The sequence below is a fragment of the Agelaius phoeniceus genome, chromosome 2 (genome assembly GCF_051311805.1).
Source record: "Agelaius phoeniceus isolate bAgePho1 chromosome 2, bAgePho1.hap1, whole genome shotgun sequence".
Lineage (NCBI taxonomy): Eukaryota > Metazoa > Chordata > Aves > Passeriformes > Icteridae > Agelaius > Agelaius phoeniceus.
Window position 1 is genome coordinate 72,680,231 of NC_135266.1, and position 144,179 is coordinate 72,824,409.

Here is a 144,179-nt window from a genome sequence, read left to right on the forward strand (position 1 = left end):
TTCCAGTACAAGGACACAGGATTTAGGACCCAAGCTCATTCCATGTGCTGCAGCTGTTGTTGGCCAGGGCCCAGGACTCATGCTCCAGCAAGTGCCAAGTTGCAGAATCAGGATCTCGCTCACACCTTTTCTGGATCAGGGCTCTTGCTGTCTTTGCAGTACAGGAAGGTCGAGAGGCTCCTGCCAGCAGCTTCCCCTGTGGATCACTTCTGGGAAAGTGAAAAGTGGCCCAGTATCTCATGCACTTGCCTCCCTCTCAGACCTGATCTGTGATGATAGGAAAGAAGCTGAGAACACACTATTGTCAAAAGCATTAAATTCACTTTAAAAGGTGATTCATCCTTTCTGTGTGCTTCATACATTCTCTGATTTTCTGCTCTGCCAGGCCAAGTAAAGGACTTACACAGTGCATAACGCACTACATTAATATGCTGTGTATTTATGCTTCATGTGCTGCAGAACACATGAATCTCTGAGGTACTGCTGGGATGGGCACTAGTACAGTTGGACCTGTGTGGTCAAGGACACAAGGTAATGCTGCTGAACTGGTGTGTCTGTGCTGCACAGCCACACACCAATGCAGTGCTCCAGCATCCACTCAGCTTCCACGGGGATATCTGTTACAATATCCCACTATCCCACAGAAAACTGGGGGGAACACCTACTTGGGGATTCATCTGAATGTTACATGAAGATATCTACATTGGAAACAGCCTTCCAGGACACCCTGTACCATAACTGGCATAACTGCAACACCTCACACCCTAATGCAGACAGCTAAAATAGATGAGAGAGGCATCTTTCTAAAAGTGCCTGCTTCTCCCCATCAGCTGCAGAGGTAGCCTGGTTTAACTGCTCAGCCCTTCTTCTGCATGGTAGAGTCAGCCTAAGATTACAGGAGAGCAATGTCACTGCATCTTTGTAAAGAAATCGTTCTGTAGCTGTGAGCTGGAAGGCAAAGTCACACCTGTCAGAAATAGGTCAGCTCCTGTAGTGCCCAGAACAACAGCTCTAAGCAATTAAAGAGCTGTGAGGGAAAATCCTTTGGTGCCTTCGGAGTCTAGTGAATACCAGGATGGGTAATAGAGTACAACAGGTTGGACTGCAGATTTGAATCTAGTTTGCCAAATCTCTTTAGGCACTTAAATCCTTTATTTAATGAGATCCCAGTCCTTTAGAAACTGATGGTGAAATGCCTAATGAAGCTGAACATAATTGCGGTGTACTTGCAACAGAGTTTGGTCTCTGTGCAGTATATTTCAAGTTTTAATGTGTCAAATAAACTTTTTTGCATAGTGACATGGAAAAATGTTACACAACACAGTGATAAAATGAAGATACGCTCTCTCACTCTGAAATGATAAATTGTAAACTGGGAAAAGGAATGACATTTATTTCAAGCACGTTTAATCCAGAAGAAATAGGCTGGTGTAATATGATTTCCAGTAACCTCATTTCTCTCCTGTGAAAAGCAGACTAATACCAGTGGATATGCTGAGTGTATTTGGAAGGCTTTGAAACCAATTAATCACCTTCAGAATTTTTCATAAAACCTGATTTCATTTGGGACAAAGTAGGAGCTGAAGTAATTTAAGGATGTCAGATTAAAAAAGTTTTCACAGGTAAACATGCAATTCCATGAGCATCAGAATTAATGACTCCTGCCTTCCATTGGATTTATTTCTTGTGCATATGAAGTGGCACACTGATTTAAGCTTTCCCTGCTTTTGGGGCTAGGGCTCCTCACCACAGGGATTTAGGAAGGAATCTGGGCAGGCTGGGTGAGAGGTACAGTACACTGCAATATTTTAACTGCTGTGAACGACTGAAGCTGGGCGGTGAACAATGGAAATGGTATCTGCCTTGCAGCTTAAAAGTGCAAGGGAACTCTGCAAGATTATGGCAATTTTTAATTCTTCGCAAATGTGTGGTGTGTTTTAAATGAAATACTTTAATTCACACCAATGTAAATTTTCCTAGGCTACTACTTCAAAGGGAAAAAAGCCAGAGAAGGTATAAAAATTAGCAAAGGGCCTTCTGCAATCTTCTGTCTTAAGTGGTCTTAGTATCAGATAGGAAAAAAATTAGTATCCTTGAAGTTTCAGGTTCAGAGCTGGTTTAATCTTTCAACAACAAGAAAGATAAACTGAGATCTGTTCAATTTATTGTCTGGATTTTTTCAGATAAGGCCATGATAACTTACATTCTTTCCATTTTGTAGGGATTTAATTTAGCACATGATGTGTTTTCTAAGACTCAACTCCTGAGATCTACAGGGAACAAAGTAGATGTGCTCTTACTGGACATATTTTCTCCTTCCACTTCTGTCCTGTATCCCATGAGAGAGCTGTGGTCAGCAGCTCACTGCTCCTAAACCCACTGCAGCTCTCTGTGCTCCTTCACACACTGTTTGTAAACAAACAGGGATGAAAAGCACCACCATGAAGGCAGAAAATAGCATTGAATGTCCTGCATCAGCTGTTCTGGAAAAACAGAACTGCTCATTTATTTACAAGTTTTCCTCAGAGAGGAGTTTAGGATTATATGTAATAAATACTGTCATTTTAGTGTGATAATGCTTAGTATACTGAGCAGTGACAGAGAGAGTGAATAAAAATATCTAAAGAATTTCCCTAATTGCTTTGCAGATTTTTTTCAGATTTTACTCTCCTATACATGGGTTCATATATTTTAAGCTCTTGAAAAAATAGTTCAACCTTTGAACTTTTGATTTGATGTTTGATTGATGTTTACCTACTGCTTCTTTTTTATTCCCTAGCTGATCTTTTTTGTAAGGGTTTTATTTTTCAATGATGCACAAACTTGAGGGAGAGGGAAACGGACATGCTAGGTTAAATTGACTCAGAAAGACAGTGGCCAGCCTCTTAAACATGCCATTTCCCTCTTTGATTAAAATATACAAGGGAAAATAGAAAGACAAAAGAAGCAATTAAGAACTTAGTTTGCAACTTCACAGATTTCTTCGATGTGGTAGCAGTTGTATAAGTGGATCACATGTGCAGGGAAAATATTTTTTTTCGAAGTGTCAGATGCAAGGATTAGATTACAACTGCAGACCAGTTGTTACTTTATGAAATGCAGCTGTTTTCTGTTATTTGATAGCTAAAGCCAATCATGGAATTAAATACTGAGGAATATTTTTTGCTACTTTTTGCTTTTAATCTCACACTGGCATTGCTGCTGCATTTATCTGAGACCCTTCCACATACTGATTTTTTCTGTTGGTCATTTGATTCTCTCCTTCCATCACCATCTTCTCCCTACCTCCCTTTTCTCATGCCCTCTCTTCCCCCACCTTCCCTCTCTGTTCCCACAGCCTCTTTGATCACCTGTGTTTCCTGCCTATCATCTCTTCTATCTCCTCCTTTTCCCTGAGTCATATTTTCTTCTCACCCCATTTCTGCCTTTCCCTTATTTTCCTTCTACTAATCAATCACCCACCCCATACCAAACTTGCAAACTCACCTTCCCTGTCCTGCCCTTGCTTTCCTTTTGGTCACCAAGCCAAATTCATGCTGACCCTAGAAATGCTCTTTGTTTCCCACATTCACTTTCTCTCTTCTGCTTTCTTCACAGCCAGTTTGATATCTTTGGTGCAGGATCTCTGAGCAGGACACACGAGGGAGGATCAATCCCAGCACCAGAAGGGAAGCAGGCAGATGAGGATACTGGGAATATGCAGCAGTCCCTGTGGGGATTTCACTGGTACTCCCACTGGTGCTCAGTCAGCTGTGGGGCAGCCTGGACTGACCCACAGGAAATGGTACATGGGAGAAAGTTGTAAGGATCTTTACAATGACAATATTTTTTATTAATACAATAATGACAATTTTTTTTCTATTTTCCAACATAAAAATATCTAACATTCCTGTTAGCACTATCTTGATAATGAATAACTGATACCAATCCTATTTTGCACAACACCATGCTCCACATTTTTATATGCACATGCACACATACATCTAATACAAAATCTTCTGGTAAGATCCTCACCAGCTAAAAACCTTTAGAGCTGCCGCTACTTGTGTGAAAGCTTATTACAGTTTCTGTCACCTGTGTTCTAACTGGCATTCACATTACAAAACCTGCTGATCTTATTTGAAAGGACTTTTAAAGATCTGAACACAAAAATAAACACATGGATACCTCAGAAAATGGTAATGGATTCACTTCTGTCCTTGATCACTTGAGTCACATTTCCCACTGAGTTGCCTTCGTGGGACCAAGGGCAAAACTAATCTCGGTGAGTTTATATTAGAATAGCACTTAGATAAATAAACCAAGCTTGGGAGCAGTAGGTAATCAAAACTGAACACAGCACTACAGGAAAATGGAGGCTCAGATGTAGTTTAATGCTGAAGACAGGCATGGCCTGCTCTCCTGGTATGTAATCTAATATCCTCTTCTAAAGCTGGACAATAACTATATGTTTATTTAACCGTTTCACCAAGGCCTCCGCTTCCACATGGGGAGCGATGTCCTGACACTGGCATACTGAAAGAATTTCAAGGAAACGGAGTGATCATCCTTAAAGTCACCATAAAAAATGGTATGCACTTTCATCATTGCTCACATAAGGCACTGAACTTGCATTTGGCCACATGCCTCTCAAACTTCTCTTCTTTGGAAGGCCATCTGTCACTTTTACACAATGCTTTATCAGCATTTGAGACATGTTCAGTGTCTCAGCCCCTTCACTTCTACCAAAGCAAATGCACTGGTCCAAAGCAAAGAATGAAAAATAATGAATTTTCATTTTACTGAGAATAGATAATTTGTGGGGACCATCACACCTGTGAAATTTCCCCTGTCTCAGGCACTCTGTAATCAATGCACTCAGAAATAGGCACAGTGCTCTCTCTGTTGAACTGGCTTAAACCTGAAATGTCTACTTCTGGGGGGAAAATACAGATGGGATATTTGCTCAAGTTGTACAGTGGACAAATCCTTTTGTAATTAAGGTACACACTTGTATTTCCCGCAATGAACAAGGGAATGAAAAAATAATTACAGTAATTTAGAAAATAGGTTTACTAGTCTTTTGGAAATGGGTTCTAAGAAAATAAGGCTTGTGTTTGAAGATAAATTCCTTAGCTTTCACTCTGTCAACATATAATAACAAGCTGAAATCATACAAAAGAACAAAGAAGGTAAGCAAATCACATCGCACTCCAGAATTTTTTAGTTACAAAATAACATATTGTTCCTTTGTATTGTAAGTCAGAGGGCTGATTTCAAACAGTACTTCTAATAGGCTAGTCTGAGACTAGTATCAAGTAATCAAGTAGGATTTCTGAGAAGCTTTCTGTAAAAACAAAACTGTTCAGAGTATGTTTGAGGGCAAGCTCAGAAAGCAAAATGCTTTTAATCTAATAGCTCCTTGCAATACATAAGAAAACTGTTGGTTTGTTTTTTTCCAGAGCACAGTGTCCTAACTCAAAAACCTCCTGGCTGTGCACTAATGCAGTGCAATCACAGCCCAGCCTATTTTTTGATGTCTGTACTGGTGCTGTACAGGGGCTGTCACTGGGAATTTCATCTCAGTACTTTACTCAAAGATGGACCCTTCAGACACCACCCAGAAAACAATCTGGAACAGAAGTCCATTTTCATATCTTTCCTTTTCTTCCTTTTGACTTATCAATGTGTAAAAACTTGGAAGTATTGGTACTGGAAAAGATTTATCATAAATTTGTCCTTGACATGGTGTGGCCCACAGACAGATTACTAACCCTTTGGCCAAGTGAAATTATCAAGCTTGAAAGTAATCCACAAACTTATAACTATATTTTGAAAGGATACACAAACTCATGGTATAATATTGCCCCTGGAAGTTATTGTCCCAGCATAAGAAGATGAGGAACCAACCCCTCCCAAACGGTGCTAGGCTAAGGGCCACACACAGGAACCAATGTGCACCATTCCTGGTGGAAATGTCAGACCTGATATGCAGGGTGAGGGAGGGAGTGAGACAAATCTCCCATGTTTCAATTCACAGGCATCTGGGGTGAAGCCTGGACATTAGTCATCCAATGCCCACCAGTGCAGGGAGAAAGTGGCTCACCAACACTGCACAGAAAGCCCACCTGAGCATGGTCTGACAGGCCAGGATCTAAAGCCTCTGCACTTTCCTATTTCACAGTTTTGTGTTGGCAAGTCTGGATATCTACCCTCAGTCAACGTAATTAGCAGTCCAGGGTCTGCAGAGTACCCCAAGGAGTAACTTGTTCTTCTGTCTCGTTGTCTAAGAAGCTCTAATTGGGATATGCATGTAATTTTATGAATAAGACACTTCTGAAGACAACAGCCACTGTTTTAAACACCATCCAGGTAGTGGTGGGAAAACCACACATTCAAATGCAAAGAACCAGCACCTCTGTTGCACCCATGCAGAACAGATGTTGGTGGCTTAATTAGGGAAATGTCATCACTAGTGTCAACTCTGATTGCTAATGTTATTTCTTTTGATCTGGTTGATCTGGCCTGCCATGGCTTTGGTGCCACTTGGTTTTGGTGTCACTTACCTAACAAGTAAGGTGTTGGTGGGTATACATTTATATTATACTGCTTAAGTACAATTTTCCATTTGAGGGATTCCAGAGTATAGGCCAGATATGGGACCAAATCTGCAATTCCTCCTTGTATGATAAAGCACTTCTTTGCCTCAGTGCAGTCTTGGTCCTGGGAGTTTTACATTGAATGTAAAAACTGTCCAGTGACATTAGTAAAATCCATATTTTTCATATCTCCTACCATGTTAAAAGAAAATGAAGCATCAAAAGCAAACCTTTCAAGACCATTGGTAATTGCTGCCAGAATTTTACACAAGGATAAAGAATGCATTTAGGTTACTTCTGCGTCAGCAGATGAGTATTCAGTGAACTTCTCATTTTGATAAGAGACAAGTTGCTTACTGGCTTCTCAGGATGTAAAACATATGAAATGCCTCACTGAGCATCAAAGTTATCTGACAGAGAGTCAACCCTGTGGATAACAGTGTCACAGCAGGACATGACTCACTGCAGAGTGCCAAAGGAACCACTGAGTCACTCAAGTTGCCAGAGTAAGTATCTGGGAAAAAAAAAAGAAGAAAACCTTGTTAAATCTCATGCTATCTGAAATGCTGGTTCTTTTATGGGTTAAATTTCTCTTCTGTCTCATCTACAATACCAAACACTTATGCCTTTACTGTTACATTTTCCTCCTACTACTTGCCTCCTTCCCTTCTTATGGCATCTCATTTTTTTAATTTAGGGACTCAGAAACTGTCAAGAAACGTGCATGATCTGTATAATAGCAGGGTTGGTAGCCCTGAGTCCAGTTTAAATAAATTACACCAGAAAGCTTCGGTACCCAGAGATGTCCTGTTTGTCAATTCATTTTAAAAAGATGCTAGAGAGGAGGTGCTCCTGTCCCATCAGTTTTACCCTGCACTGTCCCTTCCCAGTTTCACCTTCGTGTACTAAGGCCATTGCACAGGGGAGTGGAGGTGGCTCAGCAGAGTGCAGAAGAAGGCAGAGCAATCAGACAGGCAATGGAAAGATTTATGGTTTCTCAATGTGCACCTGAGACACATCAAATATTTGCACATTTTAGGAACACAGCTGTGAAGCTAAGATTCAATCTGGCTCTGAAATATTTTATGTGAACCAAAACCACTGCCTAATAGGCTGAATAGCAGAGGGGTGATTGATCTAACTGGAATGAATTATGACAGTCTTTCCAAATTCTCCACTGAAGTAAAACAGAAGCCTAGTTTTCTTCATTTTACTCATTGTCATGATTAATAACAACAACAATAATAACAATGTTATTCCTCAAAGTTCCTTCACATCTGGTGAATAATTTGACATGTCACAAGTTAAAATGAACTTGAAAATATTACAAAAATAAATGACAAGTATGCAAAATTGTAAAGGTACCAACAGTTGCTGACAAAAGCCATTTTCAATAGAAAGTTTTCATTGTTTTGTCACACAAATCAGTAGCATAATCACTAGAAAATAAGATTCTGTGTATTTGGCACTGAAAAGGCTAAATACAGAAGTGGAATTTCTGGAATCCATAGCCCACCCTTCTCAGGCAGAGAAGAAACAATGCTATGTCATGGAACCTTAAGAAGCAAAAAAGCCTATGGAGTCTGATATAAATGCAGTCAGCTTGAGTGCTTAGGATATGGGTAGAAGGCCCAGGGTCCTTCCTTGTTCACAGCTCTTGTGTCAGATATGTGTGACATACAGTGTTTCACTGACAAAACCAATTATCCAACTGATAAGGCTGTTTTTGAGTATTAAAGACAAATATTTCAGAGCTGGGCAGTGCTAACAGTGGTCTATACTAACTTGTCTCTTTGTGCCCATGCATTTTGACCCAGCCTGTTATTAAATAATCCATTTCAGTGTTACCCTGTGGAGCCACTGTTTTGTACAGTGCATGGAACACAACTTCTCTGTTGCTGTCAGGGACTTGGTGAGATGAGATTTGGGGGGCTCCTCACTCTGGGGCCCTTCCCACACAATTCAAGCCTAAGTGACAGAGTGCCATCACTACCTGGACTTCAAGGCCAGCAGTGAACCACTTCCTAAATGAAAAGGAGCCTGGCATAACAGTTTCATTGGGAACCACTCTCATTGCCTTCTTGGCTGTGTTGCTTCTCATCTTTTAAATACAGGAGGAAAACTCCCCAAAACTCCCAAAAATGTTTTTCAGCATGATTTTGTGTGGTTTTTTCTGATGCCATCTGCTTGAACATTTTTCTTGTATCCTGATTTTTGCTTCTGGACCTTTCATCTGCCCCATGGATCTGGGGGAAATCGCAGATATCTTGGCTCCTTTGCCTTGGCCATGCTCCTTAGAAGGCTGAATCTCTCATTTTAACTGGTACCTAGCCTTACTTTGCCCAGTCATTTCCTCTAAAAAATGGTGAAGATGCCCTAGAATTGCCCCATGTCAGCTTCCACCTCCCTAGTTTAACCAGATGTTGCAGTCCCAGGAAAAGAAACCATCTCCAAGTGTCCCTGGCTGTGAGAGAAGACTGTGGACTTTCTGCTTGGGAACTGGGAACACATTTCCTGGGCATTCATAGCAACCACAATAAATTTAAGTTCAGACCCCTACAGATTGTGCAGGGAGCCTTATTATTGAGATCTGTGTCTGCTGGGCAGATGCAAAGTGACTTTATGGCTCAGGAAAGTGAGGGTGGGCTGCACTACAGCCCTACAGCTCACACATCACCTTGCCAAAAGTTAAGTATTTTCTTCTAAGCACAGGCTTGGAAGAAAATCCCAAGTAACCAAATGAAAAAACAAGAAGAAAATACCCCAGGATCATTTTCTGCTGAAAATATATGTCTTTCTTCAGCCTTATTCTCAGAAAAGGCTTGGTAGAATTCAAACCCTGTCCTAATTTTCAGCTTGATGTAGATACCCAGCACAAACAGATATCAATAGCATAGTTTTGAGTAAATTAAACTTGTATTGCACAATGACATAGTAGAGTCAGAAAAGCCTGTTGTGTTGCATCTGTTATTTGGTTCAATGTGTCTGACATCTGGAATGTTAAACTGCCATTCTGATTTTTTGTTAAATTTTTGTAAAATTTGATTTCTTGTGTGTTTTTTGTTTAAGATCTCTGAGGGAACATTCACAGTCTTGGCAGCTTGTGCTATCTCAGCTCTAATAATGCCCGTGTTTTGAGAGACAAAATGTACATTGATCATGCTGTGGATTCCTGTTTCACCAGATGCATTGTTTCAGGCCTTTGTGATTTCATACTGGATTTCATCTCTTCTGAAAAGAAAAGAGAGACATGTAAGCAAGGTTCAGGAACATTTTTCCCATGAATATATTTGTCTAAAATATGATTAAAAGGGCCTGCTAGGGAGAAAATACAGTATTTTTTCTTTTAAAAATTAACATGTGGTTACAGCTAGGTCAAAATTGATTTTTGCATGCTCAGTTTATTCCATATTTCTGAGGATTTTATTTTTGTGCTCATGCAGTAGCACAGCAAAGGGACTCTGGCTTAATTGCTCTCAGGAAGAGATTTGGAATAAGAGCCTTGAAAAATTTCTTAATGATCCTGAACTGCTGGTTTGTTTTTTTTTTTTTTTCTCTCCAGACTAAAAGCTGTGGAGATCAAAGATGAATGGAGATGTTGGGGTGAGCAGAAAGCAACTGTAATGTTTCCTTTTTGCATTCAGAAATGTCAGATATTTAGACTGCTGTTGCAGAAATGAGGGAGGAAAATTATAATGTCTCTCTATTCACCCAGAACCAGTGGAAATCTGACTTGTGACTCTTCTCATATAGAAAATAACCAATCTGTCAACAAAGCCCTACTTAATGAAATCCTCGTTTTGTGCTCCACATTGGCTTTTATATAAAAGTGTTGACTGACAAGCTTATTTGGTGTTAGTTTAGGGGTTTCTCGGAAGGAAATAACTTGCCTGAATCACTTCTAAAAATCAACAAAATTAACAAAATACAAACCAACAACATCCAGTGGCAACACTGGGTTAGCAGGGCTGCTCTGGATTGCATGGTTATAGCCATCAAACTCTCAGCACCAGACCACAGAGCAAAGGAAAGAAGACAGAGCAGAAAACTATAAATACTACAGGTTAAAAAAATGCTCTTTCTCCCCCTTCTTTTCTCTTCTTTTCTTTTCCTCGCATTTACTTTCCTCACACATACTTTGGCATTTATCTACCATGACAAGCCTCGTTTCTCCTTTTAAAAGAATGCATAAATGAGCTATGAATATTTGATCCTTTTTTAAACAAATATTTTGGCTTGACAAGTCGCAGCAGATAAGGCTACCCAAGATGGTAGCCAGCTGCTCAGGGGAGGGAGTGTAGGTAGAGCAGGGGCCAGTGCTGGAGGCAGCACCTTTCCCAGGCTGCTGTGTGGGGCAGGACACCGCCCCACAGCCCCCCTTCAGCTCTTCCTCAGGCTGCCCCAAGGCTGTGGGTGATCCTGCAGATTGGGGAGGACAGCCCTGCCGTGCCTGTGCCCCACTTCAGCAGCCCTGCTGACTTCGGGGGGAATAGTCACGGCTTAGACCCAAGCGCCTCTGCGAGTCCTTTCAGGACCATGGTTTAGGCAGCACATAATTCCCTCTGGTAGGGCTTTCAGGACGTTTTTCTCTGTGTTACTGGGTAATTTAGCTGACTGCAGTCAATTCAGATTAGCTGCTTTGTAGAGAACCTACCAGTCTCACGCCATAGTGAAATTTAGCAAATGAAAATAAGAAAGGGCTTTTTTGGGTACACCTGAGTGGGTTTGTTCACATTGTGTTTCAGGCTTCATTTGCAAGTATACTGTAATCTGCAGAAATCATTTCCAGGTATTCTACTGTGCTGATACTTAGAGCCAGTGACAAATACACTGATTTTCAAGAAATACCCACTTACATCTGTTTTTCACTAAAACTGTGAGCATCTGAATGTTGCATTTGAATGATGGTACATGGACTTAGCTAACATCCCCCTTTTCTCTTGTTAAAAAAAAAGCTATTTTAGGTATATTTTTAATGGCATAATATAGGTGACTTTCAGGGATTTTATCTTGTCATTGAATTTCAATTTAAAGTTGTATTTTGGGGAAAAATCACTGGGTGAAATAATTAAGAAAATAAGGCTCTTATTTCTTGTTATTTTATTTTTTCTACACTTGTCATGATGGACAATCTAAAAAGAACAGTACCTATTTTCTTGGTAAGGGGGAAAAACCCCAAAGTTAAAGTAACTTACTAGATTTAATTTCCTTTTCAAAAGCTCAGGGGAGAATTTTTGGCTTTGCTGTAAGTTTGTATCATGGAGAGATAATAACGCATGATTCATTGGAATTGGTACAGGGTGCCCTTGACTTCAGAACACTTTCCATTTGTCTCAGGAGGAAAATAGTTATTGACTAGGGAAATCTTTTTACTGAGGTACCTCTTTCCTGTGTGCTTTTTTTTTTTTTTTTTTTTTTGGTAATATATATAATTATACCAGCTTTTTGAACATTAGGCAGGGCTGAAAATTACTGATAAGCACAGGTACAGGGAACAATTTAATCACTGCATTAAAAATCTTGTCTGGGACATTTCTTGATTTCCACAGAAGACTCCAGCAAAAGATTCATATCAGTCCAGTTTCCAAATATTGCAACCCCCTGCATCAGCTGAGGGGCAGTGCTAATTCATCATAGCACTGCTATGGGAATCTTCCAGAATGTTTTTCCTTTAGTTACATATCCTCAGCCATTAGACCCTGGGCAACACATTCTGAAGGGGCAAAGTCCCCTGAAATATTGAAGAATTCATTGCAGTTCATGTATAGAGAATATCAGGACTAGCATTCTCCAAATATTCTCCAGTGCAAAAAAAAAAAAAAAAAAAAAAATTGCAGCCCATAAACAGTAAAAATGTCACAGGAAATACGCTTTCCCTTGCTACATTGTTTGGGGAGCTTTTGTGGAAAGATGGTGGGATTGGTGAGAGAATGTGCTTTTTTGAATATATAGTATACATTCCTTTGTATAAGGCTTCCACAGATGAAAGTGCTCATGGTAATGTACCCCTGTGACATTCTGTTTGAAAATATTACTCTTTCTTCAAAGAAGAGAAAGGGAGAAGCTGTAGCTTTAAATTGTATGAGCATGGGAAAATCAGACATGGTAATAAAAGTGGATGTTTGAGTGTGTCAGATAAAATTTATTAGATAGGGGTCTCCAGCTCAGTACATTCCTATGCAAAATTCTTGGTCAGCTGCCAGAAAGTGAATTCTGAGCATTAGCACAGTAGAAAATATTTATATTGGTGTAAGGCTGCTGGCTGTGATATGCTTCTGCTCTTTTAAAATAGCTTGCCACAAATTCAGAGACGTCAATAGAGGTCAAACTGTAGGGAACTACACAATTTAATGAATCAATTATATGCTTCCACACAATCAGTAATACCATTGTGGAAAAAAATGAATTATTAACATGTGAAAATAATTCTGCAGCAACACATACAGTAGCAATCAGGGTTATGTTTCTAAAAATGTTCAGTCAATCTAATTGCTTTCCCAGTAAAGTCAGCACAACAGAATCTCTTTTGTTATGCACTTTTTATTTTTGAGCATTATCTCCAGCATATTTGACAGTGTGAAGACATTCCTTAGCACACCTCAGCTCTGGCTTCACTTTGATACTACTGTCAGATCACATCTGGTTAAAACTGAGCCAATGAAGAAGAATGTTAAATAATTTCCAAATATATTTGATTGCTTTTACTTGATGAAGGCCCACACTTTATATCAGTTCTATTTGCAATGAGTAGGGCTACCTCAAGATTATTTTCTTCTTGCATCTGAATTTTGGCCCAAATTCTGATAGTACCTTTTCAAGATATTTTTAAAACTGTCCTATTTGAAGGAGTCATGCTATCCTCCACAAAGCTTAGGCACAAAGAGCTGCTTGAGGCAATATTTCCCTGAGGCAGGTCTCTCTTCCCTATGATTTGCTTGTGCATGTAGCACTCGTGGATACTTCCCTTTAAATTTAAGGGAAAAAAAACCCTGCCCTAACTCCACCTCCTGCCCAGAGCTGTTTTCTGTGCCACAGGAACCAGATGTCTCTGGTTTTGGTGTGGTCTCACGGGGTGAGTATGAACAGGCAGAGGTAGAGCAGTGCTAATCGTCAGCAACTGAATTTCTATTTCTCTGAGGAATACTGACACAAAATAAAAGGCTGACCCTAAATCTATTTAATCTTAGCCAATTTTGCTCTCAAAAAATGAAATCAAAACCACGTATAAATCATCTAATAAACACTGAAGCTTCAACTATTCTTTCCAAATATGAATTTTTTTTTAACTATGATCCTGCAGGCAAAATGGCAAAATAATTACTTGTTCTTTTGGGCTTTTGACAGCACTTGATCCTTGAGAATTTATCTTTTAACAACAGGAAAAATAGAAGATAAATATAAGGTCTTGATTACTCTGCCATTTTCAGAGCAGAATGCTTTTTTCATTTTCAGTTCTGGCTTTCTGAGAAGTCATACTTCTTTCGGTTTAAAAAGATGCTCACCTCCTTTTAATTTATATCGAGCAGAAAAGAAAAAATTTCCCAGCATCAACCCCAGCTTCCACAGAGTATTTGTATCAGTCAGACTAACAGCTGTTTGGTGAATTTAAACTAATCACAATTTCCTATTCATTCAGATTCTGTTATTTAAGAAAACATCCAGCTAACTCTCAATTAAAACTAACATATTCACTTCACAGAAATTTTAGAAATAGACAAGCCAAACACAAACTAAGGGCCATGTTCCACATCTGGTTCTCAAATTTTAGAAGAACAATGTAAGTTTTCAGAGAGGTTGAAAGGACCATCCAAAAATAGAACCTGGAGTCATATATAAATAGAGAAACTGGGCTGAATGATAAATCATCTACTCTCCTTAAGCACATTACTAAGTCAATATTAATACTTCAAATGACAAATGAATCTATAATAGAATCATAGAATAGTTTGGGCTGGAAGGGATCTCCAAAGACCATCTTGAAAAATAATGCCACTGATGGGAATGGAACTCACATCGAACACCAACAGATTTTGCTGGGCTATGTCACAAAGATATTTTCTTAATGCATTTTAGCAGTAGCACATCTTAGTTAATTAAATATGCATGATTGCTTAAGCTGATTCAGGAGTCTGTTGGGAACAAACATATATGGAGGCTGCTGTGTGCATTTAGACTGCTGTGCTGTAGCTGCTGCGCAGAATTCCTGATAAACAGAGAGTAAAGTGTGCTAAACCTCTGTCGGTGAATTTTAAGCTAACATGTCTTATCTTCTAGTTCTATCAAGAAAACTGTATTCATTTGTATCATTAACACTAATTCTTTCCCCTCTGTGGTAATTCATTAAATGTAAGATGTAACTTAAACACAGCAAGCAAAAAAACAAGAAGAAACCACACTCCTGTCCTGAGAACTGCCATACATCTCTGTCTTCATTTTCCTCTTGATTTGCAAAGCCACAGGTAGCATGTTATCTCCTCCTTAGAGGAAACATTGCTCTCATCAGACAAGTACTTTTGAGGTTGAAGACTCAAAATAATGAGCTCAGAAGAGTCACTGAACCACACAGTTATTTGGGAAGCTTAGCTTCCACTCTTTAGAAGGAATAAATCCATGAAGTAAAATTCACTGTTCTTATAGAGAAATTCTTTCTCCCAAATTGTAAGCAAAAAATATTTCATAAGTGGTTCGGTAGGATTCTTTGGTCTCATGAGAATGGATTTTATTTGTAAAGACACAGTGAATATATATGTGAGGAAGGATATTTTTATTTTTGCTTGCAAGAAACAGGATTTCGTATATTGCTTCGAAAAGCACTTCTTTTACATCTGTGGCAAAATTTCTAAATGGGACCATCAGGTTTCAGTTTAGTTTTTGGTGTCTTAATACAATTTTTGCCATATTTCATGAGGCACAGTGATGCCTGGAAACCTAACAGAAGTTGCAACCACACAGGACTTCATGTCACGAAAGGAAGAGTTGGAATTAGAGTAAATATCTGCTCTAAAGCCTGAGGTACATTTCTGCTAGACTGAATTAGAGAACTTACTGGCACATCTCCATAAACATGACTCTGTACTAGGAAATAGTTAATCTTTTATTACATTGGATAGCCTTGTGGGATTGCTTTAGTGATTCATTATAGAAATCAAAGTAAATTCTACAGTATTGTGCAGTTTGGCTCATCCAGTTGGAAAAACCCTAATGATCAAAAAAGCATGTGTTTTTACTCAGATATGTTTTATGACATGACTGTAAAATGTACCTACCACAGTTTTTCATTGTTTCACAGACAATAAGCACAGTCATTTTCAGGTTTCTATTGTTCTGCAGCTAAAGCCAGGAATGTCCCCTTGCTCATTGACATGAGTGACATCTACATTTACATCCAGCAAAGAGGCATGATTAATTACTATGTTTGACAAATAAAGTTTATTCTTTAAACCTATAGAAATTATAGCATTGCATTTGAGATATAGGTCTGAAGAGTCTGTCAGCTTTTCAAACATAAACAAAAAATGTCTGAGAATTTATAACTTGGCAGAAAGGCCTTTTTGAACTAAATCTGAACATTTATGCTTGTATCCAGAAATCATTTATTTTCTGATATCTGCCAGCCTTACTCAGACAAGGTAGTGCTTCAAATATATGACTTCCATTCATTTCAACGGGAACAAACAGGTAGGAAAGATATTCTAAATTATTTAAAAACTTTATTTCAACAATTTAATTTCAGAAGAGGAGCAGCTGAGGACACAGCTTGTTCATCCTGGAGAAGATGAAATTGAGGGAAGACCTCATTGCAGTCAGCAACTTCCTCATGAGGGGAAGAGGAAGGGCAGGCACTGATCTCTTCTCTGTGGTGACCCAAGGGAATGGCCTGAAGTTGTATCAGGGGAGGTTTAGATTGGATATTGGGAAAAGGTTCTTCAGCCAGAGGGTGGCTGGGCACTGGAACAGGCTCCCCAGGGAAGTGGTCACAGCACCAGCCTGGCAGAGCTCAAGAGGTGTTTGGACAATGCTTTCAGGCATGTGATGTTCTTGGGGCATCCTTTAGAGAGCCAGGAGTTGAACTTGATGATACTAATGAGTCTCTTCCAACTCAGGATATTCTATGATTCTGTGATTCTATGATTTTCAGGAAAAAAAAGCCCTAGAACAAAAAAGGCATGCTTTTATTTTAGCAAACATTTTTAAAGGAAACTTATTGAAGAAGTAATGGAAGGTGAAATTTTAAAATTACTGACATCCCAAAGAAGTTTTCAAATTGAATGCCTTCTATTCAGATCAGTATTTAAATGTATGTATGTAGTTACCTTTTGGTAGGCACTTCACATTAATGAGCTGTATTTTTGTTTGAATTTATTATAATCACATTTGAACAGTGCTCTAGTAATAATGAAAAAGGTTCATTCCTATTATGCCTGAGAGAATAGAGGTTTTGTAGAACCCAGTGGAATTGCAGGCATGCTGTTTCTCACAGGAATGACTGCTTGCAGGGAAGGAGATAATCTAAGGGTTGGATAGCTTGTCTTAAATTCCCAGGTCTTTGAGTAATTCTTTGCCAGTAATTCAATTACAAAAATCCTGAGTTTTCATATCCAATGGCTACCATGTGGTCAAAGGAACTGTCCATCTTTCATTACAGTAGAAAAATCCAGACCTCTCTGGACACCATCTGCTTCTTGTTTTTTTGGAATTTCCTTATATTCCTCCTATCTGTGGACATTTCCAAACCATACTTTCCCAGTTAATCCCCAGACTAAGCACTAAATTCATGTTAAATTTTGAGCTGCCATTTGGCGTACTAATTGAACAGCAAGGCTTAACATATGCTTTGAATGTTGCTACAGCCCCTCAGTTGTCAAATAACTGCCATGATGTTCCAGTCTCTTTAGAGGAGATAATTCACTGTATTAAATGTCTCAATGAGAGGAACAGTTCAAAAACACACCCACTGCAGTTATAACACTAAGTGATAAATAACTGAGAAGATTTGAATCTCCGGTTTTTGAGTGCCAGTAATGCTCCATTGCTAGTGTGCCTGATTGAAGAGGGGTTATTATAAATCAGAGATTACAGAAAACAGAAATGTGGCTTATTGGCAGGTAGTTTTCCATTTACAAGCATAGAAGTTTGTACAGAACTAAAAGTGAACCAGAGTATAAAACGCTAGGGAGAGATTAAAAAAGAGAAGTTTTTCAATCTGTTGAGTATAGTAGATATTTTTTGCCCCCAATGAAGGAGAGGAATTATGAGGAGGATTTTATTTTATTAGAAGGTTAATTAATTATTTTATTATACTATATTATTTTATATTATATTACATTATACTTAAATTTAATTTGTTAAGCACTTAGTTGTATTTTATTGTACAGAATTTTGTGATTGTCAGCTGACAGTTTTGATACACACATACATGGATTTAATTGGTTTGTGAATTAAAGTACTTACATTAGAATTTAATTATTAACTTTTTCAGGTAAACAATGTTTTACAATGTATTTTACTTGTGAATAACACAGAAGTAGTAGATGAGATAAGAATTGTTTTGTTTTTTTTCTCTTAGGTTCAGAGAATGTAGAACTCAGAAATATTCTTGGGAAGAATTGTGTTTGGTTTTTTTGGTGAAGAGCAATGTGGTGATGTTTGAGAACAAAGGTCAGCTGAAGCTTTAATCATCCAGTGAGCCCTTGAGCTGTAAGAAACACAGGTCATATACAAGCTCTCATGTCACCCCGCAGTAGGGACCACATCATGGCCCTCTGAGCCGTTTGTGTGGATCTGCTCACATCTACTCTGTGCAGGACCAGTGTCCCCAGAAGCAGCCACCTCAGACAGACTGCCAACCACAGATTTGTGCCCTGCACCTGTGACTGCTTTTTTTCTGCACATGGTCCTATTCTCCAGTTCCCTTCCCCCTACCATTTGTTGTCCAAGCAATAGGCATTTTTTTAGGATTTCTTGCTATTGTAATGTAACACAGAGTTGCCATATTCTTTTATGAACTATTCTGTGACACTGAGAAAAATTGTACTGTCTAGTAGGCTTGGCTAAAACTGAAGTGCCCATTTTTTTTCTTTCATTTCTTTCTTCCCAGTGGTCTGGGATGTAACTGGGTCATCTCAGAGCTTTTTTAAAAAAATTGAGTTTTGTACCCTTGTCTTAGTTTGTACAATTCAAACCTTACTCCTCTCATTAACAACTACTAGCATGAAAGGTAACAGCTACAGTGCAGCCAACATAATTATCTCTCCCATTTCAGGTGTTGATCCTGTAGTTTGATTGATATGAGTGGTAAAACTAGCTTGTGCTGAGCCATTTGCAGAAAGGGAATTTAAGAAGCATGGCATGTCTTTGGTTAACAGCCCACTATAAAATTAGTGCCCTGTGCTGTATTTTGTTTTAGTTTGCTTGATTTTAAGTATACGATTAATACTTAGTAAATGCATAAACTAAAATATACACACTGATGTCTGATTGTGTGGCTTTCCATGCTGGGAGACTGCAAAATCTAGGGCTTTCCATGATGGAAACAATGTAGGAGTCTGCAGCGCCCATGTCTCCCATGCTTAATGATGAATTAACTTCAGAACCTCAAGGTGGTTTGGAACACATTTTCTTTTCCACTATAATGTTTCATGAAGTGTGAGTTGTAGCAATCTTTTTTTTTTTTTCCTGCAGATGTTGCTGGCAGTGCTACACCACATCTTCTTATTGATATGGTAGAGGTGATGGAAAGGGAACATGGAACTGAAGTGGCTCACTGTTCTCCCTTCTTGCAAAAAGTTTACAAGAGAAATATTGTGGACCCACTTTGAACAGTTACAGAACCAGTACCTGAAAATACCTCTTGGGAGCTCTGATCCAATAATTCTTTTAAAGCCTGTGTCTCTGGGCACACATGAATAACAAGTCATCACGTGTAGTGTAAGTGAAGTGGAGTAACATATGACAATTTTTTGTCATATCATAAGTACATATATCTGGCATAGCGTGCTTCCTGTGGTTTGGTAGGGGTGACAGCTCAGTAAGCTCTCTTGTTTGCTCTGTTGCACACCAGATGAGGAGCAGCAAGCATCACCACCCTCTCTCTGACTCTGTGCTTGTGGCTATAGCTCCAGCTGTGGCAAGATAAAAACAAGGCAAGAGAAAAAAGCTGATTGCTAGAAGCAAACTTTGAGTTCTAAGCCAATTTATCTCACCTGCATTTAGAAATGGGATTCAGATCTAGTTTAAAACATAACTTGGTGTCTACACATGAGTTAAATGCCCTACTATGGGTTTCCAGGCCCTAGTGACAGCAGCCTGGAAACCCATAGTAACTGGCAGCAGGATTCATCTGCCTTATTATCAGCATCTCTTGCCAACCCAGGTGCCCTCAGGAGTCTTACCTGGCCTCCACCTGCTGATTTGGAGGGAGTGAGTCTCCCACCAGTGCTGGGTGTATACGTACCAGCTGTGAGGAGCCCTAGCAGGTCTTCACCCCTTCTGCAGAAAATGGCCTCAGGAGCTCGGGGTAGAGTGACCACTGTTGACATTCACATGCCTGAGCCCCATGCTGAGACTCCTGTGATGGAAAAAGAGAAGAAATTGGCATTTCTAGGGGATAATACTCCCAAGCTATTCTAGGTTCTATCTTCAAATTCTGCTATAAAGGAACCTGAAAGGATTTATGTACCTAGTTCCACATTAAATGCCCTGAGGTATCCAGGACATCTATATGGGACTGGTAGGTATGACACTGGGCCCACAGGAGATGTGAAGTCTTTCCTCAGCTGTCAGAGGCCAGGCAGGATGTCTTTGTTACCTATATATGCCTCTGTCTTGTCACTGAGCCTCTCTTTCTCCTCTGACCAGCTGAGACACAGCTCCTCTGCTGTACAAACAGCTGCAGATGGGTGGGATGAATCCTGACCCAATGGCTGTTTCCAACAGCCAGAAACAGGGGCTGTAAGTAGCAAATGAATCACAGCTTTCCTATTCCTGGCACCTCATTTGGTCATAGAGACCCAAGGCCACTCAGCTGGCATGGCATGCAGGGATCATGGAAACAACACTCAGTTTTCCTGAGAGTCATATACATACATATATATGTATGTATTATAGTTGTCTATATTTATATATTCTATATATACATATTATATGTGCATTTTATACATTTATAAAACAATATTATTTTAAATAAATTATATATAAATACTATATTTTATAGTAAAATAATGTATTCATATGATCTATTATATAAACTACATTTATATAATCTATACATTACTTCTATACAGAAATCTTTAGGAAACTAGCTGTTGTAGCACAACTGAAAAATGAAGGAAGCAATGAAGTAAATTAATGGGAATGAGACTGCAAGTCTAGTGCTAATAGAAAAGCAAAGGATGTTTATTTAAAAGAAAAATGGAAATGCAATAATTCAAAGTGCAAGAAAAGAAACTATTGAGAATAAAATACATAGGAAAAGCTAATAGAAAAATACATATGAGTTTTGGGGGGACTGGATAACTATGCTAGCACATAAAAATGGTATTAAGTTTCAGTCCAATGGATAATAAGTTTTAAAACTAAGTAAGTTTAGAAAGTGCTTCTGTCTTAAATGTCGTTGTTCAGTAGCTTTATGCTAATAAGTTGATTTTTAAGGAATTTGTTTGTTAGAAACCAGAGAGATTCTGTAAAGACCCCAGTGTCACTGCACTACCACAGCAATTGTAAATGCAGCACTCAGTTTATGGAGAAACATTTTAAGGGTCAGGATTTTGCTGACCTCTGAAAACAACAAATACAGCACCTGACAATAGTGTTCTCCAGCTACTGCTGAACCTACATTTCAGGGACTGACCCAGACATGAAAGAACTTAGACACTGGCAGACCAAACCTGCAGACCAATATTATTTCTTTGCCTCCTGCTTCTCCTCTGTGGGCTAGTATCTGTTATCTCCTGTTTCATACTTTGTATGAAACACAGCCCAACAAGTCTAATTCTCTAGTTAGGTGCTTCAGCAATGGCTCACCAAAATGTAGGTCCCTGGCACTGGGTGGGTGAAAAAAAAAAAGGGGAACAATTCCATCAGCCTAAAATAACTGAAGTTTCCTGAAACTAGAGAGAGATTTCCAGTACCTTTGAAAACCCACAGAAGTTTCTGCCTGACAGACTTCAGGATTTCCCTTCATGACAGTATGAGAAACTCAGGCCCATTCAGAAGGTGAGCAGTGCATGAAGTCATGTTTTTGTCTCTTTGGCTGAAAGCCTGGGGACCTGGTGGGAATGGGATTTACTGGAGAAAATCCAGTGAAAGACCACAAAGTTGATAAAGGGACTGGGAGGATCTTTCATAGCCAAAGAGGATGCGAGAGCTAGAACTTTCCAACCTGGAGAAGAGATACTCAGGTGGAATTTGTCAGTGTATATAAGTACCTGAAGGCAGAGAATGAAGATGAGGGAGCCAGACCCTTGTCAGTGGAACCCAGTGACAAGACAAGGGGCTACAGGTACAAACTTAAACATGGGAGATTCTGTCTTGACATCAGGAGACAACTTTCCTGCGAGGGTGATCACGCAATGGGGTAGGTTGCCCAAAGAGATTGCGGGCTCTCTGGTCTAGGAGATATTCCCAATTCATCTGGGCATGGTCCTGGCAACTGGCTGTTGCTGACCCTGCTTGAGCAGGGGGCTTGGACTAGTTGACCTTACAAACTCCCTTCCAACATTTCTCATTCTGTAATTCTGTGAGCTCCTGCATCTCACTGGTCTCACTTGCCCCATCAGATATGGAACATATGGATCATAAACACAGCACTCACTGATGACATGACAGCCCTGTAACTAGGGCACTGCCCCAGGCCTGGACCTGCCTCCTCAGCATCCCTGAGCAGGTCCTCCTAGCATGTCTTCACAATGTTGCATTTTGAATCCAGATTAGCTTGCAAGTAAGATGTATGCTCAGGTCATTTAAATGAGCAAGTCAGAACCCAGCTTTTCCCTCTACTCTCCCCTTTTTAAAAACTCTTTTTTAAAAATACATAATGACAGATGTGCATTCAAGACAGCAGTTCCTGGAACACCTTGCTGTGTCATGGAATCACCAGTTGGGTCCTTTAAATTCAGCCAGCTCCAACATCTCTGCTTCTTGTATGGGTGGCCATGTATTGGCTCACACTGAGATCAGGAGCAAGCACCTTCCTCTGCTATGAGGTCTGTGGTCTGGTTGGGTTTGGGGCCTTGGCAGAAGTTCATGTCCCAGCACTTCTGGGAGAAGCAAGTCCTGATGTCACACACCATTCAGATGAGGAAGTCAGAGGTCAGTCTTGCCAGAACAGGGCACAGATATTGGCTAAGCAACTCCTTTCCAGCTAAAAAACTGCACCTTCCCTGGGGCAAAGACAACAGCTTTATTCTGTATTTGAACCATCCCCATCCCCGCCTTGCCTGGCCCAGGGCAAACACTCCCTCGTGCTGCTGTCAGTACAAATACAAATAGCAAGCTGTGTCCAGAAACCAACCAGTGACAGGAAAGCAAAGAGAAAGAATCAACCCTTTGCTACTCTTACTTTGCTACTAGTTTTTTAAGATAGAAACTGACAGTGGTGTCAGTCGGCAATGAGAAAGGTACAAGTATTGCTCTAGGGATCACATAGACACATTTTTAATGATTGAAAGGCTCTGACTCAATGGGGAAGCAACTTTTTTGACATTATATATCACTGTAAATCAAGGAAAGTTTTGGGGACATCCCATAAACAAGCCAGTTCTTTTCTGACTCAATCTTTCCTAAAGTTTTCTAAAAGTTCCAGATTGAGCCAGACAGTCTAAATCCTATTAAAGTCAGTGAATTCATGTAAAAAGGAATGTTCCTTGGACTACAATAAGGTTTCCTACCAATTTTCCTTTGATTATATTACAGATGACAGTTTATAATAGAACTGCAGACTATAGTAACACGGAAAAAACCCATAAAATTTAACATTTATATTTTTCCAACTCCTTGTCAGACATCAGAGGGATTTAAAAAATTTAGCAAGGAATTTACAGCTTGACACAATCACTTGTGCAGTAAAAATAATATAAATATCAAAAGTAATCTCCTTCATTCCATCCTTCCCCCACCCATGAAAAGAAGCAAATTGGAGAAGTATTAAAAAATAACTTGGACTCCCAAGGTGAAGCTGATAATAAACACAAAAAGTCACAGGGAAACAATTTTTCTCTCTCTGTATGAGAAGGCTCAGCCAGTATATTCTCTGTATGTCAATGGAATACTCTTTCTGAAAAATCTGTGCATAATGCATCTACCACCTTCTTTTTTTTCCTATAGGTAATTCTACACATGGGCCAAGGAGCTTTTAGAAGAATTTGGGTTCCTTCAAGGAGCAGCAAAAGGTTTAAACCTCATATTTCACCTGGGAGTTTTTCTATGAATAGCTCATTAAAAACTGCGGGCGTACTCACTCGAGTGTTTCTGCGTGGGAGCAACCTCAGGCAGGTGTGTTATACAAGGAACTGCTCTGAGAACATTCACAGGAATTAAATTATTCTTTTGAAAATCAGTGGACGGGGCCAGTAGCCAAATCACCATATTTTCCATGACATTCTCAGTGGCACAGGTGGTATCACTGCATGGAGAATATGAATATTTCTTTGGTGTTGGTTCCTTCACAGTAGTTCTTTACACATTCAACTCACAGCCCCTTTGTACCTCTACCTTTTGGTAAAGGGTGTAGCACTTTTTTACTGCATATATTTATTTTCTTTTGTTAAAAACTCCAGGAAAGGCATTCAAAATTTTCTCTGAGATGATTTTTCAAAAGTTATTCATGTATATTAAGATTAATTAAATATATACCCATATTATACAGCTGCAGGGAAAGAAAACCAGCTTTCCTTATGGTATAGGCACTTTGAGTAAAAGACATATGGAACAAGAAGATAGTATGCAAGCAATAGTTAAAAGCTTGAGCAAATTCTCAAGATTAGGACTGCAATCTACTAGTAAACATTAAGCTCAGATAAACATAGAATTAAAATATCTTATCAGATTCCCAGTAAAAATAATTTTTGGAACAAATAGAATTAACACAAAAATACAGTATGACTGAGGTTAAAAAAGGCCTTTTCCTCTGATGAACCCCTCTTGATGTTCTCCCTGCAGTGCAAAGGAATTTTAGTTTATAGAGACACATTTTTTCTACCTAATTCTCTACCTAATTTTGAGCATTGGGTCAAACATTTAAACATTAGGTTAGGAAACGTTTGCCCCATCCAAGACTATTCTCCTCATTAAAGTGTTGTAGACGTTTTCTGCCCCTGGAGAATTTTTAGGCATAAGTATGAGACAGGGAAATGAAACATAAAAAATGAAAAGAAATCCAGTCTCATCCAACTTGCAATCCAGACAATGAGGAGCCTGATAATGTAGTGAATGCTGCAGAAAAGGAACTCAGTTTGAAATCTGATTGTTTCATGCAAAAAATCTCCACAGGTATGAGAGCAGCTTATACTCCAAGGCGTGAGATATCTAAAACCAGGTGAAAATATTAAGCAATGGGGTTACATGATTTCAGCTGATGTCCTGTCTCCTATCTGGGAAGAATATTTCCATTTCTTGTATATTTCTCTCTTGATTTGTTTCTTGTACCTAGAGAGGATAATTGACCTCTCCCAAATTCCTCAGGAGTAAAAACAAACCAAGAAAACTCAGGGAGAAAGTTGAGTTCTCTACAAAATCCTTGTGTGTAAATTACTAGAGGGGCTGAGACAATGGAAAGAGTACAGAAAAGCACCCCAGAAGTGACTTTAAAAGATCAGGGGACAAGTGTCTGTGCAAGAATGGGTGCCCTGAGGGGAAATGGAAGTGATGCAGAGAAAGCGGCATGAGACCCTGAATCCTTAAGGCATTTCTCAAAATATGGCTGGATGATGGTTCCTAGATTCACAAATGTAATAAAGCCAAATGCAACGAGTGGATTTAATTGTTTGTCAGTGGTACCAGGATGCTGTGCCTTTCAGTGCCACAGTACTCAACACCTGCTCAACTTGGCTGGTATCACCTTACTGGGATAAGAAGAAGGCCTCTCTGTCCTGCAGGTCCATGGGAATGCCAGAGCTCTTGTGGCACAGCCTGAGGTCAGGACCCCATCAGGCTCCTTTTTCCTTGTGGTTGGGTGAGGGCACCAAAGGAAATATGTCATGTTGGAAAGACCCTTCAAGATGTGTGGACAGCATCTTAGCATGATACCACTGCTCATCAGATCAGGCAGAGGTTCAAGAGGAACAGAAGACAGAGAGCCCGTGTTCTCCGCAGCCAAAGCAGGAGGGCTCAGGCAAGGCTGGTTGTCTTGTCTCTGACACTGGAGGCAAAGAGAACACCATGAATAAATGGTATTCAGACTATTTCTTGGTCAGAAGAGCTCTTTCTGTCCACTGCCAATGCAAATGTTGTCAGAACAATCTGTTTGATCCTAAAAGGATTGTATAACCCAAGTAAGAAAAAATTCTGTTTCTCTAACTATCTTGGGATTTTTGCCAAAGGGCAGTGAGAAGAACAGAAAAAATGGAAAGTGAATTTCTTGCTGTTATGAGAATCAAGCACCTAAGAAGCCACACCATCTCATTCTGCTCTCAAGAGCATGCGTGACAGTGAAAAAGGCATCCAGGTATCCAATTACAAATCTCTGTAGCAAAGTTTAGGAAAAGCTTACCTGAACCATCTTCAAGAAAACGTAAATTGTGTTTGAGCTTTTCTCTTTATTGATGGTTGGTCTGGAATGCTTTGGTGATTTTTCTTGCTTATTTTTAGGAGGAATAATACTGCTGTTTGCAAACATATGGATATAACAAATCCAACTGCCTAGGTTATTTAAAACTAAACACAGAAAAAAACCCTTGTTATTTCCTTAAGCTGGCAAATAAATGTCTGCCAGAATCAGAAATTAATTCAGGTTTTGACACTGTAGTTCTGAAGTCTTGCATAATTATTTGTCTCTTGATTTGTTTCCAGACAGACTGCCAGATCACCATACTGTGCAATTGCTATTTCCAATTCTCTGTAGGAACCAACATTTTGGTGACTATTTAGAAATATTATCATAGAAAAACAAGTACAATGCTGCTGAAAATATCTTGATAACACCTTTTTTCTTACTTAATTTTAAATTATTATGAACATTTAAACTTATTGGCATAGCTAATCGAATATATTATCATGGTCAGTGAACTACATTACACAGTAGAATTACAGTAGCTGCATACGACCCCTATGTCTGCAAAGTATTATAAAGATCATAATTCTTTAATTCTCTAATCATCATTCTTCAATAACAATTACAATACTTATAAAGCCAGAAACCTCTCTAATATTTGTGTTAATGTATCAGTAATAAATTAACCAATAAATGATGCACAGGGAATTACAAGCAAAAAATGCTTGGTTTACTTTACTATTCACTATAATTTATGCACCTAGAGTTTGTCTAATGGCACTGTTATAATGGTATTGGGACATTGTTATTGTGTTTTATTAACTTGACTTTGATATGAAGAAAAAAATTTATTAATTACACTGTGCTGACTTCATATTGAGTCATACATCTCATAGTTGCTATAATTTTTTTTGGTTAGGATATGTCATTTTAATCCATAAGAAGTTAATCTAATGTTGAAATAAAGTAACCAAAGTAATCAGTCTTTGTACTTTTTTCAAACCTTCAAACATTTTTCAGATTAATTTTCCAAGTAAAAGTCTACTGCAAGATAAAGAACTTGAGGAACCACAAGTAAATGTCAAAAAGATCCACAAGGATTGTGAACCAGTCCCCTGCTCAATTATTCTACCATTATGAACTGAGTGTGAACTGATGGTAATTGAAGAGAAAGGCACTAAAACATTTTCCAAAGCACCATCTGCAACGAATCAGAGGAATGAAGATAAAATGACAAGGACATTTAATGACAGGATTGTGCCCCTGCCTGCCTTTCTGCTTAAAAAGGTCTGGCTGAATTCCAGTTAGAAATGATCCCAGCACAATGAGTATACCATTTCTCCGTCATGTGTAACTGGGTTTCACAGAGATATTTGAAGAATGCAGTTAAGCATCTCTTTGAAATCTGGACTGTTCCCAACCTTTCCAGTGCTCGTGATACTCTGAGTTGATCTCTTTTCCTCATATTTTTCTATCCTCAAAAAAGAAAATCTGTATAATTTGGGAGACAGCATCACTGGTAATGAATGCACATTGGTATTACACCTCATGAGTAAATCAAGTGTATGCCGGATCTTCCCAGGCATTCCTCCTTTTCCTCACAGCCTTCCTCACTCAGTCCTCACCTAGTCATATCCTCTCACAACACACCAGAGACCCTCACCTGCATTGTCCAAGTTTGGAAGTGATACATCCCAAAAAAGAGGAAGTCAGTCAGGCAAAAACTTCAGAAGATCTGCAAGCGTGAAAAAGGAACAAGATCCTGGACAAGCCCAGACACCAAAAGAAAACCTACAGAAGGTAAATATAAGGACAGGTAGCCTGGGAGGAATACAGAAAAATTGTATGAGCATTCAAGGATCAGTGAGGAAAGCTGGTGCCCTGATAGAATTCAATCTGGCCAGGGAGATCAAGGACAAAGAAAAGCTTCTACAGGTACACTGCTGATAAAGGGAAGATTAGGGAAAATATATGGCCCCTCCAAAAGGAAATGGAAGACCTGATTACCTGGCATACAAAGAAGGTTGAGGTACTCAAATTTTTTTGCCTTGTTCTTCAATGATAGGTGCTCCAGGCACACCACCCAAGTCTCAGAAGGCAAAGGCAGGTATTGGAAGAATGAAGAGCCACCTGCTGTGGGAAAAGGTCATGTTCAAGGACATCTAAGGAACCTGAAGGTGACCAAGTCCATGGGGGCTGATAAGGTGCATCTGTGAATCCTGAGATAGCTGGCAGAAAAGGTGGCTAAGCCCCTCCCTTATCCATTGAGAGCCCCTCCCTTATCCATTGAGAGCAGCACTGAGGAGAAAGGCTTGGGGCTGTTGGTTGATGAGAAGCTTGATGTGACTTGTCAGTGTGTGCTTGCAGCCAGGAAAGCCAATGGTGTCCTGGGCTGCATCCAAAGCAGCATGGGCAGCAGGGCAAAGGAGGGAATTCTGCCTCTCTCCTCTGCTGAGATGCCACCTGGAGTGCTGCACCAACTCTGGGGTCTCAACAAAGGAAAAGATAGACCTTTTAAAGCTAGTCCAAAGGAGGGCTGCTATGGGGACAGGCTGAGAGAGCTGGGACTGTTCAACCTTGACAAAGAGAAGACTCTGGGGAGACATTAGAGCAGCTTTTCAGTACCTGAAGAGAGTGGGAGAGGGACTTTTCATTTAGGGATGTAATGACAGGACAAGGGGAACAGCTTCAAACTAGAAGATTTAGATTAGATGTTACAAAGTTCTTCCCTGTGAGGGTGGTGAGTCCCTGCCGTTAGTTGCCCAGAGAAGCTGTGGATGCCCCATCCCTGGAAGTGTTCAAGGCCAGGTTGGTTGGGGATTTAAACAACCTGATAAAGTGGAAGGTGTCTCTCTGTCCATGGCAGTGGAATTGGAAAGAAATAATCACTAAGGTACCCTCCAACCCAAACCATTCAAGGATTCTATGAAATAAAGGCTTCCAAAAGACCGAATCTCTTTTGAAAGAAAGTTCTTGCAATGTTCAGTTACTCTTACTGCTAAAAATACACTCCTTGTTTATAATCCATTGATTTATTTTCTTCTGCAAAGTTTCTTTCTCAAGAAATTTCAGTTCATGAACCATTCATCTCTAAATGAACCAATTCTCACATAATTACTTAATTAAATTTTCCAAGTCCCCCAGACTTTGGGGCTTTCTCGTACTTTTTCTCTGGTGAGGGCAAAGAACTGAATATATCATACATTGCTAGAATGATAAAATAATGTGAAAAGCCAAACTAATGCAGTGGCATAATGTTGCTAAAACTGTGATGCAAGAAAAAGGGCAGTTGAAAAAGTATTTTTATCTTGAATAGATTTTAGATTGTGGTTAACAGAAACCTTACATTTAAATAATAAAAACAATAATTCCATGAAATAGAATTTCATAAGCATCATATTGATTCCACTCTGTCTATCTGAGTACTTAATTTTAAGATTGGAAAGCATTTATAATCCTTTGCTGACAGGGAATAAGAGAACAAAATTATTTCAAATCATGGGACAATGCAGTCTAGCTGGTGAGACCAGACTATACAGGATCATAGAATCATAGGATATTCCAAGTTGGAAGGCATCTGTTAAAGAGATGGAGTGTTTGATCTTCAGTTACCACATTGCATGGACGTTCCTGCATAAAAAGGTTTTGGCTTCCTATCAAAGCTGAAAATATTTATGGGTTTGCAACTCAGTTTTTCCAACAACAGTCTAAGATCCTTATGTCCCCATAGGTATAGTTTATGAGAAATTTGTTTTGTTTGAAATACCTTCCCCTCTCCCTGATTGTCTGTTCACAACAATTACAACATAAATTTTTTATCTTCTGTTTTCTGATTTAGTTCTGAATTAACATATCTGAATGTTATTGTAAGAAATGGAGGACATGGAATTAAAGATTTACACTTTCATATTTTCAGTGTTAATTGAAAGATGCAAACTGTGCCTCTCTTAACCTTTCTTGATTTTTTTTTTCTTTTTGAGTAGGATATGGCTCAAAAATCAAGACAATTCACTTCTATAAGAAATACTTATATTAAACATACTGAAAAGATGTAGTACATATGCGACACATAATCTGTATCATATTGGAATCAATTTAATTTTTTCATTTGAAAGACTCACAGCAAAAGGAAAGAAATATGCAAGACTTTAGTTCAGAGTCCTCTGAAGACACTGGGATATTTACCAGGCTAAAGTGAGGAGAGATTAGATTTTTAAACTATTCCACTTCTACCAGTACTTTAGGAGAGTGAAGTGTATTTCCATTTTAAGAAACCACCTGTCATGCCATGCATAATCAGTGCTAAGAGTGAGATTAGCATGGGTTTTTTCCACAGTAAATGCAGCAAATACTGGCTGTTGGAGAAAACCAAAAGTATTTCTAATTTTAAGCAAACTCAACCACCAGTTCTGAATGAAAAGGAAAAAGTTTTGAATTGGTTTAAAATATCTTATTTCAGTATTTTTAAATTATCTGAGGACTTTTTTTCAAAACCGTGAAATTAAATTTCTTTTTCTTTTCTCAGTTACAGAAAAAAAGGATTTGCTAGAAAAGGAGAGGAATGTAATGAAGGTAAAGAGGAATGTGTAATGCAGCCACAAATGACAAGACAGAATAAAAAATGTTTGAACAAGCAAGAAAGCACTCTCCAGTTCAGGAAAAGGGCGCTGAGTCTTAGCCTGTGTAGGTGAGCAGAGCCTGGGAAGCCTCCTACCCACCTCTCCTCACTGCCCTGGCCATGGCATTTGGCAGGACCTCTTTCCAGGTGATGTATGGAAATACCAGGGGTAAGGAATGGTGATGCAGAACAGAGACAGGCACATATTTGGCTCTGCTCCATGCCACTAACAGCAGATCTTTGAGACATTGCAGCTCCCCAGCAATCCTCGCTATAGGACATGCATAAGTGGTCCTTGCTGTAGGATGTGCATAAAGCTACAAGCAAAGAGAGGGTAAGGTAGCAATTATTTGAAATACAGGCTGCCTTAATGGTCTCATGAGCTCCTCTCAGGGGAAAAAACCTTAAAATTAAAGCAGTCAAAAGTTACAAATTAAATAAGCACATTTTTCCATATTTGCATTTTGTATTTCTGCACCTGCATTGATATTCTGTATTGATAAATGAACTTATATAGTTGGTTTCACAAAGACAGTATATCACTACCATCTGTGCACCAAAACTTGAAAAAAATACAGTATCAGAAAAAAGTTGGCATTAAAAATGTTCCAAAACTGTGACTGATTATTCCAGGCTCTTAAAATTTTTTATCATATTAGGTTTTCATTAGAATTTGGTGTAGGGTAAGTAGGATGAATTTCCAAACTATAAAAGATCAGGCAAAAGAAAAAATGATAGCAAGTAAATCCTTATAAAAGCAGTATCACATCCAGAAGAAACATGTCATTTTGGGTCTTCCAAATACTTTGAAAAGAATAAAATGTGGTTTGGAAAGAAGTGTGGTATGCTTTGAAATTCCAGCTGAAAAACCAAGGAAGACCTATTTGTTTTCTTTTGTCTTTTCATGCAGCCCTTCTGGATTTTTTTTTTTTTTTTTAGTATCTGTAAAGCATTGTCAGACCATTTTGTATGACATGTTGAATATACATCATTATTTTTGTTGCTAGGACAAATGAGATAATCATAAATGTTTTGTCTACCATAAGAAAACTGCTATCAATTTATGTGGCAATAAAGCCATGGGCAAGCACGTGGTGCTGTGGGGTGGGGATTAGCTGCTTTTGGTGCCATTGACAGAAGAAACAAAACTGAGATTTTTATGGAGGAAAGTAGTTCTTTACAGATTTCACTTTGTGTCAGAGGCAGACTTGTTGCAACAGATATCTGAGCATGACATGCAGGTGGTAAATCACTAAGTCACACTTAGTTGTCAGTGGGCTTGTGCTTTTAAGTCACCAATGGCTCTGAAATTTCAGAGATAATGCTTACTTAGGGATGATCTGCAGCACTAGAAGTGAGGGGGGAGACTCCCTCTTCCCCCTGACATCTGGACCATGATAAGACTGAAGGAATCCCTGAGGTCAAACTTGGCCCAAAGAATCTCTTCAAACACCTGCATCTTGAAAGGAATTTTCCATCCTTTCAGCTCCCACTTTTCTGCCAAGGAAGCACAATAAATGTAGGAACATAATTCAATGAGATCTTTTCTTAAAGCTATGCATATCTTTCTGTCTCTCTAGTCTTTCCCAGAGTTCAAAAAATGAGAGAGTGAAAGACACACAGCAAGTACATGGTGATCCTTCCCAGCTTCTGGATGTTGATGGCCGGGGGCCTTTCTGCATTACGGTTGCATTCAAGATGTTACAGTTAAAAGTTATCAAGTGATTTATTTCTGAATAATTTAAAGAATTCTTTTTGAATCCATGTGTAAATTTTTCCTTGACACCATCTGACAGCAAAAAATTCTATCTTGTATTCTGAGCTGTGCAAAAAATATATTTTTTACATTTAAAATTTACCTTCAGGTGTTGGAGTCCCAGTCCCTGGAGGTTTTCAAGGAAAGACTGTGGCACTCAGTGCCATGGTCTTGACATGCTGACGTTCAGTCATATGTTGAACTTGATGATCTCAGAAGTGTTTTCCAACCTAATTAATTCTGTGATTCAATTTTTACAGGGTGTCTCTAAGGCTCATGTCAGAAGGAGGTGAATATTTCCATTTTTTCCATGTCCTCCATATTAGTTATGATTTTATATTTCTCTCTAGTAGCCCTCTTCTTCGTTTCGTTTCCAAGTAGAGAAACACTTTCTCTGATATTTTTTCCAGCAGTTTTTCATTGCCTGGAAGCAACTCCAGACATATTAGCATGCTTGTGACATTTTTCCTTATCTTTTTTCTTGCCCTATACCCTTTTGTGCAGTGGTCAGAGTGAAGAGCACATCAGAGATCAACATGATAGCATAATATGTTTTTCTATTTATCAGTTCCTTTCTTAGTAATTTCTAGCACTCTGATGTACATTTCTGCCACCCTAACCCTGTTCCACCTGCTCTCTCACCACTGATCACTGAGTTAATGGGGGTTTTTTGGGAAAAAAACACAGGGACTTCAAGAAATTTCTCCTTGGTAGGCATAATTTGTACCCTATCACTGCATATTTATCATTAAATACATTCTAGCCCATGAGCTTTAGTTTGCATGCACTGACCTTTAGCTCCATCTTCCATTTTATTCTTAAACCAATTAAGATTATGAAATTCTGATGGACCTTTGAAATGAACTTTAGATTTTACTGTATAAAAAAAATTTGTCAGAAGACTTTGCTTCCTCATTATTCACATACTTTTCTACTTTTGTTATGAATATGCTGAAGATATTTTTATGGCTCTGTAACCCTTCCACCGTGAAAATAATTTTCTTATCTCTACGAATAATTTCATACATCTTAAAAAACTATTGCTCAAAAAGGATGTTTTTTGTCCTCTCACAAATTACTTCATACCCATCTCCAACCTGAGAGACCCAGATGCCCAACTTAGGACCATCTCCTTTGCAAATGTCTTTGCTCACAAAAAGTAAAACAAAAACAAATCATCAACAACAAGAAATGCAGATACATGTTCAAAATCTGCCTAGGCTTGTAAAACTTTTTTTTAAAGCTGAAAGACCCATCCATCCATTAGATTTCAATTGATAGCTGTCTAATGAGAGTGTCGACCAAACTAAGCAAAGAAATTGTCTTTTCTAGAGCTTTAAAAGTTATGTTAAAAGGGACAAAGTATGTGACATACTACCTACACACATTATACTTCTTGTTGAATTAAAACTAGGCATTTACCAAAACTAGGTTCTCATCTGTTTGAAAGACTGCTTTAAATAGATCAGGTAAGCAGTGTGTGGAAATGGATGTGGAAAATGAAGACCAAATTATTTCATCGTAAATCTCTTACTCTTTCAAGAGACAAAAATTCTATGTGGCAGTTTCTTGTTATTGTGTCACCTGGTTGTATTTCCCCATTTGTCACTTATTTACTTTTGCAATGAACTCCTTGTAGTGGTTGGATTGGGTAAAGCCTGAGCTCTGCTAAAAGGGATAGAGGATCTGGGTGACAGCAAACTATCTGTGTTAGTCTGTGTCTGCACTGTCCTAAATTGCCAGGATTGGGTTATCTGGTTAACAGGGACTGTACCAGCAGCACAATGGTGGTACCAATGATCAAATTTCTAATGCAGTAACGGATTCAAAAATTACCCTCAGGGTAAGTGTGTATCCATTTTGTTTCATTTGTCTAAATGGTAGTGTTTAGTAAGGCAGTGAAAAGGGATGTAAAATATGCTTTGCCCTACTTTTGTGAACAGTTCTTACTTCTCATCTTATATGAATGATAACTGTAATTAGAAAAGAGACAGCAAGGTATTTTCTGCCCAAAATTACACAAAGTGTATACCTGCCACAGGAAAAATGTGGTTTACAGTAAATCAGAACCAAAGTACCTTATTTCTTTATATACTATGCATCATTTACTGGCAATGACTGAATTACTTCAGGATCAATATCAGTGATACAGCAGACAAATTGCAATACTAAACAATACTAAACCCAGAATACCAGCAAACACCAGCAGATTTCTAATCAGCCTTGTATATCCAACCCAGGACAGTTTTGGTGGCACAAACACACTCTTTTATGTGCACACCTGCTTACTGTTTGGATTACAAGTTCACTCCACAGAACGTGACAAAGCACACACCAGTGTGCCCACACCAGTGAGGGTGGTACCTGGGCTCAAATGCACATCTCCCAGGTGTGGGTACCCTTGCCATCTTACTGTGCTGTCACTCTGCTTGGTTTTCAACAATATGGGCTGCGTGGGCATCCCTACACAAACCTTTATTTTCTTGCTGTAGCCTTTCCCTGAGACATACCATGCCACTGAGATGTGGACAAACACCCACTGGCATGCAGAAATATGGATTATATATATATATATAAAGAAGAGAAGCATTTCAATAATTATACTTTTGTATAAACTGGTCTATTCCTCATATGAGCTTCAAAACAGAATTCTTTGCTGGGGAATTCCTATCAGAAACCTTGGAAAACTTGTAAAAATTCCTTAGATTGCAGCTGTCTGGTTTAGTCATTGTCATAGTCTTTCACTACTAACAGTCCCATTATATAGCAAAGGGAGCAGAAAGATGGTTTCGTGGGCTTGAAAAACAATTTATTCAGTTTTCTTTACATCTGATTTATATAAAAAAGTAGAAACAATGCATTTAAAATCAACTAAAAATAAAGCCTTTGAAAGCAGGGCTGCACAAGATGTGATTTGGAGCTAACTGTGCCACTCCCTGTGTACCAAGGTTCCACCAAAATAGACTGGAGAGCATGCTCTGACGTGTTTGCACGGTACATGGCCAGTCCAACGCTTTCTGCTTTCAACAGGAGCCAGGAGAGTTAGGCAGAGCTTTTGAAATGCCTTAAGGCATGGAAATATGAAACAGTAATGGTAAACTGTAAAATGATTGACTTCTGTGGCTTAGTGGTAGCTGTAATTACAAGCACACAGAATATCCTTCACTTCTGGTGATGCAGGTGACGTGGCACATCCTGACCAGCACCGGGCTCTGCAGGCAGCTGCCCCACAGAGCTGTTTGAATTTGGATGTGTTTGGGGGGTTTTTTAGACTACTTTTAAATTATTTTGGGAGGGTGGATTCACAAAGGCACATACTCGGAAGTATTCATGCTGTTTGCTAGAGCACCTGACAATGGGGCTGACACTGGGAGGCTACAGGACAGAGATTGCAGAGCTTTTCCAGTGGCAAAAGCCTCCACTTGCCCACTGGAGGGGCCTGGTGTAAAACCATGGACATATCTAGGGGTTTACCAGGGAGAGACACAGCTGCTGGTGGCCAAAGAGCCGTGTAACAGTCTAGGTCAGGCAAGAAGTAGTGGAGAGGAGTTTCCCAGTCTCTTTATTCATCATTTGTGTTTGAAAATGTTGAACAACTGTAGCCATTAAACAGTTGAAGAAAAGGGTTTAGTTTTGGTGGCAATTACTCCAATATAAATCAATGTGAAGCAGTGGAGTTACCCCATCGTGGCAGGGCAAGTAACACTGGGCTTAGGTAAAGGAAAGAGGGGAAGACTCAGATTCCCTCAGTATCCTTATTTCAACTGTGCTTCATTTTAGCAACTGCGTTTTCTTCCTCCATGTCATAAATATTTTATATTCTTTCAGCCGCTGAGTTCATCATTTAAACAGGAAGGCATTTAGCAGCGCTGTTCTCATTCAGCCTAAAGACGTACTTCAAGCACAAGATTAAATCCTCAACTGATGTAAAATAGTGCAGCCCCACCGGGTCTGGGGGAGCTGCTTCCCCGAGTGCCAGCGGCATTTCTGCTTCCATTACTTCCAGAAGAAGCCCCAGGTCCTCCTGGGAGCTCCCCTTGCTCCGCTGCCTCCTCCCAGGCGAGCTGGGGGCTGCGCGGGGTCGTCACGCAATGGGCTTGTGCTGATCTCAGCCTGAGCTTTGCTCCTGCAGCCCCGGGCAGTCCCGGCTACTGATATTGCCATGTGCAGGCACCAAGCTGAGTGCAGACAAGGCTGAAAATGGGCACTAGCAAGGCAGTCATTGCAGCAAATTCCTTCTGAGACTGAAAGTGTCCCACACTGCTGCTCACAGGCTACGCGTCTCCTCCACAGGCAATGGGAACAATGTTGGAGTCAGACTTCCCCAAAACATCGCTGTCAAGCTGGTAAGTGAGGCCAGGCTGTAAATCAGCAGGAGCTTCACCTTGTGACTATCACAGTAATGTACAGCAGCAGTCACAAGTCCACAGCACCTGAGATGCAAACGAATCTAAAATGCCTTCAGGTTTAGTTGGTCCAATGTTTTCTCCGTGAAAACTTGTGCAACCACACACATTTTAGCTGAACTGCACTGGCTTATGTAAACTATTTAACTGAAGTTTCCCTTTGGCATTACTTGACTGGATGACCAGCCACATTTGAAACAAAACACAGAACTGTATGTGGCATTCACCTTGAATGCAACAAATGTTTACCATAAAAAGAGAAATTTTACTCTTTAGGGATGCATATAATTTCCTTTTGCTCTTGTTTTCTCTGCCCAACAAAGATAGGCAAATAGGGCTGCTACATCATATCCACATGATAATTCTAGATATTCAAGCACTTTAAAAGTGTAAAATTTTATATGAATAGCAAAATATGTGCCTTATATTCCACCCCTACATTAAGATATTTTCAGTCTTCCAAATATTTTGATCCATCTCAAGCACTCCTGCAATGTCTGGTCATAACCAAGATAATTTTTAAGCAGTCATCTCTAGGCAAGCAGCAGCATAGCCCAGCAGGGTGAGAGAGAGAATTCCCTAACTTTTCATTTAATCCGTGGTGAGCTCCAAGTGTTTGGGCTTAGTCTGCACCTCTCTAGAACAATGGGTTCTAAGCAGTGTCTGGAAAGCAGACCTTGTCCCAGGATTGTCAGCCACACTGACCAGCCAGCAGCCCTGAAACTCAGTCCAGCCCTTTCCAGACTGAGGCAGAAACAAGCAATATCCCTGACCGCATTCCTGCAAAGACAACCCGACTCTCTCAAGCCTGCAGGGAGCTGGATGAGCACCGTAACCATACAACATCCCTTTCTCTAGTACGTCCATATTTCATGTCTAGCAAAACATTTGCTAGAAAGCCAGGGAAATGGCAAGCATAGATTACATTTTGCCATACTATCAAATAATTCACAGTGAACTGGAAGCCATTCAGGGAAGATGAAAATAAGACCAGAAAGATAAATCTCTTGCAATCATGTAAGCATGTCACAGACAATCTTAGGTGAGAGAAGAAGGGAGAAGAACTATTTTCAGAATTGGATTTAAAAAAAAAAGGCAATAAATGAAGAAGAATTATTATAAAGTGGAAATACAAAAAAGGAAAAAGAATACTTTTAACTTAATACATCTGAAAAATGGAAACCAGCCACAGAATATGAAAGGCTTGAAAAATCTCCCTTAACAGCAGACTACAGGCCTTTTGAATTCTGGAGATTTTTTTTTCCCCCACTGTATTTTACTTTCCATTTCCTTTTTTTTCTACTTTGTGTATTGATCCCAGCCTCACAAACTCAAGGCATTTAAAGACTATTTGAGTTCAAAGGAGCATTCACATGAATATGTGTGGGACAAGACCTCAAAGAAGGGGGGAAGAAGGCAGAATAGGTTGCAAGCCTCTAAAGAAATTTATCTTCTCATCTATCATGTACAGACTTCCTTATTATAAGAGATTGCAAAAGTAACTGTGGATAGTTTGAAGAAAAAATTTCAAATGTAAAAATGTGTCATTTGCCTCAGAGTGAGGCTTACACTCAGGGGAACTGGGTAGCAGTCTGTAAATGTGCAAAGTGAATAGACCCCAAGGACAGAATACAATTACTTAGGAGGTAATGAGATGAGATTAAGAAGGGAATATTTAGACAGAATGCCAGGAAAAGCTTGAGCTACTTGGAAGTGTTTAATAGTCTTGTAAGGGAAATGTGAAAGCACAATTACTTGAGGCATTTAAAACTGTGAGTACGATCACATTTACTTCAGGGAATACATCTCCCTTTGCAGGGAGGCAGATTGAACAATGCAACTAGGTTTCTTACTTTTTCTTTTTCTTTTTTTTTTCCAATGATGGAAAAATGATGATGGCTCAGTGTAGCTCAAATGTCCAGACACTGTAATAACCATTAAGACAAAGGACACTGCAGTGGTGAGCAGCAGGAGGCAATGGTGTGTAGGTCACAACAAGCATCAGAACATTTTTGCCTTGTGTATCACCCAGCTGCAGAGCCTGGGGAGTTGTCTCAGCCCAGACACTGTTATCTGTGTACACACACATCCATCACCTTCTGGAACATTTACAGCTATCACCAGTGTCATCAACTGGAACTGGGAGGTGACACCTCTTTGCTTGACAACAGCAGCTGTTGTCAAGAAATACTGTCCTAGGAATAAAAAAAAGAAGTAAAGGTTGGGGCACCTCTTTTTGCACCCAGATGTAGTTCCTATGAGCTGGCAGTAGTACAAAAGAGGGCAGAGTGAGCTGATTATTTAGAATCTTTCCCAGTCTGAGGATTAGATCTCAATCCAATCTGCCACCCTATTCAGTCTGCCAGTCTCAGCAGCCATCAGGCTTTCTGCTGGTCTGCCATGTAGCCAAAGGAATCTTAGAAAGTGAATCTGTGGTGCACCTTGCTAACGGAGGTTCCGGATGCCAAAAGTTAATATGGAATCAGGCAGAGACTGGACAAGTATTAGAATCAAATTTTGTTGAGGACTGCTAAATATAAAAGCACATCCAGCTCGGGATATTTCTGGATATTCCTGTTCTGAAGATAGGCAGAGATTGGAGACCACTTTGGGATGTACCATGAAATTTGCTTTGCCCTTACTCTTACCTGGATAGGTATTAATGGCCTTTGCTGGAGACTGGGTTAAATAGATTCTCATTCTGAAACAGATCATTTGTTAATATACTTTCATGTTCTTAACTGTACATGTGTGGACTCTACCTGACTGTGGTCCCCTTTAGCTTTGTGACATTTTTGTGACTGAAAAAAATGTGGGGGTTTGCTGCTCTTTATTTTTTCTTCTTTTGTTGTTTTAAAAACAGATGGCCAGACACATTTAATTAGCATCATCCCATGGGCTGAGGAATGATGCATGCTTAATATTACTAAGGAGAATATTCTTCTACCTTGACTTACAGTGAGAAGGATCAAATCCCCTTAACAGTGAAAAAGGAGGGAAAGATATCTAAAAAGGGCCATTGAGAATAGAAGTGGGATTGACTAGGTCTTTATTTAGTATTTGTCATTTGCTTGATATAGAATTTTTTGAAAGAGATTGAAATAAAAATTAGCAATGACAAGTGTCAGGTTTTAATATCTTTTTTGAAGCTAATGACTAAGATGTAATCTAATGTAGGTTTCATTATTAGCTAATTGTTTTTTACCATGGATATGTCATTGTCATCAGCATCTAACATCTTAACTGGTTACATGGAATTTGAATAAACCAGCAAAATTTACTTGCTCTTTACCTTAAAAAGGATCTTGGTGTGTCCAGCTTCAAGAGAAGAATGAGTTCTTCTGTCTTAACAGAAGGAAAAGTTGATTGAAATAATCACTAATGTAGAGCACTAAATAACACTGTACCTGTGTAATTTCTGCAAGGAAAATTCACCAAGACTTTAAAATGTTCTGAATAAAAAAACAAACAAACAAATAGAGACAGGTGAATGTGTTGAAAAATTTTAAAACACGTTGTCAGCAAGAGATTTTTTAATGAAAGTGGACACTTCTCAGGTCTCAGAAAATTCATCATTTCTAGACCCTCTGTTATTCTGAGTTTAAAGATAATGAAAGGAGACAATTTGCCAGAATGTCCATTTCTTGAAAATGTTCTTGAAACTATGAGAGAATTTTTTTTTCTAAAGAATCCCAGGCAGGATATTGAACATGCACAAATCTGAGGGAGGAGCCACAAATCTGCGGAGCTGGGCACGCTTCTGAGCCACACAATGGTTGCATGGTCAGCCTGATGGCTCTGCCAAATCAGCAAGTGAGCCCTTCACTTTCCAGTAAGTTCTGCTACTGAAGAGGGTTCAGGTGAAGAAGACTGTATGTTACAATGGACCAAAAACTGTGTGGGAATCAAAAAAGAGTAAGATAAGTAGTGAATTTTCAAACCTTAAACAGAAGGTAGCTCAAAAGTCTCTGTCATCTTGTATATTTATGAATCAGGAAAGTAGATGAGATTGTGATAATTATGTTGATTGAGACTGGAGAGAGCTTTGATAAACCTAGTAAGTAAAAATCTAATGAGCTAAAAAATGGACAATGTGGAAGAGAGAGAAAATATAATTTTACTCATATTTGACGGGGTTTTTGCCTAATAGTGTTCATGTGCAGAAGGGATCATGGCATAAAGGAGAACAAGCAATCATAAGAATCAGATTTTTTTCTAAGAGGTAAATTTTCACAAAATTTTGTTTGAGCTGTGATTGCTCCCACAAAAGGGTGCCATGCTTCACTCCAAAGAGAATATATAGATGGAGACAGAAAGATTTTGTTCAGTCTGAGGTAGATTAGAGAGTCCTCATTTTCTGTGTCCTCTGAACACGTTTCAGTTGAATGTTGAGAAGATTCAGCTGCAATTTCTTGACCTTGGAAGCTCTCTCAGTAAAGTTCCAGGTTTTGTTGAAGGAACAAACCCTTTAAGACCTTGGCTGGCTGGGAAAAATGCAGAGACTACTGTGCTTTTGCGTATTTTTGGAACACACTCATCTCATCTGATTCCCTGTTTTGGCCATCATCTCTGGGTATTAGCAGTAGGAGAGCAGTCCTAAGCAGCTGTAGGAAGGGACAGATGTATTATGCAGCACAGGCCATCACCCTAACCACCCCTTTTCCTGAACAGTCCTTTTAAAGTGCACCTCCATTAGCATTACAATACAACTAAAAAGCATTGTCCCATTTAAGGCACCTAGGAGCCAAAGGATTGGGGAGCACACAAATGGAATCCCCTGCCAGAGTAGAGTAAACTGAATTATGTACTCCAGAAGGGCACCTGAGGCAAATCCAGGAGCTAGGATTGGGTATTCTATCAATGGGACCAGATTAGAGCTAGTGTGAACTAGCTCCATGAAATACAGGGAGTGTAAATACTGGGTTTTCAGCCTGTCTGATTTTCTCCACAGTTTCTTTCCTGCTGAAGCACACCATTTCCTAAAAGTAAAAAGTTCTGGAGTACACTGGCTCTGCCTTCCTGCCTCTCCAACCTTCCAAAGAAAAAAAAGTTATACAGATAGATAGAACCAACAAGGCTAGCATGGTCCTAGGATACAACAAAAGTTCAGACACTTGGCCTAGTGTAGATGTGGCCACAGGAGTCACTCAAGTGAAAATCGCTTTACAAATAAATTGTAACAAAAAGATAGAATTTGACCATCAGTGGTTTCTTCTTACCTATAAAGCAAGAGTTCTTTCAAATTTGCTGAGAATTTTATATAGTTTTATGCACCCTATTCATTGTCCTTAGCCAAAATGTGTCAGAAAATGACTAGAGTGAATTTCAGATCATGGTCTTGTAGCATGTATAATCAGTTCACTCCAAGGCAGGCACATACATACAGCACACACCTGTTAAGGCTTTCCAGGTTTTTCTCAATAGCATCTGAAACAATATCAAGGCCTCAGAGAAATGTGAGAATGATTTTGAAAAACAAAGCAGTTTGACTATAACAATACCAAGCTTATTATATGGCCCACTGAGTAACTTGGGCCTACTAGGAAACATTGATTTTTCTCTTCCTGTCCCCACACCCCTAAGCCATAATGTGCAATTGCAGAACAATTCAGCCCGAGCAGTTCAGCTAATTCAATGCGCTACAGCAACTGTTTCATTTCATACATTTTATGACTCCAGGTTAAGGAGAGCTGTTCCAAAGCAGCATTTAACCTAGAAGCTCTGTTAAAAAGGATGGGATTCCAGTGAATCAGTAGGGGTGTGTTGTGTCTGGGGCAGAGGTAAATTTTCAACATCAAGCTAGACCATTCTTTTCAGCTGTCACTACTAGGTTCTCCTAGCATGGGCTTGATCCTGCAAGGTCTTTTTAAGCTGAGTTACATAGGTGGCATTCAGGGAGCTTTCACTGAGGTCTCTATGGCACCCACTGGGACAGAATATTCCTCATAAAGAGCAGAAATTTCAAAACATTGCCATTAACCACTTAGATTTAATATTTGTATTTATATTTATATTCAGATAAGAAAAGATTGCCATTGCAGAGCACTTGAGAAGCACAAACCAGTTCTTATCAGAGATAGAACACCAAGCTCTCTTTGAACAGCCAAAGGCTCATTACTCTGCTGGAAAGACATACTAATGCTGTTATACTGCTTATCCTGCTGTTTTCTGAACATGTTCCACTATCATCTTACCTAGAGCCTCACCTTGCACTGCAGATAGTCCCAGAGAGATTCCCCCCAAGCTCTTTTCACACCCCCTTGTAGACAGAGGCATTTTGCACAGAGGCAGGCTTAGAGATACAAATTCAGATTCTCCAACCAAAATTACATGAGTGTGTTGCTGGTGACTGTGAGGATGTGAGGGCGCTGCGTGCCAGAAACTGCCTAATACTGCCCTTCTTTCCCACACAGACACCACTAATCTGAGTCTCTCTTCTCAAACTGGATGACAATTTTCATGAAATTCTTAAAAATCTAGCACACAGACACTTCTCTGTGTGTCCAAGTAGAACTGAAATCAGTCTGTGATTTCAAACACACTTGTACAGGCAGGGTCTCAGGTGAGCAACAGACAGACAGACAAATGTCATAACTCCCTGCTAAACCTAGTTTTCTTTTGAAATCAAGCTGAAAAACTCTTTTTTTTTTTTTTTTTTTTGAGAGGACTAGCATGTTTCATTTTGGTTTAAATAAATTGAAGAATTTTGTTTAAAAGAAAGATATTGAACAGCTTCTAGACACAAGCAATTGAGAAGGATATCACTTTCCAACCAGAAAAACAGATGACTTTAAGAAGGATGTGATAAAGACCTATCCATTCACTCAGTTGTTATTCCCTGTTATTGTTGGTTGAGCCTGTCTTCACTCATAGTACAATGTCTTCTAACTTACTGCTCAAACAATTAAAAATCTCCAAGGAATGCTTGAAGGTGCCAATGAGCCAAACACACTTATTCCATGGAAAATTAAAAACAAAAACAAAAGGAGAAAATGAGGAACACTCCCAGCCATAAAGTTAACCATTTAGCAGATATCTACATACCCCCTCCCTGTTTTTCTTCTGCCATCTTAGTGCTGCCAAATGTCATGCTTCAGTTTTCCCAGAACAGTGCCCTGCCAAAGAAAGAGAAAAAAGGAGAATAAGGGAAATGGTAGAATATCTAGGCTATACAAAATATAGATTAAAATACCTTAATTGAACAGGAGAAAGCAGCAGAAATGTTCCTGGTCTCTTTAGAAAAGGTCAGTGCTATGAAGGGTGGAAGAAAACAGGGAACAGTAGAAAAAGCTGTGGAAAACCTGAAATGGAACAAAGGAGAAAAAAGAAAAGCAGAAGAAAAATCACTCAGATGTGTAGGATGAGTATAAGTCTTGCAATAAATTCCTAAATACCTCAGGATAGGTAGCAGCAGCAAACCAGGAAAAATTAACCTGTAAGAAGCCCATGACATATGCTGAGCCTAAAAAAGCCACAAAGTGTTTATTTACCACAAAATTTATTCAACTTGTAAAAACCAGACCAAACAAGCTACCTGCACACTCTCTGCCTGCCATCTGCACATTGCTTCTATCACTGACAGCCCTGGCAGAACGTCAGATGGGTCTCAGAAGAAATTGGTCTTTCTTGGAAACTCTTCCCAGAGCTCCAGGAAGGACCAATTTGTGATTCTTTGAGCAGGAATATATTGATCTTTCCTCTGTGATTACTAAGAACTCCTATAATTTAAAAGTGATTTTTCTAGGAGCAATTTGACTTCTCCAAGGAAGCAGACAGCACCAATCCCCGTAACAGGGGAGTGACCTGTGCTGTCGTGGAGCAAGCAAGACTCCATCCATGTCCAGCATTTCTCCTGTAGATATGTTCATGAGGACCCTGTCTGCCTCTGGGCATGCCTGCATTGGTTAGCCAGGGCACAGTTTGTATTAGGTTCACAGGCTATTTCTGCTTGTGTCATACAAGTGCTGCTACAGACAGCCATGGAGCAATTTTTACCCACTTTGCAACTACAAATACCCAGGCAAATTGTAAGGAGCCTAATTAATTTTCAGCATGATTTACTCAACATTTCATTGAGTGAGACCTTCAGATATACTGCCTCTGACTGGGAGCTGCTGAGATGTTTTTGACATAAGTCAAGACAAATCCAGTAAACAATTAGACATGAGACCTCTTAGGGATGCTCGGATATGACTGGAAGTGGCACTGGTAACTCAAACAGAAAATGTTTTTCCCCAGTGAGAGAGTGATCATGAGCAAAATGACACAGCACAGTGCCTTCCTTTAGGAGACAGAAAACAGTACCCTTACACTTCTCCATTGTGACTGTGAGAAAGGTGTTAACTCTGGTACTCCAGTCCTCTTTGTGTCTCTGTCCTTCTGTGGCTATTCCTGCCTGGCAGGAAATGGAGCAGCCTCGGGGCTGCTCTCCACCAGCACTGTGGAGAGGCACACACTGGGAGATTCTGGCTTGGCCCCTGCAGTCTGCCCCATTCACAGGCCACACTGTCAACCTCAACAAAACCTACTGGAGAAACTGTGTCAAAATTCATTTCTCATGTCCTCTGGAAGCTTGAAGAACTTACTAAACTTCTCTGAAGCTTTAATCACTCGAGCTCAGTCAACTAAAACAACAATATCCCTCAGTAGCACAGCCATCTTTGGTTTGGTTTGAGACTCCACAGACCCATGAGCTACTTTTAAGGCATCAGTGAATGGCAACCAAGGAAAAGCATTTTTTGCTTTTCAAGCTTGTCTATATCCACTGGAAATTTTTGGATTGCAAGTGTAAAAACTTTTGAAAAACAGCTCAAACCCTAAGCCTTCCTAACCATACAACAAAACAGAAATTGCATCTCCATGACTCAATGCTGAGTTGTTATAATACAGATTATACCAGTGAAGGTACTTGCAATTTTTCAAGTATTTGTCGCCACAATGTAAGATTTATCTACAAGTATTTTCATTTCTCTAAGAAATACAAGGCAGCATGCTTAACAAAAGAGCTTATTTTGTATCATGACAAATCCTTTTGTCTAAGTCAAGATTTAAAACAGAACTATATATTTTTGGAGGGAGGATGGCGGGGGGGGCTGGATTGATAACGGACTGTCCAAACTGGGCTTGAAAAGACCACATCACAGGAGCTATTAAAATTAAACTATTTTATTGGTTGCCATATGCAGATCTCAATCTCCTGTGCCCAGAGTGTTTGCATGTGTGTGCATGCATGAACATGTGGGGAGCAGCTAGCACAGACAAACTCTAGCTGTGAGGATTTTAGTCTTCAACCTCTCCGGGTTACAGCAGAAGAAGATAGAAGTAGTAGTGATAAGTCAGTCGAAGTGATAAGTTAAAAATCAGACAATAGACCAAAGGTAAGAGAAACATAGAAACATTTTTTTTCTTTTATTTCATAGTCATGAAATAAGTCTAAGTGCCTGAGCCACTCATCACTTAGCCATTTTAGTTGGATGCTTTACAGGCACCTTGGTTAAATCAGGGCTTGAAATGCTGGAGCAAAGGCAGGGCAGTGGTAAGGGACATCAGTTTTAGGAGCCTGTTCCTCAAGTGGGGAACACCATGGGCATGAGGCAGGGACAACATATGTTTACTATTATTCATAATACTTCCATTTCTTCAGGCTGCAACAGTGTTGAAAACAAACCCACTATTTTCCATATGCAGACAAAAACACAGTTTCTTTTCTTGAAAGCTTAGGGCCTAGGAGAAGATTTACAGCCAGGGGAGCAGCAAATGCTGGCTGACTGAAGTGGAAACTACAGTGAGCGCCCCTCCAGGGCAGACCTTCACTTTCCTCCTGGAGCAAAGCTGCCACTGCACCCCACCAGTCTCCCCTGCTCCCAGACCCTGTGTGCCAAAGCTTGGCCTTGCCAGCCATCTGTGGCTGAAACACGGCCTTCAAATGCCGCGTGGCATCTTTCAAGTGTGCCTCTGGGGAGGACATGGCACCTCCTGTTTGCCTTTGCGGCGCTTCCTTCGCTTCTGCATGAGCTGGCGCTCTAGGTGTGCCTGATGCTGGGACCGATGGCTGCTCTCGTGTCCAGGCAGAGGAATTTTCCAAGGTGTGTCATCTGGAGCTTTACCATGCATTTTTCTTAAATGAGGAAGCTCTGGCTGTACCAAATAATAATTGTGAAATAAATAATTCATGGTAGTTTTTCCTCTAAACTCGCTTGTTGAAATATTGTTTCACTATCTTTTTCATGTGGCCAATTTGAATTAAGAAAACCTTTTCCTAGTTCTTCAGCTGCTCAGCTCCCAGCCTCTTATGGATTTTTCCTTCTGAAGCTGATTCCTTCCCTCCATATTCTACCAATTCCTTGCTGTTATTTTGCCTGTGTCGATTAGACCTGATGTTGTGACAAAAAGAACAGAAGAAACAGATACATTTATTTAAATGTTTTGGAACCAAAGACATAGGAGAGGCAGCTCCTTTTTTTCAGTATCAGGACACCGAGTCTCACCATCTGACTCAGAAACCCCTTGAGCAGAGGAAGTTTGTGGAGCCTTTAGGATAGGAGCCCTCCCACACTGCATGCACAGATAAATATCTGATCTTATCTTTCATCTGAAAAAATCTCCAAGGCAAAAGGAAACAGAAATATGGTTTCATAGCTAAAGCAGTAACACATCTCCTGCTGAAATGCAGTCTCATCCCACTAGAGGGTGGTCTGGTTTCCCTCATGCTACAGCTGAGGTGCACAGGCAAAGCTTTTTCAGAAAGCCTGAGCCCACTTTATTTAAGACTCAGCAACATCAAAGTATTCCTGGTCTGAGTTTTTCCAAGTGCTTCATGTCCCATCATCAACATTGAAACTACCCTGTCATTTAAACAAATAAACACATGGTGCCTCTCACTGAAGAGTTGACATTCTACAAATATCAGCATGCTCTGAAGTCTTCTACAAGTGCTACAACTGTACCTGTGTGAAAGAGCAAAGCGAGGCTAGCTGCTAGTGTTAATGTTCTTGGCTTGATACCACTTTGCAGCCTTCAAAATCTGTTTGTGTTTTATATTTTCTTCACATCATTTTCACTGAAGGCTGCATTATTACAAGTAAAACAAGACAAATTCTTTCTTATGACTTAGCCTGTGATTTGGCTGTACATCACAGTGAACCAGAGAAAGAGCTTTACCTAAAGAGATGAACTAGAGGCTCTTCCATCAGGCTGAGGAGAGCTGGCAGCTAGTCTCACAACCAGTCTCACATCAGCTACATGAGATTCATCAAAAACACCTTCCACTGCCAAGCCATCCCTCTCCCTTGTGAGCCATGTCACCTCTGCTACCCTTCCCAGGACATCCTGCTTGTCTCCCTTTCTCTTCCTTCACGGGTGCTCCAGTGCACAATCCCCACCTCCAAGCTTTGTAGCACAACCTTCAAAAACCCTTGTCTTGTTCCTCCTTCTGAAATGCATGTTGTGATCACCAAGAAAAGGTAATTTCAGCCTTCTTTCTGGTTCCTGTCTCTTCTGATGATCAGAAGTAATTTGGGACCTTTGCAAGGAAAGTAAAAGTACAGCTTTACATCATGGAACTGACACTGCATCAGGCATCAACCCAAACACCATAGCCTTAGTCAGAATTCCAAAGGTATTTCAGAGAATTTCATCCAATGTCTTGGTTCCTACCCCAATGTCTACCTGCATGAGAATTCTCCCCTTTATGACAGTGGGAGTAAAGGCACAATACATGGCATAAACTCTGTTCATACACCTAATCAAAACTTTCTCTGTTAGGAGTTTTTGTCCCAAAGTTAATTAGGTTTCAGATCCCTTTCCCTCTGATCATGTTTTTCCTTACTAATTAATTTTCCTAAGTCTTGTTTTCCAAGTCTGGAAGTGGGTAAATGAAACACTTTATCTCAAGAAACATGCAGTGGAAGGCATTTTCAGCCACAAAAATAGGCCATATCTAAGGATGTTTCAATTTGGATGCAGGCTCACTGGAAAAATGTGAAGACTGTGAGTAAGCCAGAACACAATTCATCATTACATCAATAATATATATACACTCATATTTTGAGTGATATGGAAGCAAATGTAAAGTAATCAAGGAAAAGCATGCTTAATTTGCATGAGTTTGCTTTCTCATCCATTTTCGGAGACACAATTTGCCTATTTGGCTTTGTCTATTTCACACAGATGAGACAACAAAAGTGTTAAAAAATTAAAGAATTCATTATTTGTCTCATGAAATTTGAATAATATCAACAGATATGACACAGCTGCCAATGATAATCAAGACTACCTTCAGCTGTGAGTTTGGATGCAAATCACAACAAAACAGGATTATCTGTTCTGATGCAATATAATGAATTATTACATCATTCATCTGGTCTATATAAACACATCATGGCAAATAAAGTCTTTTCATAAATTCTTTACACTTCAACGTTATATAGGATGTGGCATATTTGGCTCTTGTACTGGGGAAGGAAGTGATATGGATGGGAAGTGTGACACTCAGGTCTCAAAAAGATTCAGGCTGTTTGCCTCTGTGTGCTCCTTTTTGGTGACAGCAAAGTTTTGGTGGGTGGTGCTGTCTCAAATGAGTAAGGAAGTGTTCTGTACTTAACTGCTAGGATACATGAGTAGAGCTGTCTTCCAAATTGGTTCCAACATCTGGACACCACTATTAATGGGTTTGGGAAGAACATTTGGTCCTCATTTAAGACACTGCAAACACTATCATGATGTGGACTGTGAAATTTTAAGTAAGACTACTGCTGTTTTGATTATACTCTGAGATAAAAAAATAAAAGCAAACAGCTCTCTAAATAATGTAAAAATGCAAGAACACCAGCACTCTCTAACAAGCATCTCTGCAGCAGGTAAAACAGCAAGTTTTCTTTTATAACAGAACTTATCCAAGCATGAAACTGATGTCTTTGTTTTTTGCTCCCCATGTGAACTTTTAAGAGGGAAGGGAAGGGAAGGGAAGGGAAGGGAAGGGAAGGGAAGGGAAGGGAAGGGAAGGGAAGGGAAGGGAAGGGAAGGGAAGGGAAGGGAAGGGAAGGGAAGGGAAGGGTCACAAACAAATTCCAAATGTAGCTAAAATTAGCAAGGCTGTCCTTTAAATGCTGTGTTTCAGAATCCAGGACTCTGCACTGCCATTCTTCTGTAACCCCAATTAATTAGGTATTGACTTGTTTTTTCATTCAATTAAAGTATAATTAAATGGCAGTGGTCTGCCTCTGAAAAGCAGATGAAAAGGTTCTGGTAAGAATCTCTAGGTTAATCCAGCTGCTTAAAATGTGTGTTGTATTTGACCATTTGCCAAGATACTCTGTGAATACATGAGCCAGCTGGCACGGGGAGGGCTGGTGGGAACCTGTCAGCTGTTTAGGACAATGGCTGCAGCTTTTTTAACCAAATCAGGTTTTTAAAATATCTAAAAATTAGACACCCCATCTTGGAAGCTCAGGAGTTATGGCAGAAATGAAATCCTAAGAATTTTTTTCTCTTAAAATAGGAGTTTTGACTCAAGTTCTGTGAACCCCTGAACCAAGTAATTTATTTGGATTACTGTTATATGTCTGGCAAAAAGACACAATGCATCAAAGCCTTATTTTTTCAATGATGGAGCCCAAGTTTGCTGTTCTGACAAATAAAAACATTCAGGAGGAAAAAGATGTGTTAATATGCTGAATGAAGTTGCATCACCAGCTGCTCTTTGAAGCAGGCAAGACTCCAGCCTTGGTCCTGCTTTCAGGGCATCCCCCCTTGCTCCACGGGGCCTCAGAAGGATGCACGGGTGCTCATCCAGGCAGAGTGTGAGCCACAAGCACAGCCTGGTGTGCTCCTACACATCCTGCTGCTGGCTCTGGCTGCACTCAGGAAAAATTGCTGAGCAGCCCAAGTCACAGCTTCGTGAGCAAACCTTCAATGCACTCTTTCCCACTGAGTATTTTAGGCAGAAAAATTAGCCAACGACTCTGGCATTTAAAAAACACCTCTTGCACGCCCTGTGTTTTTACTGTAGGGTGAAATGAAATGCTTGCAGACAGGAATGATTTCTGGAGCACAGAGGCAATGGCCAGGGGCCGAGCAGCTCTCTGAAAGCTGGGCCTGGGTGCGTGCGTGTGGAGGCCGGGGTGTCTGCACGCCAGGTGTCAATGTGAAACTTGCCATGCTAACAAGAGCTTGCAACAGGCTGTTACTTTGATTTTTTCCACCTGGTGCTTGGTACAACAATATGTCTGCCTTACCATGTGAGTTATCTGAGAAGCTGTCAAAAGGCAGGGAAGATATGGGAAGTTTTTAAAAACCTGGCCTAGCCTGCCTTCTCCACAGTAACACTTTATGACACTTTTATTTTCATCCCAAATTTCAGATGCTTTATTCTCCAGCCCCCAGAGATGCTCCGGCTGTGTGCTCTGTGAAGCATCCTGGTGCTCTGTCCAGGGGTTCTCCTCAGCTTCCAGGCTCCTGCACACAATACAGAATGACCTTTCTGATCATGCAGAAAAAGAAAAATGTAAAATGTAAATATCTCCATATGCATTCGGAAAACAAGGAAAAGTGTATTTCTGTAATACACTTAAGAAAGGTTCATGTGCATATCTGAATCTCTCCATACCCACCGCTGCTGCTGAGATGTGGCCTTTGGTGCTCCCAGTAAACAGGAAAACATGATGTGCAAATACTGGGGAACTAACATGAAGGGGATAAAACTGAAGCCAAAAGGGAAATGAAGGAAAGCTGGTAATAGCCAGAAATTAAGTTTCAGCACCTTTTGCACTTGCAGAAGAACTCACATGTCTGCAATCCCAACTTGACCAGTAAGTCAAGGAAAAGGTTTTTCTTGACCAGCAAGTGTGTAGGAAAAGGTTTTCCCCAGCTGTACCAGCCTCACTTTCTTCATTCCCATCAATCTGCAGACCTGTACAGCATTACTATTGTGTGTGTCAGAGACTTTTCCTGAGGATTCAGGAGAGTTGCTCTTGTTTTCTTAATGGACAGAATTGGGGTTTTTTTCTATCAGTGGATTATTCCATTTCCTTATTCAGGACATAGACTGGAAGATAATCTGGGAAGGAGGAGGCAGTTTAATATTCCTTTTTCTCCCCATTATCCAAATCCACAGCATTTGCTATATGCTATATTCTGATTGTTGAACTACTTGCTGGTTTCCAAGATCCTTAGCAAAAGCAGCTTGGCAGTCCCAGAAACATTGGTGACATTTAGCTTTTTTTCCTGGAAGCACTATCAGCTGTCAGTGAGAGCACTTGTCACAGACAGAATTCCAAGCAGCCAGACTTGACCAGCATTGTGTGGCCTCTGAAGTTACCAAAACTCAGTTAAGCTCCCCTAATAACCTCATATCTCTCTCTTCCTGCATCCAGCACAGTCATTTTCACCATCCCACACCACTCAGGGTGCAAGACATATGGACATGATGGGAAAAGGAGGGTACCTCTCTTCATTTGGCAAATATCTTCAGGCTGCTACGTGATAACACAATGACAGGGTCAGGGGTCCCTCACCTAGATCCATCCATGAAGGTCTGGTAACCCAGAAATTCTGGACTCTGTTTTGTGCACTTGAAAATCAATCTGTGTCTGGGTCTCCAGCCCTCATCTCCTGCCTTTTCAAAACGAACCAGAGATCCAGGGGCGCCCCAAGGCTTTCACTGGGTCCAGAGAAGTCCGGCTCAGGAAAACTGTGAGAGCACAGAACAGAAGCAGAGAAGGAGAGAAGACAAGAAAAAGGGGGTTAGTTACACTTTAAACAAAACCTTTTTTATTTTTTCAAGTAAATTTCCCAGGAGTCAAAAACTTGCTGTTTTACAACTTTCTGCACGAGTTGGACTTTGGTTCAATTGATGTGATGATACAAACAACTTAAAATATATTAATACTGTGGGAAACATGATACTGTCAGATAAAGATATTCCTCAAATTAGTATTTATTTTCAATGATTTACCATGCATGAAAGACACTATTACATTCCATTATATTATTTTTAAAATATATTTTATGTCAAACCCAAATGAAAAGCAAAGGAAAAAACAGGGAGCAAAAATCTCCCCTGCTCCAATAAGTGGAAAAAATAATGTAAGACAGGGGAAAGAGGAGTAGCTCAAATATCTGATGAAAGAGTTGGAGGATGTAAAAAAGGTTAATGGCAAGAATAGTAGGGGGTAGTATAGATAAGGTGGGAGTAAAGCCATAAGAGATTTGTTTCTGCTCTGTCTCCAGTGCTGTGTTTGTTAGAGTGTCCCAGGGAGATCAACCCCTTCTCTTGGTGTCTTGTGCTCCTGGGGGCTGGGACTTGGCTGCTGAGCTTGGTATCGAGGTGATGCAGGGACTGGTTTAAGGGCATGGCTCTTACTGAGACCTCCTTCCCAAGGGCAGCCATTCACCTCAGACTGGCCACCACCATGAAAGTTATTTACAGTGTGGTTGCAAGAGGACATTCCTTCTAGCTCTGAGGCTCAGAAGTTGAGTGAAACCCACAAAACTTGAATAGTCAGGGGCTGACCTTACAGGGAGCCGACAGAGGAAAATGCTCAGAGTCACTGCAGTAATGAATGGACAACCATTAATCTACAACAAACCACATTGTTTCTTTTACTCAGCATAGGTAATGAAATAATGAAAGGAACCCACAAGCTTTCAAAACAGCAGTATTAGATGGATTTCCACTGTCACAAGATCAAAGCAAGAGGCTTTGTTAGTTATAGTCAGACAGTATCAGACAAGGAAACCCTCCACCAGCCTAGCAGAACTGAGTCAGTCCCTCAGCCCACCCCTGCCTCCTCCAACTCATTCAGGCAAAAACACACTCACACACAGGGACTGTATTTACATCCTCTTCCTCTCTTGATCCATCATCTTATCCCTCAGGCAGAGTAAACTCTGCAACATCCTTTTTTTTCCCAGAAATCAGCACTTTTCCTTCCTTATTTGATCAATGTAGAAAGAAGCAGCAGTGAAGTTTCTGCTCCCCACACTTCATGATTCATTTAGGCACCATCTGAAATCTGTGGTTTTGGAAGCACCTGTAGCTTGCACTGTTTCTATCTTCAGCTCAGATTTATATCTGACGGTCAATATTCTTCTATAGTAAGCCATGTAAAAAGTTATTTGGAAAAATTCAGAGCCTGCTTTCTTATAGTCAAGGTCCTTTGGGAATTTGCATATGAAACACACATAAAATGAGTGATACACAATTAATGAATTATTCTCAATTTTGACAGTCAGGTTCTGCCACACCATCAATTCCCCATGCACAAGTGACTGTAAGCTGCGGCTCTCAAAATGCTTCACACTTTCAAGTTTCAAGCAGAACAACAAAAGTGGTGGTTTGGGACGGTTATGGAAACAGATGATTTACATTGGAATTGGGTCTGCCCCAGGCTCATCTTAGTTTCAGTGTAATATAGCCACTTTGGTTTCCTTCTTCTCATCTTCCACATTCATCTCTTCAGATTATCTTCCTTTCTGATGTTTTCTGCTCTTTTATCTCTGAAGTCTCATCTCATTTATTTGCACACATTCCATAAAAAATCCTATGGCTTTGTGTGTTGAGGTAGAGGAGACAGAGCGTGAATCAGAATCTTTGTAGGTCACAATGTCCCTATAATACAGTCACAGGATGGTGGGATTCACTTGTAATTAGCATTTGAAATATATCATTAAACCTGAGGGCCATAACCTTCACAAGGCCACAAGAGACAATCCTTTACTTCCCTGGAACATGAGGTGCACTATTGGAAAACAGGAAGGGAACACTTGTCAGCAACTATTATGAACATCGTTCATAATACAATAATACGTTCAACAACATTGTTCTCAAAAGAGTAGAAAAAACACAAAGAAACAAATTCTAAGTAAATTTTAAGCCAAGAATATTAATGCATGTTTTTATCATCATTTTATTGAACAATTCATTCTGAAGCCCTTAGATTCCAATTTTTCCCACAGCAGGCAAGCACAAACTGCAAATGCTGAGTCAGTGTGGGTCTGAGACCCGCTGGCCAGAGCCCAGCAGGTGAAACAAAACAACACCTTGACAGGCACTCAGCAGGGATCCTTCCAGGATATCTCCCAGTTAATGCAGTAAAAACTAAACCAGGCAGCTAGAAAACATGCACATTTGCAGTCAAATCTCACTGCTGTGGTGGAACTTACAAAGACAAGAAGAATTTAAAGATGTGCAATCTCTTTCACACAGGTATGGAGGACCATCTAAAAGCACTAGTTTTCAGACTCCAAAGAGCAAGAAAATATTTACCTGAAATGTAAGATACAAAGAGAGGACAGGGAAGTGCAGAAACTGTCCATACTGCTGCAACCTTTTGGTTGATCATGAATATTTGGTATGAAACCCTGACATGACAGTGCAATAGGTTCTGACATTATTGCTATACCACAACACATTGCCAACTAAAGCCAAGAGAAACTATAAGCATTAATTTTTTTGTTGAAAATACCTGTTAGTCTGCCCAGTGTTTTAGTTTCCTGAAAAATTGAATCGGAGAATAATTTATTTATTTACAACTAGCTGATAAACTACTGCTTTTGAACCCAGAAAATGAGGGATACTGAGTAGAAAGCATAGACAGTGGAAAGCAGGTGTGGCATTGCCTGTTGCAGTGAGGAGGAGGTTGCTGGTTTGTTTCTTTGGTTATTTTTGTAGTTGTGTTCCTTTTCTTTAACAGGCATCTCTATGAAAATGGATTGCATGCTCACATGCATTGTCTGGGAAGGTGCTGCCAATTCCCAGAATGAATTCACAGTTACTGTAGAAAACGTAACATCTGCCACACGTGGATCCATTAAGCCAGTCCCTTCAAAAGCAGTGCTGCCAGATGAATGCATTTTATGATTATAAAGCGGAAGAGCAAGCTGTTTTACGTGGCCACTAATTGTCAGTGGTTTCCTTATGTTTCCCAGACATTCTCAAAGATAGTGGGAAATGGTTTCTTCACATATGGATGTCTGAGTTTCTCATTCACAGTTCCTTTCACTGTGGGAAGAACAATCATGATCTTGAAAAACTTAATGAACTGCAACTTTGCAAAGACTACTCAAAGAAACTTTATAAACCATTTCTATTTCTTGTTTTTTCTTCAGTATTTCACAATATTTCAAAATTTTGTAGACCATTTAACAAGCAGTATGCATAGCTATCACTTTAGGTAACATTTTGAAACAAAATGTTTTTCCAAACATGAGAATGGATTTTTTTTTTTGGTTGAAAATGTCAAAATTTAACACTTAGATCATTAAAAAAAATGTAAAACATTTTCTCTGCTCTAGAATACCACAGATGTTTCCCATACATTACTTCTGTATTGATGAATTGTTTTTTCAGATAAAGTATGCTTAGCTTCAGAATTCCAAGTCATCTTTAAACCAAATTTATCATATCACTGCACTATTGCCAGGACAATAGTTCAAGCTGCAAGCTGTCAGCATCATTCTGTCCCAAGGTGCCATATAAGGACAATTCATTTTCTTGTATTCTCCACCTTGCAAGCCTCTTTGAAATCACATTGACATCCCTGCAGCAGAAGAGAGAGATCTCTTGGGACTTGCAAGAGCCATGCAGATGGCCTTAAGTCAAAGGCAGAAAAGCAAACAGCAAGCAGGTTTTCTTGTATCTTGCAAGTAGCTTGTTTTAAAGGATGTTATGCCATGGCATCACAGAGGGAGGGACTGTGGAAAGGTACAAAGAGGTCAAACAAGGTCATTGATATGATCTTCTTCTATGCCTCCAGCATAACTAGAGAAACACCCAAACCCCACCTTGTGAAATCTGTGCCAAAATAGTAGACCTACAAAGTACCCTTTCCAGAGTGCAGCAGTTTCCAGGAGTTTCATGAGCTCTCTTCTTTTCCTCCTTCCCTCTGCCTTTCTCCTAAAACTTCAGCATCCTCAGCTTCTGAGTAAGAGGTGCTGCATGGCTGCTGCAGTGGGGTAAGCCAGAGCCATGAGCTGAGAAGCCAGGAAAGGCTTGATAGGCTGAAGTTTGTATGTTGAACCAAAGTCTCTCACCGATCTCCCTGCCCTGCTTTGGCCATGTGCTTGAGTGTGTTGCTAGCACAAGGCTGCTCTGTCAGTTTGCTGCTCTGTTGCTGTACCAGGGGCACAAGGCTGCTGCAGCTCATCCTCTGCATGTTCTGTCAAGCGTGACTGAGGCCACAGTGTTCACTGACAAGAAAGGCATGAGACTCTGGTGAGCTTTGATTTGAAATTCTGTGAGAACAAGGAGGGCTGAGCTGACATGCTGGTGCCAGACTGGATTGCCCAGAGGAGGTGTGCCTGGGCTTGCCTAAACATCAGTATCCTCCTGGCTGTTGCTGCAGCCCATCAAAGAAGGTTCAAATATCTGAAGTCACAGCATTCAGCAAGTTGGGATGAGGTCTTACCACAAAGCAATGATTTAAACAGTATAAGTGCTGCATTGGAAGAGCTTAACACCTGAGAGGAAACCCAAATTGTTCCAGTATTATGGACAGGAAAGAAAATATGTTTTCAAAATCTGGCTCTATGTTTGCCTTTCCCCTCAAACTTCACTTCTGTGCCACTTCAGTCGGAGGCAATTGTAGCCCATTTGTTACCAGCTGATTTCCCCTGTGCTTGCTGGCAAAGTCTGAATCGTCTTGGTAGTGAGTGGTGGAGGACAGTGACCAGTGGGGCTTCAGCTCACTGCTTCTGGCTGCCCAGCTCATCTCATGACCCCCTGCAGATGTTGAGCAGGTTATGAGGGGTAGAAGTGATGGTGTTCCCTGTCCCTATCTGCTGTATGTGCTCTACTCTTACACACCAAGAGAACTGAACTGAAGCAGCAGGACTTCGTGCTAAGCCTGCTCACCTTCCTCCCTGCCTGTGGCCAGGCAGCCTTCCTGCCCCCTTCCTTCACTGCTTCCCAGCTCATCCTCCCTCCACAGCTTTATAGAGTTCCTGGGTCAGTAGCCTTTCTTCTACCTGCAGAACCATGTCCTTCTATCTCTTAGTCAGCTAAGTCATTGCTGCACCAAAGCCTGGAGTCAGCAAAACTAACTATTTTTTTAAATCTTCTTTTTCTTTTTTCTTTTTTTTTCTTTTTTTCTTTTGATGAATGTTTCTATTAAATACAATCTGCCCAAACACAACTGCTTCTCACTGAGGCTAACAAAACAAAGCACATCCAACACTTGTGGGCCAAACCTTTCTGAAGGTAGGAACCCCCCACAAAGAGTTAAGAAAGTGTTCTAGAATGGAAGGGTAAAATGTTTGGACACACCATGTGTTCTGCTTCAATTAGTCATCCAGGGAAAAACCCCACAAGTGTGTATAGCAAAACAGACAAAACTTCAGAAGCTGTGGCTTGTTGGGGTGACTGTTGGAGGCATAGAGATTAAACTGGGGATCCCACCTGGAAGACAGGTTTGAGTCCAGCTATGCAGCAGCTACTCCTATTTCATAGAACTGCAAATTTTGGCAACAGAAGCTATTGGAGGAGAGGGACTAAATGGATCTCCACGTGGAGTAACTAAGAAAACATGGTTTTATTTTCAAAGAACAGCTGAGATTGGGTCAGCTGGTTGTGATAAAGGAGATTCCACTGTTTCTAAACTGATATATAAGGAAGGATTATGGGGTGTTCCAAAAGTCAGTGGAAAAATAACTTAGCAATTCTGAGTTCCTTTGGTACTTACTGTAATAATATTTGTTACTGAAAATTTATTTGGTCCAAAATATAAATGTTAGCTATCATGGTTCCTTTGGTATTCAGCATTGTAAAATTAATGTGCTGGGGGTTTTTTTTGCACAGTAAACTGCACTGCTTTTGAGCAGCGAGAACACCGTGAAACAGGAGGATTAAGAGCTCACTGGGGGCACATCAAGCTTTATACCATCACAGTTATATCTTCAGGCTATCATGACTATATTAATCTATTATAGCATGGGAGGGCTGTCAGAGTGAGCTCAGAAGGAACGCAGCCCACTCTTGCCAGATTGTTCCAATGCTAATTTACAGCCCAAACCTCAGGAGTTTGTTGTTCTTTGTGATAATGTGTAGGTTATGTTCTAAAGTGATAGCCACTCTGAGGGGAAAAAGTTTTGCTTTCTTGACCTGGGGTAAATCTGTTTTATTACCCCACAGTTACCCCTTTAAATTGTATCCCACTTTCTCTCCTGTTTTCTTCTTAAGTTCTCTCTCTCCTGCTTCTTTTCCCTCCACTATTTTGTCCTCTTTTGCACACCAGATTCCTGAACAATAACCCACTTTTCAGAGCAGCCTAGAAATCAGAGATGTGTACTGGGATATAAAATGAATGCACAGAGGTACCGCCACTTAAAAATTTCAGGAATTTCTGCTCTGGTGCAGCTTTCTAAAAACACTGTCTACTTGTGCTTTCTAGTCCACAGGTGAAACCTCCATTGTCACTGGCACCCCATAAGATTAAAGCTTGAATTCATGCCATATCTTCTAAGAATTACTTGGGAGTTTTTTGTTTGTTTGTTTCGGGTTTTTTGGTTTTGGGGGTGTTTGTTTGTTTGTTTGTTTTTAACAGGGAACACTGCCTTTTCACAGGTAACCTTTTATTTTGCCTCTGCCTCTGCTTCCCAGCATCTCTGAGGTGGAATCTGTCCTTGTTCCATTGGGTAAACCAGCAGACTGAAAGTGTTTTTCTGCAGTACAGGATCTTTTCTTCCTCTTTCGTAGGCATGTAGCTTTTATTGTTTTAATCCATAAAGAGGGCAGTTCTGGGCATTTCTTCAGGACTTATCTGTAGACACTGCCATGGATCCTACCAGCTCTTTGTTTCTCTGGATACCTTTCTTTCTGTGTCCCCTGTGTGCCAGTCATTGTGAGCCTGCAGGTTTCAGTGGGTCTCCACCAAGGTGCAATGGCAGTGAGCGCCCCGAAGGCTCTGACTAGAAAGGCTGGCCTCTGAAAAAGGACAACATGAAATGCCTCATTTGCTTCTTACTCAGCACAATCTATCTTTTCTCAACTAGTGTAGGATCATCAGGAAGATGATACCACAGACTCCCAAAAAACTCACTTCCTTATCAACCTAGGACAATACCAAAGCATAAAAAACAACCTTAAAGCATGTGAAGAGAATAAGCAATGGTGATGGAGTGTTTTTGACAGTGGAATTCTGACCTTGAAAAAACACCCCAATGTCTGAAACTATGGAAGGCTGATCCTGTGTGAGGCATCATTCATCCCCATGATTAGACCCATGAAAGACTGAGCAGTCTAATGCTCTCTGTGCCTCCTATCAAGGGGTGAGAACCAAAAATCTGAGAGCACCAAAGAAAATAGAAGGTGAATTTTTAAACCCAATGCAAACTAAAAACCTCAGAAAATGTAATTGTATGCCATCTTAATAAAGTGCTAAATTGTGAGTTTACAAATGAGGCTCCATTCACCCAGAGGCATTAATTTTCAAACTGAAGAAAAGGAAAAAAAATTCAGAAGTAATAATCTTTGCTGCTTTATCAGTGAAATCCAGGTGAAGAACTCACTGTTTGTAGTAGCTAAATATTTGGATTTTACATGAGCCACAGGAAATGAAACAAGTCCCCTGAAAAGATTAACAATCCATTTTCTAGGGTTGATGAGTTGACAGCTCCACAGTGTTTCCCAGATCAGGTTAGAAGTGGCACAATAGTACCTTATTGAGGAGGAAGTACCATGAGCTAATGAGAGAAAATTGAAAAGTTGCTATAGTGTGTCACAAAGGAGGATTCTGTTAGACATTTCTCTTAATACAAACAAATGCACCTGCAATCTACCCAGGAATTTAAGCAAAATTCCCCTCCTCCTCCACTTTCTTCATAGCATGTATGGGTCTGAAAAGGTGTTTATGAGAATTGAAGAATGAGGATTGTTTGTGATTTAGTCACAGTTGAATTTTTAAAAGAATAAATACAAGTCAATGTATGAGACAAGTAAAATGTGACTTAAAGCATTTCCTTAAAATATTATCCTAAAAAGGTATGTTTCTTTAGAAATAAAAACAGACTTTTAAATAAAGGCCTTGCAATTTCAATAGTATCCAGGCACGTAAATTGATCTACTGCTGTTTGTTTTGAGCCACCCTTTAAGTTATGGTGTAGTGCAGAGTGGGAATCAGTTTACAATACCAAGGCTTTAGTGGGTAGAAAGGTATAACAAAGGTTCCCAGAAATGCCATTCTGAATTTTCACAAAAGTGAGTACCATAAGCCTTAGCCTATGAAACTGTATTTAAAGACTTATTTCTGCTTCTATGCATTTATTTGCCAGGACAAAAGGAAAAACAGGGGTTTCCAAGATTGTGGTGGTTGTATTTGTAATCTGAACATTTGCGTTTTCCTTGCTTACGATGCTGACCCTGTAGGTGACGGTCAGCAGGCAGCCCCAGAGGTCAGGCAGTGATTTAGTGCACAAACATGAGCCCTCACAGAATCAGTTGGAGCCTTTCCTAATGCTTTTTTTTCTTCCTTGTTTGTCAACAGTGCCACAGCAAGAAACAGCAAATCTTTGCTTGTTTGGTTAGGTGTTCATAGCTCCAAACTTGGAAGATTTAAAAAATTCTCAAGTGACTCATCTCAAGAGAACAAATCAGCAAGAGGAAGAAAGTCACTCTCTCCAGAAAAATTCTACCCATGCTTAATCTCAATCCAATATGGTGTTTTGTGAGTTTGGAGGAAATTTGTCTAAACTTGGAATAATTCATGGCACCACTAACTTTCCCAAACTTTCTCATTTTGCAAATAGCTTCTAATTTTGGGTCCCAGCCTAGCTGTGATCAGCAGCTGAGCAGGTCTTCAGTGTTACATGGACTTTCTACAACAAGGAGGACCTCACAACCAAAACCAGACTGTGAATGAGAGCTGTAAGGGAGTTAAAACAGTGGTAACAGCAGCACTTACATGTGGAATATCTTCCTGCAGGCAACCATGTGGCTAAAATTTGGCTACTCAAATAAAAGACAATAATAAAAGAGCACAGTGATGTACCACTGATGGTTTGGGGGCTGGCAGGCCATGCCCTTGATCAGCATTTGCTGTTCATTGTGTAGGGAATTTGCCACATAGCCAGCTTTGAAACAAATGGGACATTCAGAATCAAGTGTGTCAGTGAAGGACCTTCCCAGCCTCTTTCTAGTCAGAGTGAAAACTGCACCACTTTCCATTACCCAGCAATGACTGGCCACAATGTGGGAGAAATCACTCCAATGTTTATGTGGGGAAGAAAAGTATGAACACAAGATCTTCAGCCACAGGGATACAGCTGAATGCAAACCTCCAAAATGCTTCCTCTGTTGGCCATTCGCCTTCTGTCATATCCATCTCCCATAGCAGGTGGGGAATCCAGTGAATGTTGGCACGACATCCTCAGAGCATGGCTGCAGTGCAGTTATAGCTGGCCATTTTAATGATTTATCTCTGAATGTGTTTCTGAGACATGTGCCACATGTCACAGCAAATTACATTGGTGTGAAGGAGGCTTCAAAACATAGCTCCTTAAATGTTATGGCACCAGTCCAATTTTACTTCATTAAGCTACTGCAGTATAAAACAGGAGCAAAGCAGTTCTTCTGAGGACTGTGACTACTCTGCAGTTATGCAGTGACCTGCCCAGCTACAGTGTAGTGACCATCAAAAAGGTCCTTCACAGTTATACAGGCTTGATTTTCATGTGCAGCACATTTCTCTTTTTTCTTAAATTCAGTGCTGCTAAATGTAAAGGTTGGTTCCTTTTTCGAGATGACAATGTGTAAACTTGTTCAAAGAAATGTGAGGATTAAAACAAAATTGTCATTTCAATAGCAAGATCTCCTGCAGTTCATACTAACACTCCTTTTTTAACAGAGCAGAAAAGGATTTAAATGACAGTAAATGACAAAACAGATTAAAAATGAAATTTTTGAATGCAACTGGTAATAGACTCACTGCTAAAGTTAAGGTCTGCTAGATATGTTTACTATAGAAATTGGAATATATTTTTCTTCACCGTCTGGCTATGAAGTCAAAGTCAGCTGCCAAAATCCAGGGCTGTATTTCACAAGGGCCTTGATGTACCCTGCAGATTTGTGCCTCTAACTCTTTGCATGCTCCCCTTCTTGTGCCAAAGTATGTGTACATTCAAAATTCAGAGTAAGAAATTTCATGTTTATGCAGTGTGGCAGTGATTCAGCAAAACATCTACATGCATGTTTAAACCTCAGCAGCCTAATTGGCGTTTAATGCACCAAAGCCAGAGCAGCTTTTCCCAGGGACCCTGGCCACCAGAGCATCTACTGTAGGTCATTACCATCCTTTCCTCCCTTACAGATCATGGTGCTGATATTTTCTCTGAACACTCTTGGATAACTCAGTGTGTGAATGGTGTCCAGTGGCCATAGAGGGAAATATTAATGGGAGAGGGATCTGGTCCATCAGCAGGCACCTAGATTTTCTGTGCTTAATGAAGCAGCCTTCCTGATTTTGAAGCTTTCACCCTTTACAATTGTAATGTACCCAAAGCCTTAAGGGCTAAAAGAGACGAAAACAGTTGGAATCAGCCTCGGAAAATTTGGCTCTAAACCTATATCTTCTTGTGATTTCTCCACCAGGGAAGCAGAAGAACATTTAGGCTCAATACTTTAGAGCAGAACTGCTGCGGTGATAAATCAGATAGTGATCTGAGGGTATGAGGTAAGCCCAATTACAACAGCAATGGAGCTGCCTCCCACTGGTGGCTTTAGGTCAACATTTTGGGCTAATCACCTTAGCTGGGTAAGTGCTCATAAATCAAGAGTTGCCTGGAAATTGTCTGTTTTTCTCTTCACGCAGCTGAGATGCTCAGGGCAGCCTGTCTGCTCTTCAGAGGAGCCTCCCACTGCAGAGTGAAGGGAAGGGCTGTGGGGAGGGCAAGAAACAGGGACTTCTCATGGGCGAAAAGCACAAGGTAGAAGATATAACAGTGTTTTTAAAAGGAGGCCATGGAAAGTGACATTGCTTCTCATCTAACTGTTGCTGGACTCAGAAGCCAGGGCTTTTCCCTCACCCTTCCCTCTCAGGGCAGTAAAGGGCTCTCTGCAGAGATAAGAAGAGGGGAAGAACTGATCTTTCTAGAAGACCCTTCACACCTTCTCCCATGATGGCTCTGTACAAGCAGATTTGTGCAGTCCAATCAACTGTGCTCTTCTCCAGCTTCCACAAGGACCACAGTGTTGGTGGCCCCAAAACTGGTGGGGAGAAGGAACCCCAGCTGCATGTGGTCCCTGCATTCCTGTTGAGACAGTGATGACCGTTCCAGGAGATGTCCTGAAACAAGAACCATTTCACTCCTTCCTCTCTCTCCAATAGCAAATGACAGGACAAAAGGAAAAACCTCAGGTTGCATGATTTAGATTTCAGGAAATATTTCTTCACAGGAGGGATTGCCATTGGAAAACACTGCCCAGGGAAGTGATGGAGTGACTGTCCCTGGTGGTATTTAAAAGACATGTAGATGTGGCACTTAAGGACATGGTTTAGTGGTGGGCTTAACACTGTTAGGTTTATGGACCTTTTCCAACCTAAATGTTCCTATGATTCCATCCACTGCACTGGGAACACACCTTATCAGCTCTTGTAAGAGGAACAAAAACCACAAGAGACATTTGTACTGGTTTTTGCAAAGATTTGTATTCTTTTCAGACATATGTGAACACAGTCCACAAAACAGAGGTTATAAATAGGCTGAATATATGAGAAGTAGTTTAATATGGTGTACTCATATTTTAAGTCCTGTAGGGTGACCCTGACTGAAGCAGTGTTCAAAAGAGAGGGCAACAGGAATACAGAGCAGTTTTTGGAGAATAAGCATTTTCTGCTTCATTAAGGGAAACTGTGGATCTCTGATCTCTAAAATGAGCCAGCCTTAGGAGCCCGAGCAAGGGACAGTCATTCACTATTTTTAACTGTGCAGGAACTGGGACACCCAGCAAAATTACTGAGAACCAGGTTCAAAACAGAAAAAAGAGACTTCTTTCTAACACACAGCATAATTCAGCCCAAGGGTTCGTTGCCATAGGACACTGTAGAGGCCAAAAGTATAAATGGATACAAAAAATGATTAGTCAAATTTATGGAATATAGGTCCACTGGTGACTATTAAAAACAATGGTCCAGATGCAACGTCTGGCATTGGGAAGTCCCTAAACTGTTGACTGCCAGGATCTGGGGATTAGAGGAGGGGAAGGAATGCTCCATACATGCTTTATTTCTTTTCTTTTCCAAAGCATCTGCCACTGGCCACTGCTGAAGACAAACATTGGGTTAAACAGATGTGTCTTCACAGCTCACAGCAGTTCCCATGTTTCTCGAAGAACAGGGAACTGGGATTGCCTCATTTCAAGCTTCTATTTGCTTTCAAGTAAGCTCTTAAGCCATACTCAACTCACAAGTATCTGACTACCTGCCAGTCAAGCATTTAGCAACAACATTAACATCTGTCACTAACACTTGGACTTTCTTTGGTGAAATGTTTTGGAATGCTTTCAGATTTTTTTCTTGTTAACCCCAGAGACTTTTTTTCCTTGCTCTAGATATCAGCTGTCCTCTTGTCTCTGGCAGAAAACTCCTTCTACCATATTTTCATGATCTCCTGCAAGCTGCAGTTTCCTCAGTCACATATTGTCTATGGTTAGAGCTGCACTGATTTTCAGTTATGATTGAAAAAAGCTGCTCCAAACTTCTGGTGATCTGAATTCACTTTAAAATTAAAATTATTTTGAGTTGCTCTTAGCTTGACTTCTTGAAAGCTTAAAATAAACCACACTGTGTCTGAGCTGGTACAACTTGGTACAACCCTGCTTATCTGCTGTGCTCCTTGCATTCCTGTCCATGAAAACCTGGCTTAGGTGTGCCACATCAGTGAAGCTGACTCAGACAGATCTGCTAAGGGCATCAGTACAAGAGTGTGCAGTTTATATTGGGATGAAGGCATCAAGATCCACTCTGCCTCTGTCCAAGCCCCAAAATCTAGCTGTTGTTTCAGACAGAACTGATTTTCAGTGGTTTTTTTCTTAGTTCTCATCCCTCCAGAAATGTATACATGGCAGATAATCTGAGGCTTCCTAAAAAGCATTAAATACATTAAATTCTATGATTCCATGATTGCACACCAATTCTACTTTTGACAGTGGTGGAACACAAAAAGCCCATAACAACAATATCTGATATGTCAGAATTTGTCCTAGTTAGCAGAGAAATCCAATTTAAAAAAAGGATTCTCAGCATAGGCCAGAGGAAGGTGTGTCCTTCCAGAGATACCTGCATTCACCTCAGTGCTTAAGCCATGTGAACATCATTTAGTAAATCCTCCAGCTGAAGAGAAACATGTCATTGAAAGACTCCACCATTCAGGTGCTGTATTTGAGAGTGATTTTTGCAGCTGTTACAGATGGAAAATTAAGTGCAAAACCTCTGTAGGAAGCTTTCAGCCATGGAGGAAAAGCTATGTGGAAACAACCCTCAATCCTGTAAGCAGTACTGATACTAAGGGGAGTGGTGATTAACTGAATATTTCAGGCTAATTAAGACAGGCACAATGTGTGCTAAACCCGGCTCCAGAGGTAAATTATCTACCTGGAGTTCAGGTATTTCTCCCCAGTGCTTCCCTGCATGAGCAAAGCCAGTGTTGCTCAGCTGCAGGCTTTGAAAATGCTGCCCAAGCTGCAGCAGAAACTGTGTTCAAAACACCACTGTGAGATATTCATAGCTCAAGACACTCCAGTAAAAAGAGTTTTACCATTAACAATCTTGAAAGCAGAATGACAGAGTCAGGAAAGGAAGCCAATTTATCATACACTTCCCCAGCACCTTTGGATGGACCAATGGCCCCTCAGGAGGTTACAGCTTTTCCCCACTGATGTGGGGAGCCTGAGGGTGAGGTTAGAAATCTAACATATGGATGACTACAGCTGGTGAAACAGATGTAATGCTAACAGCTTAACCCCATTCCCAGTGATGTTAACTGGAGTTACTCAGCTGCTCTCAGTGAAATCCAGATTGGGCATGTACCTATTATTTAGTTTATCTCCAACTAAATCCACCAATCTTTCTCTTCTCCCCCAAGTTAATATAACAATAATTCCATTGTTCACAGAGTACTAACAATGTGCCCTGCTTGGCTACTGTACAGAATGAGGCTAAGCCTAGAACTTTTCCAAGTGTATGTAAAAAAATAAATAAGTAATTTTAATGCCCCCAATGGTAAGCTGGAAAAACAACAATCTCTGCCAAGCAAAAGAAGGATGAAGTTGATGCAGGAAAATAAGACAGGGACATTTAAGAGAACATAACAAGTAACAGAAAATACATAAATGACAAAGTAACTCAAAGCATATGATAGCAGAAAGACATCTGTAACCATGGGGGTATTTAATTATCTTTTATTTTCTTTTATTATTATCTTCTATTGTGTACATATTACAGGTGTGCATAAATTCTAAGTCTTCATCACTTGGTGTTGTACCAGATTTACAGCATCTATTAATGTTTAAGAAACTAAATTACAGAGATAGGAGTTTTGAAAAATCTGTTTTCACACATCAGATATTTCTTCTGGTTTTCTCTGTTATTACTTTTCTATTTCTGCAGAAGAAGCAATCTCTCACAGCACACAGTAGTACTTCTGAACCCTTGTCAAGTAACTTACGTGATGACCCACAAGTGCCTTCCAAATAAAGTGTATTGCAGTTGCTGTTAGATGAGTATTTGTTCCTCTGAAGAATCTGGTGTACTTTGGTCAGAGGCAGAGGAAGGGAATGTAACAGATCCAGGTTATACCTATGCTAAAATTACAGGACATAGGAATTTTAATTCAGATCAGATAGGTGCTTTCAAAGCAGAATAAGTCATTCTTATTTACTGCATTTTGGCCTGCCTGACACAGTGCAGTTGCTCTTGAGTCTATGCGATCACATTATTCCACAGTAAGTCACCTTAGAAGAGACATATAGTAGTCTCAACACCAGGCTCAACAGGAGCTTGTCCCATAGTACTGGTTACTAACTTAAACACAACCTTTCTATACTGAAAACTGGGGAAAAATGGTTTGTGCTATTTTTCTGTTTAGCTTCAGGGAAATGATACTTAATCTCTGTCCTAAGATATAAACATGTATCTGTTCCAGGAAGAAATCCTGAACAGGTAAGTGTGGCTTGATTTTACCTGAACAAAATTAGGCATGTTGCAAGAGAGTCATTACACAACCATGTAATCTGGAGTGTCTCTGAGCACTAAATCTCAAATTTATTTTCCACTTAACATGGAAAATTTAGTGAACTGCTCCATGTTCCATTTTCATGGAAACCGGAAAATACACATGTGTTTCAGACCTGGACTACTGTAATGTCCCAACACCATGCAGTACAGTGATTATATCAGCATCTCCCCTTACTTATGAGCAGGGTTTCCATTTTCATATCACAGCTGGCAGCTTCTTGCCATGCTTTGATTTTCCTTGGCAGACAGCAAGTGCAGCATGGGTGAGCTTGGTGCAGTAGCCCAGCCTCCCCTACTGCCAGGAGAAGCTCCCTGCTCGGCAGAGCACACCCCTCTCCACCCCATGGCATGGCTGTCATTCCAGCATTTCGGCTTGCACAAAGCCATGTCTGGTGCTTTCCTTCTGAAAAACAAACCGTAAGTTCTGAACATTTTCTGGAAGCAATTAAAAGAGCAGATAAGTGGGAGTGATGGCAATAATTTACCTGGTTTTGTGAATGTCTTGATTATGCTACAAGTCAAGGCATAGCCCAGAGTGGAAGACCTGCACGTGTGTATGGTAAAATTTCTGGGAAATAACTGGAGGAGTTACTGATGTAAAATTAGCAGATTTGGATCTACCCTCACCAGAATAAAGTGTCCCTTTTGGCTTATGCTCACTTTGCACTGTTTAGAGGATGAGCCATTCATTTCCAGCTCTTGAAGCAACACAGCGTTATGGCCACCCTTCCACGCAAGGAGTAGGATGTTATATTTCTGCATCTTGGAAATTCTTGTATTTGTTTTGTCAACAAGTGGAGAAAGAAAATAAAAGGTGTTTGGATTCACAGGTATATTTATTTTCACTAAACAAGAATATCAGTGTCTTATATCAGTATTTTATATCAGTGTATTATCAAACAAGTTCCTGTCATTGCAGGTATGCACTAAAGGAAAAAAATGTGTTCAGACAAATCTGCATCGAAAGGTTAACAAGATATAAATGATCTTAGGAGAGGTACTCTTCCCCACTGCTACAGAGATTGGCATGAAGTAAAGCAGTTGCTCCCTTTGAAGCACTGCCAGCATAAATAACTCAGAGTAAGAATTTTGGTTTTCATAACAAATGCTGAAATGCAAGAGAACTATGCATTGATGAATATACTGTATGGCTCAGTGGGACTAGACAACTCAGGTAGGTTTTAGCTACAGTATAAACAAAATACCTTCCAAATAACTTTTTTATGTAAAAGGTGTCAATTATGTAAAATGATTCCATGATAGTAAGAATAGAATTCAAAGGCAGATTTGTATCTTTCAAACCCATCCAGACTTTAGACTTCTTCAGCTTTAGAAGGGAAAGTTGCCACCTGCAAAAACAATTGTGGAGCACGGGAGCCCAGTTTTTCTCAGCAACCATCTGCACAGATTATTCGTTCTCCTGTCTCCTGTTTGTTCTGATCTATCTCTGATTTCCACCTGAGTACCTTTGAAACAATTTTCCTCATTTTTCATTTTCACTTGGAGAGAATGAAGAGAGATAAATCAAGTAACTGTTTGACTGACTTTGTTAGCCTCCCAGAAGATACCAAACGCCAACTTGAGAGAAATTACACAAATTCCCAGAGAGAAAAACAAGACTATCCAATGCCTGCAGTGTATAAGAGAGCAGCTCCTCCTGCTGCAAGCGTGGCTGGTGTCCACCATCACACTGGTCAGAGCATATCAGCAGAGGCAGCTTTGTGCTGCTGTGATCATATGATTAAGACACATAAATGCTCACTTAGAGGCAGATGCAGAGGCATTCAGGTCTGCATGACATTTAAGGGCCTGGTCCACATCAAAGGGAGTGCAGTGTGTCTGACTCCAGTGGGGCTGGGCTGCAGGGTGCTCAGGGCTGTTTACAGATGTCACTTCTGTGGGTGCTCATGAAACAGGGAAATGTCCAAAGACTTTTCATTCCTTTTCCACACAATGACCAGTCAAAAGGTACACAACTTTATTCATGCTCTTCATAGATGCCTTTCTTTGCAAAAGGAATAGGAGACCATGGTGCTATGTGGAGAATGGTATACACCCCTGACACAGACCAGCACAAGCTCCTGGTACATGTGAGCATGGTTCTGTCCAGCTCCTGGGAACAGGGCAGTTGTATTTGGATTTCCTCCAGTGCACATCTCCTAGACATCAAGATGATTTAGCAAGAACATCCCATACCCAGAGATTAAAGACCAAACTAAATAAAGCCCCTGTGGGGGTGTGCAAAACCCAAAATGCTGCAGAAGCAAGAGGTTTCTGTTGCATTTCTCTGTATGGGTGTATGTGTTGTATGAGTCTGCAAGGCCAAAATCTACAAGAAAGGGCAAATATATTTAGAACCCAACTTCAGAACGCCCACATAAGGAATTGCACTGCATATCACAGCCCCACAAGCTGTGTCTGGGGAAGGAGAAGTACTTTTGCATGCTGTCTCACAAGCAGAGACAATAGTTGAGGCTGAAGAGAAGAGGTTATGGACAACACACTCTCCTGAGCCCTAGCTCCTCACCATCTGCACAACCTCCTCCCTGGTGACACTTGGCAGTCCTGGCTCTGGAGTGCTATGAATGGAGCAATTGGATCCTGCTGGGTGGAGTATGTCCATGTATTCCAACTGCAGCACAATGCCCTCATCAAGAGTAAACTTTAGGTCCCCATAAAACACTTTCTCTTCTCAGTTTTTTGTTAGCTATCTATTGGAGCTAGTATGACTAGCCTGGTGAGGAAAAGACACTGGTAGCTTCACATTCACAGGAGAATAAAACAGGATTTTTTACGCGGTACAGCAGGATTCCTATTGTTTATACATGGAGCAGCACATGAATGAAATGAACTGAATGCATCATGGTGACTCTTTTATTCACTTACTTGACTTTCCTGACCTATGTGCTTGTACAACTGCAGCCAAACAGGTGAGTAAAATGTTTGCAGGTTCAGCCCCATCTAGTAAAGCAGGCTACTAAGCATCTATTAAAAGGTTGCACTGGAACTAAAAAAAAAGAGTTGCTGTCAAACACAAATAGCAAAGGAAAAAAAAATCTTGAAAATAGAAGGAACAAGTTTCTACATGTACTTGTTTTCCTAGGAGTGCACCACTTGTGAATTCATATTTCTTGATGACCACTCTGCTGACAGCTCTTTTGGAAAGGTAAACAGATCATTCTGCTCCAGAACACAGGAAAATAAAGTCTGTCTTTACATTTACTCATTCTTGTTTCTAAAATTTTCAGCTGCTTACTCAGGTCTCAAGTATTTGTAGAGCCAGATGAAAAGCAGATTGATGGAACACATTTGCTCTACACAAATTTTAATTGCTGCTTTGATGGGCATATCAGAGGAGGTCAGGAGAAGTGAAATGAGCTATTACTTGGGTGGTCTCTCTCAACTGAACCTCAAGCATACAATCCCTCTTATCTCCACTGAAGTGGGGCAAGAAAGATTTACAAGGCAGCCAGGATCTGAACGAGCTGAAGCCTGGAGATCCAGACTGCTGGAAAATGCTCCCTATACCTCAGTGTTAAAGTTTAACAGCAGGTCTTGTGGTGTGCTTCACATTCTTCCAGGGAAAACACATGGACAGGTTAGGCACTGCCCAAACACCCTCAGCAACTCTGCCAGATAGAAGTACCTACAGAAAAGGACCATGGAGCCAGCTGCTGTGAATTGGGGAACTCTGTTCTCAGGGGAGCTCTGCAGATTAGCACTACTGAAGATATTGCCTAATGCTATTCTATCTAGAATGCACTTATTTCGAGTTTAATTTCTGAAAGTTAAGTGGACAAGAAAACCCAAATAACTCACATCCAAGCTGTCTTGTTTATCAGAAGAAACAGCAACTAGGAAAATGCAAGCATGACCTTTAACAAGGTATAGCAGGTCTTCTTAGGATTTGGATATCACTAGGAGAACCCATCTCATAGAGCACCTCCCTGAACCTGTTTCTCTGCTCTCATTGTAAATGCACAGAGCTGAATCACTCCCACATTGCTGTGCTGTTATTGTGGTACCGGGGCAAAAATATTTGGCAGGCGTTTCAAAGTGAATACTTCAGATGGAATGACGGCAGCCGAGGAGCAGAATGCCAAGATTGAGGAAAGTGTGTGCTCTGCTATGCAGGGAAGCTTTTTTTGAAAGAAATGCTAAAAAGAAGTTTGGTCAAATTTTAACATAATTGCTATTAAGTTTTACTAGAAATAAGACATCAAAGTGGTCAATACTTGATGTGCAGTATTTAAAGGATTGTTCAGAGTATTAGGCACACAAGAATAAAAATTTCGTATCTGAAGAAAATGGGGGCAGTTAATTCATCAATACTATAAAAAATATGCATTCCACTGGGAAATTATATTCTAGCAATATAAATTCCTCACAGAAAAATTGCAGTGAGGCTCAGTGTATAGAAAAAACAGATATTTTGTGCTAGTATAGTGGCACATTTACCTCACCAAAACTTTCCATTAGAAGTTGCTGTTTTCAAGGACTTTTTATAACTTGGACATCAGAACTGGCTTACAGCTATGACTTGGTAAAGAAAAGCTTCGCCTGAGATGCACTTATAATGCCAAAGTTAAAAGAAAAAAATTAGTTTGGACACCTTTGGTTATAGAAGAGCAAGAAAATAAAACTTCTCTGGTCTTACAGTGTTTAAAAAAGGCTTTGGTCTACAAAGGTAATTTGTTAGGCAATTAGTCCAATTGCTCTAATTCCCTTCAGGATACTAAAAAATGAATGGTTGAGACACTAGACTTGAAAATTACTTTACCATATGCAGTGACTACTTTTCATAAAAGTTATTAAACTGATCTTTTAATCTGCTTTGCACATATGTTTAAAAGTTGGACTCGATGATCCTTGAGGGTCCCTTCCAACTCAGAATATTCTGTGGTTCTGTGATGCAGTGGAACTGCTCACCTGTCTATGCCATCAAGAGTGAATTTGAATTGTGTTGCAGACTGAAATGTGTTTTCTGTGCCTCCAAGAGTCTGCAAAGTGGTTGGAGTCTCTCCAGTGGACTCTCTGCAGTCTCACATGCATTCGTATGTGTTTTCCATGGCTCCCAGTGCATCCCTCAGCAGCACCCTGGGAAACCTGCTGCTTGTACATATGGCACCAGGAATAATAATTCTGTTGCTATTTCCTAAATACAAGCAAAACAAAAGTAGGACCCTCCCAAGACCTCCAGGAAAACCAGTGTGCTGAAATATCCCTCAGTGTAGTATATTGAGCTAAGAATATACAATTTCTCCTGTAACTTTTGCTTTTCCCTCTGTGTTCATTTGAACCTCTGATAGATCTGTTGTTCCTGCAGAATGTCATTGAAGCCTTTACTTTCTTTCTTTCCTTCCCCATGGCACTAAAAGTGCTGAGTACTTCCAAGGAGACCCCACACAGTGCTGAGCACTGCTATTGCTCCAGTTATCTGTCTTATAGCCACCAAACTGCCATTTGTCACAACCTTTTTCTTCTGATTCACATAGCATGATATTCCTCCATTAATTTTCCACTGCTCTGAGCACTTGTTTATTGCCCCCGTAGCTCTGCCCAGGTGTTCCCACACAAAAACATGGACACATGCACCACATTATGTATGCACTGCAAATCCAAGGGGAGCAGCAGCAAATGATTTACCCGTGGTCTGCAAATGCTCAGGAAGTTCAACATCTCTGGACAAGTCCAACTGGCTGTACATGTGAAAATCTATATTGCAGAGTATGTGCTGTAGATCCAGTGGTTTTTGGAAGCACTGCAACTAATGTAGAAGTGCTGTGTCATTGATACATGCATGTGCCATATGTCCACCCAGCTTTTTCTGGAAACTGCACAGCCTCAGAACCATGTGGTAGAATTTCACTGTGCATGCACATCAAATTGATCTGAGGTTTCTGGGTATGCAGAAATACCTACGTCTTGCTTGCACTGCATAGAGAAACCTCTGAAAAACATGGAATTTTCTCAAAATCTGGTAGTACAAAAGAGCTGGGTGAAAAAGAAATATCTGAGATCCAGCATAGAGAGTAGCCCTCAGTCTCCAAAGACCTGTGTAGCTCCAGTTTCCAGATCTGATTTCTTTTCATTTTTCTGGTGTTGCTAGTAGTTCTGCAATATTGACGCCCGCAAACTTCTGCATTTATTTGCAGCAGGGCCTCAAGTTGGCCAGGACTTGGAGGCAGATTGCCCCACTGTTTATGGAGAGTGAGTGCATCAAGCAATACTGAAAAGTTTCCATGTTCCTAAAGCAAGATTTTATTAGAATACAAACACTTAAGCTAAAACACAGCATCTCTTTAAATTGAATTAGCTCAGAGTACTGAATGAGGTAGACTGCATGAAATAGTTCGAATATGAATCTCCTTGTTCCCCATCACACCCTTTTCCACACTCCTGCTCTCTAGTCCTGCAACTCTTAGTGGCTTCCTGGGTCTGAAGAGCCACTTCCATCACCTCTGCCTCTCAGATAAGCCTCCATCCTTTCCAGATCTTACAGGCTGCCTTACAGGTAGAAAATCCCAAGATTTATTTTGATTCCACAGAGAAACCCAGAGTCTGAACTTCCTCTTTTTCTCCAAAATGCATTGCATCACTCAGTCCTCTGCTCCCTAATTTATCCTGAAGGACTCTCCTTTCCTTTCATGTGTGAGCTAGGTAATGCATTTCAGCCAGAGGAAGGCAAGAAGTGGATCTAGAGAATGTCAAAATACAGCAAATAGTGTATGTTTTCCAGTCTGAAAAAGGCTCACTTCATTAACTGAGATGTCCTGATACTTATTTTGCTTTCTGAAAAAAATTATGTTAAATCTGTTGGGCAGCTGATAAAAAGTCAGGTTTATGAGAGTCTGTTAAAATTGTTCATCTGGTAAAGTTGCTAGAGTTTTAAGCATTGGCCCTTGCTTCAATAAAACAACTACTCAATTAAGGTTAATCACATTTGATGGGCTTGAAAATCCTTATAGCTTTTCTGAATGCAGCAGCACTGCCAGTTTTTTCTGGGTCTGCAAAAATAGGTGGAATGAAAGCAGTGGACAAACAGGAATAATCATCAGGCCCCAAAATAAGACAGAAAATTCTGAAAGAGCAAAGGACACATTCAGGTTGTCCCAAAGGCAAATGATTAGTAAATGGGTGGAAAAGCCCAGGTAGAACAGCTGGGTGCATTTCCTAGGGATGGCTCTGTGTATGGATCTGAAGAAATACTCTCACATAAGCAAACCAGTGGGGGAATGAACTGCACAAGTCGTGTGCAGTTACCTGTGATATGCTTCTCTGCATTTACAGGTGTGGCTCAGGGGAAACTCCTTCCACATTTTGATTGTGGGCTATTCTAAGGGTTCCTCATCAGGAAAAAATATTGCACCCTTCCTAATCCCTGCCCAAAGCTGTGTCCTCTTTAGTGTCAGATGTGCCATTTTCTGCTGTGTTTTCTCTGCCTTTTCTGGTGTCTTTTTTTCCTTGCTCTGTAAAATGTGCCAACTCGCAGTTTAGGAGCAATTTAGTGATCCCAAGGGCTATGAGCACAACCAGCAAAGTCCTCTTCCAGGATGAGGCCAGTGCTTAAGACACTTTTAAGGACTCTGAGCCACTCTCATTTGTCCACCTTACTTAAAGCCACTGTCAAAGGTTCCATCTCTTTTAACCAAGTTGTGGCCAGGTCATTGGAAAGGCAAGAGCAGAGGCAGTGCCAGTCAGCGGTAGCCCTTTGCTTCTAAAAGTAACTGCTCAGAGTTATGTGGAATGAGTGCAACATGAGACATTTTCTTCCAGAGTCCCAATGTGTATGGTGATTCTACTTAAATTCATCTGCCTACAAACCCTAGCTGGCTTCCTTAGGGACTCCTAGCACTGGCTTCTAAACATTTTTGCCATATTTGGGCTCCTGTCCCTGTACCACAGCCTTTTAATAGAGGAATCCTCTTTATCTGTAAGCTTCTTGCCTTTTCTGTCATGTCCTTAGCACCATCCCCTTGACACTGGCTTAGTGTAGCCTTGGGTTTAATGTTAGAAATATAAAGTGTAGGATTGGGTTGAGAGGGGGCCAAAAAGTTGATCAGAAGGCTGGAGCATGTCTCCTATGAAAAGAGGCATGTGGAGAGAGGTGCCTGAGAGCCCTGGCATTCATACTAGAGAAGAAAAGGCTCCAAGCAGACCTTTTGCAGCCTACCAGTGCCTCCAGACATTTTAGCAGGGCCTCTTGTGACAGGACAAGATGCAATGGTTTCAAACCAGAAGAACATCCATTTAGATCCGATATAAGGAAGAAGATTTTTTTAATGAGGGTGGTGAAAGACTGGAACAGGTTGCCTGGAGAACTGGCAAATATCCCATCCCTGCAAACATTCAAGGTCAGATTGGAAGTGGCTCTGAGCAGCCTAATGTAGTTGAAGATGTCCCTGCTCACTTCAGGGGCTGGACTATGTGATATTTAAAGATCCCTTCAAAACCAAACTATCTTATGATCTTCTGAAAAGGGAACAGTATAAAAAGCTGTGTCATTTACTAGAGTGAGTAGAAATGAAATTTCTTGAACTGACCTAGAATTTTTCCCTTCCTGCAAATTAACATTTTCATTTAAAAAGTGCTAGAGCTTGAGTAATCCCAGCAATAAATTTTTTACTATCAAATGCCATGGTAGCTTTTGAAACATGAAATCTTCTTTCTGTGAAACTGCAAACGATTAAGAGACCATCAAGTTTAAAAAGTTGTTGGCTCTGCTTAACATTTGCTAAGCACAGTTTAGACTGTTTTATCCATTTATACAGGCTCACTTGTCTCCTTCATGTGTCTTATATAATAATTTCCAAAGTCAGAAACAAAAAAAAAAATTAGAAAAAGGCATCAGCTAAGACGAAATGGCACAAGTTTAAAACTCTTAGCAGCCGTAGAACCTGGTGACAAAGAACAAAGAGGTTTAAAAATCATCACATTTTATAACGTTAAAATGCCACACATTAAATATAGATTTCACTGCTGATTATATTGTTACGCATTCCATTGTTCCCATGCCATTGGCCTTCAGGACTCTATTACTTATGTAATTCCAAGATCTGACACAGCTAAAGTGAAATGCATCTGATCTCAATGAATGGCATCAGATGAAAAAAAGTGGATTTCAGGAGAAAGAAATACCATTTTAATTTTACTGCACGTCTGTTGATTGGTGACAGATGTTGCCATTCTCATTTAATTATTCTTGATTCATTTGCCAAATAAAAATATAGATGGATGACAAAGTATTTGAAGTCATCCAGATAAGGAGTTCAATCAAATAAGTTGTCTTTATTCTTTTTTGTCCTTTTTTTCTTCCAGATTTTCCACATTAAGGAAACCTGGTTCAGAGTGGCATCCACAGTCCTACCTGTATACATGAAAGCCCTCTAACAGGGCAAAATATGATTATTAGTCAAGAGCTAGGAAGGCATGGGATGTGAGAAGAGGAGGGAGCATTTCAGTAGGAACTATTCTATACTGAGTGCTGGCTCTAAACTCCAGCATGGTGCTGTGTCAACAGAAGAACCTCAAAGGATGTTTCATGGCCACTGAGTATTCCGAGTACAGATATGAACATGGTTAATACACATCATTCAAAATCCACATCAAAATCCCAAGGAACTTTCAATTTAAAATAAATAATTAAAACTTGATTCTTTTTTTTTGCTCACCCTGAAACATGAGCACACACCTTACATCTTTTGGGTGATGTCCTGATAAAGAACAAGAATGTCTCTCACTTTCTCAGCCTGTCTGGGCCACTGAAGAGAAACCTCTATCTTACAATTATCCAGCTAATAAGATGTAAGCCTTTTGAAAAGGAAATAAATAAGAAGTTTATCGTCATATTTGTCCTGTTTATTTTAAAACATTAGCTTTTTAAAAAAAAAAAAAAAAAAAACTAGTACTTAGTTTTCTTGATTTTTCTACATATTATTTTTATGGTAAATCTATTTTACCATACTTTTCATTATAAAGGAGTGAAATTGCTATCAAAAAGGAGAGTTTCTTTTACTTACTCTCTAAAAGTGTAGCAACATGTTTACCTGAATATTAGAGATTCAATGTTTTGGAAGCATGATACACAGATAGGGAAAATGTTATTGCAAGGATGTGCAATATATATGTAGATGACTTTTTTCACATGATTCAGAAGATGTTTAATTAATTTTAAAAACTAAACTGCTGATTCCTCCAGACCCTTGGAAACCCCCCAACATTTTCCTGTGGTCCATGGGTGTCTGGCATGTCTCATGCATTTGAAGCACTCTGAAAGAGACTGATCTGAGCTTGGAGGGAGATAAGCAAATACAGGTGCTCAACATGGGTGTGCAGACTGTCAGCCTGAAAATGATCTTCCCTCACCATTAACTTTGTTGATAACTTTCTATTTCCATTAGTACATCTGATTTCCAGTTTATTCTCTCCTTTATTTGTGCTTGGCATGGGAAGGAAACTTTTGCTGATAGGTATGACTTGGATCTAAGAATAAAATGGCTCCTGTGGCAGATGGCAGATTTCTGAAAGTCAGTGGCTATGGCAGGGAGCCCTTATGGCCACTGGCTGTGGGGCCCTCTCTGTGGGGCAGGAAGAGCCTGGCTGACCCCCAGCTCCAAGGCTGCTGATCTGGAGCCCGGCTCCTGCAGAGAATGAGGTGCTGCTGTACAGCCAGGCACACCTCAGCCACTGCAGCAGCAACCCAAAGGGGTTAGAGGAGACTTCAGAGCAAACTGCACAAGTATATGAATGCTATAATAGCTGCTACTAAGTTTCAAGACATTCATTCTTCACACTTTGTTGGTGAGCCCTGTTAGCTCTGAGCTCTTCTGTCCATTTCTCCTTGGAGCAGCCTGAGCAAGCAGTGAGTGGCCAGGCAGTGCTTCAAGGGATACCAGCTCTGGACCCATACAGATTTCAGTGAAACTGTTTGATTCCATGGCTGGTGCTTATCAACTGTAATATTTTACTCTGTATGGTCTTGCTGCCCACCTGAAAACCATCTAGCAGGGTAGACTGAAATTTCCCAAAATGGGGCCTCAAATCCTTGTTAGGCTCCTGTTTCTAAATAACTTCTTCAAGCTGTTCTGTGGATTTTGTATTCCTGAGAATTCTTTGATGTGGTACACTGTAATTTGTACTACACTGCTTGTCTTTTTAAAAATGATGCTTAATCATGTTTCATTCTCAGAGTCTTGATGTAGTTACGGATCAACAAATTAGGTGCAGATTTTTTTTTGTGGGTTGGCTTCTAAAGATAACTTCATATAATGTAGCAGGTAAAATGTGTGTTATTACATGAAATATTTCTATGTACAAATAAAACTGTATGGAAAAGACATTAGTCTTTGGAACCACCTCTACACAAATGCATTTTGTTGTTCTGCTAAAACATCAGCAACTGAGGAGCATAACATGTCACTTGATGTTCTTGGGGCTGACTTTGCCTTGCACAACATTTTTCTGTTGCTGAAAGACACAGTTCTACACCTCCAGACCTCCTATTTCTGTAATTAAGGAAGTCAGCCTTCTCAATAGGTTCTCATGGTGTTGTGCTGAAGGGAACGCAACCAAATTAACTATTGCAGGTTTCAGTCTTAATGCAAACAAAACATGTAAGGGAAAAAGAAGGGCAAAAAGTACCTACACATCTCTGGAGTCCTGGGGCAGCTGGGTGGAAACAGAATGAAAAGAATATGTTTCTGCTATCCAACTATAGCGCACACCAGCTGAAGCCCAGAACTGCTCAGGGAAGGTGCCTCTTGAGTACTAGCTAAGCTTATTCTCAAATTCTCCTCAGGGAATTCCTCCTAAGGCTCTGCAGGAATAAGTGCTCATTTTTACTTGTCATAGCAGAGCCTCTCTCTTGTACAGAGGGTCAGTGTGGAAGGAGAGGGAGACTGGGTTGTGCCTCCCACCATCCATTCCTGGCCCCTCCATGGCAGGAGTACAAGGTAATTAAGTGCCCCCGTGTAAGGGCATTACACCAGACCCTATTCCTAACTTGTAAAATAGCTCTGTTTCTCAGGTTTTGTTGCATTTTTCCTGGTGCATATGCATTATATAAGAAACAGTGTGCTGCTGCACTCTCTTGCAGAGTGAACCAACTATTTCCCTCCTAAACAAATCCCCTGCCCAAGTGGGGACAGTTCAGACCAGCAGCTGCTGCAGAAGCAGTATGGGTGACACTGCCCCAGCTTCAGTCCTCTGCCTTTCACAGTCCTTCAGCACTATGTCAGCAGGCTTGTCATCTTCATGAGCCAGAACATGAAACACTTCTCCTCAAGTTTCTGGCATGAAAGAATCACTGAGCGGCAACACAACCTTTTTGTATTTGCAGGCGTGATGAACTAAATAATTATGTCAGGATTAAGGGGATATCATACTGGCTACACAAAAGGAGATGTAAGGAAATATCCTATGTAGTAGAGATGTAGAATGAGACTGGATTTTAGTTTGAGTTTTCATTAAATAAGTTCTGTATTAATTAAACTGTGCCAGCTGAGCTGAACATCTAAACACCCCTCTCCTTGAAGCCACCTGAAATGTACACAGTGTCCCAAGTGTATGGGTTCTCTGGCCAGCCATACCTGGCAGCCTTGCTCAAAGCATACCTAGGATCACCCCAAAGCAATAAATTCAGTGCAAGACATGTCAGCCACTCACAGTTCATCATAACATTGCATCATAGTTAATGGCTAGAGCAATCATGCAGGGAGAGAGAGATTGAGATCAAAATTTCTCTTGGCCTGCAGGTTCAAAGCCAGTCTTCCAAAAGGAGTGACATAAATTATACAATAGGGCACCTTCCATCTCCCATTCCTTTCACTAAGTAGTAACTGTATGAAAAGGAGAAGTCTGACTCTGAGTACAGACCCTAGGCTTGCCAGTCTGCCTGAATGCCTATTGCATTACAGTATCACACTCCCTCTTAATTTTTCTTCCTCTAGCTTCATGAATATTGAGAGTCCTTAGGCATCAAATCTTAGGACTTCTCATTTGACAAACTATCATGAACTTCAGGACATAAGTGAGGGAGCAAAGTCCAGACTGATATTTTAGACTCAGGTACCCAACTGTCAGCAATTTTGAATTTCAGGTTCTTAAAAGCTTTTTGAAATCTCACCTTGTATAGTTTTAGGGAAGTAAGGAAGGCACAGTTTTTGTATTGCATTCCATAAATGTAAAGATTGCATTTATGCACGGCTCTTGTGTGAAATACAGCAGGCAGGAGGAGAGAGGGGAGACCCTGGCTGCTACTTCAGTATAACCTAGTGCCAAAGCACATATTGGGCCCAAATTAATCCATAGTTTAGTTGTGGGTTTTTTTGGGTTTTTTGTTTTTTGTTTTTTTTTTTTTTTAAGAGAATAATTGCATCCATGCATGTCTTTTTCTGTAGATGCAAAAGACAAAATTCAATTGTAAAGTTTGGTTGCAAATTTTTCCTGGTGTCGTTCTGAGAAAAACAAAGACAGTCTGTGAGATGGACAGTAATTCAGTTAATAAAGATGAGCATGAACTGCTCACTAATGGATATAACACTTGAATTCATGGGCATCCTCAGTTGCTAATGGAACCTGAAAGTTGTCAGGAAGATGTTGCAGTTCCATTTGGCGTGACACACACCCTCCTCGTGCTGACAGCTCTGCAAAGATACATTTTTTAAGACATATTTTCTTAATGCATTTTTTGGCTAGCCAGGTTTTCCCCATTACCTCTGAAACACTTTAGTCTAATTCACATTAACCAGCTTACTGAGATACCAACAACATTCTTTTTATCCAGGATCAATTGACCAGACTTCCAAAACTGCTGGTATTTAAAGAAAGTTCAAGCCCTTTCCTGACTGCTGTAGGGCTCTGAATTTCTCATTCATCTCACTCATTCTGTCATCTATGCACAGAGTAAGCAAATAACTTTAATATTTCCCTAAATGACCTATTCTCTTTTCTCCTGTTAGAGCTGATGGTATCTATAGAGAGTAAGGAGCAGTGGCAGCTAAGCTGGAAACCAAGGGAGCATAGTAATTTGCAAAATTCTTCTCCATGCTGCGAATTTTTCAAATGAGTAGACCATGAAAGTTTAATTTAAACATACTTGGAAATGCAGTGCTGACTGCCTTAGAGCAGATCCCCAGTGGTGCTCTTCCTGTTTAGTTACAGATTGCATTGTTACAGATGCAACCAAAAGGTGATTTCTGGGTCTCACAAAGTTTGTGGCAGATCTGGGGAGTGTATTCCTAGGCAAAGATATCCCAAAAGCCACAGGTTAATGTAAAATTATACGGATATAAAAGAAGATCCGTCCAGGTTGCATGGGGATGGAGTTCTGAAACGAGGTGTGAGAGATGGTTTATGTGTGCATTCCATTTACAATGTGGAAAAAGTTTCTCTCAGCCCTTTCTAGAGAAAATTTGACAGAGCTATCAGAATGTCTCATCACAATATCCAGCACTGGCTGTACCAAAAATCTTTGTGCTTTATTTTCCTGTAATTTGGTTTAATATCTTCTATTTCTCTAGGAATTTCTGAAACGAATTTTTCTAATAATATTGAACCTACATTTTAAATTTAATGTTTTATTTCACTCGTTCTAGTTGCTTTATGCTGCATTCAATACATTTAACTAAGAAAATGCCAGAAGAGGATTGAAGAATTACCATTATTTTTCAAAGAATCAAAATTAAATCAAAATTTGATATTTCTAAATCCTCTGTAAAAAGGTATCCTTGGCCTTTGTGGATTTCTCTGTTCTGTGTGGGTTCTACATTGTCCATCATACAGGGCGGCAAGGTGAGTGTTCTAGCAATGGAAAGACACTGCAAAATCAGTCTACCTGTGATTATATTCAATTAACATAACATAACATAACATAACATGTAACATAACATAACATACATAAACTTATTTTGTGATGGTCACCACTAAATAAATTTAAGTGAGACATGGGTCATGGTAGTGGATTTTGCTGTTGAGTGGAGGGCTGAATTTTTCTCAGGGGCTCCTTTCATGTTTCTCTGAAAGAGCCTAGCACAAGGCTCTCTAAGAGTATCTTTTTCTGGCTTAATGTGATACATATCTGTGGGAATGTAGATCTGTAGACTTCAGAGGAGATGTCCCTCATGTAGATAATTTTGGGATTAAAGCAAATCATGCTTCTTATTCCCAGTAATCTCATATATGTGTCTATAACCAAATTGTTGTACCAGAGTGACAGAGATGACTGCTAAATGCTCTCATACTGATGCCAAATACCAACAAAGTGCATGGTGCCATTCTGGATGGAGGGAAAGCTGTTCTGGTCAGGCTGACTATGCAGCTCAAATAAAATAGCTCAAGAGGAAACACACAGCCCTCTTGTCTCTGCTGTGCTGCCTTGAAATAAAATAGAAAAATGAAATCTCAAGGCCAGGTTGAACAGGGCCCTGGGCAACCTGATCTTGTGGGCGGCACCCCTGCCTATGGCAAGGGAGTTGGAATTTGATGGCCTTTAAGCTCCATTTCTACCCAAACCATTCCATCATTCTATGATTGTATGATCAATGAAGAATAAAGAAGTTTATCATATTTGTGTTTTTCCTCTACAAGGTATAATTTGCATTCTGAGGGTCAAGGTTCAAGATAATTTTCATATTTCCATAATGGTTAGGTGAAGGTTTTGGTGTAAAAACCTAATCGCCTGAAAGAAAATTTTTCTTTGTTTTAAAGTTATACAGTGCCATGGAGATCTTAACAGCTGTGAAAATCCTTCATTCCTCATCACACCGTCTCAACAATGTAAGGGAGCAGGAGCCCCTCTCCACAGCTCTCTTCATTTGCCTCTCTGCTGCCAGTTTTGACTGGATTACAGCCACATGGACTCAAACCAAGGAACAGCATCCCTGACCTCTTACCTCTTAGGCTGCATTTTGCTCTAATATTCAGCTGCAAATCCTAATATTTTCACCCGTTTTTCGTGAAATTTTAACTGTTGTTGCCTACCACTAAACTAGTCCACAGCAGGAAAGAACACCAGTGCAAGGCCCAACACAGCCACACTTGTCCCATGTGGACTTTGTCCTAGCAGGAATAATGAGAGGAGCCTTTTGCTGGCAGCCTAGTAGCACAGAATGTCTGCTCCAGGAGCAGGTCCTGAGAAGATCATCCTTCTCTTCCCCAGATTTAGCAGCACCTACTGATTCACATAGGTTCCAAAAAGCACAGGAGGACATTCAGTGCATGGCCCACAAAGCTGTCTCCCTGCAGCAAAGGGTGGTAACCAAGAATGTTATTTTTAAAAAAGTAATTGAACATAGAAAACATCTGTGGCTCTCGTCTATCCAGGTTTATTTTTCCAATACTTCACATACCACAAATAGTTCAGTATGACTCCTCCATTAGAATAGAAGAAAAGAAAAATAAAAACATGTAATACTTAATTAAAAAGAATATTTTTATTGACATGAAAAATTTTATCAAATAGTCTGTATCCCCAACCTCCTATCCCCCCCATCCACTTTCTCTGCCTCATCTTTCTGTTTCCCTCTCTTTTAAAGGAGCACTTTGCTATCCTTTAAGGTTGCTGAGCCTGTCAGCCTCTTACTGCTGCTGGGATGTTTGGCTGCCCTCAAAGCATCATATGACTTCAGTTAGCTTGGGGGGCTCCAGCTGTGCTCTTAAATGTCATGGACAGGGGTAACAAAAGGGGAGAGGGTTAAGAGAATCAAATATGTTATTAGACATTTCTTTTAAATCCCCTTGCAGAAGATGTAAATCACATGTTTGGCAGGCAGATTTGGGGATGTCACATGGGGGTTTGTTTGGTTTTTGGTTGATTATATCCCCAAACATTTGCTATTTCTTACATTTTTTGCCTTTATTTGTCTTACTCATTCCTCATTTATTTCTATTTAAGTCCAAGGGGTCAGAACCTAGGAAAAAATGTTGACAGTTCCTGCAGCTGATACAAGAGCTTTCTCATCCAAACTATTTGGGAACCTATTTGGGATTGCTCACCATTAAAATATATCCTGGCCCTTTTCTCTGTTGGCCCTTGAAGTACAGCTCCTTGCCCCTGATTGACACAAAACACTACTCAGGGCAAATTGCCAGTCTGCAAAGCACCTCAGCACACAATTATCTTGAACTACATTCAGATATCCAACAGAACTTCAAACCAGAGTGCATAAATTAACCTGAAATTGAGTTCACTAATTAACCTGTGAGTAAGGAGATCAAGGCATCACCTCCTGATCACATTCCTCACTTGTTTACTTGTAATGGTGAAATGAGGATCCACCATTTAGTAAGTTAAAGAGTACTTACAAACTACCCGGTGTATACCTTCCTCAGGGCTATTTGCTCTTCCCTCTGAATAAAGAGAAAATGGGAATTCCCCCAGTTTTCAGAAAAATAACAGTGAGGAGAAGGTCCTGAGAAGGGAGGGAGGGAAAAAGACTGATCAGTAAGTGAATTTTACTGAGATTAAACAACCAAAGGAAAAAATGAAAGGGTTTGTGTCTTTCTCCTCCTCCAAGGGCTTCTCCAAACCTGACATTGCTACCTGGGAAGATATGACAAACTCTTTATTGCACAAGAGATATGAGACCCCTTTATTGCACAAATCCCCCATCCCAATGAAAAGCCAAGGAATCAGAAAAGGAAGAGGCGTTTTCTACCCATCTTTCTCTCAAGCAGGGAGAACTGATGCAGGTACTTTTTAGAGGGGAAGCTCAGAGTATTGTGGAGACATCAGCTGTCCCATTCTCAGCTTTCCTTGACCTGATCAGTGTGCTTCACTGTCCCCAAGCAGTGCCATCATCACAGCAGGGAGAGCAAGATGACATCTGGTCATGTTTTCATCTAGATGACTAGATGACCTCCAGAAGTCCATTCCAGCCTTAGCTATTCTGTGAGCATTGGCCATGGGTCTGAAGCATCTCTCCTTATCTGGGGTGCTATAGCAGGCTGATGGTCACTGTGACTTCGAGGTTTTGCTATCCTGATGCTCAGCAGATGACACAGACCTCCTATGCTCTGTCAAGGAAAACACTGCTTTTCATGCACTAGGCACCCTTGGGGAAAAAAAATCAACCAACGGTGAGCAAAAGTTGAAACATTTTCAACAAAAACACTGTTTCTTTCTTTTAGAAACTGTAAATTTCTTAGAAAATATAAATCTAGGATGAAGCTGAAGAAAAGTTTTCATTAAATTTTCTTTGAGTTGGCCATTAAAAGAAGTAGTGTTTGCCATCTGTCTCCAATTATGCTTCAATCACTGTGCTGAAATGGTAAAGAAAGGTATCTTTTTACAAGTTTATGGATAGATGAGAAAAACATTTGGGCTTTTATCAAGAAATTAATACAGCAGTGCTGATGGAAAATTTCACAGCATCTGTGTGTGGAATCACTGAAGATTTTGTCTGATAATTTTTTTATTTTTTAAATATAAATTAATTTTGATTGTCCAGGCAGTAGCCTGCTAGGGAGTATGCCATAGCACATTCAACTGCAGCCAATAGCAATGCAGGGTTTATCTCAGCTTCTAAGATGAGGTTCCTTGGTGATTGATAGAAAGACTCTACTTCTTTGAGTCTTTCTGGGCATGATTTTGCTATATCAACTGTGCAAACTGGATGTTCATATGAGGTTTGACAATGTAATTTTATTTAATTTAATGTCTGTGGATTAATAACTGTTATTTGGAGAGTGAGAGTGGAAGAATGGGAATTATATATGCACATACATTATCCTGAGATCATCCAACCCGTATTTATTTGAATACAAACAACAAGGTTCTGGTCTCACTGCAGCTGTAGTGAGACTTTAAAAGAGTAGGACAGGAAACTTCACTTACAGAAATTACCAAACTGCTGCAGCCATTCTCCTGCTACAGCAACAGCTCAAGGAGCCTGGCTAAAAACTTTCTAACTTTTGCAAGTAGATTTCAGCAAACTCACAAAAAATTATTCTACATCACAAAAGGGAACATGTTGGCTGTCACTACTGTATTATCTTTATTCATAACTGTTGTTATGTTTTTAATGAAATTAGAAGGACAGCACATGTGTTCACCACCTGAGCAGATGAAAATATCATTGTGAACGGGTAAGATGTTAAAATATGTTCCTCCACAGTTCCAAGGTGCAGTCATGCATCTGTTAAATATTTACTTTTATAAAACTAACTTAGAAGTCATTTGAGTTTCTGAGACCAGGAAAGTGTCTCTACAAAGAGAACATTGGAAAATGGATGAGTTTGTCTAGGAAAATAAGGGAAATCTTGGGAAAAGAAACTACTCTCCTTTTAGCAATTGTTTTTGAAATTGAGCTGATTTCATAAGCTCAAGGGAGCTTTGTTAAAGCACACAAAGAGAAACTTGAAAAACAAGCAAGGATTTAATGTAACATCTGAAATATTCTAGGCTCTCTTGCATAAGTGCTGTTTCTTTCTCACCCTGCATTTCTGTCTCTTTACATATCACTTTCCTGTCATAAAATGAACCAAAGAGGAAAGAGCAACAAAACATAGAAATAAAAGTACATTTTTCCTTCTCATATAAACTCAAAAAGGATTTTTTTCTCCCCTATCACCCCAGCATCAGGAAGAACAAAACAAAACTTGCATCTGCTAATGTTTGATGGCTCAGAGAAGGGAAACTTTATAGAAGACTGGCAGAGGTATATTCCCAGGTTCAATAACATGGTTATACCTGCTAGGGACAATTCTCATTTCTTCTTTGATGCCAGCAGAGTTATGGCACAAGCAGAGCATCTGGCTAAACATATTCAAGTCTGTTAATACAGCAAGTTTAGTGCAAACCCACTAGCATTGCTGTAAACAGGTGATTTATACTGGTGGAAATGTTTCCCTTACCTGCAAAAATCTCATCTCCAGACACACAAATAAGCACAGAGAAGTAAGCAGGTTGCACCAAACATTCCTGTCATGATGGACTTGAGCACCAACCCAACTGCTCCCTGGGCTGTCCTGGGGAACCCTCAGCCTCACTGGCAAGGGAACACTCCAGAGTGGATCTCTGGAGCATGTTTTGGACTAAGGAGGACCACTGCCTGTGTGGTTGTGAGATTTATTATGGGATTCAGGCAAAGGGGTTTGAGGCTATAGATGATTTATTATAAGAAGGTTAAGGAAGAAAACAAAGGCAGGAGGGAGAATCAAGGTAATTTTGGGGATGGCCAAGACATCAAGGTAATTATGGGGGTAAAAAAGGCCTAAGTGTATTAAAAAAGCTTATTGTGGGTATTATATTGCTGGTCAGTACCTGTGCCTGGCCATGCCCTGTACCTCTTGGGCATAGTTTATCCTATTCAATTCCTTTCTACATCCTACCGGGTAGGAAGATGTAGAGAGAACAGTCTCTTCTGTGTGCATGTGTGTGCATGAGGGTCTGAGTGCAGCCCTGGGACCAGGGGGCAAAAACTCCTGTATTCATGGTACAGCACCTAGGGCCACTACAGGTGTGAACAGGAGCATCCTGGGGGTGCCAGTGAAGATGAAGTGCTATGAGCTGTCAAGTAGGTAAGTGCAATAAATCCATGGGTCTCTGGGCTAGTATAAATCCAGATCTGGCTTGCTCAGGACTAAAGCCCACAGGGAATTGCACAGACGGAGGATAAAAGACGAGAAGCGCTCTTTGCCACGCGGAGATGAGTATCCAGTTTATTAGCTTGAGACAGGACACTTCTGACAGCAGCAACCACCCAGATAGCAAACAACAGAACCACACCTGCCGTAGGGTTTTATACCCCAGATGATGGGGGCGGGGAAAGAGGACCACGGCCAATAGGATAACATTGGGGAGGGGCAAGGGGAGGGACCACCCGTGGGACAGACCAACAGGGCATACAGAAACCAGGGGGGATATGTGAGGGAGAAACCGTGTGAGGGGGAATATACCATCCGCGTGACCCATTTAACATTAATAACAATAACAATGTTAACAATAACATTTTTTTCAACACCCAGTGCAAACAACTAAATAACTATTTAGTGCAATACAACAGGTAAGGGGACCCAGGAGCCAGAGAGCTCTGTGTCTGGGAGTGGGAAACCTGGAGGAGGTGGCTGCTGGTGGGTCCAGGAGATCTCAGACGTGCTGAAAACTATGGGATTTGGTAATTTATTCAGATGTAGATGTTTTGGTATGTGCAAGGAGGTCTTTATCAGCAAATGGAGTGGAACTGTATGTCCAGAAACTCTTATGTCCAGTAGTCAGCTTCTGGGAAGCCTGGGATCCAGGGACAGCTACAGGCCAATCCCTGTGTCTGAGCCCAGCTGCTGCAGGGATTTACACTGTGCATACACGTGCATAAATTTTCTCTCTAACAGACTTCCACCCTGCTCAGTCAGAGAGGGGAGGAACATGAGGCCAGTGGCACTGCTTGAGTTTGTGTGAGTCCTCTGTGTGTCTGTCTGTGACCTGCTTGGCCAACCCTGCACGCACATGTGCTTGTGGTTTGTCAGTGTGCTCTGTGTGCAAGTGCCTACTGCAAACACAGGCTCAGGATCAAGACAGGTTGGACTCAAGGGCATGGAGCTGCAGCAGCCTCACCCTTGTCAAGCTACAGTTTTGAACATCTCCCTAGCAGTATTTAGTTTAAAAAGTAGACAAAAATGTATTAATCCTTCATGATTTAAATTGGTGCTACTCATTTGCTTGGGATGCTTTCAACAAGCAACCATCCATCACTGGAAATGTCCACTGTAGTCAAGACCAGACATGGTTTGTGCTCCTGAAGGAGTCTCTTAGATTTTCCATGTCCAGGAAAACCAAACTGAGAAAACCCTCTATCAGACTAATTGCCTAAGACGTAGTTAATATGTTCAGAATGATTTAAAGACTTCAGCTGAAAAGGGATAAATAAATGCAAATATTTAAAGACTTCAGCTGAAAAGGGATAAATAAATGCAAAGTCCATCTGTTTCCAGTGCACTGTGACTGTATGATAGGCAAAAGAAGCGAGGCTTTCTCTGCAAGATACAGAAAATTGCTGAAGCAGGAATCAATTTATTTTATGTGTACTGGACAAAACACTATCTGGTGTGAAAATGTGAGCTATGTTTAGCAAACATCTGTAGAGAATTTCCAAGTGACACCTGGTTGATTTGTAGATGAGAGTTAAGAGAAAAGGAGCTGAAAGCAGAGTCATCTACTTAGGCTATAATATCATAATTTAATTTCATTCCTCCCTTGCCCAAAAGGGACAGGAAACTTTGAGGATTATGCTTTTCCCTTGCCTACAATTAATTTCATTCATAACTGTAAAGAAGTTCACTCAGAATAATTTTCAGAGGTTATCTTTGTGGTTTCTCCAACCATCTCTCTGCCTCAGGAGTTACGGTAGAAAGTAACACTGCAATGACCCTGAGGTAACAAACCCAAGAATCAGCTTCCATTTCTTCCTGTGCTCCTGAGATCCACAGCTCATCTCACACACACATCCAGATTCCCCTGCAGAGTCTTCCTGCCCTCCAGCTGATCAACATTCCCGCTCAACTTCATGTCAACAGCAAACTGACTGAGGGTGCACTCAATGCCCTTGTACAGATCGTTGATTGAGGTATTAATCAGGGCTGGCCCAAACACTGAGCCCTGGGAACACCAGTAGTGCCTAGCCCCCCGCTGGATGTAACTCCATTCCCCATCAGTCTCTGGGCTTGGCCATCTGATAGTGCTTTACTGAGTAAAGACTACACCTGTCCAAGCCATGAGTAGCCAGTTTCTCCAGGAGGACACTGTGGGAGAATGTGTCAAAGGCTTTACAATAGTCCAAGCAGAAAACACAACCTTTCCCTCATCCACTGGTCTTGTCACCTTGTCACAGAAGGAGATCAGATTGGTCAAGCAGGACCTGCCCCCCACTGCTGGCTGAGCTTTATCCGTTGGTGTTCCTGCATGTGCCAGGTGATGGCACTTGAGATGATTTGCTCCATGACCTGTCCTGGCACTAAGGTCAGGATAACAGGCCTGTAGTTCCCTGGATCCTCCTTCTGGCTCTTCATGTACATGGGGAATGCATTTGCTCTTTAGCCACAGCTGCTAGTGACTGTTTGAAAGTGGCTTTGCCAGCTCTTCTGCCAGCTCCTTCAGTACCCTTGGGTGGATCCTATCCAGCCCTGTAGATCCTAGTCACTGAGATAAAGACTACTGCCACTAGTCAGGTGTGTTAAGAGCCGTACATACCCTGTGCCATTCTGAAGCCATCAAGGACAGCTTTGTGAAATGCCACCAGTCCTTCCCTCCCACCCATCCCAGGCCTTGGATATCAGATTTTCTTTGGAATGAAGTGACACTTCTGAAGCATAAGGAGGTAAGGTGAGCATCAGACCTTTCACACAGAAACCATCAGGGCTAGAGAATTAAACCAGGTGAAGGAGCAGACGTAAAAAGTCATGTACCTCAGATCATATGAAACTCAAAGAAGTAAGGACATCAATGACAACTGCAGAAGAGGAAGCCATGGGAATGTATAACCTTCAAAACCCCCTATGTCATCTGCATTGAACTAGATTTCCAAAAATGTGTAGTACTATTGTGCCCGTCAGAAGAAACAGACATGAGTTTTTGAGAATGTCTGTATTGAGTATAGACATCTCCAGTGGCAGTGTGTTTTAGATTTAGCTCTCATTTCATCCATTTTATTGATTTTATGAAGACAAAGGAATAACCTCACTTTTCCTTACTTGTGTTATCAATGGTCATAGCATTTTGCTGAATAAATGTTTTAAAAACCCTAAGCATTGTCACTGATAAATTCAACTGACATTTTGTAAATACATTCCGAATAACTCTACAAAAAACATTCATTTTTTAAAAAACTAGATTATTTATTATTGTTTTTAAATTATTTTAACTTGCTGTGCCAAGTAACAGCTCTTCAAATCGGAAGACAAGTTCTGTCATCCTTGGGGGGCAATCTAATTTCCTATTTAAAACACAGTTTAAGTTTCTGCTGAAGAAAATTGCCAGCAGTCAAAGTTCACTTGGCTTGTCCAGAAACATATTTAATACATATTTTACCGTGACAATAACCATACTTGTTGCTTCTTCAGTGACCCTCTTCCTGTCTTCCTTGTTTTTAGAAGATCTGTTAAGTAGATTATTTTCTAGGAAAAAGTTACATTTTCAGAAGTACATATCTCCACATTCTGTGTCTGACTGTCCCCAGGCTTTGTTTATGATAGTATATTTGTCTGAATGAATAACTGTTGGAAAGTCAGTGTTATGAACCCAGTTAGGAGTTTATGATCTTCACATTAATACTGTCATGCAAATCTCCTCCTCCATGATCCATGCCTAGATTTGAATCCCCCTTTTTATGACTCTTTTTTGGATTGCAGCTATATCTTCTCCAGTATTTCCTACATACCAGAGATCTCAGCTACACTAAACCATCCTAAACCTGTGATCCAACAGCCAGTTCCTCCAGCAGGAAACCCTGGGTCATTCCTTAGCCTTAGGGAAACCGAATTCTTCCTCAAATGCCATGGGATGCAGCAGAAGTACACCCATCACTCTTTCAAATTATAAAATGATACATGTCTGTGGGTAAGAGCTTTCCCTGTGGCAGTTCAAGGACACCTGTAGGATGTATGTATAATGGAAAGATCAGAGGTAATTCCTCCAGATTCCTCAGAATGCATCAGATGAGCTGTCTTTATGCAAAGGTAAGAGCCGCGAATCATCCTGATAAAAATCTTTTCTGGCACACATGGGAATCAGAACTTCTCTGTGATAATGTGCCACCCAGGTCCACAGCAGTGCTCCATTCCTGTTGGGCAAACAGAAATAATTCTTCAGGGACAAAACATCTCCTTCACAATAGCAAATGTTTTGCCAGATGAAGGAAGATGTAATAAGTACTTTGAAAGTCCAATGAATCTCCAAGAAATTAAAGAAAGTAGAGTTTCTGTTTGGTTACAAACTCTGTAATGTTTTTTTGAGTTTTTTTGTTGTTGATGTTTGTTTGTTTGTTTGTTGTTTTTTTGGGTTTTTTTAACTGAGTGTAAAAGATGTGGTTAAATTGAGACAAAGACATTTCTTCACACAGCAAGCACATGTGGGACATAACTGCTTGCCTTCATAAACAAAGTGAGATGCAAAGGGCTCAAAGGAGTACAACAGGTTGTCTTTCAAACAGTAAGAGGAAACAGCCTTCCATTTAGCTGTTTCTCACTCTAAAAGCAGCAGAAGAAATAAGTTCTTCAGCATGTCCACAACTTCCCAGATCCTCAGATTCCCTCTTACTGAGGGTGGCTATGCCTTTATTTATAGCAGAAGCTGCCTATAGCCTTCTGTCATGTGCTTCTGGAAGCTGGTCCCCACTGCCCTATCTGGAGACACACACCCCAGCTGAGATGACAGCCAGGAGTAATTAAATCATACACCATGGTGTTTCAGATGCATTTGCAGAAACTCCAACTGCTACCAAAGTTTTCATCTTAGTTTGCAAATATGGAGAGAGGGAGAATTTGCCTTTTTTCTTGATAATATGACCCTTTACTTACTTCCTCTCCCTTTAAATACTGTGTGTCTCACTTCTGGCTTAAATCAAAATAATTTCAGTATCCCACCTGTTCTTGTTATCCAAACTGCACTGCATGAGAGAGCCTGTAGCATTCTGCATTTTCTCTCCGTGGGAAAACTTCACCATTGGGCTATCACTGTTTTAACATGGGAGAGATGAGAGATCTGTTCTGCTCATGCAATCTGAAAAGGTCAGTCTGCTTGAGAAGTAAGTGCCTCCACAAGTTATCTGTGTGTCCTTCCCCATCAAAATTTAAGCCTTTAAATCACAGATTCTATATTTCTGTGTTTTTTTTTTTCTTTTTAAATTAATCTCTGACACTACCATGCAACTCTTCAGTGGATCTGAAACACAGCAGGTCAGTGTATGTACATTATTTTATATCAGGTGAATAAATAAATGTGGTATTGTGAGCACAGGTACTACAAAATGAACCCCCTGATTCTCCGACTTCTCATGTTGTAGTACCTGTGCTCACAAGATACTGAAGCACCTAAGAGTCCTTTAAGCAATAGTTTATACAACTCATCTGAATAAAAATATTGGTTTTTATACCATTTAAGTCTTAAGCATAACTCCACATTCCTTCTTTGGAAGTGCTCTGGAGAGTGGCAGCAAGAAAACAAATGACACATGTTTTTGCTCTGCTGACCCAAATGGAAATTGATTTATGGCTCAGATGTACAGTCGAGACACCTCAAAACTCCCCTGATGCCTACAATGGACTAAAATCCTGATCTGACTTGACCTGCTCATATTCAGCTGGAGGGTTAGGCTGCAGAGCTTATTCAGATTCTCATGCTGGATTCCCTCCAAACCCAGCTGACCTCTCTTTTTAAGGCTGGGTTGCAGCTGCAAACAGAATGTGCAGAGCCCTCTCTGAAAATAGTTGTCTTTGTTGTGACTCAGATATTTAGATCTTTTTTCAGTAGCACCATTATTTGATTGGCTGATGTGCCTGAAAGTTATTTCTGAATCTGGGTTATTTCTATTTCTGATGTAAGATTCTAGATGCTGTGTAATTGTTAAGTCCATTCTTTTATTTGATAATATTTTTTTAATCTAAAATTGGGACCAAACTGTTTTGTTGTGTAAAATCTGTATTTGTGTCAGAAATATTGATGGTCACCACCAGACTAAGGGCGTCTTCCTCACGTATTAAATTACATTGCTTAGAAGCGTAACAAGTCAACACCATGCTCTTCTGCACTGTTACTTAGAGATTTTTTTTAGGTCCCTTCTTCTTTTCCTGTTAGAAAAACACAAGGCTGTTCGGTAACTCTTTCCATCTTGGCTCACAAAAGAAAGAAAGGATAATCTGAATTTTGCCTGCTCTTACACATTGATGTCTTGATCAGCTTTGGGAAAGCTGGTCAAACTTTTTAATTCTCTTTAGAAATGTGTGACATGATGGATTCAAGAACAAAATATAAAATTGACCACAAAGGCTTGTAAAAATCATTGTGTATCTGTAAATACATGAAATTTCAACAATAATACATGGAGGTTCCTGAAGAAACTTTGATAATTAAAGATTAAGAGTGTGGGAAGATCAGAGATATTTGCTATCCAAGAGCTCCTGAAGTCATGGAGGACTGTGTGTGGACCTGGGTTCATGTGCATGTGTGCACCTATTCATGAAACTTTGAAATAGTTATAAAGGCAGTTTCAATCGGCCTGCTTTAATTGGAAAAGAAAAGCTGGAAAGATCAAACTCAAAAATTACCCTTAACCACATGAGCTGACTAATCAAAATAATGTGCTGCATGAGCCTGAAATTTGGAAGAAAAAAAAATAAATGTCTGGGTTTATATGCACCTTTTTTTGGCACTCAAAACACATCTGAGAGAAGCTACCTTTCCCTCAGACACAGACACAGGTGCCATGTTAATAATTACTGTGCTTTCATAAAGATCGTTTGGAACCAAGAGCAATTCAATTTTTAAAGAGTAGGTGGTGTTCCCCTTGTCAGAGCTTTACAGTACATAATGTTTTTTTATATTATCTCTGTATTCTCACAGGGATTAGCAAACATCCTTCTAAAGTAAAGATAAACACTTTGGTTTGTGTACACAGCGTTTATGTTGGAGTTGTGCTTTTAGCTGTTGCTACAGAAACAGATGCTAAGATGTGGTAAATTTATGCTTTGAGAAATGAGTCTTCCTTCACACACATGCAGAGACAAGGGCTAGAAGAGAGAGAGTTACATTATCTATAGTGATTAGAAAGATCAGTGTAAGTATTTTTTCATATTAGATAGACCATTTACCTTTCTTGATACTTTTTTCCAATAATTTTTAAGAGGGTAATTCTGGAAGATGTGTTAAAGCAAGTTTTGAACTGCAGTAGTTATTTATTTTTATTTTAATTAATAACAGTGCATGAATATTCTTTGTATTAGACTTGCAGCAATGCCCAGCTGTTCCCTCAAGAACCAGTGTATTTGTTAGGTGCACTGTTGAAATTTATCATAATTTCCTGCTCCAAATATTTTGCAGTATAACATGATTTAAAAAGGACCAGAATATGGAAAGCCATTAGAGCAACAATAGGCATATAGTTAGTTCCTCTTCTTACCCTCAAAAATCAAGCAGAAAATAGCACAAGAGAAAAAAAAATACTTGAATATGCAGAATTTTTTTGTGTGTGTTGTAAACAAGGAGAAAGCTCTCAGGAATGTTAGAGGAGATGCTATATTTTTGCTTAATTTATGTCTGTTTCTCAAAACCTAGAGGTATAGCCACTGTACTCAGCAACATCTCAAAATATGAGTTGACTAATTTCTTTGGGGCAAGGCAATGAGGTATGAAGTAAATGACTATACAAGGTTTCATTCATGAAGCAGCAGCTCACTCTTTAAGCCTAAGGTACTTCTCTTCAATTAAGGAAATCTAGACTTCTTAATACGAGCTATGAGCTTCGCCACAGTGCATAATAGATCAACATGGCACACAGTAATTAGAACCTTGACTAAATAATGACAAGAGGTTATAGAATCTATTTCAGTCTCCAGTCCCATAGAGGAAATAATTACAAGATATTCTTTTACTCTTACTTTTCTGAAGGCATTTTTTTTTCCAACAGTATCAGATGTTTATGTTACCTTTTTTTTTTTTTTTTGTGGTCTTATTTCACCAATTTTCATACCATTTGATGATCAAACAGAAAACTCACTTTTATCAACTTATAAATTTAAACATATCCCAAATAAAACGCAGACAAGCAACACCAGCATAGTAATTATCTAAAAAAAAATTCCTTGCACCCTGCTAGGAACAAAAATAGCCTTCATACAAATCTGTGAGTAAAGTAATAAAATCTGATGGGATGGGGGTGGGGAGCTTGTTCTGCAGTGAGACAGACTACTGAATTGGAACATGGTGAAAAACATACTCATCAAGAGCAAAGCAGATTAGAAGCATCTTTCACATTGACCAAGCCTGCCTACATCCAGCCATAATAAATGTTTCAGTAGCAGAGACTGACCATAATAGTATTTTTGGAGGCTTAATGCCAAACCTGAAACAGGGTTCTGTAGGACTTTGTCCAATTTCTTAATTTAAAAAATGCAGCATTCATTTAAAAATATATTTTTAGCTGCAGCAGAACAGCTTTGTTGCACTGAACCATTTTTCTCCTAACTTTCCTAAATGCTTGATAAACTTCCAGGTTTATTAAAATAATTTTACAGAAGCATGAAGTGATTGTAAATCTCTCTTCAGCTCCTTGATAGAGGTTGTTTTAGTGTAGGTCTTCTACTTTGTGAAGTTCTACTTCAAGAAGTTGTTTGTTGGTTAAAAATGTAATTTTTGCCATGCCATTAAGCACAGCTTACTTTCTTCTGCTTCAGGGCTAAACAAGGAGAGACCCCAACAGCACAATGGCCCCATAGTATGGACCAACCATTTCCTTCCCACTCCTTCTCCTTTCCTCCACCCTGAGTTTCTTGAGGAGAGGAGAGGATAAGGGAGCTGAGTTTTTTTCAGCCTAGAGCAGAGATGGCTTCAGCAGAACAGCATCTTCCCAGTGTGTACAGGGAGGTTAGCAGGGTGATGGAGACAGGTTCTTCAAAATAGTGCATGGTGGGAAGACACACCATGGACATGAGTTGGAACATGAGAGTTTCAGCTGGAATTTAAGGAGAAAAGTTTTCATCATGAAAAGGCAGAGTCACAAGTTTCCCAGAGAGGTGGTGGAGTGTCCATCTTTGCTAGCTGCTACATGAGCATTGAAAATTTATCTGCCCTTACATAAGTGCTGCTTAAACTGAGTTCTGTGCAAAAGATTGCAAACCCTTCTGGACAAGGTGATTTTGGGGCAAAATGCAATCAACACTATGACTTCTCCTGAAAGTTATCTCAGGGAGAAAAAAAAACCATGAGAATAAGGAACACTTATGAAAGAATAAATAAATACAACTCTAAAGTGGAATTTCTGGGTTTTCCATTACAGGTGAATGTGCATGTGATACTGAACTAGAGAAGCTGGCTCATTGCCACTTCCATGGTCTGTCTCTGGCTTGCAAAGCACCAGGCACAGGTTCAAAACAGTTTTTCTTCACTCATGCTCTGACAAAAACTGAGGAGTAGGCCCAAGGCAAGAAGAACACTGTGGATTTCCCTGGTTCTCCATCCTGACTAAACAGGAAGAACCTGACTGAGAGGCATTCTGCCACCATCTGTATTGCATTCACTCTCTTGGTCATTATCTCAGACTCTGCTTCATACCACAGTCCTCACAAGCAGGAGGCATTTCATGAGCATTGACTTTAAGAGATTTATGATCTTTTCTAGTACTTGCACCTTATTCAGCTCAGGGAAGCTAAAGAAGCCATATTTTTTTGTATGGTTTTTTTAATGTTGATAATCTGGCTTATACCTAATTAGGCTTATACCTAAATGAGACATTGTCTTTCCAGATAGGCATAAAATTTACTTTTTTTTCTGAATAATTTTTCCTTACAGGTAAAAAGAAATGTTACTCAATAATAAAAAATATAATTTACAATGAGTACACATTTTTCAGTCTTTTAATGTGGTAATATTATATTTTAAAGTGGAAATACACATCTCTGAGGACTCTAAGGACAATTTTTGTCCAACAATAACTAGAGTGGGAATGGGCACTATTGACTCATTATGTAGAAGAGTCTTCAGGAAATATTGAAAAATCTCCATTAGAGAAGGGCTCTGTGAGTTTTACTTGCAGAGCTTTTTCCTGATATAGCTGCCTTAGGCACTGAGCACACTCCTTTGGCTACATGGAGAATTTGGCCTTCTAGTGAGTGCTTCGTCAGGGATCTAAAACTTAAGGAGTAGCAAAGTAGTCAATAAACCTTTGTTCCTGCAGTGGTTACTGTGATGTCATTCTGTACTTTGGAGCATCTGTCTGCTTTGCATCACTCTGCTGATGCATCCTCGAATGAATATGAGGATGAAGTTGAGCACCCTCAGTCAGATCTGGTCAGGAAGTGCTAAATATCATGATGTTGAGAAGCCATGAGCTGGTCCACACTGTCAGAGATGCCATCATGTGAGCAGCCTCCAACACCTGGAGTCCATGACAGCACCATCTAAGAGGAATTTAAGCTGCCATGTAACCATCATTTGCCACCATGGGCCTCAGGAAAAGTAGCTGGGACACACAGGTGAACATGGAGACACTGCCATAAACTGCATTTTCTCTTAAGTCGCATTTTCCATTACCCTCCTCTGTTTCTCTCCATAGAAGTCATTCATGCTAAGGCTAATGGCTAATGTTTGACCCATCAACCCCAAAATCCATATGAAAGCCTGCTGAATCAATGGCTCATACCACCTCAGCTTATGGGACTCCTCTGTCCAGGGAAGAGACCACTGGTGACACCCACCAGCGCCCACCCACAGACCCCTGACTTTTCTGAGGACTCCCTGTTCTGGTGTTTTCTGCTAGTGACACCATCACTTACTATTGTACACTACAAATTGCTTTAAAAAGAGCAATGGTTAAGCAACACTTTACATGTGTGGCTAGGGATGACTGAACAAAATGCTTTTCAAAGGATAAGAAGTATGCCAGTGCTTGCTTTTCCAAGTCACTGCGCCTGTTTATAGGAAACCTGAGGTGGATTTGCAGTAAGAAAACCAAGACAGAACATGATTCTTAGCCAAGTAAAAATGTATGAATAGCTTCCATGGGGGCTTAATGTAAGCCTTTTTATGAGACTGCACAAAGTGGCAGGAGCAGATGAACACTCACGAAACAAAGATCTCACTCACATTCTGATGTTCCTAATCATGAATGACCAATTTAAAACAAAAATACTTCATATAGGACAGTGTCTTAGACCATGAAGGGTTTTTTCATTTCATTTTCTTTAAGGAGTCAGGTTGCGTTCTTCAGTTTTTGCTGTAATAAAAGGTGACCTTTTACATAATACTGCAGTAGCATCTAAAACTAATTTATTCCATTACCTCAACGTTTGCATGTTCTTACATTTTTAAGGAGCTAAAACATTTTTTTTTAACCCAGTGAAAAATAATTAAAATGGTGCAATTCTCATGACAGAAAAACTGATCCTTTCATGTTATCCAGCCACACCAGTGACACGAATCTTACCTTTACATTTAGGTGAGTATTGTGCTCATGATCTCTAAATAAAGGACCCTACTTTTATAACCTTCACAAGTGAAAGGTGACCTGCTTTTGTCCCTAGCTTTCAGTTCCTTGTGAGTGAACTGAAATTCCTCAAGGGAAGAGCATTTTACCTGCAATAAGTTGAAGTGGGCTAGCAACAGTCAGGAAAACATCTGGCTAGAGCCAGGAGTGAACAAACACTAGGCGCCGCAATAGAATGGAATATGAAGAACAAGTACCCCTAATTTATGAGGACTGTTTTATTACCCATCTTTCTAAGCCAAGTCTCAGAGATACTCTCATAAGAATCTTTTGTAGTAGCAGACTCTCCTTTGAGACCAACATTGTCATCTGCTGTCCTGGAGCTTCCACTCTGTATATTACTGTGAGAGCACTAGTTAGGCTGAGTGAAGATTAGCACCAGCCTAAACACTTAAATAACATTTCTGTTATGGGCTCCCAGTCCTACCTATACAGGGAAAGACAAAGGCCCTTGAAAGCCTGCAGAGGACAAAACTATTTGCAGAATCAAGTGCTTAAACACAAGTTCATCAGGTAACTGAAATACATATGCTAATGAAATAATGATATTGGTTGGCCTAAAAACCACCCTGTACCATACCTACTCAGTACTCTGGAAGTGTATTTGGGTTTCACACACTCGATCAGGGTAAAGAGTGGCCTTTTGCACCCTCTTAAATGAGTTTGTGACTTCATTAACTTTACTAAGTGCAATAGGATAACATTTCCAATGCAGATAGTATTTCATGGCTCTAGCAAATTGAAATTGCAACAAAATGGCAAATAAAACTCTATCTTGTGACAAGAAAAATATTAGCTGGTATCATATCTGAACATTAGCATTTAAATGTATTATTGTCTTCATAAATATTTCTCAGGTCCCTTGAGAGTTAAAATTGTTGCTTGATATATCATCATGGAACTCCTTGAATATGTTTATTTTATGTTTCATATTATTATTATTTAATCTTTAAAAATACTGGAAGATGCTGTATGTAAACACCAAAATAAAAGGCTCTGTTATTTTTACTCCAAAATGGATATATTTGCCTTACCTGAAGGTCTGTGAGAAAAAGGAGACAGAATACATGATTTTAGTTACTGATACCAATGATCAGCTATTATTCCTACTGGCATGGTGGAGAAAAGCTGAAATGCAGCTGACCAAGGACACAAACACAGCCCAAGTGCCTTCCATGTTGGTTCTGCACTTTAGTTTCCTCTCCTGCAAATCCCTTTCCATATATAGGGCTACTTGCAGTGCAAGGATCCAGATGTCCCTGCTCCCTTCAGTGACACTCAGTGTGCAGCTCTCCAGGGAATGGCTATTCATAGCTCCCCATGCTGCTCACTGCAGAGTCCTGACGATGATGCATTGATTGCCTTGAGGAAAACTGACAATTTAAAGCAAAACCACAGACAGAGACAGACGCTTAGACACGTGTGGGTGGCAGTGACATGGACAGAAACAGACTTCTCAGGATTCAAAGTTGGTGACAGACTTCAAAGGCTCAGTCTCACTGAATCATCAACACTGCACATACTGAAGCCTTTATTTAGCTGTTTTGGTGAAAGAATTAGCTCTTGCTTGATAATCATCTAAGATGCTAAACTTGTCCTTTGTAGTATTTTTTTATTCTAAAGAAATTTAAGTCTGTTTGTTTGGATGTGTTTCTCTCCAATGTGTCTCCTTGGCTGCTGAAGGCTGTCTACGTGTTATTAACTGTGATCTGGAAAGTGTGGCTAGGCACAGTCCTGAGCTGGCAGCACTGATTAATTGTTTCCACTAAGAGACTATTTTCAAAAGTGGATTCCTCAGGGATGTTCCCAGTGATCATAGGAAGCATATGTGTGTCTCCATCTGCCCAGGGGACCCATTGTAACTCCCCAGATACCTCTGGCAAGAGCATGCAGGGAGCAGCTAGGTCCATTTCATGCCACTCTCTGTGACTTGGACTGCCTCAAAGAACAAGGTGAGGATATGTAGCTATGTCCTGCTGCAGCTTGCAAGGCCTGTTCCTTGGCATGCACACATGCTGCAAACAACAGCAATTCTACCACTGTCTCAAATACAGAATTTAGAAATATTTCAGTTTTGTACTGTCACTTCCCATGCAACTATCCTTTTTTTTTTTGTCTGTGAAACCTTAAATGATTCAGAGAGGTTTCCTTTATTTGCATGTTTCCTTTGAGGGGTTTTTATCTTCTCTCATTGACTAACCAAGTTAAATGCCATGTTTCTATTGTGGAAACTTCTCTCTCTCCAAAACCAACATCCCAGTTTTTACAACATCCAAAAATTGCAACCCCCACCACCAATAACTTTTTATACTCTTGCAATTAAGATTAATTTTATACTGAACTTGGAATTTAAAAAGGCAAAGTATTTTTTTTAGGACTTTCTTAGAACAAACTTACGGTGTTCAGTTGCTGCTTTATGGCCAATGCCAGTGTACAGGGCTAAAGGGTGACCTGTGACACATGGTTGTGGAGAGCAGCAGGTGGTATCTGCATCCATCCCTGGCCTCTCTTAGCTTTAGAGTTTGATAAGCAGGACCTAGATAGTTTGTCCTGGTGTGTAGTATTGTGGTGTCACCAGACCACAGTGAATGGGCATTGCTACTTCTCACTGTATAGACCAAAGTGATAAACCATAGTTGTATCATGACTTAGGAAATTAAAATGTCAAAGAAGAAGTTTGAAAGAGTGTGAATTCCACTATAAATAGGTCCTAGTTTTCCTAGTTAATTTTCAGCTGTGGATATGTAAAATGTTCTGTGTGTGAATTGTCTGCTAGCTTTTCTGATCGCTCAGAGCAATGAGCCCTAATAACAGCTGAATTTAAAGTAGACAACCCTGAGGAAATTAGATAATAGATAAATAATATAGATAATTAGATAAATAATCTCGAGGTGGAACAACTAAAAATAAATGATAGCATAATCCAGGATCTACATTCTACAAGAGGTATCATATCTTCCTCTTCATTAATTAAGAGAAGTCAGAAGTACAATACATCCCCTTTTGCCAAAATTTTTAGCCCAGGGCTTATAGTCTGAAAATATCCTGTGAACTTGCAAAAATTCTTGTTTGGGCAATTTCATTCCATTCTTTCATGTTCTTTCCCTAACACTGCTGCAGAGTTTGGCTACAGTGAAAGAGCAGTCTCGTTTGTGCTTCAGTGGTTTACCCATTACTTCCTTTGCCTTTGTACATCCCCATGCAGAATAGCAATCTCCAAAGCATCGGAATAGGTCCTCTCATCTCATTCATTCTGACTTTTCTCTGACTGCTGTGGTTTAGCACTCCCCTTTGGAGGCAGAGGTCAATTAAATGCAGTTTACAACCTCCATTTATCACTTCTAAAGTTTGGTTTTTTTCTTTTTTTTAACCCTTTGCTCTTTTCGGTATCCTTCCTTCTACTTTTCCATTTAGTGTTCATGTCTAATCTCACCCACCACTCTGATGACTTCGACCATCTTTTCATTACCAAGGGAGTCTCAGTTACTCATCTTTATATGCCATATTTGATACTCTTTCTTTGTTTACCAAGAAAATCTGTGACTTGATCCCTACTCATGGCTGTTCTATGCTCTTGGCTTCCTGCTCATGGCTTCCATGTTCTTCATGCCTAGCCTCTTGGTGTCATCTTTGACTTTTTAGTTTTCTTCAGAAAAACCTATTGCTATCTCCAAATTTACCCCAGTTCTTCGACAATCCTCACCCACAACTACCTTCTAGCCTGTTTGCCATGTGTTCCAGAAATGCTCTTCTGTATCATTGTCTTTTCTTTTGCTATTGCAGTCAGGGCTTCCTCCACTGACTTTCCATTCCTCAGGAGCTGCCTTCTCTACCTGAGTAATGCCGTATTTCAAGCTATCTCTCACTTAATACATATTTATCCTGTATGGGTACTCCCACCTCTAATAAATATGGAGAAACTAATGGCCAGATATTCATGTCATTTTGATCAAAACAACAGGTGTTTCCTGAATCTTGATGCAACAGCAGTCCATGGTTTTAATACAATTTTATGCCATAATTACCTTCTTCCAACAGCTCTTGAGGAGCTGTTCTCCAGTTCCAAGCAGAAAACATGCAAAGTATGGTTTATATATACACCTAGGTATACATAACACACAGGCCTCTGGAAGAGGCAGTTCAAAACGAAATCAGGCCACCTCTACAGTTCTTCCCTAGAACTATTGCACAATTAAATGTTTAGGACTATGTCAGAGTTTTATTAAGTACAGTATCAGACACTATAAACAAGAGATGGAAACTGAAGATAAAAAGCTCAGCTTGGAGAACTTGTGCAATCAACTTGATAGAAAAAAAAGTAAAATAAAATGGAGGTCTTACTTAAGTGCACAAAGTATAAGGAAGAACATTTCCTCAAATTATAAGAAATGTTGAAAGACTTTTCATCAGCAAATCATGAAAAAAATAGTGCTTAGTACCTTGAGAGACCACACAGGTAGCTCTGTATAGTAACCTACCTCCTCAGAAGGAACAACCAGCAACAAAAAAGGAAACCAATGGCTGTATGCTGAAAATGTTGAATACAACTGCTCTATCATTAAAAGAAAATGGAAATTTTGTCTGTGGAGCTATTGGCAAAATATGTAGCCACAAGTAGTCATATACTGAGGAAATTCTAACTTTTTCTGGCTATGTACTGTTCTATCTCTTATTTACTTTCTGATCAGAATTGCTATGCTGATGAAGTGTGACAAAAGATCACATTTCATGCAGGGAAACAAAAGGAATTCTTGATCATATAGAGGAACATCCCTTGAAGGACTTTTACAAAAGGTTGGATGGGATTCTCAGCAGCCTGACCTGATTGCAGGTGTCCCTTCTCATTGGATTAGATGACCTTTGAGGGTCCCTGCCAACCCAGACCATTCTATGATTCTATGAATATTTTTCTGGAAGTGCCAGAGGCACTGATTAAGCTCGGCTTAATTTTCTGAGTCGAAATTCAGTCAGTAAATGTTTCACTGTAAATAGTAATTCCATTCTTATACTACTTGTAAGACCAGTGTGGTCCACTGGAACAAACAATAATGCCCAAAGCTGCAAAGTATCCATGCTTGTTACCCTCCTCCCCATATTTCCACAAAACCTCTGACACCCAGCAGTGTGACCAGACAGATTTTCACATATCTGTGAAAAAAGGATACAAGATCAGATCTGTGAGACGTTGCTCAGTCCAAAGGGGATCTAACAATTGTATATATAAGGCACTTCTTGAACGCATTCCTATTGTATAGTTGAAGTTTATGTCCCATTAAAGTTACAGTGTAATATAGACATGAAATACACCTACACTTGGTACATCTGAACTGGTATTACTCCAGATGAATATTGATTTCAGGACTTATTAAAAAATAAGTGATTATATGAACAATATCCCTACAACTTGCAAGTTTTAGTTGCCATTATAAAGACACTGTGTCTTTTAACAGTGCTGTATGAGACCCACTATTTGCTGAATGTGCTTGTTATGTAGGTCCACCAGGTCAGGTAAAGCCAAACAATTACTTTGACAACATTGCTGTTAGTCAAAAAGACAATGCTGATAAAGGAATGATTTTGCGTCATTCATAGGAGGGAGAGAAAGAAAAACCAAAACAAAGTGGAAAAAAAAAATCTCAAATTTCCACAAACAACACTTTGGGAGGCAAAGAACATAGCTGTGCACTGAGACAAAAATTTTAAAGACCACAGTGGCTCAGTGTACTGGGATTAACTGTTTCAGGTGGGTAGGAATTTAGCAAGAAAGAGTTCCACTAGACATGTGGTGGTATGGCTTTAAATTTCAGTCAACATAACTGAAGTATGTGCCTAACTACTTTCCCAAACAGGATTTAATTTTTTTTTTTTAATAAATGGTGATTTTACTAAATGTACCCGCTCTTCTGGAAAACACACTTTATATTTCAATATTTTATCTTGACAAGAAAAATATTTGAGGGTTTAAAGAAAAGATTGGTCAACATCTGTGTGTGTTCACATTGTGTATTAATAGGCATCGGTCAGATCACTGTTGCAGTGCTGTGCTAATGTCTGGAATTCACATTAAAATGGTGTCAGGAAGCCTGGAGTTGGAACAGTATTGATGGTAAATGGATATAGGTCATTTGGACCAGGAGACTCAGATTTGCCACGCTACTAAAGCTGAGGGTTATCAAAAAAGGAGCAATCATAAGAAAAAAAAAAAATCACACTACTGGAAAAAAGGAAGAAGAGTGTAAACTGAAGTAAAGATACTAAAATTAAGCTTCATTTTTCTTACCATCATGCTTAATAATTTGAAAATTTTTCAAGGTTTCACAGAAAGGAAAGTATTTTCAAACATCTGTTTGATCTCATTAACTGCAATGGATTCAGTCTTGCTGGAAAACAAGTTGCAGAATAAAATTCCCATTCTGTCTCAGCACTCATTCCCTTCATCCTCCTGATCTATTCACTCCTTTAGAAATGCCTTCCAATCCAGAAATCTTTTTTGATTAGATCTATTCCTACAGGATGCAGGACACAGGAGCTCTGATAGAGGCGCCCAACACCTATCTGTCCGATACAATAGCACTGTACTTATTTTTAAAAAACAGGTACTGGTCAGGAGATGGCCTGGAACAGGGTGTAGAAAAGAAACTAGAAAATCAGTTTCAGAAAATCACTAAAAAAAAGAAATGTAAGTGTCAAAATACAACAGCTTGTGTTAAGTGAGATACGCTCAGAGCCTGACTTAAACTCAGTCTCATTTCTCACCATTCTTAATGGGTTCTTCACTCCTCTTCCTGATTTCACAGACTCCTTTACAATGCAAAGCATTTCTGTTTATCAGTAACTTTAGTGAAGACCTTTTCATAAAACTTTTAGCAGAGTGCAACATTTGCTATGAGAAAGTCTGACAGATGTTTCACTAAAATCACCACCAAATATAGCTTCACTGCCTCATAATTTTGTTTTTATTGGAAAAGGAAAACATTTAGCTTGACTCATAAGATGTATTTGTTTTGTATCTATTTTGTTCACCATATTTATTATTGGTCTGTTCAAGAGACTGTTGAGAGCTTTATATTCTTCTTCAGTTCACTGGAAGGCCTGCCTCATTAGAGCTTATGTATGGAGTCATCCAAACTACATTAGCCACCTTAAAGTTAAGGCTTTAGCTTAGACTGGTTGTCTAAACTCACACAATAGTAAAAGTATGACCTCTTCCATGTACCCTAAATGCTGTCTCTATAAGTATATCCTGGAACTGATAGCCCAAAACATCCTTTGTGTCTCTACCTATAGCAGCTTAAACTAGAGACAGCAATTTTATCAGCTAAACTTAGGTAACAAGCATCCCCACTATGAAAAGCCTAAGACAAGATAATATAGTGTCACTTAATTTGAAATATGATGTAGTAGACATTTTGTTGTATGTGTGCAACAGACAGTCACAATACTCTAGTATTGCTGTAGCATAGCTGTAAGGCTGAACTGAACACAGCATGGACTCCAGCTATTTAGTTAAAACAAAATCCTAGCTAGCACATAATGAGTACTAGCCTTATCTACAGCAAACTGGAATCCAGGTAACACAGCAATAGTCACTGAAATTGCTTCAGATTTGAACAATGTCCTCAACTGCAGTGCCAAGCAGCCTGAGTGCAGGCATGCCATGACAGCTGTGCTAAGGCCACAGTAGGTGAGGGAAGAGCCAAGGGCTGTTCAAGCAACACAGTCAAAAGAGCAAGAGTTGTAACCATGGCTGAAGCCAAATTTTTTATTTTCATATACATCTTCCTCTGACTTCATTTCTCTGGCCTTATTGTGTGATTCACATTAACTTCTAACAAGTAGGACAGAACCATAATGTCCAACGGTTTAGGTCAGAAGACTGCTAGGTATGGTCTCTACAGCTCTAACTGTGTTGCCCTGACTGCAAAACCATTATTGAATTTTCTTGAGATGGAGGAAGAGACAGATACCTGTAATTAGTAAATAATATCAATTTAACTGGGTGAAGGGGTGCTTGCTTCCATCATTTCAACTCATGCTTATAGGCTTTAAGACAGAGATGAAAGATGAATGTGACAGAACAGAAAGATCTTACAGCAAGCAAGCAGTGCTATTAACATAAACAGGATCTCTGCTCTAGAATACAAAGATCTACCATAATTGTCAAAGATACTTGAGAAGCTGCCTATGCTTCAATGCACCACAAACAGCTTAAATTATTCATGGGAGGGACAAAATAGTTCAGAACTGTGGGGGTGTCTTAGTTTACACCTGTGGGGGTGTCTTAGTTTACACCTAGAAGTCATTTTCCATCCAACACAAAGACACACTTTGTCAGCCTTTTTGCAGCAATCTTACTAAAAGTTGCTTTATGATTGAGCACATGCCAAAAGCTGTTTGTCCAGTTTTCTGCACATGCCAGCTGATGCAAAAAGAAGAGGACAAAGGCTTTGCTATGTAAAAGGCAAGACATCATGGCATTACTGAAGAAAGCATCTGCCAGGCATGAACCAGGACTTTCAGAAACAGGCTGTGTTCAACATCTCACAACCTAGTATAGATCATATAGCAGTCAATATACCATCAAAGATTCTAAAACAAATAAACATACACCTTACCTTCAGAAGATTTTCCTGTGGTTTCATTATCCTCTACAACATAGCCAATGTTTCAGGAGCAGAGAAGGATGACTAATTCACACGTCATGTTCTGCATGCTGTCGTAACCTGCCTGTCTTAACTGCAAGCACTTCCTTGAGAATGAAGCTAATGTTGTTATTTAGTACTAATATTATTAAATCTCTTGGCAGAGGCTTCCACAATCTGGTCTTATTTCAGTCACTCAACAAAGGCTTGTAAAAAAGATTCAAGAGGAAGTAATTTACCCATTCACAGATTAAAACTGGAAGTGCCAACTTAACACATTTTTACCTTTGCCAGGCAGGAAAGTTTGGTAGGGGATCAGAGAACCCCTGACTATACACAGTTTCTTAAGCACAGGGAAAGACACATGTCCTATCCTACTGCCTTTCAAGAGACCACCCACAAATTTTGCTGACTGATTCTAGGGAAAAGGGCATTGTTAGGGCAATATCAAGATGCACCTTCCCCTAGGTTGGTTCTTCTCTCCCATAAGGAGTAAGACAGGCTGCTGATTATTTGCCAGAGGACGCTGAGACATAATAAAGGTGAAATTCAGGTGGCCAAGGGCAGATGTGAGCTAGCATTTCTCTGCAAGTGGATCTACGATACCCATGCTCAGTTGTAGACCTACCGCAGCCCTCTGGGTGACTAGAGAGGAATCACTTAGTATGGTATTCATCTTATCCAAATTTAGACTCCTGCAGTATAAACATCTACATAGAAGCAAGTCACCCTGTGCTCTTTTTGTAGTCAACAGAGAGAAATAGATACTTCTAGGGTGCAATTAATCTCATCCTAAAGAAGACATCTTCCAGATGATTTATCCCTTAAAAGTACCTGGTTTTCCCTGACTATAAAGGGAGTCTGAGGTGATTTTTGCCATATGGACACCTCAGACATGAACAAATAATATATCTAGCAGAGCCATAAAGCCATTGATATTTCACACAGCCTGCAGTTAGTGTAAATGTTTGGTCAATAATAACTCGAGCTGAACTCAGACGGTTGACCTAGAGGTAAATGGCTCTGTATTCCATTACTAAGTCTCTGAATCATCCAGTGTCTCTTTTCTTTTTAAGTAAAGTTTCTCCCTGGGTTTTAGATGTCACTTAATGGAATGTGGATATTAAATGTATGTAAATCCATAACATTTTTGGATAGAGCTGCATTCCGCTATGTCCCATTATAAACACAATCCCATCCTCCTCTTTGGAGCTGTCAGTCTGTCAGGCAGAGGAGCCTGTGGACTCCCAAGGCAAATCCTTGTACTTTCAACAGACTGTTGTTGCCAAAATGAAAGTTCCCAATGAAAATAGTTCTTGTGTGGAGACTCTCAGAGAGACTCTCTTAAGCCATGTTTTTTATATCCTGGGATGATAGGAATTCCTTTACCAAAAGTACTGCAGCTTGGTTTTTTCCCCAGGTCGTTCATTTCCATTTTATTCCTATTCCTATTCTCAGAATTCTCTTTTTTTTTCATAGAAGTATCTTCTATCCTTTTCACTTTTGTTTCACATTATTTTTCTGCATGTTTTTTTACATTTTTCATTGGAATTTCCACCTCAGTTATAAAATATTATCAGGGTTTTTGCTGGTTTTTTTTTTTTTTAAGAATTCTTGTTGCACTTTTGCCTTCAACCTAGCAGTAAACTGCTGGGGCAGAATATCATTGTTATTAATTTCAGTTTAAAGACGTTAATGCACCTGTATCTTCACTTAATCTTGAAATGCCAGGCACTGTTACTTCCCAGATGTCACTTAGTGGAATGTGGATAAAAATCTCTGTTAAATCCACAGTACCTGTGTGTTAAACTGCTTTGCAATTTAACATAATTCTACTGCAATACACAGCCTGTGCTTGTTAGCATGATCTAGATAACCATCTTCACCAGCATCCAAAAAACAGATCCAGAATTCCATCTGGTCTGATGGCTCTTTCAGTGATCCACTTCAGATGAAGGATTTTGCCATATTCAAGACACTTTTCAAGCCCAATTTTTTTTAAAGGAGTTGCACAACAGACCTTGCTTTTTGAAGCTTTTTCTGCACTTCCACTGGGAAGATTGTGTAGCCTAGACTGTGCATAGAACACAGTGTTTCTCTTCTGAGGACCAGATGTTATCTGAAACATTACGGAAAGAAATGATATAATCTTGTTTGTACTGTAAGCTCCTATGTAAGTTTTAGGCAGAATGATATTATCAGTGACAGCGATTCTTCAAATGCAGATTCTTCAAATTCTTCAAATCCACATCTTCAGGGTTTTCAGCAATTGCTTAAACTAGACAGAAACCAGTATCTCAAGGAGGTTACTTCTGCAAACCAGAGGAGTACAATTGAAAAATGGTGCTTTGGAGCTGCCCATCTCCAGGCATCTCTCTGAAGTGCAGAATTTTCCTAGAGAATTACTTCCGATTAGACATTATCTTCAATGTACCTGAAGTCATATAAGAACTGTGACTTCCTGGCTAAAATACACCTCTGGATCTATTCTTAACAAATAGACTAATTTTTAGTTTCTCTCCATTTGTTTCTTCAGAGATGCAGACACTTCCAGAACTAGAGCAAGTTTGAAATTTTCTCTCAATTTTTCTGATGTAGTATTGACATTCATGTAATGCGAATCTTGGGGACTAGAGCAAGAATTATTTTTCCTTGCATTTGTATTTTAAGCATATTAAAGTCTCTAGGCAAGTTTCCACAGACACACCCAGATCCTCTTGCTGGACCAAACCTGTTCAAGCTGTGGTACTGATCCTTGCCCATCCTGTTGTGGGACCTGGTGAATTTCTCACCCACTTCTCACACTCTGGCTCACTTTCTGGGGAAGGATGTGGAGCAACTGACTGGTCCATGCAGTGTGTCATCAGGATGTGGGAGTAGGAGTAACATCACGCTGTGTAGCTCAGCCCATAAACACAGCCTCTCCACATGCAGTAGGATGGCTGCTGTCTCTCTGACATAATAACCCAGGACATCAGGTTGTCTTGGCTCTATGCTCCCAGAACTACTAGTTTTCTTTAATTTACAGGCATTTAGAGTTTCTGTAGTTAAATCCAAATGCAAAGACCAATTATTCATGTTATTATATTAGTTAGTTGCCATAGTTGCCATAGTTGCCATACAAATGCAAGTAAAATACATATCTACATCTTTTTGAGATATAAATGACATTTTTGAGACTGGGTAACTGCTCACCACCAGTATTGGATACAAACAGGAAAATGAATGAACTTTTCCCTGTCCCACATGTCCAAAACATGATATGGCTGTCAGATAATTTATTTTATTAGCATACTATAAATCCTAACGAATAATAGGAAACGTGGGCCAGATCCCCACTGCTTTCAGCTGAGACGTGCCAGTTTACCTCAGCACAGAAGGTTCAAAAACACTTCACTTCCATTAACTTGGAAACCAGTGTTTCCTTATGGAAACATTCCCTATCTTTTAAAGTTACCCATGATCTGGATGTAGCCCATTTCCTATTTGCCCCTGAGCACTTCTGGAAGGTGATAACATAACAGTTGACTATACTATCACCTTTTATTTCCCTCCATTTTGTCATTCCTTTGCCATTGGTCAGGAGAGGAACCAGAAACTGTAGAGTTGAACCTGTGCAATGCAAAAGCTTGAACACTTTCTACCTTCCATTTTTCCTGGCATTCCTCCTTCCACTTTTCCTCCCTGATTTCCTTCCTTCTAGATACTCATTCAGGAAGAGAAATACGGTTTTTATCACAGAAAATCTGTGATAATTGACTAAGCTTTGTACTAAGCTTTGAAGATCAACTAACATGAACACTACTAAAGTAGGGGTACATATGTATAAGTATAGACCTGTATATATAAACACAATTATTCATGCCTAAGAGTGACCAAGGAAATTTTTGCATTTGGCTTTTATAAATAGCTATGATTAATGTCACTATTTTTGAATGGCGTGCTTTTTTTTCTACTCTCATCTCCCCAGTCAAAAATACATTTGTGGTCTTCAATAGAGATGCTTATCTGGATCAAAGCTGTTCAGCTTATATGTTAGTTATTATAAGGGAACATTTGCAAGAAACAGAAAAGGAGTCTTTATTGCACTGAAATCTCCCACACTTATTCTCCCAAAATCTAGTCTCTAGATTTCATCACACAGAACAGATCAAAAGTACGAAGTGTACTTTGGATTATTTTTATGAAAAGAGTTCTTCAAATTTTATATTTTTTTCTCATAGCAGATCACGTACTGAACCTGAATTGCTACATCATGGAGCAGACATGTCTTGTCTTCAGCTGCATTGCTGAATGCAGGTTTTTCCCTGTCAGACATGTCCAGAAAGAGATGACCTAGGAAAAGTGTAACATAAATTCACTCTGGAGACAACACTCCTGTTCATATTTTCAGTTTTGATCTTCTTTTCTCAGAGCAGTTTGCAAAAGGTGAAATATTTTTATGTATACTCAGAATGAATAATGTCTATCTTCATGCTGACAATGGAGAATGAAGATTGAATGGACAGAAGTTTACAAACCAAGCTCACAATTAAATTTTTTAAAATTTAGAATAAAAAATGAGAAATGAAAATATGCTATTCAGGTAAAGACTCTAGCCACAGAAGTGTCTTATCATGGGCAAGATAAGTGTCACTGCTTTAAGTGTCCAGTAATTGCTTTATTGGACATTTGTATTTCCAGAAAGCAATTTCTGACTTGCATTGCGTATTAGCTAGAGCATTATGTTAAATTCTATAACATGCAACTACTGACTTCTAAAAGGTTCTCCAAATTTATTTATTCTTTTCAACTGTGATGTTTCTGTAAGTGTGCACTTCCAAAGAAAGACTTTATTAAATCAATTCAAAATATGGTAATACTTCCAAAAGAGAACAGAGCCTAAATCAGGCACACTTGAAATTTAGCAATTCTCATTACAAATCAATTGAGGGAAAGAAAAATTAAGCCCATCCAAATTTCACAGATTCAAAATGTCTGAAATTAATTTAAGTACCTTTGATGTTTCTGAGATTTTATTAGAAGCTCCAAATTATTAATGTTTCACATTTCTTTGTGATTAAATTATAGACACAATGTCATAGTTTCATTTTGATTTACTAAACACCAGTTGTCATTGTCAGACAGAAAAGCAGGAAGGCAATGAATTTATAAATGGAAAGTGGTGCAATGTGGAGAAAGGTTGGCTTTCACTCAGCAGTTTGGGCATGGCACCTTCCTCAATGGATGTCTGAGTAAAAAAAATAAACCAACAAAGAAACAAACAAAAGAAACCAACCCCCCCCAAAAAAACAAAAACTCCAAACAAACAAAACAAACAAAAAAACCCACAAAAATCCCAATCTAAATAAAAAACCAAAACACAATAATAAACAAAAACCCAAATAAAAAAATTTATTTCCCAAATTCTGATAACTAATGTCATGTTTTTTTTTCTTTACAGTCTTGGAAATTGATGCCTGAAAAAGGGAAATCTGAATGTGCATTACTTTAAACCAAGCAGAGTTCACCAAATGCTCCAAACAGTCATAAAGATGAATACATAGCTTTATTAAAAGACTGATACCAAATCATCCTCAGCCTTACAAGCCATACCTTCTGCTCTTCCTGTTGAACTCTTCCAGGTTCTTTTGAATTTGCCTAAGACATTCCCAAAATGTCATTGCTCTAGTTTTCATTGTCTTGGCTGCTAGGACAGATCCAAAGTACCCACCAAAGCCTCACTGGGCAGAAAGGCTGCATCTTGTACCTTCCTCACAGCAGCCTGATAGTGCTTCCCAGAATAAGATTTTCTGTTTCTGCAACACCTTCACATTTCTGACTCACTCCATATGACATCCATTCTCCATTTCTATTGTATGGCTGCTCCATGGCCTTTTACATTTCATCTCACTGATTTACGATCATCCACTTAATTTATTAAGGTCACTTTAAACTCTGATCGTGTACTTCAAACTGCTTGTAATGTCTTCAGCAAATGTATCAAGTTCTTTTTTACACTGAAAGCCAAGACTTTAGCAAGAAATACTCTCTACCTCCCACTCCTGTAAGACTACACTTGGAGCCACACCTAACCAGCAAAATACTTATGCCTTTGAAAGCCTCTGAAGTTTTTGAAAGGAGTATTTCAAAGAGGTGTTCAATCAGCTTAGGTTGACCACTCTAGGTTTATGTCCTCAGCTTTTCAGGAGACCTGTGTGGGATAAGTCTGTCTAAATCAGGGAGACACTCCATATACTGTTTTTCTCTTATTCTCTGAAAGTCTCAGAGAAGGAATGAAGATTGATTTTGACACAGTGTATTTTTTGCATGATTAGGTGGGCTATTTTAACTCTTTAGGATCCTCCTGCAATTTATTTATGGTTTATTTAATAAATTAATTCAGAACATTTCCAGGAGCTCCTATAAGGGATTAATTATAGCTTCCTGATTTTTTCAGAAGGAACATATTTGCATCTTTTCCTATTACTGTGAAGACTCACAAATGGATTGCACTGGATGTTTATCAGGTTTTGACAGTTGGAATACATCTATCTACTCTTCAGCATGTTCTCTTCCTTTATTTTACCTGAGCTCATGTCTTCTCAATAAAGTTAGGCAGAACCAAGCATTAAATATTTTAGGCTTCTTTACACCATGTCTGTCTTGCTCTCCTTTCCTGTTACATAGGATGTGTACTGTTCTGTTACTATTTGAACAGAAACACCTTGAAAATATTACTCCAAGCAGGATCATAAGAAGAGTTATGGCAAGAAAGTCCTTCTCACCTGATTACCCTGTAAATATTCAGGAGAAGCCTTTAGCAAACATTTCACCAGTGGTACAGCAGCAACAGCAAAGGCAGAATGTGGCCTTTGGCTGAGGCACCATCAGATCTGTGAGGCTGTTTTGAACTGAGGCAGTTCTGAACCTGCCAGCAAAGTGAGTGATTTGCCACCAGATCAAGGAAGAGCAGCTCAGCATTTGACAGCACTCATTACTTGATGCTTCAGAATGATTTCTACAGAGATTGAAGAGTTTTGAAGAACACTGAAAAGGGATTTTTCATTTTAGCCTCTGCTATTTACTGCAAGAGATATGGGGAGACACAACTGTGCAGAGGAGAACCTTTGTGATATGTGTGTACTGTTCCCAAGGCCTACATCAAAACATCAGCTGTTTAACCAGGACTTTTAAACATTTCCAATTAGTAGTAATCTTTAGCTGTTATAATTCCCTTTTATTCACACTTTATTCATCTCATTTTTGTTTCCTCTTGTATTTCACAGGCCTAATCAGATCATGAAAAGAAAGGAAGGTGACTCAGTTCCTCTGTGGAAAGAACGAGCCCGTAGGGGCTTGCTAGGAGAATCTGCATGTCCCCACAGTGCTGTGTCCATGCTAGCACAGAGATGCTCCTCACATCCCTGGGCACCCTGCTGTATCCCACCCATCTCTCAGCAGGCAGCATCCTCACATACATAGAGCCAGAGCATTTCCTCCCAAGCTTTACTCTGCCAACAGCCTCCACATCTGCCCCGGGCCTTCCCTCATTCCCACTGGCAAGCCCTGCCAGTGCCTGGAAAAGGGATCTCCTTGTCCCCTACACAGACCAGGATGGCACTTGGGGCTGGCACATGGCAGCCCCACAGGACCACGTCCTGCCAGCGAGCAGCTGTGGCGAGGCCCATTGCCAGTTGTGGGAAGGCACATCACCCTTTTCAGAGGAGAAATAAAGTACTTTTGGCAGCAGATTCCCCCGTGGCGACTGGCCCCATGTCCCTCCTGTGTGGCAGGCAGATGGTGGCCGTGCAGGCACCCAGCCAGCACCACAAGGCCTCACAGCCCCGGCCCCATATGCCCCACTCAGCTGCTGTCACCACTTGTCAGAGCAGGAGTCATTTTTCAAGTACCCCTAGCATGGGTGAGGCAAATGCACCAAAGGGCAAACTGGTTTTCAGCATTAGCAGCCAAGAGGCCAGAAGCTCCTGAAGTGCCAGAGGTGGGTGACTGACTCGCTGCCTGGTGGCAGCAACACTGAGGGCATCATGGCTTTCTGCACTGACAAATGGTGCAACAGAGATGTACTAGGAGAAAGAGGAAAAGGATTTGCAGTTTTCTTTAAGTGTAGATCACCTTAACAATAAGTTTCCCTACAAATCTGCAGAGCTCAAACACTCTAAACTTAACCTTGAGCTCAAATGTGAGAAGAAGCTGCTTTGCCAGTTCTTAACATAGCACCCTCACTGCTACTGCTGCTAAGGCCTGGAGTTACACAGTGCTGAGGTCTGGCATGGGAAAAGGAGGCTTGGACAGTACCATGGTAATTCATCCATGAGGGAGTACTCAAAAGAAGATAAAGTGGGCATGTAAGTCTCTATCCACTTACAGTCTAATGCCAAAATAAAGAGAGTGAGGCAAAGACCACCTTGAAGGCTGCTACATCCCCACAGCAACACCAGTGTTGTGCTGGACTCCTGGGGGCCAGGTTGGCAGCCCAGGCAAACAGCTTGCCTCTTTTGTCCTTCTTGTTAGCAGGAAAGTGAGCACCACACTATATGGCCTCATCTTGTGGGACTGATCACAGGTCATCTCTCAAGCAGATGGGGCACTGCTGGGGAAGTGTCTTTGTATTGCTCATGGCATATCTGCTAGGATGGAGCAAAGCCATCTCTACTGCCTGGGCGTGTGGGAACAGAGATCACCACTGCAAGGTCTGAACACGAGCTGGAGCAGGTCAGGGGTGAGCAGCAAGCAAAGGAGATAAGGGCATGACAAGACTGGCAGATTTGAATCATCTGGGCTACAGGGTGCAAGGGTGTGTGCAGAAGTTGGAGCTACAGTTGGAGCTATTGTTCTAGAGTTGTTTAGAAAAAGTATACTTCGGGACTCCTGGAAACTAAGTAAAAAGTTGAAAATGCATTTCTTTTTCATTTTAAGTAATTGAATATGGATTATGCTTAGAGACAGCTATTCTGGAAATCAAAAAGAGATTTTAGGAGCCATGCCAACAGTTCTGACAGCCTGACCTAGAGCAAGGTAGCCACAGAAAGAGTCAAGATGTTTTCTCAGGCTACTTGCATTGACTCAGATGTGGTTTTCCCAGTAATATGAGCAAAGGCTTCTGTAACATTTTCAGGCACAACCTTTGCTCTTACCCTGAATGCCCCTTGTCCAAATGAGGCCACACTGGTCATCAGTACTCAGGATCATATAAATTAATGCCATAAAAGGGAGCTATGATTTTTTGCACACATTCATTACATTATTTTAGCATCTAGAATATGGATACAAAAATCACCATTTTTTTCCTTAGTCAATTGTCCAGCTTTTGTGATCTAGGATTTCCTAAAACTTGTTCATAGGGGTTTTATTTTCACCTCAAGTTGTGCTAGTTACATTTAATCTAATTTTAATGTAGATAGTCTAGTAGAGTTTTCATCATGTAAATCCCCTTGAAAAAGGACTAATTTTAAGGTTCCAGAAAACTGTTGACATGCTATGGTCATGAATTAGCCCATGAATTTGTTAGAGGATGGCACTAATAATGCCAAGGTCATGGACTTGATCCCTGTACAGCCCATTGTCTGAAGAGAGGATCCGTCCAACTCAGACTTTTCTGTGATTTTCTCTCAAGGCTATAATACAAAGCAAGGTGCATTAGCTAAGTGTAATCATAGGTTTAGAAGTCATTCCTCAAGCCTTCAAGAGATGTGAATCAGTGAGTTTTCTAACTGTGAAAAATGGTTTTCACAGATCACTGGCTTTATGGTTAAGATTTAAGATGCAAGGCAGATGGATGTGATATTTTACCTCCCTTATTCCCTTCTAAATTTGACTGGACTCTCTTAGGGCACTGCATATGTGTTGGTGCTGCCTCTTAGACACTGATACCATTCCCAGAGGGGCTCTTGCTTGGTATGTCAAACAAGATAATGTGATTACATATTTCTTTGACTGAATGAAGGTGGTTTTCCAGTCAAAGGGGAAGAAAGCTGTAGATTTTCAAAGTCAAGGCCCTGTGTCCATTATTCCATCTACTGCATAAGTTAGCTGGTAATCTCAGCATATATTTATGAAAAAAATACATAAATTATTACCTATTGCTCTTAAAATATCTCTGAAAGTGTTCTGAAACTTCATGGCTGATAAGTAAGACATCTTTTCTGCTGAGGCATATCAGATGCCTTTGCTATATATACACTTTCATTCTACAGTAAGATAGAAGGAAAAATCTATTTGTAGTTCAAAGAATATTGTATGTTCTCTCATGTAGCTACTGATTCTCTTCTGAGCTGTTTTTGGGGTTTTTTTGTGGGTTTTTTTTTTTTTTTGCATTTTTGTGGGGGTTTTTTGTTTGGTCTTTTTGTTTGTTTGGGGTTTTTTTGTTGTTTTTTGTTTTGGGGGGTTTTTTTGTTATTTGGCAAAACCAAAACGGAAGTTATTTGAAACTGAGTCACACTGGTGGAAACTGATGGTTTAAGTCTGGTAAAATACAACATCCACAAAACTAGATCTGAGTCTCCTGAACAAAATCTTCTTTACAGGTGTGCGCAAACTCATTCATCCCAGCAATCTGGAAGATGAAAGACTATTTTCTGGTAACCCTGGGATGCAAAGGCACTGGACCAAATAAATATTTTCAAGCATAACAATATCATGAAGACTTTCAAAAGCCACTTAAATAGTTATATTTTTAAACTCCGTATGTTCGTTGAGCAATTTTGTGTGTTCATGAATAACTCACAAAGAAGAAACAAGATTATTCCTGCTCATAAAGCTTGAAGTGTGCAATCAGGAAACAGAAAGACCACACCATTAAGCTGGCCAACCATGTGGCACAAGCAGTAATCAAACCATAGTGAATATTCAGAGAAGCCATTTTTCCATTAGCCCACAGAAAAAAAAAATGCAACTCTGGTATTTAAAGATTTGAAAAAGTCAGTTAGTTTACTGACAATTTATAAATAGGAAAAAATAGAGCGATGTCTTAATTTATCAACTAAATTGTTACCTTCAAAGAATGTCACCTAGCCATTTGTTCAGCCTGTCATACCTTTGAAGCACAGACTACTGGTACTGTGCCCCTTCCCAGGTCTGAGGACACCTGAGAGCACAAAATAGCCACTGTTCTGTCTGTCTTTAAGTGGAAGGATCTGTTACTGCTCAGGGTCCTCTTGGATTCCTGCCTCACCAAAGAAGCTTGAAACCAAACAATGCTCTTTAGATTTGCAGAACTTGATCCTTGAGCACATGGTGCAGCCAGGCAGCCAATAATGCTCCTCTGGCTTAAGAATCTTTGTGTGAGTTTTGCTAAGTGGCTTGAGATCACTGGATGGAACAGACTGTGCAAGTATAATAGACTGTGCAAGTATAATAGACTGCCTTTCAAATTGTTACTTGTGGGTGTCATAACAATGCTGAATTTATCACTACACACATAAATTTTTACCAGCAAATCGTGGAATACAAGAGAATCAGCTTAATTAAAATGAAGGTGAGTGACTGATACTTAGCTGGTGTATCAATAAAGTCTGTTTAATGCTGATGTACTTGACCTTTCATAATTTATAAATTAGCATATAGATATTAAAATATAGGTGAACTTTTAAGCTCCAGTGTATGAAAATGGATTTCACTAATTAAAGGTTTAAAGCTATGAATATAATTTTAATTCAAAAGCTCTTTTTATGCTGAATTTAGATTTGTTTTTAATAAAACATCCTTTTTGATTAGAAAGTCCCAGAGAATTTAAGATGATTGTCTGTTTACTTGGATGTCAGATGTAAGGCTGAGTCTTCTAAACACTTAGGCATGTGCTGCACTTGACATCTGCAAGACCACCCCTGTGCATGAAGCTAACCATGTGCAAAGACATTTGTAGGACTGGCATCTAGCAGTCTCTTGTAAGCTGCAATCTCATCCTTTAGGAAGGTTTTCAGTTCAAGTGGAAAAAAGGAGTTGAAGGTGGAGCGCAGTGATGTGAAAGAACAGCATAATGTTACTCTTGCATAATTTGAAGCAAACACAAATAACAGAGTATTTTCTATTTTTTTTTTCCTCTTCATGTAGTCAGGGTAGTTATCTGCTGTAATTCTGAGGGCTGCTTTGTGATCATCTCATGACCTTGGCCTATTGGCACATATTTTGGTGCTGATCTGAAGCCACTTGGGAATTGAATCTTCTTTCTAAACTAGCTAAGCAAGGATTCCCACTGAAATTAACAGCATTTGAAGAACAGATAGCCAAGTAAGGAAAGAATTATATCCACACACACCAGATTAAAGACTTGTGGCCACTTCTAGGCAGAAGTTAAATAAGAAACAGAGCTGTGATGTGCCATGTGGAATGCTCAGTAACTCACAAATTGAAATCTACCTTGGAGAGAATGAACTGGCAAGGGTATTAAGAACTTTTCCCTAAAGGGCAGCATCTTAAGTTGTTCATTACAGACTTATTGCTCATCTAAGAGCTCTTTGCTTCTCTGAAGTGGAATGACTCTTAGACTTTTCATGTACTTCCCCCTTAATTGCAAATTCAGTAATTTCCCTTTATCACTCCTTTTAAGTTTCAGTTTCTCCTTTTTGCATTCAGGGCCCTGTAGAGCTTCACAGGTCTGTTGGCATGTTCCCATTCTCCCCAGTTGCTCTGTCAAAGATGTCAGCTTTTGGACAGTTTAATTTCCCTTCCAAACTCTCCATGTCCTCTAGGCTCTTCCCTGAACACACATGGCAAGTTCCTAATCTTGGTGCCTCAGGAAGTGAGACCTTCCTGCTCAGCACAGAAGGCTGTCTCCCATCACCTCCACTACATGCAGGATAAATCTAACAACTTGCCCAGCTAGTTCTCGTCTATATTTAGATGTACAGTGCCATCCCAGTTTTTCTAAAACCTAGATTTCCATTTTACAGCAGTATATGTATCATCATCAAACACAAGAATGAAAATCACAGAGTAACATAGATTCACACATATGCACAGAGCAGACATACTGAGTAATTTTTTGGTAAATTAGTTCAATACCAGCAGCTCCTTCACCTCCTCTGATTTTTCAAATTCTTCCAAAGATGTACACAGTCACTAGTGAAAGGTCTGAGTACTGACACTGGCAAGGAAGGAGCATCTCTTTGCCATGTTCAGAGTGTGCAGAGCACATTTGTGTACCAGCAAAATTGCTTCTTATTCCATACTCGGTTTTACCCTTTCATGTGCATTGTCTTGCATAGAAACCCACAATACATTCATAAAGAGTGGCCACACCTGAGTGACCTCAGCTTTTCACAGCAATGGCCTCCTGTTCCCTTCTCTCCTGTTCTTGGACTACTGATCCTAAATTCCAGCAGGTACCATCTGGAAAATTTTTCCCAGGATGCTTATGAGTTCTAGCTGTTATGATTAACATGTTACACCTCTGTACTTCTCAGGGTACAGGAAATCTGCTACATGAAGGCAGAATGGTTATTTGAATACCATTTACCAAGTCATAATTTCATGTAGGGTATATATGGGAGAGTCCTGTCATATCATTCTCAGTCAGATATAATGGAGCACTATTACACTTGGCATTTGCATGAGCCACATTTTAAACAGAGCCAGTTACCGCTCACTCTTTTTCCAAAAAGAAGCACAAAACAAGCAGGTATTAAAAGAAAAGCATGAGAGACTTGGAAAACTTATGTGATTCATAAAGACAGAGGAGATGAAGCAGAAAAATATGAGAAAAACTTTCAGAGAAACAGTGACCATGATATGGAAGAGAAATTTTGGAAAACTTTTACCAAAACCCAAAGTGACAAAATATTGAAAGTGACAAAGAAACTGAGACTGAATGTATATAGTCCTTTTTATTTTTTACCTAGCTATAAATATTCTATACTCAAATTTTAGGTGATTTCCAAAACTATGCAAAACCATGTATGTTTGTTTCAGCTATGGTACACCTTTGTAGTGATGATCAGGTGCCCAATTGATCATCTGCTCTGGGGAAGAGCATCTTTATTTAGGCTATTGTGGTAACTCAGTTACCTAGAGAAAAACTATTAGTGATTGACAGCAGATAGTAGATTCATTTGAGTCTGTTTTGCAAATTACATTCCCAAATAGGTTTGCAGATACACTGGATTTAGCTGTCTAATGATCTTGTTGTGTTTCTTGGGACTAGATTACATTTAAGCATATTGTTTTCTTAGAAGTCAGGTAAGAAAACCTTCTTCATAACTTAGACATGGCTTAAAAGACAAAACAGAATACTAAATAATAATTTTGCTATAACAATATATGCCTATAAAATCTGATTTCTTGTATTTGCATTTATCAAACACCACTGTTAGAAGTGAAATAAAGAATTTGACCTCTATCAAAATGTTTGGTTTATGCTGAGTTTAAATAATTTATTTCAGACACCTGGAATCTGTAGGTAGCAATTTGTAAGCCTCATGAGTCACTGTTGTTATTTTAATGGCGTGTGGGTTTTTTGGTTTATTCACTCTGTTCCCTTTGCCATGCACAGTGTATTTTCTTGTTTGGTTTTCAGAAAGAGTAAATCCTTGGGAATTAAACGCTTTTGATTTTTTAGCACTGCTTAAAGAATACAGCAGTTATTGTAATTTCAAAACCACCAGAAAATAAAGTTCAAAATAAATACTAAGACTGTTCATACTAGAGAAGGCAGTATTTTCCCAGTCCCAGAGGAATGTCCCTCCTTCAGGCCTCACAGATCTAGGTCCAAACTGGAAACCACACTAACAGAATTTGTGAGGCAAGAACGGCATAGAGGTAATGAAACAGAAAAGAAACAGCTTAGAAAACTGCAGCACAGGGGCATTAACACGATTCTCAGCTGTACAGCCAGATTTTCATTTGATGTCTACTGGAAATGTTGCAGTGCAGCTAAGCTGACTTATCCTCGCTGAAGATCTCTTGCTTTAGAGCTCTGGGCTACCCTGGTGACTTACAGCTACATTCTTATACATATAAGAGGATTTGTTCTACACAAATTATTGACTGATATTTCATTAACATAAGCAAGAAAGGGATGTTGATCTATTGGATGTAACCACTATAATCTGGCTCAGAGTGGTTACTGGAATTCCTGGGGGTTTTTTGTGCTTCATGTTTGTTATACTCAACAGTTACTAATCTTGCAGAGGAAAAGAGCACAGTCTTGCCATAACATTACCTTCCTTAGCACAGAAGGCAGGAAGGAGACTTTGGAGTCCTATAGAACCTCTTGCCAGAGTTGCTCTGTACAGTAATCCTTTTCAAGAACTGTTTTCTTACATCTGAAAGTGAATCACACTGCTCATGTCCTGACTGTTTGGACTAGCTTGGCACACAAATATTTGAGTGGGAGTCTCGTGGGTATAAATCCTCAGGAAAATTCACTTGAGTAACTGGAGGACAAGTTGTGCTACAAAGATGTACAGATGCATGTCAGGCTTGTAAACCTGTGAAATGTGAACAACTCATGCCCTAAATGCTACTTCCAAAAAGATGTCAAGTTTTTTCAGGTTGCTTTTTTACTTTCTGTCAAAAGGAAAAGCCTCTTCTTAGCAGCTGCATCCCTGACCAAGGACCTGGAAAACCTCAAGGAACATCTCTGCCGACATGATCCCAGGGCCTGACAGAAAGCTAGAAGATACTGCTGCCACCACTGGGACAGTATGCTTCCATCTCCACACTGATGATGTCCAAAAAATTTGAGGCATTGATGGCCTGGAGATGGTACATGTGAGGAGGACACTCTCTATGAGGATCTATACTCCATATCTATGAGTCTAAGAGGGAACTTCTGAGGTAAAACACCAATGACCGAAACGACGGAGATTTTTTCATTCACTATAAAGTGTTTTCTGTCCCTCCAAATCAAGTGCATGTCAGATCATTCAGATATTCAGATCATTCTGTCCCATCCAAAGCTATTCAGCCCCACTGATCACTGCAGTTGGTCATGAGGTGGTGCATTAGAGCTGTCGCCTCCTGAAGCCTTTTGATCATTTGTGCTGTTCCAGCACAGTCCTACAGCCATTCCTTTAGGGAACATGGCTAGAGCCTCTATGGCTCTGGGAGGTCCTGTGACATTCTAGACACAGTTCAAATGGTGACTACCTTAGCAGCTAGAAGGAGGAATGGGAGAATACCCTCTAAGACTTTATTGATAATAATATCATGACTGTCTATTAGTATAGCTCCAAGAGCACTTCAAAAAGTGCTCAAACAATAATATTCATTCCTGGAGAGACAGCAACAACCCCTTATTCCTGAAACTCCCTCCCTGGAGCAGCTATTCCAGTCATCCATATACCTTGACTGTATATCTTTCAATTATTTACACTATTTGCTATACATTTCTCTGATATGACTTGATATTTGCAGGCTGAATTTCTACAAATAATGTTTTAATCAGGGAAACATGCAGGACATCTTCACTGTAGTTCAACCATTTGTCAAGGAACAGAGTTCTAGACCATGCGTTTCAAATATTTGATAAGGCAGTGTAACACACTCCACTTCAAAGTAGTACATCAGTAGATCTGAAAACTTGTCTTTTCAGGCAGCTTTTACCACAGTGGACTGCCCAAGGATATAAAATAACGATCTGGCACTCAGCCAGTGAGCCAGGATGCCCAGCTGGGACAGCCTGCTTGTCCTGAATACCACCCCACTTCTCCAAGGCTTGACTGATTGCTTATCTTGGAGGGGAAGTGCAAGCTGAATTGTGTAAGGCATTGTAAAAGCTCCATCAGCTAATTTTTTTTTGAGTTTCATTTTCTGATAAAAAGTTATGTTTTGGGCTGGCAACTCCTACAAGCCAGAACCAGGGGGAGCACACACAGTTTTCCCTCTGCAAGGTTATTTTGTGCATCTTAATACCAATAATAAATTCAAGTGGGTGATGGGGCGGGCGAAGCTGTTTAAAGTTTGTGGCTGTTAAGAAGTGGCTTTGTGCTAATTCATCCAGCCTGAGATCTTCCTCTCAGTCCAGCTGGTGGTACACTCAGGTGCAAGAGGAGCCTGTAGCCCTGTGCCTGGGTGCTGGGTCCTGAAACTACCCAAGTGTACCACAGCATTGTGAAATCTTGGGCCAAGCAAAGTGCCTCCCTCGTTTTTCTGAGATTAGCACATCTCTTGGGAATGAAGGGAATCTGGAATACCCCAGTAGCACCTTCTATGGTCTAAATGTGAGAATGCCTTCTTGCATTTGAAAGCTGAGGTATTTGTGAGGATACATTTTTATGTCTTGCTATGTCAGAGAAAAATGCTTTGATCAAAACAGTTCCTTCTTTATTTTTTCCCCATTTAAAATAGCACAATGTATAAAAAAGGCAAAAATATCTGCTGGATCTGGTCTTTGTGTTAAACTTTAGATCTAGAAACTATTGTGGGTTAGGGAAAAGTATGTAAGTAGAGGTGGCTTGCTGGGGTACTAACAGTGTAAAAGACAGATAAAAAATGCAGAGATAATTGCTTTCAGCCTCCTTTTCTGGAACTACTCATCCTTCCCAGGGCTGCACAGAATACAGCTGCACAGCACTGAGAATTTTAGCTGCAATTTTTTTAATCTTTGAAGACATCAGTGCCACATGAGGACTGCCCATACATGTCATTTCAAAAAATACATTCTCTGCTTCCTGGAAAAAGGTGTAGTGAAGAAGATACCCTTGGTTGAGACTCAGCAGAGGAACCAGTTTCAAGCAGTCAGAGACATCTTGCTTGATTTGAGACTAAATGCTTCATAACCCTTATCTCTAATTTACCCATATAATTAATGGTGGACACCAAATGCTTCCCCAGCCATGGGTACTGCAAGAGTAATTTTGTTTTTACTTTTGATCCACTCAGAGATTTATAGGGATGGGACCATATAAATACAGAGAGAACAGCTGGGCTAGACATATGCTACACCATGTGATTCAAAACTGTCTCTATGTAAAGATTCAAAACCACAAAAGCAGTTTCCAAGACAGTGCAAAGAGGAGTTCCACATCCTTCAAGGAAAACCCAAATACTGTGAAAAATAGAGATGGTTCTAGTTCCAGGATGTGAATTTACTATTCCTCCAAACTCATTTAAGATATATATGTAATTCAAATATTTTTGAGATAATTATGTATTTTCCTTCCCACTTCTTAAAGGTGATAAATTTAACAATTCCAGTTACCTACTGAAAGATATTTATTTTTCTGCCTGCCCTCATGCTACTAGACCTTCTTCCACTCCAAAGAAGGATAAAAAATGTAAAATAAAAATCTACCCATTTCTGCAAGTCTTCATCATGATAGTCTTGGATACACTGTAAAGAACTTATTATTCACCCTATGAAATTCATGCTAGCATTTTCTTATGCAAACTCTGACACATGCTCAGTGCATATCATGGCATTTGTTTTTCACACACCACGTGATAGCTTTGGTATTTGAATACTGAAATTGTATTTTCTTTTCCGATTTGCGGGTATCTGCCACCTTACTGCAGGTAAAAGCTAAAAATATTCTTATTTATTATTTAAAAAGTTAGAATTTATGTTTAGGATAATCTTGAAACTTCAGTATGCAGGTATGGATGAGAACATCTGCATGAGCCTTGCTCATCAAGCAGTGGGTCAGACAAAACTACAATATTGGCAGGGCTCAAAAGATCTGGTATATGCCAATATGACATAATATTTACTCTACAGTACTCTTTATTAGTGACTGTAAGAGCCTTATGACTCACAATGGAACCAAAGAATCATTAAGCATTTAACAGTTTAAACAGTTGAACAAACTCCTTGACAGCCCTTAACATATCCACATTGGGCTACAAGGAAACAGCAAGGAAACAACAGTAGCAAAACTTCAAGTGGAAAAAAAAATCAGAAGTCACTCACATTTGTCATCATTACAACAATATCCTTTTACTCTGTTGAAAAAATCATATCCATTACTACTGGTATAAAATTGATCTACCTTCAATGACTTTAACATATAGTGACAGATGTCACACTGTGGTTATTCCTTGGCTTTCCTAAAAGAACACATACATTTCCCAATTTGGCAAGTAGTTTCCACGAAGGCAAAAAAACCAAAGAATTCAGGGAATAAGCCCATTTTGAATATAAAGGAATGTATTGTAATCTCATCTAATTTCAGTCTAGCTCATTATAAATGAGTCACTATCTAAAGCAGCACGACACCAACACATAGCAGGTATACCAGGTGCTTCTAGAAGGGCAAGACTGGATGTAACATGAAAAAGTGGCTAAAGCAACTTTTATTTCAGTCTCAGGAATTTCCACTAAGCTATAATTAGAAGTGTCAACTGCTAACAAAACCCATCTTAGCACAAAATTTCTCCATGGAAACAAAGAAGCACTGCAAAGAAGGTGTCAAAAAACTGAGAGATTTTCTTGAGCTTGGGAGCAATAATTAGATTAATAGGAACTTCTCCATACAGTGGGGAAAAAAAAAAGATATGAAAGCCAGCTTTGATGGCCAAACAGGGAACAACAGGATGTGAGCACTGCTCCTACCACAGAAGTTTGTTTCTGAGTCCTCATTTCTGTTAACAATATACATCTCCCTGGAGAGAGAGGGGCACTCATAGGGAATTACTATTTTCCAGATCTGGAGAAAATAGGGAAGAAGGGTGTCTCTTCTTCTTTTTTTTCTTTTTTTTAAATTTTTCTACCTTCTGATGATCTAACAGGAAACATGTGAGACTGGGAAATTTTGCTCCTTGCGAGGCACAGACATCCAAGGGCAGGAGTTTGTCTCAGTGTCTGAGTCACCAACACTTGAAAGAGACAAAACACTGTTTTTCCTCTCCCTTTTCCTTAGTTGCTATTTTTTAACCTTTTCCACCTTCTCCAAATTATTTCTTTCCTCCATTCCTGGCTTTTTCTTGTTCTATCTTTGCCTATATCTTTCCCTATAAAAGTTATGGGAAGTTCCATGATAAGCATTCGCCACACAGATGTCTTATTATTTAAGCTGGGACACTAAAATTTTACACGGAAAATCTGGAGGTACAGATTGTGCCTGCATATCTTTCCCTGCCACACTCAATGTGCAGATGTCTGCCAGTGCTAACCATTACTTTGTTTCAGAGATTGCCTTCCCTTTCATATCTTGCTGAAAAATTTCCAGATAAAAAGCTAGCATGTCACCTGGAAGCAAAGAGGTCATGCTGAGCTGATGATAGCTGAAACTTGGGCTTCACTTGACTTGGGCAAAAGTAAAGCAGGATTTTCAACCCTGGCTTATGTCCATGTGTAATCTCCCTCCACACCAATATATCAATCTGGTTAAATTCCACTTCACTCCTGCTGGCATGCTGGTCACAGCAGTTTATGAAATGCTTGAGGCTGAAGGGTTTTCTTTGACAGGGAATCAAACCAGGTCAAGCCTAATAACACTAAATCCTGGCCCACAGACCATCAGGAGAGGTGTATTTCTAATAGCAAATCTACTAATAAGCAGATGCAATTTCTAGATGTACTGAGAAGAAAGCAAAGGGTATAAATCTCCCTGGTGAAACAGTAGGCTTACAATAGGTGCTACATGCTTTGATCAAATTAAAAATTTTATTACACTTTAATTAAGACCAGGAATTTATGACTGGCATGCAAAACTATTGACGTTTCCTTTTTGCTCCATTCCACACTAGTAGTTTTAATCCACACCTGTACTTTTAAGTCTAATTTGACCTTTGTTCACAGAGTACCAGTCATTCACTGAATCTCATGATTATGCTTTCTTGGAAGGAGATAAAACTAGCTGCATTTAGACATTTCAAAACTTTAAACGTCAGACTCCATGAGCCAGGAGAATGTACTGAATGTGTTAAAAAGGTTTTTGTCAGACCCTACCATCAACCCAACATTGTTCTGTGCCTTCTATCTCTGAGAGCAAAGAAATTTCATGAAGTAAATGAATTTTGTGTAACTCATACAACTGGAAACATGCCAGAAAACAAATAATATATTTAGCCAATGTTGAGAAGTTATTTCAAGTGGTTTATGTGTTTCTGAAAAAAATAACTCAAAAAAGGCAGTTTTAAGAAACCATTAACTTGAGTGAACTAATTAGAAACAGATCACATGATGATAAATGAGGTAGTTTGATCTGTTGATTGGACTGCTAGCTTTCAGTATGTAGAGTGACCCTGCAGATAATTGTATCAGTACCTTTGCTAATAGGGGTTTATAGAGATCAAAGCTGTGCAATAGTCCCCGACCCTTAAACCTCTGCATTGTACTAAGATTAAGTTAGTAAATACACATCAGCTAATTTAAAGCAGTGTTATTACAATGTTGCCGTTATGAAATAAAGAGGTTTTGAAAGCTTTGAAATTTGGCAGCCAACCTTAACTCTGACCTGGTCCTGCTGCTCTCATTCCACCGAATATGATGGACAGTGAGAGAAGAGGGAAGGGATATTCTAGCACTTAAAAGTTTTGATGTTGCTGTCTGCAAGTGACTTTACAAACCTTACACAAAGCTCCTCCAGACTACTTCAGAAATCATGCCATAACAATATATGTGAATGGCCTTGCAAAGAAGTTAAAATTTAGAAAATCCAGTTTTCACTCCTGTTAAATCTCGTCCTGTCCTTTTTATAGCAGCCCCACTCCACTTTGCTAAAAGCAAAGGTTTTCGGGGGGACTTCTCAGATCTCCAGAACACGTCTCAAATCTGCACTTGTCTTTTTCTCCAGTGAAAGTATTTTTGTTATACTCACACCATGATTTTGTTAATTTCTTGTGCCATTCACCCGGGTAAAACAATGTCTTGAAGGTGCTTAGAAGGAACCACTACATCTCATAGTCGTTGGTAGCATTAATAACTCCTCCTTAAGGCACTGATATTGGAATGTCACACTGCAGTTCTGTGAGACCATCTGATATGACTTTTTTTCCTAGGCATTTGGAGCTTGATCAAATATGGTGGCTGCATGGAAGTTATTTCATTTTGCAGAGATGAGCTCTGCTCAACCCTGATGCAGACTTGCTTCTCAGAAAATATTTGAAAACTGGTGATCTGAAAAATTCTCTCCCTTGCTTTTAAGAAAGTAATTTGCTTGGAAGTTAAAAAGTGCATATAACGCATCAAAGCAGATGCCAGTTCTCAAAGTGATCTAGATAACTACAGCAGACATCACTGGAAACAATAACCTTACATAGACTTAAGATTTAGTTAATAGTAACAATATAACAGGAAAACAAGACTCAACAATCCAACAAAGCACCCATTCTAAAAGGAGGAAAGATTTATTTCCAGTATTCCCAGCCTCCAGCATAAACCAGTCCACATCTCAAAGATAGACCAAGAGCTCATAATGAAGGAATTCTACCAGAGGTTGAAGAAAGTATTTTTACTTTTTTCACAGAATCATTCCATGTGCCAACTGGTGCTGAGGCATGAAGTGTCCCTGTGCCAATGACTGCACCACATCTCTCAGCACCAGTTTCAGATGTTAAATCTCGTCCTGTTAAAAACTGCACTCTGTTTACAACTGTAATTTTTTTTCCCCACCTTTAGCACCCAGCCAATGAGTCTTGGCAGGAGAAGGAAAAATTTTAAAAAAGGCTTCAGTAATTTAGAATACTATATTCTAAATCAGGTGTGCTTGTTATCATGGACCGAGTCACTGCCTCAGGGACCACATAAGTGGATATACATTGCAAGGATTGACTGTTCAAGGGGAGAATTATGTTAACCTTTGGGTCTCCCTGCATTTTGAGAAATTATTGTCCATGTAAGTAGAAAATGGACATGGAGACCAAGTCACAACAAAGTCCTGAAACTTGCCCTCCAGGCACAATATTAATTTGTCCATGATGGGGATGAAGGCTAACCTTTCTACCCACTGTCTCTGTGGGGGGCACAGCCCTGCTCTGAGCTCCGGTGACCACATTCTTTACAGATATAAAAATGGTTTTTAACACATCTGTTATAATGTTGGTATACAAATGTGCACAATAGTCAGTTGTTATACTGATGCACTAAAGGAGGGTAAAATATTTGTTTCCTCTGCTCCCTACTCTACCAGCCCAAGAGCAGGTATGGACAGGCAGAATGTTCTTAGAATATAAGTATTTTCACTTTCTGCATGTTGGTGTCACTTACAGCCCCTCTGTTCTGACTGGTACCTGGAAGGGTGGCCTTCTCCTTTAGAGGCCCAGGCTGAATTTACACCATCTGCTTAATCCTGGGTGGGGATTATATCCAGCACATCAAAGAGCAGAATCAAGCCAGTAATCTATTCCACAGGACAGCCCTGCAGTTGGAAATCCTGCTAGCCACAGGAGGGCTGGAGCTGCACACAACCTCAAAACAGCTCTTCATAACACCATGAAGCAATTAACTACTTGAACCTCTCCCGTTTTCCTCTCCTCAGAATACATCTTGCATAAACTGGAAAGTACAAATAAAGTCTAATTTATGATTAAAGGGAGGATTAAATAAAAGTTCTTTACAAAAGCAGATATTCTATTTATCCACATGTATTAAATACGACACTTCCAAAGAAAACAACCAGAGCACTAGAAGAAGAATACCACAGATAACACCTGCACTAGAGAGTTTAAAATCAGCTCATATGCCACTATAGTGAACGTAGTTTGTTTTCTATTATTTCTTAAATATGATGATAACCAATTTAGGGATTGACATAAACCCCATATTGTATTATTCTGAGGCTTTGTTAAGAGCAAAGAATGTGTGACCAAATCAAAGGCTTCACTAAAGCTAATAAACACAGCTTCAGTCATATATGTGGCCTTTATCCACAGCTTGATTAATATAACATTTAACCTAGAATAAGGCTGAGGTTATGGAGAGCTTTAAACAGAAACCAGATTTGAAATAGGGAAGGGTGAGGGGAGTAATAAGTTTAGATTAATAAAGCCATTGATCTTTCCACACACCAAACATTTGGAAATGTTAGTTAATGGCATTAAAGCAGTTGAAAACCTGTGATTACATAAATCCAAGAAAGCACCACCTTTCTGGTACACAAAGAGTCTTCCAAATTGTTCAGAGTTTCAGCAAGCACTGAGACATGTTGAAGGAATCATGAGAGAAAATGATTGCAGATTTGAACTGTAAAAAGGGGATTTTATCCATCCGTCTCTTCAAAGGGTAATTAATTGTTTTCAGTACTTTATTTAAATGTGTAATTTCAAAAGAGGAAAAGTTGATTATTGATTAAAAAAAAAAACAAACTACAACAAATTAGATTAACTTGATTTTTCCAAGGTCAAAAGGTTCTAAATCTGTTAACAGGCCAGGTGATGATTATTTAATGCCCTAACTATTTGTTATGTCTGTTACAATTTAACCCAAATCTTTAATTCATTAAAATGAGTTGTTCTAGCTCTGCTAAAAAGTCCTTTCATTCCTTTCCAAATGCTCTCAGATTCCTCAGCCCTTTTTAACATGTTAAGCTAAATAAAACACAATTTTTTGCTTTTCTCAACACGTCTTCATTTCCATTTCAAAGTTGAGTATAGTACCTGGATCAGCAACATATCTGTTATGTCTCTTATTTTTACTGTTTTCTTTTCTCCCTAGTGAGATACTTCAACCTGTCATGGGTCATTCAAGGATAACAGTTCTCTGCTTTAAACTGACTAGTTCCTTAAAATCTGAACTGGCTGGGATAATGACCATCCAGAAATTAAGTAGTTGCCTCCATAGTGAGTAGCTAGTGTGCCAACTAATTCAACGTTGTAGAGTAGCCATGTGATAGTAAAGCAAAGATTTTCCCACTAAAACAGCAGTTCCCAAAATTAACATATGAAAAGTTGTTTCTGGTAGAAAAATTCTGTCCTTTAGATACAGGTGAAGTTAGCAGAAGGCTTTAAAATAAGTAAATCTAAGAAATTTGTAATAGATAGCCAGGAGTGGATGGCATTTGCCAAAAAGCTTCAATATGGTGTTTCAGGGCCTGTAAGGAATAATGAACTACTGGGCCATAGGGAGCTCCTGAGAATGCACAGGTGAGACAGGAAGAATGTGGAAGGAGTGGGGCAGCTATGGCTTTTGGAAGGCAAAAGAGGTATATTCATCCTCAAGTGCCCTCTTCATTTGCAGGTACCTGAAGACACCCAAGAAGGGATAAGCTTGCTTGTGTGTGCAATGCAAATAATGCATCCAGTCACCCACAGGCTTTTGCATAACCTGAACGGCTTTTCAAAGACAGGCATTTGTAAATCTCACTGACTAGTTTATGAAAAGTTGTTTAAAATCATAACTCAGATGCAGTTAAATGGGCAATAACAGTCAAAGAATTCACATGGGACTTAAACATATATTATAATATTCATTCAAATTTGGTGACCTTGCTGGAGGTATAATTTGGGGGATTGTTTTGTTTCTAGGGCCTTCTGCCACTAAGCACTCATCTATTTGGTACACAAGAAAAGAGTAACTGAAGAAAGGCAAAGTCTATGCTTTCAGTCAAATCCAAATCTCACTGGACAGATTTCATTGCTAATGGGAGCCAGCATACATAGTTCTCCGATAAAATATTAAAAATTTATTAAAAGCATCTCCTCAGAGTTGAAAGCAGAAAATATTTAATCAATCCTGACAATCAAAGGATGATCTAGTGGAAACTTACACACGATTCATTCCAGCAAAGAAAAGATGGGTGGGCGAATCCTCTTAACTTGCACTGATTTATTTCATATGTTTTTCTATGTGCACGGCTCTGTTCAGGTTTCTCATTGTACCTGCTGACACACTGGTACACTGATAGTCCCAAATTATTTTCTTTATTCTCCTCTGCTAGAGGTTCTGATAAAAAAGCAAACCCAGGAAGTGCAAATGAACATGCCAGTATTTCACACACACTTGTGTCCCAGATTTGGATGAAAAAATGAAATCACACAGCTTTGGGGAAGTGGGAAGGGGAATGAAAATAAACAGTTAAAGTAGGTATGAAAATGCTGGAATATTCAATTTGAACATTTCAATGTAAATCTACTCTTCCTCATTTCTGAGACACATTAAGTGTGAGAGTACTTCAGGAATTTTCCAGGGCTTCTCAGTTCCCACATCATCCTGTGTTTCATATGTTTATACACAGGAGGTTAAAATACATCCAAAGTACCACAGAAGCCAGGTGTAAGTTTGTCCAAGCCTTTGCTAGACATCTGAAAAGTACTCCTCTGATCATTTAACATTTTACTCAGTACCTGGCAGTGTCCACGTGTTTTCTTTCAGGTTTTCTTCTCCTAGGAGTTTTTTTTTTCTCCTGTTGTTTCCTGATCAACTTTCCCTGTCTTTCCCATTATTATTCCACCCAAAGTATCCTGTTTGCCACCTGAAGAGGTGAGCCTATTGCCACCCTATGAACTGTATGTTTGAAAGGACAAAATAAATGGCAACGATGGAATGACCTGGGTCTACAGGACATTATGGAGACTCCCACCAAGTCTTTCCTTACTGTGCACTTGTAGAGTTGCTCAAGGCAGCTCTGATCACATCAGTTCCCACTGCCATTTGTGTTCCAGCCATCCTACACAGAGACAGGCAGCATAAAGGTTGTCTCTTAGGCCTTCAATTCACCCGTCGTCCATGAAACACTGTCACCCTCAAATCCCCTGGTGAGAGAATTGCTCATGGAGAAGCTCTACTGAGATGAACTCTGTGATGTCTCTGTAGTATATTCACATACTGCAGCATCAGCCTGGCTGCTGCTGAACTATACCTTTCTATAGTACAGGAGCCTGTCCCATTCATGGTTAATAGTCCCAAAGGTATTTAAGTCACTTTCATTTCCACTTATGATAAAATACTAAAGTAATGATAACTCATATAATAAACCCAAAATCACTATTTAAAAATATGTAATGTATATGCATGGATTTTCAATGGATCTGGAAAATTAGCAGTGCAATCTCCTTGACTTTCTGAGACAGTTTGGTTCCTGAGAATATAATTCCAAATCATTAACCTCAACTTCATAAGTGCTATGAAATTCAACAGGATTAAGTCTTAAATAAAAATCAAAAAACCTATTTCACATATTGCTTATAGAGAGATGTATATAATTTAGTCTGAGAAAGAGCTTTAAGGTACAGTTATAAAAATTCTGGGGGTGTGTGAATGTTCATAAAGAAAAAAAATCTAAATTAGAAAAAAATTAAATTATATATTCAGAGGAAAAAATTCACATGTAATGATGAAAAGCCCTACAAAATTCTGCACATGGGAATAATCATGGTGACAGGGGAAGTAGGAGGGTATTATTTGAGAAATAGTATGCTAATGGTAGTTAAAGTCCCATTGAAGACATGATGCATCAAACAGCATACTAAAGGTTTTATGTTCAATCACCATACCTCAACTTTGTTATTCGCTGGCTTATGAATGACTAAATAGGCAACCTTAACATCTTATAGAACTACTCTAATGCTGTTTTGAAAGGCTATTTATAATAGACTTGGCACTGTCATGCAACAATCTACTAATGTTGTGTGTTAGCCTGTTTACAGAGATGTTTTTTGTATGACTACACTGGCCTAGCTCACCAAGCATCAGCCTGGAAAAAACCCTAATACTTACAAATCTTTAGGAGGTTTAGCCAGAACTGATAGCTTTGATGATGGTTCCATCTCTGGCTCAGTCTGAGAGCAATCAAGGACCCGCAGCCATCCAAGGACAGAAGAACAAAGGATGCTAGCAACATTTCATGAGTTCTTCCAGAGAGAGTGAGCTGTTGCTTGGGAGAAACAACAGGGGAACAGAAAATCTTTGCCACATCTCAGTTTCAGCCTGCTAGCCTAACAGGCTTGGTGTGACTGAAGGGGTCTAGGTAAGTCAGACAGGTGGAAAATCCACTGTTTTATTTTAATTTCCTTAGGCTACTACCTTTGTGTCTTCTACTAAACAGCTAATAGTGAAGCTTTCCTTAAACAGATTCTGTGTCACAAAGTCCTGTTGCAGAATGGCAACCTGCTCCACCATCCCACATGCCACAGCAGCAGGTTGGACTCACAGGAGCAAGAATGATGTTTTAAGATCAGAGTGAATGCAATTACATTGTAAAAGCAAAGAGTCACATAAAACCTGAGTGGGTTATAAAGTAGCTGCTGTATATTTTATTTTCTCCTGCTTCTAACCCAGACTCTCTCATCTTACTGAAATAAAGCTGTGCAATGGGATGCACTTGTAAAAGAGCAAGTTTTAGTCAGAAAATCTGTGTCTGCACTTCATTGCTGAAACCTGAGCATGTTTGCCTCACTGACTACCTTGCTGAGAATATAAATCACAGAATAGAAGTGGCATATGTTGAGGTTCACATATATAACTCATTTCGTGGCCACAAGTATGTGGGCATATATTTGGCAGGTGCAAATTGACAGACTCTAAAAACTGTGGGCCCATTTATTTATCAGCTTCCATGCCATGCATGGGCTACTTGGGAGCTGCCTCCTGCCCAGCCCACTTGCAGCTCAGCTGAGGTGCATCACATCTTTTGTCTCCCTTCCTGTGCAGAAGGCACAAGATTGCAACACCTCAACAGAGAGCTGGAGCTGACCGTTTTTCCAAAAACAGACCTCCCAGACACAGTCCTGTTTTCAGAAAATGTCTTTTTTTTTTCCTCCTCTTGCACACAGACAGCTATAGGTAAGTAATGAAAGAGCCTTGGCAGGACACACAGATAATTAAATATTTCATCATTCTTCTGATTTCAAAGCTCAAAACAAGAAGAGGTTACAGAGGGTTTTATGTAAAATACTTCAGATGGAGTCTAGCTGTATAAGAAAATACTGGGATGGATCCAGATACAGATGTGCTATCTACCCAGAAACTATTTGGCAAGTCAGTGAACTGTGATATTGTAAGAAAGTCTGGGCTTCAGTACAAGTTCTCAAAAGAGTGCCTGTTGGCTGAGCTATCATAGTAAAGCTGTTTATTGGCAGAGAAGTTATATGGGAAGCTGAAACGAAGACCCTGCTTCTTTTCCCACTGTGATTTTTTTTCTCACCACAATTAATTTATTATAGGTGGTTCAGTCCAGACCTTCTGCATAGTGGTTGAGGGACAAAGTCTAGACATAATTTATTGGCCAGTGCCTGGTGAAAACAGAGTTGCAGAATGCACGTTTTCCCTCTCTTTCTCTTTTTTCTTCTGCCAGACACATCAAGTGTGCTGTATGCTAATTATCTGGTATGTGAGACCTAAAGGACCAAGGGAGGTTTTCCTTTGCTAGAGCTGTCCTCCGTCATATCACAATATTTTTTCATCATGTTAAACAGTAAATATCAAACTAAACAATAACAGCAGTAAAACTTTGTTTACTTGGCATGTTTTTATCTGCCTTTCACATGAGCCCGTAAAAACAAGCTGAGGTTTTCATCAGGTCCCTCCATTTCACAATTCCTGTTAGCTGGCTAGATGCTTTTTATAACCACTATACACATTGAAAAAGTGCAGAGCAGTTATATCCAAGATCACAAGACACCAATGGCAAATTCAAGAACAGAAACCCGAAAATCTACCTCTGTTATACAGGGGAAAATGTGGCATTGCAGAGGAATATCAGAGTAGTGAAAAGCATGTGGTACAGAAACAAGGAACAGCAGAAGCTTGTCAGGTGGAAGGTCCATTTGCCATCTTCAGAATGGCTTACAAATATTGATTTGTCAATTTGCTAAACAATCTTGAAAAGAAGGCCTAGTACAGGTTTGTGCTAAATGGGAAGACAGCTGGGATGGAGAGTCTGCTCTGGATATGCCAGTAAAATCAGCGGCAGATGAAATTAGAACTAAGCTTTACTGCATCCAGGGACATACTGCAGCAGATGAGATAATTCTGCTTGCTGTGGGGACAGAAAGGCCCTCTGGGATTCTGAAGCCTTTTCCCCCCCACCTGCCACCAACATAGAGGTCCATGACAGGTCCTGATTCACTCTGGGCTCTAGGGATATGGCAGAGATCAACAGGATGGGCCCCATAGCCTGATTCCAGTCTGGAAGTGAATTCAAAATCATTCCCTGGAATGCATCTGCCTGGTTAGTCCACAGGCAACACAGCTCTGAGTCAGAGCAGTGATGTCTGCTGCTTTTACTCCTAGGCCAAGCAGGCACTGAGGCTCTCAATGCAAGTGTGCAGGGAGCATAGGGGTTAACTCTGATGCTCCACCAAACCTCAATCTCACCAGTGGTGATGGTGCTTGAGAAAGGAAGGGCCCTGTTTGACCTCCAGGATGTGGTGGGTTTGCATGCCTGCCAGTCAGGAAAAGTCTGTTCCTTTGTGAAATGGCTGTGTGTGATGTACAAGCTACTGCAAAGTGGTAAAGATTGCTGTTATCAGGCTGGTTCATGGTATGGGCAAACAATTTCACTTTAAATAAGAGTAAGAAGGACCCATGCTGCTCCCACTTCATGACAAGAACACTTTCAAAGGCTCCCAGCTCAGTTTTCCCCCAGGACTGACATTGGCACCTTGTCCCTCTCTCCCATCCACCTGCTCCAAGCTTCTCTCACCTGTTCAACAGCTCTGCCAATAGGTCCAAGCTCCTATTGCATACCTCCTGCCCAGCCACTGGCAGGGAGCCATCCTTCTCTGCCTTTTCAGTCCTCATTCTCATCTCAAGTGGGATCACTGCACTGGAAAAAAATACTATGGGGCCACTTTCAGCTGTTTTTAATTCTCACCCATGCAGAAATTCAGCATTAATTTGGTGTAAGAATCACTTGAGCAATATCTTGTGTGGCAGTAATCTAGGATTTTTCATGTGGTTCTTTGACAAATTTGATGCTGAGATGTCATTAGCATGTTTGTGAATAAAAATCAGGTGATTTTTTAAAAGCCATCTATCTGGGAGCAGAATAGAGACCTTTATAAAAATATGCACTCAAGTCTGAATGGTGATACTGAAAACAGTAAAAGTAGCTATTCCAAATACAACAAAAGAATTTTTCCTAGCAAACTTTCATAAGGATCTATAATACTAATACATAGTAGATATAGTAAAAGATGACCTTAAGGAAATAAGAGTGAAGAATTGTAAATCTACACCACAGATGATATTCCCCCAACACTCAAGGGCTCATTCAGATTATTAACCTTTTTGCAGCTGCCTGATCACCTCACGCCTAACTCTTTCATGTAGGATACAGAGAGAGAAAAGTGGGTTGCAAAAAGCATGGGAAAGAAAAACCCTGGAATTAAGGTGATCCAGAAGTAGATAAGGAATTTAGCAGAGATTGAGTTTTCTAAATTATTCATGATAATTAAGAACAAAGGCTGTGGATAATTGGGAAAAATATCTGACTCAACAAGCAACAAATGGTAGGTGAAATTTAGTCTAGAAAATATAAAGTGAAACATATATAAAAAGTAATAATTATTACAATGAAAAGGAAGGGTATTGGGGTTATCATAGCTGGCTTATGAAAACATCAGATCATTTCTCATTAGCAGTCAAAAGGCCTCAGTGTTTTAGCAGAGAAAAACCAAAATGGACAACATCATTATGCTGCTGTAGAAGCCCTTTGTCTGCCCAAAACCAGGAATACTGTATGACCTGTCTGTATCCTTGGCTTTGTAGCTGATTTCATGCTAATCAACCCAGCCTCACAGAACAATCCTCTGTAATTCAGAGGGCTTCTCTGCTCATGTGCTACCTGAAGTTCCTAGCTGAGCTCCAGAATTATGAAAATTGCATCCAGTTTCCTCAAAGTTTAATTAACACATGCTTCTTCAACAAATGTTTCTTTTCTCTTTCAAAGACAAGTCTCTGAAAGCTGAAAAGGATTTAGATCTTTGGACAGGATTTCAGATCTATTTATTTCTTCACTCTACCCATTATAGTAATATGTACTTCACATTTATACTGAAGGAATGAAATATCATTTTTAGCAATATTTTTTTACAATTGTTATTGTTATATCTATGTCAGCAAACTTAAAGTTGCTTGCAATTTTCCATTTCTAGCTTTCATATCTTCATCACCGCTACCAAACACCATAAACTGACTTATAATTAATAAGCAGGCATGGCTATTTTTCCTAGTCACTCATACTTTCTTTTGGGTGATGAAATCTTTTGTGATTTCAGACTTCTGTGTTCAGTGAAAAACACCTGCCCAGTCACCAGGTTCAGAAGGTTCATGAAATGTTCTCCATATCACTTGATTTCAATTGATCTAGCACAACACCAAGTACTTTCATACTGATCACTGGAAATAATGAAGACATACTTAACAAGAGATTCTTTTAGACATTCCACCATGGGCCTTTATGTTTTCAGGAAAGCTTGGTCCTGCCCAGCTTTAGGGATACCTAAGAGATGCATTCTTATGTTTCCAGTCCTGCTGAGAGCTCTCCAAAATACCCAAATAGACCTTCTGTAATCCAAAAGGGTAATCATCTGATTGTGATGAGCAATCTTAACTAAGGTACCAGGAGAAATTTTACCAAAGACTTTTGGAAAAACAGAGGCTTTGGCAATTTGCCGCACACATTCTAAAGGGACTTCATTACATGATTTTATAATTAAGGAGAAAACATCAAAACATATTGTCACATTCAAGTAAAAAACAATGGCTTGTATTGAAAAGCATCTGTTTCAATTTAACTGCAGATGTGAACTCTTAATACAAACCATGAATATTATCATTGGTGTTTTTGTTTTAGCTCACTTTGTACCACAGAAAACTTAAATGATTCAGGCATCTTTTAATTAAGTTGATCCTAATCCAATTAGGCAGAAAAATTCTGATATGGTAAAGAAATGATTATACTTTATAGGCCTTTCAAGTACAAAAATCTCCTAATTTCTCTTGAAACACAGGCATTTTTTATATGTGCAGTATATAAGCTGTATGACTGCTGTAGACATTTTGGGTTGATTCATCTCTTACAAATACCCATTCTGTATCTCTCTTGTTTCTGGAGTTATTTCATATGCAATCCACCATCAAAACTGTAGCAGAGCATTTGATGTTCCCCCATCAGCAATTTGCAAGAAAACAAGGAAAAACACTCTAGTTCTTCACTAATGCCAAAGTCCATGGTCAATGGAAAAGAGAAAACACATGCAAGAAAGACAATATCAGTCACCAATGAGAAGTATGGACAAGTTCACAAGGGCACAGAGAATGTAGCAAAAGGGCAAAATTCAGTTGACCAGGTGCTTTTACTGGCCTGTGACAAATCTGCAAAGTAGCTTGAGAGAACTTAAGGAGAAAATATGTTTTATTGGATCAATAGGACTTCATGCAGTAGTGCCTGTGCATGGAAAATTGTCTATCTGGGGCACTGCTTTTTCTCCTGTGTGATGTTTCTAAAACAGTACTATTTTTACATACTCCAAAGTCCCAGAAAAATGCTCAGAAGAATAAAAGCACATTAAAGGGTATTCAACTGCAAAGATACATCAGCTATCTGCAAGGTAGGTTTCCTCTTGATGGACTTCTTGTCAATACGATAGAAAAAATAAAACAGGTTGGGTGTGTATCTGCAAAATCTTTTAATTAGTTCTCAAAATTAGGTGAATAGGATTTTCCTAGGAAATAATACATTTTTAATTAATGCTATTAATTAGCATTTATTTAATAAAATCTTTTTTTCCCTAATTTTTTTTCCTAAATCAAATAGAATTCAAGTGGGTTTTTTCTTTTCCTTCCAACAGAAAAGTAAGCGTTCATATTTTTGAAAAAAGTTAATGTTTTTAAAATAGTATTTATAAGGTGATGTGTTTAGCTTGTAGATATTTCTAAGTTATTTCTGCTGAAGGCAGCATAGAAAATGATAGACAAAAGATAACCTAATTACTGCTGTCACAACAACTGTGTATTAACACAGCTATTAACTGAAGCATTTTTAACAGCAATTTCCTGCTAATTTATTCCAGGTTGAGGTGGTAGCTTGTAAAATGCTGAAATGTAGGCAACATCTGACAAGATTTCATAAACTATAACACTTTGCGCGTTGGAAGGTGGATTGCTTGGTTCATCACTGACAGAGTAGAAATTGTTTCCCTCTGCATTTCAAATGGCAGGACTAGGATGCAAACAAAAATGTTGTTGATCTGAGGCTTCCAGAAGCTTACTGTGAGAATTTTTCTAGGTGTTATATAGTGAAATAATTTCTGCTGATCTCTGCATTTTTAAAGTTCATATCATCACATTGCTTGTCTGCAGCCAAAATAAAAAGCCCAGACATAATGAGATGAGTTTCTAAAGGACTGTGTTAAAAATTTACATTTTTTGAGCAAAAAAGGTTTTTTCCACATGCAAAAATGCTTAAACAAAAATTTAATGACTGGATCCAGAAAGTTGCCTTTAGGCCACAGAAAATTACTTTAATCTGTGAACGTGATTTGCATCCATCAGAAGACAAAGCTCCTCAGTCAACAGTATAGTTTGCTTAAAATGTGGCTTTATATTTGTTCTGCTTTGAAGGTGCTGATCTCTGTCCTGAAAGGCAAAATTATAACCTCTCTTTCTGCTTAAAGAGATGCTGGCTGAACAAAGGTGTTTATTGGTGGAACATTCATTCATTTAACAACATCTTCAGCAGCCGCACTATATCCATGTGGCAAAGTGAGTCTGCAAATACCAAAAGCACAAATTTAAATCACTTTTACCAGTATGATCTGAAATGCTTCACAGAGATAATTGTGGGAAAGGAAGTGCAGATTCAAAAATTTTAAAAATCAAGGGTTTAATAATTCTGTTTAACAGTACTGTACAGAGTGTCAGAAGTTGCCATGATGAGTGCAAGGCAATTGATGCCAGATGTCTTTCAGGGATGTAGTGATCAGTACAAACTCAGCCAGCTTGAAGCTCCAGAATGGGTGGTAAGGAATGAAGAAATCCAAGGTATTCAGTTGGCCTGGTTATCTAAAACTATGCACAGGCATTCTTAAGCTTTTCAGAATCTAGTGCAAATAACATCATTCATTCAAAAATATGGTTTTAATGTAAAATATGCACTGACCAAGCAGAATGAGCTCTTTAACTTACCAGACTTGTTCTAAACCCTTATTTTATTTATTTTTATGTCAGTATGCTAACAATTGCATGTTTAGGTAGGGCTACAGCTTTGAAAATTTCTACTGTTACTTAATAAGATTATAGGTTTCTTGATTT